This window comes from Schistocerca nitens, chromosome 6 (assembly GCF_023898315.1).
Source record: "Schistocerca nitens isolate TAMUIC-IGC-003100 chromosome 6, iqSchNite1.1, whole genome shotgun sequence".
In the NCBI taxonomy this organism is placed as follows: Eukaryota; Metazoa; Arthropoda; class Insecta; order Orthoptera; family Acrididae; genus Schistocerca; species Schistocerca nitens.
Genome location: NC_064619.1, coordinates 424,314,334 through 424,458,512, shown reverse-complemented (window position 1 = coordinate 424,458,512; position 144,179 = coordinate 424,314,334).

Below are 144,179 nucleotides of genomic sequence, written 5' to 3'. Positions count from 1 at the left end.
ACGAACTATACAGGCGCTGACTTCAATTTTTTGTATTGAGGGTCTTCCAGAAGTTTTAGTGTCTGACAATGGTCCACAATTTACCTCTGCTGAATTTGAAAGTTTTTGTTCTGCCAATGGCATTCGCCATGTTCTTACTCCGCCGTTCCACCCTCAATCGAATGGTGCAGCGGAACGTTTTGTACGCACATTCAAGGGTCATATGGACCGCCTTCGTGCTACGCACTCTCGTCAGCAGGCCCTCATCACGTTCCTGTCGTCGTACCGGACCACACCACGCGACGGCCCTTCGCCTGCGGAGCTTCTCCACGGCCGTCGTCATCGCACCCTACTACGGTTGTTGCACCCCCCGGATCGACCCGCCGCTTCTGAGCATCGCACGCGTTTTCAGCGCAACGACGCCGTTTTTTTCAGAGTTTATCACGGTCGCCGTCGTTGGGAACGTGGTACCGTGATAAGTGTCCAGGGTCGCGGTTTTTATACTGTTCAAGGTGCTACTGGGGTGCACAGGAGGCATCAGAACCAGTTGTGCCACGCTGGCCGCCCGGATTCTGCCGCTCGTTCTTTGTCCACAGATTTGGTCCGCGGCGGGTTCCAGCCGCGCCTTCCGACTTCGCTGCCGCCCCCAGAGCAGCAGCAGCAGCAGCCGTCGCCGCTACCACGCCGACAGCCCGTCCCGTTGATGCCTCCCGCGCAGCTTCATCCGGGAGCGCCCCATGTGGTCGCTGCGGCGCCTGCGGTCCCTCTTCAGTCGCCACCGCCTTCGGAGCTGATGGACGTCGACCCCTCAGCCGGGCCGCCTTCCCAAGCGGTGGCTGTGCAGCCTGTCCTGCAGCCGCTTTCCTTGGGCACCCCCAAGTAGTCTGACACCGCAGCGCCTTGTCCGGCGCCCACTCAGCAGCCGTCGCCGCAGCGTCAGGAGACGCTGCCTCGCTTCGTGGGTCCCGACGCCCCGTTGCGTCCAGTACCAGAAGCTGCGCCCGTGGTCACAGGCGTGCACCCTGACCTCGGTTTTCAGTCGGTGTTTCCCGAGGCCCCACGCAGCCAATGCTGGGGTGCGGACCGGGGACTGCCACCGACAACAGTCTCCGCCCCGGTCTCTTCTGCTACGTCTGCGGCCAGACCCCTTCCCCGCCGTCGACGCTCGCCACGTCATTATTCAACGACGGTGCGGCGATTTGGGGGGGAGGAGTGTTATATCCTAGCCAGTAATGCCAACCGAGCCCGCTGCCAAAAAGGTTGGCAGCATCAAAGTCCGGACGCCGTCCGCATAAGCAGCGCCAGCGATTCAGGAAATCGCCGCAAGTCTGCGCGCGCCACCGCTGGCTTCTGGATTCTTAAGCGCTGGAGTCGCGAGCGCTAGGACAGTTCTGGATTCGCCGCTCAGTTGTATACTCGCCACCGAATTGTGTACCTGCTAGTCAGTTGTGTGTTCATCGCAGCAGAGTTGTTGTTTGTCGTCAGCCGGCGCTGACCTAGTCGCTCCGACTCGAACTAGACAGATTTCTGTAGACCATGTTCACCACTGTGTTCTGTATCGTCGTTAATAAAGATAAGTACCGACTTTCATTGAATCCGAGTGTTTGGGTTTTCATCTTTCTGTTCACTGTTCCAGCGGACCGATCGGCCCGCTATTAAAAGTGTGGCGGTGACTTCGTAGGCCGTTTCTACAGCGAAGTGTTGTTGCTACGAAGGCCGTCACAAAATAGGCTTTTTAAAGGGCAAACATTGATTGAAATAAGAAAAAAATGTCTCATCAGATACAAAAAACCACATTCTAGTGTTATGCAACGTAGTACTAAGAAAGCTTAGCATGAGAGAAAAGCTTCTTCTATCAGACATGTACCTTTAAGGTTAACATGAGAGGTGGCATGAGCCCCCTCTCATATTTCTATCTTACGATTCTCCTCTCTAGTTGCATGCGGTGGAGGGTTGCTTTTCCTTAACACGCGTACTTCCCACGCAGCGTCTCTCGTCACCCGGGTGGGCCGGTGACAGGCGGGCTCTGTGGAACGGGAGAGAGTTAAGCCGACGTGTGTGAGGCAGTCGAGTGAATGCTTTTCAGACGCCGACATTGTCAAGAGACACGCCCGCTGGGGTGTGAAGTAGCGGCTGGGCTAGAGGTTCCGTTACTTCAGAGAAACTTTGCGAAAACACTTTCTGGCGGGCTACCAGCGAGGCGTGGGAATGACTTGTGTACCCACGCAGTTGTGGCGGGAAAATTCCCGCACTTTCTGCAAAATCAGCACAGAAATTGGCGCCAAGAATCTCCATTGGTGGAATGGTAGTGCTCCGGCAATGGAGTGGAATTTCCGCCGGTTTTCGAGTTGCTGATTGGAACGTAACCACGGCCACTGTCGTGGGGGCGGGAATGTTCGGTGTTCGGCCTGTACGGGTGCTCGGGTAGTCAGCAGTCGCCTTTCGGTCGAGGACGTCGAAGCAGCCAGCCCTCGCCTGCGGTACGCCAGATCGTGTTCTGGGAGATAAGAAGACTGTTGGTAATGTACGTCCGCAGCACCGGCAGATAGGGATTTTTCCTAGGTGATAATCAGAGCTCAGCAGAGCGCGCCTGTTCATCCTTTTCTAACTGTGTTCAGTTTCGAGTAACAGCAATTACTATTGGGTTAGCTGTGTGTCTCTCTTGAGATTTGAGTGGAAAGGAATTGGCTCCACATACCACTTCGTCTTAAACCTCAGGATCTAAGTTAGGGACAACTTCACCTTTATAGTGTTTGTATGAATCTCCAATTTTAGCCAATTTGATGATTTATAAATTTCCTGTGTTTCTTTTACTATTCTGGGTTTAAGCTTAATAAATCATATTGTTATTTTGAACAGAACTTTCATTCTGTTAATCGAGAGAGCAACCCTATCATTCCTCACTATGCTAATGAAACCTTTGTTTATTTAACTTATGTATCAAATTAAATTATTGCAGGTGCCAAACTCTCTTCTACTCCACTAGCAGAGTTGATTAGAGTCAGTTCGCGTATTTTTTTTATCCTTGTGCAACAGCAAAAGTCGGAGTTAGAATAGGGGGGGCTTAGAGCATGATTTACACATGTGGATTCTAGTAGAATTTAGTGATAAATACACTACTAGCCCCGGCACCTCGCAAACATAATATGAAAACGACCTTCTTGTTTCTCCCAAAATAAATTTGGGGAATTTCGAATGAACTGTTCTGGAAAACTCGCAATACACATCCTGGAAAAAGTACTTAAAATTCTTATAACCGGGGCCATATTTGGCTGGAACACAATAATGTTACAGAACTAGACTTCCAAAACCTTACTTTAGTCGGCGTTGCTGTAGAATAGACATCTTCAGCTACTTAAGTGTGAAGGATCTAAATTTTCAGAGATGGTTTTATTACAATAAATGTACACTATATGATCAAAAGTATCCAGAAACCTGGCTGAAAATCTCTTTCAAGCTTGTGGCGCCCTCTATCGATAATGCTGGAATTCAATATAGTGTTGGCCCACCCTTAGCCTTGATGACAGCTTCCACTCTCGCAGGCATACGTTCAATCAGGTGCTGGAAGGTTTCTTGCGGAATGGCAGTCCATTCTTCACGGAGTGCTGCTCGGAGGAGAGGTATCGACGGCGGTCGGTGAAGCCTGGTAGGAAGTTGGTGTTCCAAAACATCCCACAGGTGCTTTGTAGGATTCACGTCAGGACTCTGTGCCGGCCAGTCCATTACATGGATATTATCGTCGTGTAACCACTCCGACACAGGCCATGCATTATGAACAGGTGCTCGATCATGTTGAAAGATGCAATTGCGATACTCGAATTGCTCTTGAACAGTGGGAAGCAAGAAGGTGCTTAAAACATCAATGTAGGCCTGTGCTGTGATAGCGCCACGCTAAACAACAAGGGGTGCAAGCCCCCTCCATGAAAAACACGACCACACCACAACACCACCACCTCCGAATTTTACTGTTGTCACAACACACATTGGCAGATGACGTTCATCGGGCATTCACCATACCCACAACCTGCCTTCAGATCGCCAAATTGCGTGCTGTGATTCGTCATTGTACACAACGTTTTTCCACTGTTCAGTCGTACAATGTTTATGCTCCTTACACCATGCGAGGCGTCGCTTGGCATTTACCGGTATAATGTGTGGCTTATGAGCAGCCGCTTGACCATGAAATCCAAGTACTTGCAGTGGATCCTGATGTAGTTTGGAATTCCTTTGTGATGGTCTGAATAGATGTCTGCCTATTACACATTACGATCCTCTTCAACTGTCGGCGGTCTCAGTCGGTCCACAGACGAGGTCGGCCTGTACGCTTTTCTGCTGTACGTGTCCTTTCACGTTTCCACTTCACTATCACATCGGAAACAGTGGACCTAGGGATGTTTAGGAGTGTGGAAATTTCGTGTACAGAAGTATGACACAAGTGACACCCAGTCACCTGACCACGTTCAGTGCACAATGTAGCTAATGTGAAAAACGTATGTTTTTGGGGGTGTCCGGATACTTTTGATCACATAGTGTGTATTAGAGGTGACGTGATGGTTAGAACTGAGAACAGCCAGTACTAGTCGAAGAACGGTGAAGTTGCAGAAAAAATCGTTCATACTGAAATCAATAAATAATTCCAAAAAAAGATGAATTAAATCCACCATTTTCTGGCCTGCAATGAGCTAAAATGAATGTATATTTCATTGAGCCTCGTCTAGTGATACTCTGATAAAAAAAATTTTATCCGCTTCAGAACCCCAGTGATAACACTACAATGAAAGCGCACAGAATAAACTGCGCAGCACTGAGGGAAGGCGGACAGAAGATTCATTTAGCTTGCTCGGGCTAGACACAGCTTACCATTAGCTTGGATGGGAGTACGGAAGCCCGACCGTTCTGCTGGCAACGTGCGGCACTTTGCCTGCCTGGCTAACAGGCAAGCATTGGTAGGTTAAGAGCGGAATGTGTACACCTCTGGGTAGAACTGCCAAACCTGCTCCCCTTAAAGTAGCCACTTACCATTTTTTCTACACAGATGCAGCACATTAATAAAAATTAAAATTAAATGTCCAGCGAAATTTAATGCGAGAGCTACATGGCTTAAATATATAGGACAGTGGTTAGCATATGAAATACTGTAGCTTCTTTCAGAGCTTCATTTACGCTAGAATTCTTAAGTAAGGACTACTTCCATTGGTGTTATACCAGATGCTGAGAAATGCAGCCGATGCCTAATTGTATAGAATATGTTTGTTTATACGAGGGTTGAACTTTGATGAACAGAATGTGCTTAGACACAACGACTAACAGCTCCTTCAATATTATTAGACAGATGCATATGGCATACTCTTGAATTTATCGTACCAATCGAAATAACGGAGTAGGATTAGTAGGATTAGTGATTTGAGTAGAAAATGAAATATTTCGTGTACAACTGCTGCTACCTACGAGTATGTAGACGATGTGTCAGAAGTTCATCGTTTCAAGGCCCAGCACTAAATGTTACTTCGGTGTTATATTCAGTCGGCAATAGACAAAACTTAAAATAAAATAGTGTTTAGAAAAAAAAGCGGTCACATCTTTTGTCAAATGATTTGTATAAAAGTAATAAATAAAACAGAGAAAGTAAAAATTGGGTTTCCTACATCTAATAAACTACAACAAAAACTAATACACAATATAAAGTGTAAGCATGATCCATACACAGATGCAGCACATTTAAATTATATACAAGGTCACATGCCAGGAATGCTCCATGTTCTACCTTGAACAAACTCGCCGAAATTTCAACACCAGGTACACAGAGCACATAAAAGCCTACACACACAACAGACACACTACATCAGCCATAGCAAGACATGTACATAATACAGGACACCCATTTGGAAAAATAGAGCAAAATGTCAAAGTACTCCACCGACTAAATAAAGGACATAAAATGGAAATGCTAGAAGAACTGGAGATATATTCACATTACAGAAAATATGAAAATAAAATATTAAACGAAAAACTTGAAAGTGAATCAGTGAATTTCTTCAGATATTTCGATAATACTGGGTGATCAAAAAGTCAGTATAAATTTGAAAACTTAATAAACCACGGAATAATGTAGATTGAGAGGTAAAAATTGAACACATGCATGGAATGACATGGGGTTTTATTACAACAAAAAAAACAAAGTTCACAAAGTGTCCGACAGATGGCGCTGGACAGCAAAACTGCTACCGTGACGGGTGAGAGGTACGCCGATATGTTACAGAATCGCATCATCCCCAACCTGGCTGATAAACACCTGCTGGAACGTACGATGTTTATGCAGGATGGCGCTCCACCCCATATTGCCAGACGCGTGGAAGATCTCTTGCGCGCGTCGTTTGGTGATGATCATGTTCTCAGCCTCCACTTTCGTCATGCTTGCCCTCCCAGGTCCCCAGACCTCAGTCCGTGCGATTATGGCTTTGGGGTTATCTGAAGTCGCAAGTGTATCGAGATCGACCGACATCGCTAGGGATGCTGAAAAACAACATCCTACGCCAATGCCTCACCATAGCTCCGGACGTGCTTTACAGTGCTGTTCACAACATTATTCCTCGAGTACAGCTATTGTTGAGGAATGATGGTGGGCATATTGAGCATTTCCTGTAAAGAACATCATCTTTGGTTTGTCTTACTTTGTTATGCTAATTATTGCTATTCTGATCAATGAAGCGCCACCTGTCGGACATTGTTTGAACGTTTGTATTTTTTTGGTTCTAATAAAACCCCATCATTCCAAGCATGTGTGTCAATTTGTACCTCTCTATCTACATTATTCCGTGATTTATTTAGTTTTCAAATTTATACTGACTTTTTGATCACCCGGTATACTGAAATAAAAACAGTAACACATAGAAATAATCACAAATGTAAAATAGACATAAGTAAATTATGATACAGATTGTTAAGGTAAATAACCTCTGCACAAAAGCATATCATACTCTGTGGAAGACATATAATCTCGTCCCTGTTGACTACTTGTAGGAACATCTGTGTATCTGTTTTGTTTATGTAAAATGTTTTTGATGTTTAAAAGTTTACAAGTAATGTTTGACGTTTAGCGTGTGTGAGACTCTGCACAAATGGACCATAAGGAAACCATAAGAACAAATTCTTCTAAATTTCGCCACTAACTTCACAAAAAGATCGACAACCAACTAAAAATCGCGTGTTTTCTTATATATTGCAGTAAAATCAGCGAAATTAAGCAGAATCTCACACATCGACACATATGTCACATAGGAGTGACATAACGAACACAAAAAACACACTTGAAAATGGGAATCATTTCCCGAAACGCGTCGTGCGAAAAATAAAATAAAGAAAATCGTGACAGGTAGCAGATGAGTTATTTATAAAGAAACCTATTCTTTTCACAGTCGCAGGCTTTCAGAACCATTTATAATGGATCAAAACAGTGACAAGATAGTTGTTACACAGTATATGAGCATTAGTGGGGGACAAACATATTTTGCTCGTTGTCAGTCTCACGGCAGGTATCTCTTTATCGAAGAGCAACGAGTACTAGGAAATGTTTTACCAGAAAAGGTAAATACTGATTTTAATTTCGTGCTCAGCAAATCCCCAATTATTCTCTAATCGTGTGCTCTATACGACTTAATCGAGTTTCATCAGCTAGGTGTTTTGAGGTTAATCTTACTGTGTACATAGCTATTATCCAAACGTTATTTTGTGTCTCAGCAGCGAATGAGATTTTTCTAGCCTTGAGGAAATCTTCTGTAATTTAGAAATGGAATTAAATGTCGCGTGGCGAGGGCTTTCCAGCGGGCAGACCTGATCGCCTGTTCAAGTCTGTTGAGGTGACGTTACTTCGGTGACTTGCGTGTCGGAATTTAGAAATAGTCTTCTACGATAGCAATATCAATTTTTCTGAAATAGAAACTGCCGTGTGCTAAAACTGAAATCAGATTTGTCTTCGCTATTACGATGTGTCATCCGGGCGATTATGAACCCATCACATATAAGGTGACACTGTAAACATTCGCATGTCAAACGTACTCGACACTCGGTAAAATGGACAATTCATCCCTTAGTAATGTGACTACAAATCAACAACTTTGAGCAATAAATTTCCTCTGCACGTTTCACATGGCACTTTGCACGATCCTAAGGATTTCAAACAAAATCTTTCTTCTTCAAGTAGCCTCCTCCAGGCTATATATATTTCGCTAACTGCCTCCTGTTCTGGTGCAAAGAGCTATCGCCGAAGATTTATGACACTCGTTCGCCAAACGCAGTTATTGGATTTCGCTTTCCGCGTGAGGAGTTGGTTGTTCTTGTATCTAGCGTGAAGTAACAAATGCCCTGCAAGATGTCTTCTCTTTATGGTCTTTGACTATACATTTAACAACAGCGCTGAATCGAGAATGGCACAATAATGATTTCTTTTTACAGCCCTGTCAACCTATCGCTGGTACTAACGAACGAATTCGCTAAATATTGTACATCACTTTCTCTTACTAATATGTATGAAATCACGCATCATTTAAGTTTTCTACTGTACGATCACAGGTGAAGTGTTTACACTTTCTTCTTTTCTCCTTTTCATGTGTGTTTCTCGGTAGCACTGGAAATCTTCTTTAGTTACGTGAAACTAAATTCCCTTCCATTCCATTCATTCATTCTTTGGTAACAGAATTTTTTTTTTTTTTTTTTTTTTTTTTTTTTTTTTTTTTTTGCCATAGTCACGTTGTCTGGGCTACGCTAAGGAGGAATTAAAAGCCAATTTACTTGTACTTTCAATCTGGCAGTTCGTTACGTAACTGTTGTAACTCCTCCATTTCTTCAGTAGACATTATCTACGAGCCTCAGACTTACATTCCTGATCTGTTGCTCTAAGTATTCGCATAATTTACCTCCTTTCTCTCATTGTCTCTTCGACAAGAAAGTTAAAAATTTTCATATCCCTTTTAATATTACCTTCTCATACCCGATTTTCCATTAGCGGGATCCCCATATAAATATTGCACATCTGTCAAACTTGTCAATATTTCGAACATTCCGTTTCATGAAGTCGATGACTTTGTTAGAAATCCGCAGTCACAGCTATCCTGGAGTAGAAAATTATTATCTTGACATTAGACACGATACACTCGACTCTTGTATTCGAATTTGACTTTAGTCATAAATCATTTGACAAGGCCTTACACAGAGTATATATTTTGAGTCTCAAATATCCCAGTTTTGATTATAAAGGTACCCAACACTAGCCACAGCAGTGTCTTATCTCTTGGAAAGCTGTGCAACCACTATGAACCGATGAGTTTATTTTATTAAATTTGCTATCCCAAGTTTTAGACATGTTTTGGCATCTTCCCATTCCTTCTTTTTTTTTTCTCCTCATGTATTTAGATTTTGTGTTTCTACCGTGGTTAATAAAACTTCGAGTAGTTATACACTGTAATTATAAAATTCATTATACATCGCAACAGCGTGCCGCAACAGCACTCGAATCCATACCCTTGCCTTTTACGACCAAATCTCTCATGGTGGAGCTACCCAGATATAACTCACGATCTAAGAAATTCTGCTTTTCGTACTTCTCTCCTACTTTTGTTTTACCTGTCAACTACAGTGCTGAATAAACGGTGCATAGATCTAAGCAAGGAGGATCTGTAAAACATAATCTATACTTAACAGGTAATTGAGTATTGAGTAGATTAACAGTTTTTTCTAATTATGTATAAGTATGATTGTGAAAGTAAGACAACCTCCCTCTACTTCTTGTAAACCAAAAACCATTAAGGGAACTGAAATCATAACTGGACAGTTTCCATCGGAAGGTGTTCTAGGAATTGCTGCTAGGGTCATCATTCTTCATGTTATAGACTACAGGGTGCTCATAAACAGTCTGAAAAGCTTGTAACAATGTTTCAGATTGGTTCAAATGGCTCTGAGCACTGTGGGACTTAACATCTATGCTCATCAGTCGCCTAGAACTTAGAACTACTTAAACCTAACTAACCTAAGGACATCACACACATCCATGCCAGAAGCAGGATTCGAACCTGCGACCTTAGCGGTCACGCGGTTCCAGACTGAAGCGCCTAGAACCGCACGGCCACACCGGCCGGCTGATGTTTCAGAGTAGGCTGTACTGAGAAATAAGTGTTAAGAAGAAAACACGGTATGTTGCGCCGTTTCCTATGTAATTAGCATTGAAGTTAGCAAGTCAGATCGTTACGATCGCAAATTCAAGTACTTGCACGCGCTAAAATGCGAAAATGCACAAACATCCGTGAGTTCCTGAGTTACGACTTGTTCAAATGCTGATTATCAGTTAAAACGTGTCTTTTTCGGAGTGATAAAAATTTAAGCTACATGGCCACGCCGAGTGACCGCGCGGTTAGGGGCGCCATGTCACGGACTGCGCGACGCCTGCCGCCGGAGGTTCGAATCCTCTCTCGGGCATGGGTGTGTGTTTTGTTCTTAGCATAAGTTAGTTTAAGTTAGTTTATATAGTGTGTAAGTCTAGGGACCGATGATCTAAGCAGTTTGGTTCCTTAGGAATTCACACACATTTGAACATTTTTAAGCTAGAGGAGAAAAATCTACTCTTGTTCGGTTTGAGGAAACCAAACGAAGAGCAGGTTTGGTGACACTATCTCTGGCAGGCTGTTTGAATCTGCGTGCGAAACGACCTGATAGGTTAACTTCTATACTTATTAAGCAGGAAAGGGGGCAACGTATTAAGTATTTTTCTGAACAGTTATTTATCAGCCAATCTTCCCTGTAACACTCTCACAAGCTTTTCAGACTGTTTCTGACCACCCTGTATAGTGCAGTGTTGAATGCAGAACAGAGGGTAAAAATAGAATTATACTTTCCCAGTCAGCATTTAGATGACTATACTTCATAACAATTGTAAAGGAAATTGGCAAGTCGTGTCACCTGAAACTGAATCATCCTGCTTTGTGATAAAATTTGTTGTACTAATCCACTGATTACAGCTGTTTTCGACGAGTAAAGTTTTGAACACAAACAACACGCAAACTTGACATACAGCGGGCAGGTCCTTTGTACACATACATGACAACTCAAGATGGCTGTGAAATGATTTCGGCGACTACCTAATACGCCACTCTCTCATATTGGCGTCAAGTGCCCACTGAGTAACCGTATCCAACCTCGTTAAATCAGTGCAATAACATTTAAAATTAGCTGAAATTAACACTATGTTTTTGCAAAGTAATCTAATTATGAGCATTAGCTGAATGATAATCTAGGTTACTATTAGAGATTTCAAAATTATTATGGTGGTTGTTGACCAAAATCTGATTGAACTGACATCCAAGAAACTAAAATGGACAATGACAGACAATATAATATTTAATTCAGTTTAAAGTCATAAATATTAAAGATATAAAGGGAAATGGGATTAACAATTTGGAAAACGTTTTGTGCTCTTTTCAAGCTAATAAAATAATAATAATAATATAAAAACAGTAAAAGAAAAAATATGGAATTATGTAAATGGGTATATAGTGCCCTATTCAGCAAATATTATTATTTTGGCACATTAAAATGAGTAACCTTTTATCAACTGAACGTAAGATTGCTGTAGTTCTTTATTTTTACTACAGTAAATCAGTTTAAATGTAAATACCTGTGCAAGTATCACAAAGATAAGATTGCGTAATATTATCCTCTCCATGGGGTGGTTATCCGCAGTGGCAGGAGAACGTGCAATTCAGCAGGGAAGCTCTTATTAAATATACACATAGGTGAAAATGATTGTCTCTTAAATTATCTGCCAACTTCTGTTAGGAAATTTGAATACTGAAGGCTATTTAAACAACAACATAAAATGTGTAATTACTTTTGTTTTCAAATTACAACTTTTAGAATGTTCATTTCTTGGGCAAGCAGCCATAACCAACACAGGTTAGGGGAGTGTCTACAGTATATCATGGTTCCAAGCAAAATATACGGCACACCTGTGCTACAGTTCTTTGTCTTTTAATACGTGTAGTTAGTAACTTCATGGCGCCAGTAACTGGTTATCGTAATCACTGTCATCACCATCACCACAAATAGTAGAAACTTCCGATACCTTTGATGACTCAGGTGTTCCTTCCTAACTTCTGCTTTTATATTTCTTCTCTTCTGGCTGTTTGGTAAAGATTCCACGTTCAGGTTTCTCATTCTTGTTCATCAACGCGTTTTCTTCTTTCTTTTCTTCCCTTACTTTCTTCTTCATTGCAGCTTCTCCCTGCTTCTTTTTCACGGAGGTATGCTCCTGTTTCGCTCCCGATCACGATTACCGCGATTTGCCAAAATATACTAACGCGATCAGATTCTGTAAGTTAAACTGTTAATTTTAAAAGGCAAATACATGCAAGGACGCAATGAATTACAGGTTTCAATAAAACATTCAGATAATAATGAATGAGTAAGCTACACTGCCTATTTTATGTCGGCTGGAACCAGCGAAAACTGATTTGCTGATTTGTTTCGGCTAGGGTTAGGGGTTGGTTTGTTTGGGGGGGGGGGGGGAGAAGACCAAACTGCGAGGTCATCGGTCTTATTGGATTAGGGGAGAATGGGGAAGGAAGTCAGCCGTGCCCTTTGAAAGGAACCATCCCGGCATTAACCTGAAGCGATTTGGGGAAATCACGGAAAACCTAAATCAGGATGGCTGGACGTGGGATTGAAACGTCGTCCTCCCGAATGCGAGTCCAGTGTGTGATCTGTTTTATTTGATTCTCTCTCACGCCATACGCAAGCACGCACACACGCGCACACACACAGCCGCGCGGGGTAACTATGCGCTCTAGGGCGCCTTGCCACGGTTCACGCGGCTAACCCCGTCGGAGGTTCGAGTCTTCCCTCGGGCATGGGTGTGTGTGTTGTCGTCAGTGTAAGTTTAAGTTAGGGTAATTAGTGTGTAAGCCTAGGGACCGATGACCTTAGCAGTTTGGTCCCATAGGAACTTACCACAAATTTCCAAATTTTCCACACACACACACACACACACACACACACACACACACACACACACGCACACACACGTCACACCTTAAATGGTACGTGTCTTCTTATTCCTATTAGTCACTTGCAGGGCTCTGAAGAAAGGCAGCAATAGTCGGAAGTTGTCACGTTTACTGCGAGCTTCAAACATTGAATGTGTACGATTACGAAATGGATGCAGTTACTCAATTTCCCATTACGTATTTCTGAAACAGGTAGCAGCTGCGTTTCATCTGAATGTGGCTGCCATAACTGAGCGTATTCCACTTGTTTACAGTATTTGCGTTTTACTAAGTCATCTGCCCTCTAAATGGTTTGCCGCATTTTTCCTTTTTTCTGTTATCTTGTTGTAGTCTGCCCATTTCTACATAAGCAGCACACCCAAAAGAATCTGTAATCAGTTTCACAAATTGTGTAGCCTATTTATGCCCTGGTACACGACATACAGGCACGGTCAAATACGCGCAGATATGATATACGCGATATGGCCAAGGCTCAGCGAAGGCAACGTAACTCGCGACGAGGCAGCGGCTGGAGCTGTCCACTAGTGTGACAGACTTCAGCCTCTGGAATTGTCGGAGTAAAGGATGCCAAGATGTACGTCAGCTATCAACGAGGAGGGCGGGGGAGGGGGCAGAAAGTAGCCTGCAGGGGTACTACGGGTGGGTTTTCCCCGCGCATGGCCATTGCTGGCAGCTGCTGGTGTAAAGTACGGACTGTAAAATAATTTCACAGCTTCAAAATACACTCAAATACAAAAATACTGACGCAATTTTGGACGGCAATCGGTACATGTGATGTACATGTACAGAAAAACAATTTATTATGTGTAAATTGAAGGTGGAGGGACCAGAAAGGAAAGAAAATAGATTACTGATGTCAGTTACATTGGAATATTACGCGTAATCAACGGCGAAAAGAGAAATTGCTTGACATAGCAGGGTTCGAAACCAGTATCTCCTGCTTACATTTTTTTTTGACCTATCATCTCATTTAGACAAGTTTAATCTCCAAAACGAAAACATAAATCATATCAAAACCTACTTGGCACCGCCACTTCAACTTTGCCATAGAAAGTAAATGAACTAACCCTTTTCAGGTGTTGCTCCTAACTATTCCCTCACTTTTTTCTTAGTTTTTATTTATTTATTTATTTTAAATGATTACATTTAGGAAACGTGTACAGATGATAATTCTAGAAACTGAGTGTTACAACAACAGGGGTGGCATTCAAAGATTAAACAAACAAAAAATAAAAATGTAAATCACTAATGCAATTCCAGCTAAAAAAGTTCTTCCATAAACGTTACTGGTTCCATCTGGTACTTCGCCATAGTCATCTGATACCTCCAACAGCGCCTATGAAGGGTGTCTGCAACGGAGGCATTCTACTTCGCTAGTGCCTCAAGGAAAACAGCAATCCCTGAAGTAGCCTATCTCTTCCTTCTCTCATGGCTGACAAGGCAGGACGTTGAGCCGTAATTGTGATGCGGCACAGAACATTAACCGCAGCTTGGCACTCCCCCTCTGAGTGGGAGGTTAACGAAAACACTGCGTAAATAATTTGCGAAGAGCGTACGGTATCTCGGTGTGCGTTCGAGGGCATTGATCACACTGTGTCCCAGATGCCGCAGTGGTTTACTGTACCTGCCTAGTAAGGAGGAGATCCCGCGTTCGAATCCCGGTCGGGCACTCATTTTCGCTAGTCGCCGCTGATTCCGCATAATATCCCAATGCATCTGACATCAGTAAACCCTTTCCTTTCCTCCCCCCCCCCCCACCACCTTCAATTTACATGTAATGTCCCAGCCGCTTGCATAAGAGCTGGAGGTGAACCAACGCGTTATTGACTTTTATGAATTTGTGAAGCTCTTTCTCTTGAATAAATCATCCAATTTTGTTGATACTCTAATCGTTTGTTTGTCTCTACACGTAAAACATATTTATCGATTGCCGTCCCATTCGGAAGTGACACCAAATCAAAAATAAAAACGAGACGAGTAAGAGGCTCTTAAAGCCCACTATGGAGGCAGACCAGTTCTTAAGATATAGAAGATGCAATATTTGAATATGCCTGTTAAATCAAAAAATTATTAACTTCAAAACGACTTAAATGATTTTAAAGAAGCTAGTGTTCACCGAGACCGCTTGAGCAGCAACATCTAAATATAGTCGCAGAATTGGCATTAATGTAATACAGATTGTGATCCGGAATGTTAATTCGGAGGATGAAAAACGTATTTTAATATGGCGACAGTATGAAGCAGTAAACAACCATAGCCATCTCTAAACCTTTAATTTTCATTACGTTTAGTAGTAGGTAATAGTGAACAAGGGTATGTTAACTATCTCACTAATTAAAATGTAAATAACTAGAAAACCAAAGTCCCCTGCAAAAATCTAATGTCACCGTGGAAAAACTAGTGAATATCTTGTCTTGGTTCGGGTGGAATGTGATTAGTAGGAATAAGCTGAATTCAAATTTGTAATTTTCACAACTACTAAACGTGTCTATTTGAGGGCGACGGCCGTAGTGGCTAGAAACAGTTTGAATTGAGATATCTCCGAGGATGGATGCATGGGCTGATGGGCAGCGCGTCGGCCGCGATTAAAGTAAGTGAATTTTTTTGGGCGAGAAGTTAGGCAACTTGGAAAAGGCTTTGACAGTCAGTTTCCTGGACTCTAACTTTGGGCCACATCATGTTGGAATCTGCGAGTTCTTCACATAGCTTTGTGAACTTTAATACTGAACACCATTGTATTGTGCTACACTTAGTACTTTCATAACACACTAAGTGGTCGGGTGGATCAGGTGCACCTCGCGACGGTGATGAGCTCGCTTGTGTACGCACCAGACAAAAAATTTTTCACCCCATGGCACATGGATCTAATACTGTGTAACACCGCTTCTATCTTAAAAACGGCCTCAGGTAAACGAATAAGAGAGTACACAAGTTTATGCCATATTCAGCTGAAGCCAGTTGATGATTAGATTTCGTAGAGTTATCAAAAGCTATTGAGATGTGTCTATAGGAGAAAATGGAGCATTAGGTGGACTGATAAGAAACAACGAGACACTAGGCAGAATCGACGAGGAAAAGAACATTTGGCCAATACTGAGAATGAGAAGGGACAAGAAGAGACGACATTTATTAATACGTCAAGGAATAACTTCCATTGCCCTAAAGGCAGTTGTAGAAGGTACACTATGTGATCAAAAGTATCTGGACACCTGGCTGAAAATGACTTACAAGTTCGTGGCTCCCTTCATCGGTAATGCTGGAATTCAGTATGATGTTGGCCTCCCCTTAGCTTCCACACTCGCAGGCATAAATTCAGTCAGGTGCTGGAAGGTTTCTTGGAGAATGGCAGCCTATTCTTCACAGAGTGCTTCACTGAGGAGAGGAATCGATGTCGCTCGGTGAGGTCTGGCACAAAGCCCGCGTTCCAAAACATCCCAAAGGTGTTCTACAGGATTCAGGTCAGGACTCTGTGCAGGCCAGTCCATTACAGCGATGTTATTGTCGTGTAACCACTCTGCCAAAGGCCGTGCATTATGAACAAGTGCTCGACTCCGTCATAGGCAGTGCATTATGAATAGGTGCTCGATCGTGTTGAACGATGCAATCAGCATCCCCGAATTGCTCTTCAACAGTGGGAAGCGAGAAGGTGCTTAAAACATCAAAGTAGGCCTATGCTGTGATAGTACCATGCAAAACAACAAGGAGTTTTTCATGGCCCCGTCATGAAAAAACGACTACACCACAACAGAAACGCCTCCGAATTTTACCTTTGGCACTACACACGCTGGCAGATTAGGTTCACCGGGCATTCGCCATACCCACACCTTGCCATCGGAACGCCAGATTTTGTACCGTGATTCGTCACTCCACATCACGTTTTTCCACTGTTCGGTCATACATTGTTTACGCTCCTTACACCAAGCGAGGAGTCGTTTGGCATTTACCGGAGTGATGATGTGTGGCTCATGAGAAGCCGCTCGACCATGAAATCCAAGTTTTCTCACCTCCCACCTAACTTTCATAGTATTTGCACTGGATGCTGATGCAGTATGGAATTCCTGTGTGATGGTCTGGATAGATGTTTGCCTATTATGACCCTTTTCAAATGTCGGCGGTCTCTGTCAGACAACAGACGAGGTCGACCTGTACGCTTTTGTGCTGTACATGTCCCTTCACGTTTCCATTTCACTATCACATCGGAAACAGTGGACCTAGGGATCTTTATGAAAATCACGCGTACGGACGTATGACACAAGTTACACCCAATCATGTGACCACGTTCGAAGTCCCTGAATTCCGCGGAGCACCCCATTCTGCTGTCTCACGATGTCTAAAGACTACTGAGGTAGAAGGTGGCACCACAATGCACCTAATAGAAAAACATATGTTTTGCGGGGGGCGTTCGGATACTTTTGGTCACATAGTGTATGTATCTTGTGACTATCATTGCTTCTCACTCGACATTAAACAAAGATTTTAGTAAACATTTTTAATTCTAAATGTTAACCATCTGATTTTTAGAACATTAATTACAGCACTGACCATAATACTGCCTGAAGTTGATGATTATTAGTAGTTAATAGAACTATTTACTGGGAAATCCACCATGTGTGTGGAAGTCGCCGTGACGCTAACGTAACCAACGAACATTAAATCGGTGATGCACGTGAAAACCCCTTCGACTTGCCTGAGCTCTTACGAGTGCGTGCAGGTAAATACTTCGCAGCCTTTATGACTTTTGCCCCTACTGCTCCTCCCAGGGCCAAGTTAAATATATCTGGGTTTCGTAGCAGTTGTCCTATTAACATTCTCCTGCTGAGGATCTGCTATAAACTTCTTTCTTCATCACTTCGTTTTAGCACTCCTTCACTTACTAATTTATCTGTGCACTTTATTTGTAACATTCTTCCATAACATCACGTTACAGATGATACCATTTTTTTTCAGATTTTCAATGGTTCACGCTTGATTTCCATTCAATACTGTGCTCCAGACCTACTCTTTATGGGATATCTTCCTCAGTTTCATTTCAATATCTCATACCAGTAGAACTCATTTAGTCATCAATGCTCTCTTCCCCGGTGCCAGTCTCTTTCTGAAATGCTTGTTTCAACTTCAGTGCAGTCTTAAAGCCTCCTGACCAATACACATCACATGTGTCTTACTTTGTTTATAACTAATACATATTCTGGGCTAAAGCCAAGTATTGTGTCTATGCCTTTCATATATGTTATCTTTACACCCGGACAGAAGAAATCCTAGCACCTGGATCCCTTGGCATTGCTGTTTCATTTCTCTCCAGAGATTTTTTTAACTTCATCCACTGGTTCTTTGACGTCCAATTTGAACAATAGTGGCGCAGAAATGTAACTCTACCTTACGTGATTATCAACACCAATTTGTAACCTTCCACACTGATTACGCTCACTATAGCCGAATCTACTAAAGATTAAGAACGTCTTTCTCCAGCTTGCACTGTCGAACGTATTGTCTCGGTCCACAAACACTGGTCACATCTACACATTTTGCTTCAGACTACCTCACACTGCAAAGTGCATTATCATAAAAGCGTCTGGAAATGGAAGTGATCATTGGCTGGTCTTTCATTACATATAGTACTTCTCAACAAAATTAAGAAAAGAACTACCCGATACAATTTATTAATTTATTAGATGATATAAACAAACAAAAAATTATTATTTCAGTTTCGTATAGTTTTAACAGCAGTAGTGATATGAGTTCTTATTTTTTTAAATAGCGTATTTATTATCATGTAACGGATTTATTATGCGGTTTTTATTTGAAGCCATCAACGCTAAAAATTGTAAATTACAAACTATCTAAATAAGTTCGAAAATTATTATAAATAGGTAAGTCATTTGTTATATAAAATACTTTGTTTGATGTACATAAAATCAATGCCCTTGGGCAGCAATTGAAGTAGCTGTACTGTATGTATGTGTGTCGTATTCTGAGTTTCAGAAATTTTTGTATGTTAAAATTGTACTGTGTCAGGATGAAGAGAATTAAATGCTCTACGTGCCTGCTACAAATTATTTCACGTACACAATTTAAACAAAAAACCTGAATATCCTCCTGCAAGCAGAAGAATCTCTCTAGATACAGAGTAACAACAAAGATGACGAAATGTATCGAATAAAGACAACACGTTAACTAATGAAAATTACTTATTTAATTTTTATGACATTATTAGTTTTATGACTACCTCAACCTATGCTCATGTTTGCTCTCAGTGGCAGAACAAATTCTGCAAACAAAGGCAGATAATTTATTTGCAAAATCTGTAATTAAATAAAATTGATTATTGCAGATATGAGTAAGTTTTCCTGAAACCTAACTGGCCTTCATCCAATACTTCAGTTTCTCCTTCTCTTTTCTACCCGGTAAGTATTTCACTAACATCAGCTGTCGGACTAATCATTCGACAGTGTTCACATTCATTCTCACGTCTCTTCTTTCGTAATGTGATGACAATGCTAAAATAACCTTTTAGTTTCTGCACATCCCGCTGATTTCAGTGTGTCCGAAGGTATATAGTAAATTCTCCTGACTTGATGGAGTTCAGATCATTTAACACAGACTATATTACCATATCACCTATTTGTTCCGCGTCAACCTTCTCCTCCTATCACATTTTGGGGACAGTTCTTCTATAGCGTGCAGCAGGTCTTCTATGCACTCCACTGCTTCTCTCTTCTTTCTTGTTCATTTGGTGTAGCTAGGCTTTGCACACCTACTAATGTTGACTTTTAATATGGTCCTCTATGTATTTTGATGAGTTTTTCATCTGGTCTTTCTCCCAAAATATGGCAACCAGATTTGAATTACGATATTTGGATGGGATCCACCTTGAGCAAATACATTTTTTCTTCTTTTACTCAGATGTGTTGGTGAATTTAAAATAGAGTGAAACTTTAAAAAATAAAATAAAAGCAACGATGCTCTAATTTCCGCGAAATATCACTGATTAAAAGCAGAAAAAGTTGTGGTTTGTCTAGGCGAAACCCATGCAAAAACAAATTTATTTGTAAGCAAATGTGAACACAAGAGCTTCAACCTCAAGATGAACATTTTTTTTTCATTAATTTCTCGCGTATACTTTCAGCTCTTTTGCTCCTTTCCTTTCTTCTTTTATTCTATTTTTTTAATGTAGAAGACGGGGTGGATTAAAAAGAGGTAAATGCAGGATACACAAATCACACATATATAGCAAACAAACATGAAAGTCTTTTACACATTACAGTGTAGTAGTAGTAGTAGTTGTTGTTGTTGTTGTTGTGGTCTTCAGTCCTGAGACTGGTTTGATGCAGCTCTCCATGCTGCTCTATCCTGTGCAAGCTTCTTCATCTCCCAGTAACTACTGCAGCCTACATACTTCTGAATCTGCTTAGTGTATTCATCTCTTGGTCTCCCTCTACGATTTTTACACTCCACGCTGCCCTCCAATACTAAATTGGTGATCCCTCGATGTCTCAGAACATGTCCTACCAACCGATCCCTTCTTCTAGTCGAGTTGTGCCACAAGCTTCTCTTCTCCCCAATTCTACTCAATACCTCCTCATTAGTTATGTGATCTACCCATCTAATCTTCAGCATTCTTCTGTAACACCACATTTCGAAAGCTTCTATTCTCTTCTTGTCTAAACTATTTATCGTCCACGTTTCACTTCCATACATGGCTACACTCCACACAAATACTTTCAGAAACGACTTCCTGACATTTAAATCTATACTCGATGTTAACAAATTTTTCTTCTTCAGAAACGCTTTACTTGCCACTGCCAGTCTACATTTTATATCATCTCTACTTCGACCATCGTCAGTTATTTTGCTCCCCAAATAGCAAAACTCCTTTACTACTTTAAGTGTCTCATTTCCTAATCTAATTCCCTCAGCATCACCCTACTTAATTCGACTACATTCCATTATCGTCGTTTTGCTTTTGTTGATGTTCATCTTATACCCTCCCTTCAAGACACTGTCCATTCCGTTCAACTGCTCTTCCAAGTCCTTTGCTGTGTCTGACAGAATTGCAATGACATCGGCGAACCTCAAAGTTTTTATTTCTTCTCCATGGATTTTAATACCTACTCCAATTTTTCTTTTGTTTCCTTTACTGCTTGCTCAATATACAGATTGAATAACATCGGGGAGAGGCTACAACCCTGTCTCACTCCCTTCCCAACCGCTGCTTCCCTTTCATGCCCCTCAACTCTTATAACTGCAATCTGCTTTCAGTACAAATTGTAAATAGCCTTTCGCTCCCTGTATTTTACCCCTGCCACATTCAGAATTTGAAAGAGAGTATTCCAATCAACATTGTCAAAAGCTTTCTCTATATCTACAAATGCCAGAAACGTTGGTTTGCCTTTCCTTAATCTTTCTTCTAAGATAAGTCGTAGGGTCAGAATTGCCTCACGAGTTCCAACATTTCTACGGAATCCAAACTGATCTTCCCCGAGGTCGGCTTCTACCAGTTTTTCCATTCGTCTGTAAAGAATTCGCGTTAGTATTTTGCAGCTGTGACTTATTAAACTGAGAGTTCGGTAACACCTGCTTTCTTTGGGATTGGAATTATTATTTTCTTCTTGAAGTCTGAGGGTATTTCGCCTGTCTCATACATCTTGCTCACCAGATGGTAGAGTTTTGTCAGGACTGGCTTTCCCAAGGCTGTCAGTAGTTCTAATGGAATGTTGTCTACTCCAGGGTCTTGTTTCGACTTAGGTCTTTCAGTGTTCTGTGAAACTCTTTACACAGTATCATATCTCCCATTTCATCTTCATCTAAATCCTCTTCCATTTCCATAATATTGTCCTCCAGTACGTCGCCCTTGTATAGACCCTCTATATACTCCTTCCACCTTTCTGCTTTCCCTTCTTTGGTTAGAACTGGGTTTCCATCTGAGCTCTTGATATTCATGCAAGTGGTTCTCTTTTCTCCAAAGGTCTCTTTAATTTTCCTGTAAGCAGTATCTATTTTACCCCTAGTGAGATAAGCTTCTACATCCTTACATTTGTCCTCTAGCCATCCCTGCTTAGCCATTTTGCACTACCTGTCGATCTCATTTTTGAGACGTTTGTATTCCTTTTTGCCTGCTTCATTTACTGCATTTTTATATTTTCTCCTTTCATCAATTAAATTCAATATTTCTTCTGTTACCCAAGGGTTTCTACTAGCCCTCGTCTTCTTACCTATTTGATCCTCTACTGCCTTCCCTATTTCATCCCTCAAAGGTACCCATTCTTCTTCTACTGTATTTCTTTCCCCCATTCCTGTCAATTGTTCCCTTATGCTCTCCCTGAAACTCTGTACAACCTCTGGTTCTTTCAGTTTATCCAGGTCCCATCTCCTTAAATTCCCAACTTTTTGCAGTTTCTTCAGTTTTAATCTACAGTTCATAACCAATAGATTGTGGTCAGAGTCCACATCTGCCCCTGGAAATGTCTTACAATTTAAAACTTGGTTCTTAAATCTCTGTCTTACCATTATATAATGTATCTGATACCTTTTAGTATCTCCAGGGTTCTTCCATGTATACAACCTTCTTTCATTATTCTTGAACCAAGTGTTAGCTATGATTAAGTTATGCTCTGCGCAAAATTCTACCAGACGGCTTCCTCTTTCATTTCTTAACCCTAATCCATATTCACCTAATATGTTTCCTTCTCTCCCTTTTCCTACTAACGAATTCCAGTCACCCATGTCTATTAAATTTTCGTCTCCCTTCACTACCTGAATAATTTCTTTTATCTCATCATACATTTCATCAATTTCTTCGTCATCTGCAGAGCTAGTTGGCATATGAACTTGTACTACTGTAGTAGCCGTGGGCTTTGTGTCTATCTTGGCCACAATAATGCGTTCACTATGCTGTTTGTAGTAGCTTACCCGCACTCCTATTTTTTTATTCATTATTAAACCTACTCCTGCATTACCCCTATTTGATTTTGTATTTATAACCCTGTATTCACCTGACCAGAAGTCTTGTTCCTTCTCCCACCGAACTTCACTAATTCCCACTATATCTAACTTTAACCTATCCATTTCCCTTTTTAAATTTTCTAACCTACCTGCCCGATTAAGAGATCTGACATTCCACGCTCCGATCCGTAGAACGCCAGTTTTCATTCTCCTGATAACGACGTCCTCTTGAGTAGTCCCCGCCCGGAGATCCGAATGGGGGACTATTTTACCTCCGGAATATTTTACCCAAGAGGACGCCATCATCATTTAATCATACAGTAAAGCTGCATGCCCTCGGGAAAAATTACGGCCGTAGTTTCCCCTTGCTTTCAGCCGTTCACAGTACCAGCACAGCAAGGCCATTTTGGTTAGTGTTGCAAGGCCACATCAGTCAATCATCCAGACTGTTGCCCCTGCAACTACTGAAAAGGCTGCTGCCCCTCTTCAGGAACCACACGTTTGTCTGGCCTCTCAACAGATACCCCTTAATTGTGGTTGCACCTACGGTACGGCTATCTGTATCGTTGAGGCACGGAAGCCTCCCCACCAACGGCAAGGTCCATGGTTCATGTAGTACATTTCCGTATTTAGTGGTATCTTTAAACTCGCTTTACAATATGAGCAGTCTTCTTGTCACTGTATCTTCGTACTAGTGCAATATATTTTAAATTTTAAATAATGTTTTCTAACTTAAAATATTTTCGATTTACATATCAGGTACCAGGGGTAAAAGAAATAATAGTTACGCTTCGACTGTCACGTATTACATTTTTAACGCACTGTTAATGTTAAAGTTAATGTTAAAGTTTCACACGAAAAGTAGCTCCTTCGGTCTTCTAAACAGAATATACATGTTTCTTAGTAATTTTCTCCTACGATTTAACCTATTACCTTACAGAAAAAAGGTTTTGCTATTGTAAAAATACAAAACTAAATCCAGTCTCGTTCGTGTAAATCGAAGTACCCACTCGCCTCCTGGCAAACAGACCTATCGGCTGTATGCAAGTGTTAAGCAGCAGCGATATACCCTCTTGATACTTATGTAAAGAGGAACAGTTTGAACTATTGTTTGTACAAGGACCACCGAGGACAATTAGGTTCTAGAACGACGTACGAAGAGACACTTTACTTCTGTTTTTACCTTTCAGTCCGGAATGCAACACAATGCCATTTCACTCACAGCCCGAGGCTTGTATGCAGCCGATATGAGATTCTAGGTTCTTGGCCCGAGATCTTCTGTGGGGCCGTTCCCTGATGGGCACTACGCCTACTTTACGGCCCCATATAGTGTTCCCTCCTCTCGCTGCAGCCAAGCTATTGTACTGTAGAAGGAAGGCAAGACCGCAGCCTGCGTCTTTTACCTAGTCGAACATAAGACCCACGCTGTTTATATTGTTCTAGGAGGAAATTATACAACACTTACATGTACGAGTGTGTATATCATGTACGTGTGTCTAAAGTTTTATCAGCTAAGTAATCCCTTACGTGAACATATAGGGTGAATCACAAAAGATGAAACGGCGAAATATATGGAGATCTGGTTTTCGCTAAGTTGTAGCTGGCAATGTAGCGATTTTCCTGATATAAGCAACAGATTTTTAACGCTAAGTGCCATGCCCGTAATATCGTGTAGTCCTCAAAGTTGAAAATAATGGTAGACGAGTTGGTATGGTTTCCCCTAGACTTGTTTTTTAGCCCACATACTAGATGAAACAGAAGTTTTTTGATTTGTAGTAACGCGTCCGCGTGTGCCACGTCAGCTGTTTGCTTTGATTTCTGTTCTATACATTAATACATGAGAAGTGTTTCCTTCCACCTCTTTCACCAAGACGCTGGGTAACGTGTACCTTTATTTATCGCGACTTCAGTGTTACATGGCGTATGTTCGCATCAGCCGGCAGTTTGCGTACAGTTCAGAGATGCTGAATGTGTTCCTCCTTTAACTCTCATGTGGCGTTTGTCGCTGAGTGGCCTTCATGGTCAATTTCTGCTTATATAAGATACGTGTGGTCAGACTGGATCCGTCTGTATGATACGCCTTACGACGAGACCTATCGCCAATATAATACACATGGCAGTTGGTAATACGTTCTCTCGATCTTGTACACATGAGGGATGCCTATGTTGTTCCGTTAATTCCACGTAGATATCGAGCTACATATTCGTATAATGAGAAATTTATTGTAATACGATAAACACACGTGGTCTAAATACATCAGTAGCATCTTTCTTTGTGCGTGTTGCTTTATTTGCACGTAAGATGTAAATGAAAATACCAATTGTATGAGTCTGACAACAAGGAATCCTCACGACTCAATAAATGTTTTAAAAAGTATAACGTGGTAATTATGGGTCATTAATTTAGATGTACAAATCGTATTAAACAGTTTTTGTAGCCCCGTAAGAAAGGACGTTGTTGATAAAAATTGCTCTATATTTCGATGTGTTTCTTAGATTAGAATTATTTCCTGTATAAATTCTAAGTACAAGTCAACATCACTGTAATTCCATTTGATTAGATAGACCATGATGAACCTTGTTTCCACTCATATCCCTGCTGAGTGTCTAGACATCGAGCATCGTATGTGACCGAGCGAGGTGGCGCAGTTGTTAGACACTGGACTCGTATTCGGGAGGACGACGGTTCAATCCCGCGTCCGGCCATCCTGATTTAGGTTTTCCGTGATTTCCCTAAATCACTCCAGGCAAATTTCGGGATGGTTCCTTTGAAAGGACACAGCCGACTTCCTTCCCCATCCTTCCCTAATCCGATGAGACCAATGACCTCACTGTTTGGTCTCCTTCCCCAAACAAACCAACCCAACTCGTATGCGATGTAAATGAACATCGCAGTTCCACAGTAAATGTTGTATAACACTCTCATTATATTTTTAACAGTGATGTGTTTGTAATATTACATGTGTGTCACTGTTTTTGAAAATAAAGAATGTTTATTGCCTAGCCATTGTGATAAGAAATTCGAAACATAATTATAGACACTCAGATGCAGATTATAAACAGCAGAATAGAGACTGCCTGAAGTATCTCTTTCTAAAATTTATATTTATATTTAGCATATTACGAGCATAATTCTTATGCCATAACGCGTGTCATACATATTTTATCCCACAAAATTATAAAAGGCACATACATCAATTATACGTAAAATTTCTCATGTTTCTCTGATTTGGATTGTATAATAACGTAAATGAAAATGGTCTTTAATACTCTGTTACCAGTCATATTGAATTATGTATCTGTTTTATGCTGTATACGAGACCACAATCCCGTCAACCACTGCAGTGCCACTTGGTGGATGTACGTGGTAGTTGTTGCATTTACAGCACATCTGTCGTTTGCTGTCTGGTAGCGAACATAACACTTGCAATCGGCGCGGTATGGTTATGTTCGTACGTAATATTTATTGATTTGACATGGCAATGTGTAGTGATCATGACTTGCGGCACTGATGGTCAATATGTCTTAAAAATTTTAAAGCACAAGATATGTTCAAATTCCATAAATCATTTAACAATACAGTTTATCAGGTTGCGGTATAATGATTGTAAAACGTTTTTCCATCAACTTCCGTTCATCCGCTTGCAGATCCAATGATGACAACATAGCTCTGTCGAAATTAGTCATCCAATAAAATGCTTTTTTAGCCGTGTTGGTTCTTAAGTTTTCTTCAGTTACCATACATTGCAGATCGCCCCAAAACTGACCATATAAAAAAATTTATTTGAGTAAGAGAGACATTTTTGTTCGTCATGCCAGGTTTTTTTTTCACTTCCTTTCGGTAATCTGACCACAATTTATTGGTTATGAGCTGTAGATTAAAACTGAAGAAATTGCAAAAGGGTAGGAAGTTGTGGTGATGGGACCTGTAAAATTTGAAAGAAACAGAGGTTATTGAGAGTTTCATAGGCGGCATTAGGCAACAGCTGACAAGAACAGGGGAAATGAATACAGTAGAAGATGAATGGGTAGCTTTGAGAGATAAAATAGTGAAGGCGGCAGGATCAAATTGGTAAAAGGACAAGACCTGGTAGAAATGCATGGATTACACAGGGGATACTGAACTGAATTGATGAAAGGAGAAAATATAAAAATGCAGCAAACGAAGCAGACGAAAGGCAATACAAATGTCGAAAAGAGTGAGACTGCATGAAAGAGCAAAATGACAAAGCGGGAATGGATAGAGGACAAATATAAGGAATTTGAAGCATGTTTCACTAGGTCAAAGTTACATACGGCGTACATGAAAACTAAAAAGGTCTTTGTACAGAAGAGAAGCAGGTGTATGAATATCAAGAGCTCAGAAGGAATACCAGTTCTGAGCAAAGAAGGTAAGGCTGAAAGGCGATTGGAGTATATAGGTCTATTACAAGGGAGGTGAATTTGAAGGCAATATTAAATAAATGGAAGAGGGCGTAGATGATGATGGGATGGGAGATATGATACTGTAAGGAGATTTTGATAGAGCACTGAAAGACCTAAGCTGAAACGAGCCTCTGGCAGTAGATTACATTCTGTCAGAATCACTGATCGCCTTGGGAGGGCCAGCCATGATAAAACTTTTAGATATGGTGAGCAAGATGTATGAGAAAGACGAAATATCATCAGATGTCAAGAAGAATATAATAATTCCAATTTCACAGAAAGTAATTGTTGACAGGTGTGAAAATTACCGAACTGTCTGTTTAATAATTCATGGTAGCAAAATACTAAGACGAATTCCTTACAGATGAATGAAAAAACTAGTAGAATACGACCTCAGAGAATATCAGTTTGGATTTCGGAGAAATGTAGGAACAGGTAAGGCAATACTGACCCTACGACTTATTTCAGAAGATAGGTTAAGGAAAGGCAAACCTACATTTCTAGCATTTGTAGACTTAGAAAAAGGTTTTGACAGTTCTGACTTTAATACTCTCTATAAAATTCTGAAGGCAGTTGGGGTAAAATACAGGGAGCGGAAAGATATTTATAAATTGTGCAGCAACCAGACGGCAGTCATAAAAGTTGAGGGGTATGAAAGGGAGGCAGTGGTTGAGAAGGGCGTGGGACAGGGCTGTAACCTATCCCCGATGTTATTTAAATGTACATTGACCAGAAAAGATTTGAAGCACCAATTAAAGTCCAAGGAGTAGAAAAAAGCTTTGAGATATGCCGATGGCATTGTAATTCTGTCAGAGACACCAAAGGCCTTGGAAGAGAAGTTGAATGGAATGGACAGTGTCTTGAAACGAGGATATAAGTTGAACATTAACAAAATCAAGACAAGAATAATGGAGTGTAGTCGAATTATATCAGTTGATGGTGAGATATTTAGATTATGAAACAAGACACTTAAAGTAGTAGATGAATTTTGCTATTTCGGCAGCAAAATAACAGGAGAATGCCGAAGTAGAAAGGCTAAAAGATAGACTGGCAATAGCAAGAAAAGAGTTTCTAAAGAAGAGAAATTTGTTAACATCAAATATAGATTTAAGTGTTAGAAAGTCTTTTCTGGAGGCATTTCTCTGGAGTGTAACCATATACTAAAGTGAAACATGGACGGTAAACAGTTTAGAAAAGAAGAGAGTAGAAGCTTTTGAAACGTGATGATACAGAAAAATGCTGAATATTAGATGCTTAGATCACGTAACTAAGGAGCATGTGCTGAACAGAACTGGGGTGAAAAGAAATTTGTGGCACAACTTGACTAAAGGGAAGGATACGTTGGTACGACACACTCTGAGCTATCAAGGGACCCCAAATTTAGTATTGGTGGGAAGCGCTGGGGAGGCCAAGAGAGGAATAGAGTATGTATATTCAGAACGATATAGATTGCAGTAGCTATTTGTAGATGAAGAGTTTCAAAAGGATAGAGGTGCATGGAGAGGCGAATCAAACCAGTCTTAGGACTAAAGACTTGCGAAGGACAGAGGAGCATCAAATCCGTCTTAGGACTAGCGACAGCAGCAACAACAACGACAACAACAACAGATAATGTCCTTTCCGTCTCAGCAGACCACTTTTGCTTCAAAGTATGTTCTGTCATTGATATTTGATATTTAGCTCGATTTTGTGCTTCACTGTGTGAAAATTCCCAGACCGTACGTTCCCTGATAGGTCAACCAATATATTGCTTTCTCGTACCCATATCTCGCAAAAAGACCATGAACGTAAAATAATAGAGGCTCGAGCTCACTAAGAGCATTACCAACAACCGTTCTTCTCACGCCCCTTTCTCAGCTGGATCAGGAAAGGTGTGAAGTGGACTGGTATACGGAGTAACCTGCATCACACGCGATAAGGTAGCTTGTGGAGTATAAATGTAGATGCATAAATTTTAGTACAGGCATCAACTTTAGCGTCCAGTTTTCCTCCTATTTTTAAACAAGAAATAATTTCTTTACTTTTAAGAGTTGTGCTGTTGGAGGTTTGAAACGCAGAACAGTGTAAAAACTTTGCAACAAACTTATTTCACTAGAAATGAACCTACAGTACTGGCCATTAAAATTGCTACACCAAAAAGAAATGCAGATGATAAACGGGTATTCATAGGACATGTATATTATACTAGAACTGACATGTGATTACATTTTCACGCAATTCGGGTGCATAGTCCTGAGAAATCAGTACCCAGAACAAGCACCTCTGGCGGTAATAATGGCCATGATACGCCTGAGCATTGAGTCAAACAGAGCTTGGATGGCGAGTACAGGTACAGCTGCCCACAGTTCATCAAGAGTAGTGACTGGCGTATTGTGACGAGCCAGTTGCTCGGCCACCATTGACCACACGTTTTCAATTGGTGAGAGATCTGGAGAATGTGCTGGCCAGGGCAGCAGTCGAACATTTTCTGTATCCAGAAAGGCTGCTGAAATGTAGGGTTTCGCAGGGATCGAATGAAGGGTAGAACCACGGGTCGCAACACATCCTAAATGTAACGTCCACTGTTCAAAGTGCCGTCAGTGCGAATTAGAGGTGACCGAGACGTGTAACCAGTGTCACCCCATACCATCACGCCGGGTGATACGCCAGTATGGCGATGACGAATACACGCTTCCAATGTGCGTTCACCGCGATGTCGCCAAACACGGATGCGACTATCGTGATGCTGTAAACAGAACCTGGATTCATCCGAAAAGTAGTTCTAAGTCCTAGGGGACTGATGACCTCAGCAGTTAAGTCCCATAGTGCTCAGAGCCATTTGAACCTCCGACCGATAGAGCAACTACATCGGCAGCATATTGGCGATTCATACGTCTTCATGGACGACAATTTGCGTCCCCATCGTGCACATCTTTTGAATGACTTTCTTCAGGATAACGACATCGCTCAACTAGAGTGGCCAGCATGTTCTCCAGACATGAACCCTATCGAACATGCCTGGGATAGATTGAAAAGGGCTGTTTATGGACGACGTGACCCACCAACCACTCTGAGGGATCTACGCAGAATCGCCGTTGAGGAGTGGGACAATCTGGACCAACAGTGCCGTGATGAACTTGTGGATAGTATGCCACGACGAATACAGGAATGCATTAATGCAAGAGGACGTGCTACTGGGTATTAGAGGGACTGGTGTGTACAGCAATCCGGACCACCACCTCTGAAGGTCTCACTGTATGGTGGCACCCCACACCATCACGCCGGGTGATACGCCAGTATGGCGATGACGAATACACGCTTCCAATGTGCGTTCACCGCGATGTCGTCATCATGATGCTGTAAACAGAACCTGGATACATCAGAAAAAATGACGTTTTGCTATTCGTGCACCCAGGTTCACAGGCGCTCCTGTCTGTGATTCAGCGTCAAAGGTAACCGCAGCCATGGTCTCCAAGCTGATAGTCCACGCTGCTGCAAACGTCGTCGAACTGTTCGTGCAGATGGTTGTTGTCTTGCAAATGTCCCTATCTGTTGACTCAGGGATCGAGACATGGCTGCGCGATCCGTTACAGCCATGCGGATAAGATGCCTGTCATCTCGACTGCTAGTGATACGAGGCCGTTGGAATCCAGCACGGCGTTCCGTATTACCCTCCTGAACCATCCGATTCCATATTCTGCTAACTGTCATTGGATCTCGACCCAAGCGAGCAGCAATGTCGCGATAAGATAAACCGCAATCGTGATAGGCTACAATCCGACCTTTATCAAAGTCGGAAACGTGATGGTACGTATTTCTCCTCCTTACACGAGGCATCACAACAACGTTTCACCAGACAACGCCGGTCAACTGCTGTTTGTTTATGAGAAATCGGTTGGAACCTTTCCTCATGTCAGGACGTTGTAGGTGTCGCCACCGGCGCCAACCTTGTGTGAATGGTCTGGAACGCTAATCATTTGCATATCACAGCATCTTCTTCCTGTCGGTTAAATTTCGCGTGGTGTAGCAATTTTAATGGCCAGTAGTGTGTATTACCCGTTCCTGTAGGGCCGAACTGATGGTGCCAGAGATACGGTGCGATATGTGAGAGAGATGGATAGATCACGTCCCAGTGCAGATGTGAGTGCTTGCGCAGTGTCGTGTAGGCTGGTAGCTAACGCTCTCGTGACACAGCGACGTCGCCCAGAGCGACACGGCGCAGTCACCTGGCCTCCTTCTCCACCCCCGCCCCCTCCGCCTTTTCTACCCCTTCCTCATTTCACCCTGCCACCCTCACTTCGAGACCTACCGCCACCGGAGCAACGCCTGCCTCCTACGTCGCCGACGCGAATCCTCCACTGTGACACCATTTTCTCGCTGTCAGCACCTGTTACACGCAAAAATTCTTCACTTTCACTGTGTGTTATGGAGGTCCCGTTTGTGGCCCCGCGTGGCAGAAAAATATCAAAATATTACGTCGTAAAATGTAGCAAATGTGCCACGACTCAGCTGTCGTAAAACAGTAACATATTCAACGCTACTACGCTCATGTCGACTGCGTTTTGAATGCTGTAGCCCATTTGTGTAAAATAACATGTCATATACGTTTAAATGAGAGTATTTAAGGTTATACTTCAAAGTGAACATTGTCGTTATCAAATGAACTTCTAAATTACTGTAATCAATCACATTTGCTGTACTGATCTTAAACTACGTGTTTAAGAAATTTAAAACTCCATCGTCAACAGTAAAGCATTCACAAGCTTTGACCAGCAGAAGATAAAAAGAAATTATTTTAATACAAAGTTCAAATTTATATCGACATTTTGCTTACATAGGTGAACAGTAATTACAAGCACCTATTCAATTGGCACAGGTTCATATTTTCATCATGTACACATTGTGTAATAACACAAACACCAGCATTCCTCCTATCTAGCTAAAAGCAAAAATCCTCCTCGAAACGCTCCAAATGCAGAAACACCGTAGAAAATAGTCGGAGTCCATTTTAAACGTTAAAATTTATAGTCATATCATATTCGTTTCTAACACCAGCATAAATTATTAAGTATGTATACACACAAGCGCGCGCGCGCCCGCGCTAGCGAATTGACGTAGGTACAGGTAGTAGTTAGTTTTGTTAGTTACACGAGAGTAACTCAATAAGTTATGGCATCTACGATAAACATTGGGATAATGCTATAACATGAGAATTCCATGACAGAATCTGTCTGCATGGCAACATAAAACAGAGTTCTAGTACAGGTGGTCACGGTAAAGGTAGAAATGAAGCACACGCATTGAAACTCTGTGTAAAATTATTGTGCACGAGTGAAAAAGGATCAAAAATAAATTAAAATCAACTACTGCGCTTCAAAGTAGACCCCAGTATAAACAAACACACACACACACAGCCTTTCCAAAACGAGGAACAGCACTGAATGGCATTGGCATTGCAATCAACCTGTGCCATCCGTGGCCGAAATGCCTTGGGAATGTACGGCCCCTTTGCAAAGCGTCTCCCACGCACTGGTTTCCTCAGTTGTGGAATGAAATCGAAGTCACAGGAACTGAGCTCTAGTGAGTAGGGTGGGTGGGGATGGATCCAACTTTTAGCACGGCCAAGCTCACTCTAAATGTTTCACGCGCTGGTGCTGTATCTCGTATGGAGTAGCAATCCGTCTGTTGATTTCGGTAATGCTAGGCGTAAGCTTTTGAATGTATTCACTGCAATTACGGTGATGCTGCAGGTTCGTACGATATGCCATAGTTGCTATGGCTTATATAATGACTCTCGTATCTATATTCCATGTTGGTGTCTACGTTAGCAACTGTATAGTCCGATTCGCATAACGCAACAGATCCACTCACGCACCACAGTTTGTATCCCGTCTCACTGTAAGTCCATGTCTGCCTGCTTATATTACTTACGGGCATAGCCCGTGTGTTACCTAAGACAGTTTTTAGTTACATCACATAGAGAAGGTAAGTTCGAACACTACTAAGTTAAATAATCCACCTGCGTTAGTAACACTGCTATGTACAGTCCGAAATCAGCACTCCCAGAACCAGGATCCATGTACCAGGGGCGTTCAGTAAGTAGTGAGGCACATTCTTTTTCTGGAAGCATTTTGGTTTCATTCAGGATTCCAACAAACTGTGTTGTACACCACGTTTTGGCTACAAAACTCTATTTTTCAACAAAGTCTCCGTTCAATGCGATGACCTTACGCCACGTTACTGGGTGGTCCTATATTCCCATATGGTACCATTCTACCGAGTTCGACAACGTCTTGCTGAATCAATAAACTCCCCATCATCCACGTACTGCTGTCCACGGAGTGCATCCCTCTTTGGGACAAACAGATGGAAGGAGCGAGATCCGGGCTGTAGCGTGGATGCGGAAGAACAGTCCAAGGAATTTTTTTTTAATCTCATCTCGGGTGTGGAGACTTATGCGACGCCTCGCGTTGTTATGGAAAAGGAGAAGTTCGTTTACATTTTTGGGCGACGAACACGATGAAGTCGTTTCTTCAGTTTCCTGAGGCTAGCACAATACACTTCAGAACTGATCGTTGCATGAACCCTTGAATCATCGCTTGCGACGATGTTCGACAAGAGGTTGTCACGATCACCTTTGTAACGCGCAATGAATTCCTCACAGATGGTCCTTCGTTGATGTTTATGGTGTTTTGTGAGGCGGCGAGGAATCCAGCCAGCACACGCCTTTGACTAACCCAACTGGCAGCCGAGTATGTCAGCACTACCAACAAAGACGTCCAGTTGGGCAGCAAGGTGTTTGATTGTAATCTGTCGATCACCTCGAATGAAGACGTCACCACGTTCGTACATTTCAGGAGTCACAGCTGTGTGCGGTCGGCCTGGAAGCGTAAGATCGGAAGGGTTTGCGCGACCTTGTTGCGATGATGACAGACGCCTCGTCCAACGACTCACCCTGCTATTGGCCACTGCCAGATCTCCGTAGACTTTGTGCAAACGCCTATGAATGTTTGCGATGCTCTGGTTCTCCGCCAAAAGAAACTCAGTGACAGCTCTCTGCTTGGAACGCAACTGCGTTGCAGACCAGATTTCGAAGGCTCGCATAGCGCCGCCACCTATTGGAACATCATGAAGCTATAGGATCTGAAGCGAGAATATTCCACGATGTCCCACAACAAATTTCTCATTTTTTCAAAAGAAATTGGCCGATAGAAACAATGTGTTGCATTTCTTATTGAACATCCCTCGTATATCAACTGCAGAAGGTAGCAACACCCAGGGTACTTCAGATGAGATGGTTTACTCAGTAATTTAGAAAATATCTGCAAAGAATAATTATTTACAAAGGTAATCGTAAGAAACATTACTCTTTCTTTAGAGTTATGAACACGTTTTTCTTACTTATTTTCCAGTTACAGAAACAAGTTATCGTTCTGAAACAGATCATTATTTTTTTTTCATGTGACTAACGTTTTTAAACCAACTATGTACAAATCAATTTAAATCAAGTTCAGACTGACTGCAATTTGCGAGACAGAAACGTTCAAAGTTGTAAGGTTGAATACAACATACTGTACATAATATGCTCAGTTTACAACGATTTGTGGTGGCAGAAAGTTCCGTAAGTCAGATATTCAAACGAATGTCCCTTTTTCTGACTTTCAGTTCGGTATGCTTCTACATGACCTGTCGTTGTTAACCACGGCTGCTGGAGTCAAGGACTGACACGCTTCCTCGAAGTTCTACTTCAAGTTGTATTCAGCCAGTTTATACAGTGTATACCTATACTGCGATATACCAGACAGGTACGTCTGCCACGGATTCTGTCATCAAATAATCATGGCAGAGACATCCAAAGAATACGTTACTACGTTGGTGGTACTCGAGGAATGCTGACACGACGGCAGTGAAGCAGCCATGTCATATGCTGTGTGATACCTTCGTCGAAGACCTTTATCACCCGTTACTTTCTTACGTGTAGAACAACGACTTCGAGAAACAAGTAGCTTGAGAATGGGCGGTGGTAATTCGGAGAAGGCATGCAAGTACTTAGAATATGAAAGTCTTTGTTCTAGCTACAGTACAAGAGGATCCTTATTTCAGCTTACAAGAAGTTACTGCAGTCATTGGTATCAGCTTTATATCTGCATAGCAAATAGGATGTGGACAATAGTTTCATCAGTACCATGTGTCACTCACATATGAGCTGCATACGAATGATTTAAATCGAAGTGCTCATTTCTGTTAGTGTGCTCTGATGAATCCAGATTCATATAAAATAATAATTTCTTGTGGCTCACTAGCCAACGGCCTTGCCCAGAGCTACCACCAGTCCCCGTGTGCCGGCCGCGGTGGTCTCGCGGTTAAGGCGCTCAGTCCGGAACCGCGCGACTGCTACGGTCGCAGGTTCGAATCCTGCCTCGGGCATGGATGTATGTGATGTCCTTAGGTAGTTAGGTTTAAGTAGTTCTAAGTTCTAGGGGACTGATGACCACAGATGTTAAGTCCCATAGTGCTCAGAGCCATTTGAACCATTTAGCCCTTTAGTCCCCGTCAGATGACCAAAGTTAAGCGCTGACTTGGATGTCATCGTACGGGTGTGACAAGTGCTGTTGGCAAGCAGGCCGCACTCAGCCCTTGTGAGGCCAATTGAGGAGCCAGCGGCACCGGCCACGAACACTGACAACGGCCGGGAGAGCGGTGTGCTGATCCACGCCCCTCCTTATCTGCATCCGGATGACCGGCCGGTTCGTACCGTTAGGCAGTCAAGGCCTATTCAGACTGTGCTTTTTTTTCTTCTTTCTTTGCTCACTGGCCTGGGAAACTCTTTTAATTGGACGCCACTACGGCGACTTGCGTGTCCCTGACGCCCTGACGTACCCCAGTTATCCAAACGGGGAAGTGGGGATATACGTTTGATATGAAGAGGCCTAACCAGTTGTCGTTTCTGGGGCCTCTACACAGACTTAGAGGTAAGGGTAGGTTAAAACGCAGACTGAAAAGTACAAAGGACTGACGAGAATTCGATCCTGCGATCTCTTGGTTTCAGGTAAAGCGCTTTATCTTTTTTTTTTTGGGGGGGGGGGGGGGGGGGGGGCAGGTTTAATCTCCAGAAATAAAAGAAATGAAAAGGAAATCCACCCCTACCTAGCAACGCCCCTGTAACCCCACCATAAGAAAGGAAGTGAACTATCCCTCTTCAGGTATTGCCAGTACTATTCCCAAAAATTCTCCCAAGGCAATAGGCGCCACGTGTTTATAATTGTTCTATTATTTATTTATTTTTTAATTTCCTGGTTATAATTAGTGAATGTTCACAAATGAAAATGCTGTAAAACAGAACGTTACAATAAAAATGTGATTCGAAAGATAAACTGAAATAGCTTTCTATAATGTTTCCACTATTTCAGCTAAAAGGATATATATTCAAGAAATGATCCACTGGAATTTTGTTGTCCACTGCCACTAGCGTATTCTATTTCCAACAGTGCCGTCTGAAATATCTACAAAAGACTCATGTTGCATTGCTAATGCCTTAGTGAATGCAGCGTTCCTGGAATCAGCCAATCGCTTCCGTACAGTACATACAGTTCCGTACAGTGAATGGTATGACGCCATTAATAAATATAGACCTTAATCAGAAGCATATAGCTAAGGTAGAATATTCCAAATTTTTAGGTGTGTCCATTGATGAGAGATTAAATTGGAAGAAACACATTGATGATCTGCTGAAACGTTTGGGTTCAGCTACTTATGCAATAAGGTTCAAATGGCTCTGAGCACTATGGGACTCAACTGCTGAGGTCATTAGTCCCCTAGAACTTAGAACTAGTTAAACCTAACTAACCTAAGGACAGCACAAACATCCATGCCCGAGGCAGGATTCGAACCTGCGACCGTAGCGGTCTTGCGGTTCCAGACTGCAGCGCCTTTAACCGCACGGCCACTTCGGCCGGCTTATGCAATAAGGGTCATTGCAAATTTTGGTGATAAACATCTTAGTAAATTAGCTTACTACGCCTATTTTCACTCATTGCTTTCATATGGCATCATATTTTGGGGTAATTCATCACTGAGGAATAAAGTATTTATTTCACAAAAGCGTGTAATCAGAATAATAGCTGGAGTCCACCCAAGATCATCCTGCAGACATTTATTCAAGGATCTAGGGATATTCACAGTAGCTTCTCAGTATATATACTCTCTTATAAAATTTGTTATTAACAACCGAACCCAATTCAAAAGTAATAGCAGTGTGCATAACTTCAATACTAGGAGAAAGGATGATCTTCACTATTCAAGATTAAATCTAACTTTGGCACAGAAAGGGGTGAATTATACTGGCACTAAAGTCTTTGGTCACTTACCAAATAGTATCAAAAGTCTGACAGATAACCAACAAGTATTTAAGAAGAAATTAAAAGAATTTCTGAATGACAACTCCTTCTACTCCATAGAGGAATTTTTAGATATAAATTAAAAAAGAAAAAAAAAAGAAAAATATTAAAAAAATAAAAAATAAAGAAAAACAAAAAACACACAAAAAATAAAGTTGTTATATTAACTTAAGTATGTTGTTAAATTAACCTAATTATGTCATGTATTGGAAAATTCGACTCGTTCCACATCATTACGAAATATCGTATTCATGATCCATGGAACTAGTATTAATCTAATCTAATCTAATCTTTCTCACTGCTTGCAGTTCAGGTGATTCTGTCTTCGACGTGCAGAACATTAAACCTGTAGGGCGGGTATGTCGTTTCAACCAGCAAGTGAAGTGGTCCACTAATGTGGGTGAGGAATCCTTGGATTTGTGCTCTCCAAAATGTCTGTCTGGACATTAAAGGTCGTATGTGGATACACAACGATGGTCACTCAGCCCACCCTGGACGGCGATAATGTACAAGGACTGAACAACAGATTTCCTGGTAGATTATTAGGAAGCCGTGGGCCTCAGGAATGATGCACACGATCTCCCGATTTAAGACCAGTACCTCTATTTGCATGAGAATATACACTCCTGGAAATGGAAAAAAGAACACATTGACACCGGTGTGTCAGACCCACCATACTTGCTCCCGACACTGCGAGAGGGCTGTACAAGCAATGATCACACGCACGGCACAGCGGACACACCAGGAACCGCGGTGTTGGCCGTCGAATGGCGCTAGCTGCGCAGCATTTGTGCACCGCCGCCGTCAGTGTCAGCCAGTTTGCCGTGGCATACGGAGCTCCATCGCAGTCTTTAACACTGGTAGCATGCCGCGACAGCGTGGACGTGAACCGTATGTGCAGTTGACGGACTTTGAGCGAGGGCGTATAGTGGGCATGCGGGAGGCCGGGTGGACGTACCGCCGAATTGCTCAACACGTGGGGCGTGAGGTCTCCACAGTACATCGATGTTGTCGCCAGTGGTCGGCGGAAGGTGCACGTGCCCGTCGACCTGGGACCGGACCGCAGCGACGCACGGATGCACGCCAAGACCGTAGGATCCTACGCAGTGCCGTAGGGGACCGCACCGCCACTTCCCAGCAAATTAGGGACACTGTTGCTCCTGGGGTATCGGCGAGGACCATTCGCAACCGTCTCCATGAAGCTGGGCTACGGTCCCGCACACCGTTAGGCCGTCTTCCGCTCACGCCCCGACATCGTGCAGCCCGCCTCCAGTGGTGTCGCGACAGGCGTGAATGGAGGGACGAATGGAGACGTGTCGTCTTCAGCGATGAGAGTCGCTTCTGCCTTGGTGCCAATGATGGTCGTATGCGTGTTTGGCGCCGTGCAGGTGAGCGCCACAATCAGGACTGCATACGACCGAGGCACACAGGGCCAACACCCGGCATCATGATGTGGGGAGCGATCTCCTACACTGGCCGTACACCACTGGTGATCGTCGAGGGGACACTGAATAGTGCACGGTACATCCAAACCGTCATCGAACCCATCGTTCTACCATTCCTAGACCGGCAAGGGAACTTGCTGTTCCAACAGGACAATGCACGTCGGCATGTATCCCGTGCCACCCAACGTGCTCTAGAAGGTGTAAGTCAACTACCCTGACCAGCAAGATCTCCGGATCTGTCCCCCATTGAGCATGTTTGGGACTGGATGAAGCGTCGTCTCACGCGGTCTGCACGTCCAGCACGAACGCTGGTCCAACTGAGGCGCCAGGTGGAAATGGCATGGCAAGCCGTTCCACAGGACTACATCCAGCATCTCTACGATCGTCTCCATGGGAGAATAGCAGCCTGCATTGCTGCGAAAGGTGGATATACACTGTACTAGTGCCGACATTGTGCATGCTCTGTTGCCTGTGTCTATGTGCCTGTGGTTCTGTCAGTGTGATCACGTGATGTATCTGACCCCAGGAATGTGTCAATAAAGTTTCCCCTTCCTGGGACAATTAATTCACGGTGTTCTTATTTCAATTTCCAGGAGTGTATAAAGGACCATGTTTATCTCACTGAACCCATCCCAAAATGCCTTCAAATAGCGCATGGAGGAAGGTGTCGCTCCAAGACACATGCCATTTTATATTACGTCCATACATCTGTTAGAAGGCACGTTAAGTTGTGCATTCAGTAAAGTTACCATTCGTTAGAAAACCTCACTTATATCTATATTCCGCCACGGAACATCCCTCTGAAGAAAGTCAGTTACAAACAGTATGTTTCCTCCACTCCTAAAACTTTGAGTGTATCTATTTTCCTACCCATCAGGATTGAAATCTGACATAAATTCCTTGTACACCGTTCAAATATATTAGCTATATGATAGAAAAAAAGTTCTATTTTAAAAAGTTATAGCTCGTTGCTGTAACTCTCGGGATAAAATTAAACAAACTATGTCCCTAATTTCGCAGAAAGAGCACTGATGTTTACGTATCTAATTAAACAGTTCTTTTACTTGTTATTTTGTAAGGTACAGAGAAAAACACCTGATCTGAAACACCCCAAATTGTGCAATAAATCTAATCATTAACCAATTTGCAATCACGTGCTTAATAACACACACACACACACACAATATCAACTCAATATCAATGTAATTAAATATAATATATAGTATATACCGCTGCTAGCGAGTTTTACGGGTTTTATTTTTAGTCCCTAATGGGCCACCTATGTTTAGTTCAGTTTATAGCAAATGTGTGTTACTAAAATTCGACCTGGAAAGCGTGCTGCGTTCGTTGGAAAGTATTTACAGTTGTAGTACTGTTCACTTATGGAACTAAAATATCCACATAGCTTTGAAGTTTGTCTGAAATGGTTTGTTGTATTCTGCTGCCAGACAAATGGAAGAGGATACTGCGTGTGTGAATTCCCGAGGGACCAAACTGCTGAGGTCATCGGTCCCTAGTCTTACACACTACTTAAACTAACTTAGACTAACTTATGTTATGAACAACACACACACCCATGCCTGAGGGAGGACTCAAAAGTAATAAATACCATACACCAATGCTTCTCTGAGTGACATGAATACACCTGACAGCAAAAGTATAAACGCAGTGTCGAAAGTTTCAAAAAGTAACTGCTTACATTAATTGCATTGTAAGTTTACATCACATTGACTGTTCCATCAGTTCTTGAAATAATCGCCATCATCAGGTACAAAAACAAGTATGTGGCGCAGTGAAATTTTGTTGGATTAATGATTTTGAATTAGGGCATATGTAAACTCCATTTCCAAACACAAATAATGTTAACGCCAGAGTTAAGAATGGAACAAGAGCAATTATTTCAGAGTAAATATAATCTAAGATTATTTAACTAAGATAAAATATGTGCTTCGAAGCACACCGTTCAGCATACGCTATGTGTTGCCATGTTGACGCAACGAAGTCGTCAATTACCATTGCAATGGGCATAGAATAATCTAGATTAGACCGTTTCGCAATGGAACCGTGTTGCCCGGCGTGAATATTCACGTTTCTTGTTACACTAAGTTGACGGTCGTATCGGGTTGCGCCGCCATTCAGGCGAAGAGCTTCTCTAAATATGGTTCAAATGGTTCAAATGGCTCTGAGCACTATGGGACTCAACTGCTGTGGTCATAAGTCCCCTAGAACTTAGAGCTACTTAAACCTAACTAACCTAAGGACATCACACACATCCATGCCCGAGGCAGAATTCGAACCTGCGACCGTAGCAGTCGCGCGGTTCCTGACTGAGCGCCTAGAACCGCTAGACCACCGCGGCCGGCCTCTAAATATGCACCGTGGCACAGATGCAGGCTGGTTGGGCAGTATTATGCTGTGCGGCACATTCATCTGGGCTTCCAGGGAACCTGTGGTTGTTGTAAGCACCGTGAAAGCTGTGGACTTCGTGAACATTACAGTGCAATACCTGCATCCCTTCAAGCTTGGTTTCTAGCTCGACGGCGATTGAATAGGGTGAACCTATTTGAAACAGTCTGTGTAGTGATGATATTCACGTTGGAGGAACGTACACGCACAGGCATTCCCGGCAACTAGTATGGACACTTACACACATACATACATTGAGGTGACATAAATCATGGGATACCTCCCAATATCGTATCAAACCTCTTTTCTTCCTACGTATTGCGGCAGCTCGACATGGCATGGACTCTACAAGTCGTTGGAAGTCCTTTGCAGATATATTGAGTCATGCTGTATCCCTAGCCGCCCATAACTGCGAAAATGTTACCGATGCAGGAGTTTGTGCATCAACTGACCTCTCGATTATGTCTCATAACTATTCGATGGGATCCATATAGGGCGATCTGGTTGGCCACATCATTCGCTCGAATTATCCAGAATGTTCTTCGGACCAATTGCAAATATCTGTGGCCCAGTTACATGACACAATGTCATCCATAAAAATTTCATTGTTGTTTGGGAACATGAAATCCATAAATGTCTGCAAGTGGTCTTCATGTAGCCGAACCCAACAATTTACAGTCAATGATGGGATCAGTAGGACACGAGGACCCAGTCCAATCCAAGTAAACACAGGCCGCACCATTATGGAGCTACCGCCAGCTTTCACACTGCCTTGTTGACAACTCTGGTCCGTGGCTTCGTGGAGCGTGAGGCACACTCGAACCCCAACCTCAGCTCTTATCAACTGAAATCGGGAGTAATCTGACCACGCCACGATTTGCCAGTCATTTAGGGTCCAACCGATATGGTCACGAGGCCAGGAGAGGTTCCTGCAGACGATATCGTGCTGTTATCAAAGACATTCGCCTCGGTCGTCTGCTTTCGTAACACAGAGTACGCCGCACTGGCTGAACGGATACGTTCGTTTGTCCATCGTCCCACATTGATCCCGTGGTTATTTCACGCAGCGCTGCTTGTCTGTTAACAATGACAACCGTACGGAAACGCTGCTGCTCTCTGTCGTTAAATGAAAGGGTTCAAATGGCTCTGAGCACTATGGGACTTAACATCTGAGGTCATCAGTCCCCTAGAACTTAGAACTACTTAAACCTAACTAACCTAAGGACATCACACACATCCATGCCCGAGGCAGGATTCGAACCTGCGACCGTAGCAGTCGCGCGGTTCCGGACTGCGCGCCTAGAACCGCTAGACCACCGCGGCCGGCGTTTAGGCAGTGGCGGGGATCGAACCCGGGACCGAAGACGTTTTGATTATGAATCAAATACGCTACCCCTAGACCACGGGTACTACCCCCGTTAAATGAAGGTGGTCGGTCACTGCGCTGACCGTGAAGAGAGGTAAAGCCTGAAAGTTGGTATTCTCGGCACATCGTTGACACAAATAAGTAGATTATAAGGAAATTCGCTTATCACTTACTTCTCTTCTAGTAGAATGACGAAGATAGTTGCATAAAGAAAACTAATAATAATTCTACACTCTCCTGAAAACTGCTACATACCACAGTCCCAACTTCCATGTGCATCAGTGTGTGTTCGAATCTGCTTGACAATACGTAAGGTATAAACAACATATTGCGCGCGCGAAATAAAAGTTTGCATTTAGTGATACCAATGTAAGAAGAGCACTACACTCTTTCTGTCTGAATTTACGCCCGTATTCGATATTTCCTCATCTTACGGTACTCCAGTGCCCATCAAGACCCCCAGATCTGTCATCCATAGGACATATGTGGGACAAACTCGGATGTCTGTTCCGTCCCACTTCCAGTATCAAGGATATAAGGACCAGTTACAACAGTTGTAGACCAGTAGAGGATATAACGGCCTCGTGACATTCGGCAAAATTGTCCCAGACAGAGAGGAGTGCCGTATCATACTAAGTGGACTTATAACGCCAAGTTGTTTGTAAATTTAAGTCTGTTTTGTATTCACTGAAATTACACCACATATTCTCTTAACTCGTGAAGTTTCACTTCATTTCTTCCGTCCCTTCTTGGTACTTTACTTTTCTTGTTAGGCAGTATAATACACTCCTGGAAATTGAAATAAGAACACCGTGAATTCATTGTCCCAGGAAGGGGAAACTTTATTGACACATTCCTGGGGTCAGATACATCACATGATCACACTGACAGAACCACAGGCACATAGTCACAGGCAACAGAGCATGCACAATGTCGGCACTAGTACAGTGTATATCCACCTTTCGCAGCAATGCAGGCTGCTATTCTCCCATGGAGACGATCGTAGAGATGCTGGATGTAGTCCTGTGGAACGGCTTGCCATGCCATTTCCACCTGGCGCCTCAGTTGGACCAGCGTTCGTGCTGGACGTGCAGACCGCGTGAGACGACGCTTTATCCAGTCCCAAACATGCTCAATGGGGGACAGATCCGGAGATCTTGCTGGCCAGGGTAGTTGACTTACACCTTCTAGAGCACGTTGGGTGGCACGGGATACATGCGGACGTGCATTGTCCTGTTGGAACAGCAAGTTCCCTTGCCGGTCTAGGAATGGTAGAACGATGGGTTCGATGACGGTTTGGATGTACCGTGCACTATTCAGTGTCCCCTCGACGATCACCAGTGGTGTACGGCCAGTGTAGGAGATCGCTCCCCACACCATGATGCCGGGTGTTGGCCCTGTGTGCCTCGGTCGTATGCAGTCCTGATTGTGGCGCTCACCTGCACGGCGCCAAACACGCATACGACCATCATTGGCACCAAGGCAGAAGCGACTCTCATCGCTGAAGACGACACGTCTCCATTCGTCCCTCCATTCACGCCTGTCGCGACACCACTGGAGGCGGGCTGCACGATGTTGGGGTGTGAGCGGAAGACGGCCTAACGGTGTGCGGGACCGTAGCCCAGCTTCATGGAGACGGTTGCGAATGGTCCTCGCCGATACCCCAGGAGCAACAGTGTCCCTAATTTGCTGGGAAGTGGCGGTGCGGTCCCCTACGGCACTGCGTAGGATCCTACGGTCTTGGCGTGCATCCGTGCGTCGCTGCGGTCCGGTCCCAGGTCGACGGGCAAGGGCACCTTCCGCCGACCACTGGCGACAACATCGATGTACTGTGGAGACCTCCCGCCCCACGTGTTGAGCAATTCGGCGGTACGTCCACCCGGCCTCCCGCATGCCCACTATACGCCCTCGCTCAAAGTCCGTCAACTGCACATACGGGTCACGTCCACGCTGTCGCGGCATGCTACCAGTGTTAAAGACTGCGATGGAGCTCCGTATGCCACGGCAAACTGGCTGACACTGACGGCGGCGGTGCACAAATGCTGCGCAGCTAGCGCCATTCGACGGCCAACACCGCGGTTCCTGGTGTGTCCGCTGTGCCGTGCGTGTGATCATTGCTTGTACAGCCCTCTCGCAGTGCCCGGAGCAAGTATGGTGGGTCTGACACACCGGTGTCAATGTGTTCTTTTTTCCATTTCCAGGAGTGTATATAAGGTGAACCAAAACTCCACCGCTAAAATTTCGGGGATTGTTCAGGGACATTTTCTGGGGAATTTGGTATGAGGGCTATGTTGTCTCTCGTGGGTGGCCAAGGAGTAATTGGATTTCGTTTGATTTCTCATCCTCATATACCTTCGTATCTGTGCCACAGATGATATGCGCTGTGCGTCGTGTTTGGAAACAAACTTCCATTCTCTCGCAGTACTTACCGTTGACAACAACAACGCGCACTTCACTCTTTGCCGTCAACCTTTCACTCAGTAATTTTCAGCTCTGTCTTAAAATCGCTTCCCACTAAGTGTTTGTTATACATTAACAGTGATACACAGCAGAATGGATAGGTTTACTAAAGACGAGTAGACCGATATCCACCTGGCATAAGAGTTTACTGAATACACTGGAAGAACGGCACAGCAATGCTACGCTGTGTTGTTTCCGTAGTGGGTGTCCGCCCCATTATCTGAATGGTCAGCGCGTTGGAGTGCCATGAACGGGGGCCCGGGTTCGATTCCCGGTTGGGTTGGCAGATTTTATCCCCTCAGGGACTGGATGTTGTGCTGTCCTCATCATCATTTCATCCCCATTGTCGACACGCGGGTCGCCCGATGGAGCGTCGCACTCAATAAGACCTCCACTTGGCGGCCGAACTTTCCCGTCTGGGATCTCCCGGCCATTGACGCCATACGCTCATTTCCATTTCCGTAGTGGCGGCCGCCACGTCACAGTACTTCCGCATCTGAACGATGTTGTGATACTCTGTACTGTGCTGCACGCTCTGGTACTAGTTAGTTAGTTAGTTTCATGTTCCATAGATAATCAGAACGATTCTTTTATCAAAGTGATGTAGAACGTGTCAGGATATGTGTAAATGATAAGTGTTAACATCAATGAACACGTTTTCTTCAGTCCTATTCATACGACTTTACGACTTCCCTTTAAAATAAAATAAACAAAAAAAAAGAGAAGAAGAAGAAGCGGGCTACCAGCTCTTAAATAGAAATTCGTCCATGGAATAGGAAGAGCTGTCACAGCTACAGGCGGCCATGACTTCGATCATGCAGCTTGAGGCTGTTGCCAATGGGGAGCACTGTAAGGCGGGGGGGGGGGGGGGGGGGGGGAGACAGATGAATCGGAGGGAGGGCTAGCATGACCATGTATCCTCCAATGTGTGGCCGACAGTGGAACATTTTCCGAGGGGCGATGGGAGTGCCTCCCAGTTCGACCGAGGAACAAATTTCAGTTATATGTGTAGCTGACGGATCCCACGAGCCAGATGAAGTCACCGGCACTCTTTCAGAAGACTCTTCTCAACCTGTAAGGCGCAAATGGCTCTGAGCACTATGGGACTTAACTTCTGAGGTCATCAGTCCCCTAGAACCTAGAACTACTTAAACCTAACTGACCTAAGGACGTCACACACATCCATGCCCGAGACAGGATTCGAACCTGCGAACGTAGCGGTCGCGTGGTTCCAGACTGTGGCGCCTAGAACCTCTCGGTCACACCGGCCGGCCCAACCTTTAAGGTCTGGGCATTCGCAGACGGTGGGATTCCTCGTAGTTGTGAACTCCAACGTTTCGCATGTAATGGAACCCACTAGGAATATGGCTGCGAAAGATGGGAAGGAATCCATTGTGCACTCTGTATGCAAACTGGGAGGAGTCATTACAGATGTGGAACGATTGCTTCCGGATGCCATGAAGAGCACAGAGTGCAGATAGCTGCACGTGATATCTCATGATGATACTAACGATGTTTGTCGCTTTGGATCATAAGAGATTCTCACTGGTTTCAGGCGGCTAGCTGAAGTAGTAAAGACGGCCAGTCTTATTTGCGAGATGAAGGCGGAGCTCAACATCTGTAGTATCGTCAATAGAACCGACTAAGCAGCTATGTTTAAAACTTTACGACTATTGTCCTTTGGTAAAGAATCTCAGACAGTTATGCGACCGTGAAGGTTGCAAATTCCTCGACTTGTGCTACATGGTGGTGGGTTTCAGGGTTCCGCTAAATAGGTCAGGAGTCCATTAGACGCGAGAAGCGGCTCCACCGGTAGCGGGGTATGTGGAGGGGACCGGGGAGGGTTTTAGGTTAGAGAGTCTAGGGAAGGTGTAGAAAGGGCTCAGTTTCAAAGGGTGTGCGACGAACACAGAGAGAGGGTAGACATAGAAACAGACAGTACTATCGTAGCTGTGTTGGAAAAGAATCAGAGATCCACATCACTGAATTTGAAAACGTTATAGGAGCAGAAAGCTGGCTAAAGCCGGAAATAAGTTCAGTCAAAAGTTTTACAAAGAAGCTAAACGGGTCCAGAAAGGACAGATTAAATACATTTGATGGAGAAGTGTGTATTGCTGAGAAATGGTTTACCTTGTAGTGAAACTGAAGTAGATAGTTCCTGTGAGTTAGTATGGGTAAATGCTAGATTTGGGAAATGCAGTAAATTAATATTTGGTTTCTTGTATTCCTTTCTCCCTCCCCTCCCCGACTCAGATGATATAGTTGCTGAACAGTCCAAAGAAAACTTGAATCTCATTTCAAATAATTACCCCACTCATACAATAATAGTTGTTGGTGACTTCAATCTACCTCGGTAAGTTGGCAAAAATACAAGTCTAAAGTCGTCCGAAATTGTACAGAATGCCTTCTCAGAAAATTATTTTGAACAACTAGTTCAGGAGCCCATTTGATGTATAAATAGTTGCGAAAACATACTTGACCTCTTAGCAACAAATAATCCTGATCAAATACCGAGAATTGTGACAGATACAGGGGCTAGTGAGCACAAGGTTGTTGTAGTTAGACTGAATACCATAACATCCAACCCATCAAAAATAAATGTAAAATACATCAATTTTTAAAAAAAGCAGGTTAACATGTACCACTATAGAAGAGTTAAACTAAACAGGATATCCCGAAATTCCTTCACAAAAGAAGACGAAGTAAATCTTCCAGAATTTGAAGCAAGGACAGCTGCTAACATTAACTTAGAAGCAGATATCCTTGATGAAGAGAAGCAGCTTAAAGCACTTAAGAAATGCAAGGCTTCCGGTCCAGATTATATACAACTCAGCTTCTTTTCAGAGTATGCTAATTCAATAGCTCCATACTTAGCAATCATATACGGGGTGGAGCAAATAAAGCTGGACCAGAGAACCCATTTCCAGTTTACAAAGAAACACAGTAGAGAAAAGGAAATGCATTAGTAACCAAATTATAGCAGGTGTTGAAAGCGACCGCCATCACCTCTTGGCACTTTTGGGCCCTGGTCAGCTAGTTGCTGATGGCGGATCGAAGCTGGACTGCTTAAACTGCTGCAATCTCATCGGAGATTTGGCACAAATTTTAATTAATTTCTTCAGATTCTATCATTATAAGGGTTGTTACTATATACCTTAAGCCTAAGGGCTCCCCACAGAAGGTAACTGCACAGTGACAGATCAGATGACCTGAGTGGTCAGCTAGTGCCGCGACCAGACTGACATCTGCCACCAATCCTGTCAGGCGCGAAGATTATGTAAATCTGCTCCAAGCTTCGGCCGGCTGTATGGGTAGTTGCTCCATCCTGTTGGAAATAATCGCAGGTCTTTCCCTCCTCCGTTAATGCTGCCACAAAAGATTACAAAATATTGGCAAAATTAACGCGCCGAAGTTAGCGTCCGATGCACCAATAATGCGGCGTGCAGACACTGAACACCAAACCCCCAACCTTCTGACCAAGCACGTAGCATCGCGGTCTAAGGGCCCCTTGTCACGGTTCGCGCAGCTACCCTCGTCGGAGGTTCGAGTCCTCCCTCGGGCATGGGTGTGTGTTGTCCTTAGCGTAAGTTAGTTTAAGGTAGATTAAGTAGTGTGTAAGCTTAGCAACCGATGACCTTAGCAGTTTGGTCCCATAGGATCTTACCACAAATTTCCCAATTTTTCTGATCACGCAATTGCGTTTTGTGGAAGTTATGCGAATTCGCCGCTGCCCAGAACGTGTGATTCTGTGAGTTGGCATAAACACTCAGGTGAAACCATTCTACATTAGACATAAAGAACAGATCCATGTCCAAGTATACAGCCACTAGTAAAACTGGAGGCACTGAGAAGCATCTGCTGGTTTTAATGCGTGACCAGCAGACACATGGCAGGGATGCATGTGCGGGTCCAGGTGGAGTACTTGTCAGCATGACCGACGTGACATGACTGGAGATGATTTGGTAGGATTCTGAAGATTTTCTGGTGAACTGCAACCACATCTTCTGGTGTGCGGGCATGTTTCGGGATGTTTTTTGACTTGTTCGAGACAGATGCTGTCTGACGCCATTTTCGGACTAAGCGTGGCTGGCACATTCAATTACATACAATCGTATCCACAGGTCCGGATCACTTTTATTTGCCCTCACCCTGCACAACCGTTTGGTCGGTGAAAGATCCGTACTCGGAGATTGGAAAGTTGCACAAGTCACACCAATATCCAAGAAAGAAAGTAAGAGTAATTCGCTAAAATACCGTAGGATTTTGGAATGTACACTGTACTCGAACATTGTGATTAACCTCTATGAAAACGATTTATTGAAAAAGCACCCAACATGTGAGTAGATGACCCACCGTCTAGAGAAGCGTCTTTCATTAGTAATGAAAACGTCCTCGGTCCCGAGTCCGAACCCTACAACCGCTTAAATTTGGAATAAAAAGCATCCGCAGTGCCGGCCGAAGGCGTCCGGCATACGAAGTCACCCGTCGTTCAGCCAACGGCCTTGTCAAAGAGGGTGGACGAGCGAACAGAGCTTCAGCAGAAGTTCCCTAAGGTGGGAAACTGTCCTTAAGGTGCTCCGGAACGCCCTATACTTGCAATGTTAAAATAACGCTTATAAATTACATCTTTCCTCACAAAGTATTTGAGGTAGGAAGTTGAACTTTTTACAGATTATTTATTGGAATATGGGCTACAACTTAACACAGGGATTTTACAAATTTTAGTTCAGTTATTAAAGATGATTTTTTTTTCAATTGTGATGAAAATTCACAACATTTTTTTGCAATTTTTTATTTATATATTCAAAAATATACAGTTTTTTGGAAAAAGGCTGTGTTAAATTATGCAGAAGGTACTGTGTAACATTTACTGAAAGTTTGAAACAAATATGTTTGGAAGATCCTTAGAAAACATGTAATTAGTATGAGAAAATAAAAGTTTTGGGAATCGAGCGACAAAGATTGGATTAACTTTTTAGTGCATTCCAGGTCCATAGGATGGATTATCTTCATCCTCTGCAAACTCCTCCTCCAGCTTCCTCTTGTTCCTCCTCCTGTTTACTCTTGCTTGTATTTCTAGACTCTTTACAGCCCTGTCTGCAGCCCGAAGGCGTTCCTTGTCTAAAGCAAGCATCGCTCGTACCATGTTAGAACCTATCTTCATTCCCATATTTCTAAATACCTTGCACCTTACAATGTTGCCATCATTGAAAGTCGCAACAGCATCATACACACCAAAGTGAAGTGTTTCTATTCCAACAAATACAGTCTTGGGGATTCTCGACCATATAACACTATTTACACTTTCATTGGGGATGTGAGTTTTTCCGTGAACACACTTTTTCAACAGTTCAGGTGCTGCTAAGTCTCTGAAAATAGGTTTTATCACCTCCATTATTGCATTAGGCAGACTATGCTTATGAGTGTACACTTCACCAGTTAGCAATCCTTTGTTATATTTACACCAACTGTCTTCTTCTTTGGGACACAAGCTATGTTGGGGATTTTCATCGTCTTTATTGTTTACAGTAATAACACATACCTTTGGCTTTCCAACATTTCTCCTTTTCTTAAAAGCCTTCAGAGGATTTCTAATAACTTTACTTTTACTCATTATTATACTTCAACAAAACAGAGACTCAAGAAACAGAATTAATTACGAATATTTTCGAGATAACGACAGAGTAAATAAACATGAAACAATCGACAATCACACCAGCGATATATATTGAACCATCACAGGTTAGCCACAACACATACTTTATCTCACATCACTAAAATGTACCTGATGAACACGGACGTTAATAATAACACCATTTGACAGCAGTTTAACAGCGCCACAGTGGGTCACGCCCATGTAGAACACATTTCAAAAAAAATTTAAAAATGTAGTCTTCGGAATTGAATAAATTATATATCTATTAAAAGGTAATAGTCTGCAGATTCAGAAAACGCAAAAAAGTAAAAATTGAACTTTTCATGCTTTTGAGTCTTTCCGGAGCCCCTTAAAGACGGAAATATCAGCAGTGATCAACAGGCATGAGGATGCAGAAGACAATGAAAATCACTGCATTAAAGATACGTAATCTTTATCCATAATACATGTTGCCTGTAACTGAAAATGTGTCATGATGATCTCTCCATTGACAAAAGATTTCAGAATAGTCCTCCATTCGGATCTCCGGGAGGGGACTGCCAGGGGGAGGTGACCATGAGAAAAAATATGGCCGTGAGAAAAAGACTGAATTTTCAACGAAAGGATAACGCTCTACGAGTCATGAGAGGGAATGTCAGAAGTTTGAACGTCGTAGGGAAGCTTGAAAATCTATAAAGGGAAATGCTAAAGTTTAGTCAGTGGGGGGTCAGTGAACTGAAGTGGAAAGAAGACAAGGATTTCTGGTCAAATGAGTACAGTGTAATATCAAAAGCAGCGTAAAATAGAATAACGGGGTACTACCGTTACACCATTTTACGCTGATTTGATTGGTTATGAATAGGACGGCAGGCCAGTGAGTAAGTTACTGTCAACAGTTCAGTGATAGGGTGGTTATTACCAGAATCGACAGCAAACCAACACAGACAGCGATGTTTCAGGTACACATGCCGGCGTTGCAAGTCGAAGATGAAGATATAGACAAAGTATATAAGGACACTGAACGGGTATTTCAGTACACAAAGAGATATGACAATCTATTAATCATAAGGGACTGGAACGCGGTTATAGAGGAAGGAGAAGAAGAAAGGGTTCCAGGAGAATGTGGGCTTGGTGCTGGGAATGAGAGAGAAGAAATACTAATTGAGTTCTGCAATAAATTTCAGCTAGTAACACAGCTAGAATCACAAGAAGAGGAGGTACACTTGGAAAAGGTCGGGAGATACAGGATTATCTAAGTCAGATTACATCGTGGTCAGGCAGAGATTCCGAAATCAGATATTGGATTGCAAGGCGTACCCAGGAGCTGAAACAGATTCAGATCACAATTTAGTAGTGATGAAGAATAGGCTGAAGCTTAAGAGACTAGTTAGGAAGAATCAATATGCAAAGAAGTGGGATGCGAATGCACTAAGGAATGAAGTTATCTGGGGCTGCAGATATGCGGTAAGGAATAGCTCAGCAGGCAGCTCAGTTGAACAGCAATGGATATCTGTAAAAGGAGCAGTGGCAGAAGTTGGAAAGGAAATCGTACGTACAAAGAACGGAACTGCGAAGAAACCAAGTGTAACACAAGAAATCAGTTGATCCATGAAAGAAGGAAGCACAAGAGTGTTCAGGGAAATATAGGAATACAGCAAAACAAGTCACATAGTTGTGAAATAAATAGGAAGCGCAGAGAACAAAGGCGAAATGGCTGCTTCAAAAATGTGAAGAAATCGAAAAAGAAGTGAGGGATGGAAGGAGTGACTCAGCATATAGGAATATGAAAACGGCGTTCGGTGTAACTACAAGGAACGGCGGTAACATTCAGAGTGCAACCGGAATTGCGCTGTTAAATGCAGAGGAGAAAGCAGGTGGGTGAACTTGTCAGATGACGTGACAGGAGAAGAAAAAGCAGTTTTAGGGGAAGAGATAGTGGATCTAGTTGCAGAATCAGAATTTAAAAGAGCTTTGGACGACGTAAAATCGAATAACGCAGAAGGAATAGATAACATCCCCTCAGAATTTCTAAAACCATTGGGGGAAATGGGAACAGAACGACTATTCACGTTGATGTATAGAATGTATGAGTCCGGCGACACACCATCTGACTTTCGAAAAAGTATCATCCACACAATTACAAAGATTGCAAGAGGCGACTGGTGTAAGAATTATCGCCCAATCAAATTAACAGCTCAGGCATCCAAGTTGCTGACAAGAATAATATACAGAAGAATGGAAAAGAAAGTTGAACAGCAATGGAGGTATTACATGACGATCAGTTTAGCTTCATGAAAGGTAATGGCACCAGAGAGGCAGTACTTACTTCGCGGTTGATAATGGAAGCAAGACTAAAGGAAAATCAAGGCAGATTCATAGGATTTGTCGACCTGGAAAAGGCATTCTACCGTGTTAAATGTTGAAAAATTCTGAGAAAAGTAGGGATAAGCTGTAAGGAAAGACGGGTAATGCACAATATGTACAGGAACCAAGAGGGAACTATAAGAGCGGAAGACCAAGAATGAAGTGGTCGGATTAAAATGGGTGTACGACACGGATGTAGTCTTGCACCCCTAATGTTCAATCTGTACATCGAAGAAGAATGACGGAAATAAAAAGAAAGATTAAAGAGTGGAAGGATATCAATGTTAAAATTCGCTGATGACATTGTTATCCTCAGTGAAACTTAAGAAGAATTACAGGATTTGCCGAATGGAATGAACAGTCTGATAAGTGCAGAAATTGATTTTAGGGAAAATCGAAGAAGGACGAAAGTTATGAGAAGTAGCAGTAGTAAAATAACTTAACATCAGAATCGGGCATCAGAAAGCAAATGAAGTTAAGGAATTCTGCTACCTAGGCAGCAAAATTACCAGTGAAGAACGGGTCAAAGAGGACATAAAAAGCAGACTAGTTCTGGCAAAATGGCCATTCATGGACAAGAAATGTCTGCTAGTATCAAACATAGGTCTTAACTTGAGGCATAAATTTCAGAGAACGCTCGTCTGGAGCACATCTTTTATGGTAGTGACACGTGGACTGCGGAAAAACCGGGCAAAAAGATACTCGAAGCATTTGAGAGCTCATCAATCCCCTAGAACTTAGAACTACTTAAACCTAACTAACCTAAGGACTCACACACATCCATGTCCGAGGCAGGATTCGAACCATCGACCGTAGCGGTCACGCCGTTCCAGACTGAAGCGCCTAGAACCGCACGGCCACAGCGGCCGGTTCTACAGATGGACTGAAAGGGTAGGGAATGAGGAGGTTCTCTGGAGAATCGACAAGGAAAGGAATATATGGAATACACTGACAAGAAGAAGGGACAGGATGATAGGAAAAATTGCAATAAATCCAGAAAATAACTGAGGACGTAGAATGCATGCAAGTACTACTCCGAGATGAAAAGGTTGACGCAGGAGGGGAATTCGCAGCATCAGACCAGTCAGAAGACTGATGAAAATGAAAGATCAACACTGATTCAGAAAATATCGTGCTTGTGAAACACAAGAAGCTGTGTATTCTCATGAAGTAATGACTGCTACGGGCAGGGGACGTCAAATTCCGTCCATATCTTTAAATTTCCAGAAGGCTTTTGCGACCGACCCTCGTGAGCGACTTTTAATTAAATAGAGTGCCTATGGAGTATAGTGGCAGCCATGTGACTGGATATGTGGTTTTCTGTCAGAAAGGTCACAGTTCATAATGACTGACCGAAAGTCCTCGAGTTCCTCTGTTGGTTCTGATCTACATAAACGATTTAGGAATCGATCTGAGCATTCCTCTTAGAGTGTCTGCAGATGATGCTGCCATTTGCCATCGTGTAATGTCATCAGATTATCAAACTGAATTGCTAAATAATGTAGGCAAGATATCTGTATGGTGCAAAAAGTGGCAATTAACTGTAAATCTAGAAAAGTGTGAAGTCATCGATATGAGCAATACAAAGAATCCGCTGAATTTCAGCTACACGATAAAGTCCGCAAATTAAAGACTGCAAACTCAGCTAAATACTTAAGGATTACGATTACGAATAACTTAACTGGAAATCAAACCTAAGACAGCGATTTATTCGCGGAACACTTAGAAGATGCAACAAGTGTAGCAAAGAGACTACCCACACCAGGATTTTCGTCCCTCTTCTGAAGTATTGGATCCACATCAGATGACATTTACGGAGTTCAAATAAGGGTTGCTCGTTTAGTATTATCACGAAATAGGGGACAGAGTGCCACGAATATGTTACACGAATTTGGGCAGCAGTCATTAAAACAAAGGCGTTTTTCGCTGCAGCATGGCCTTCTTATAAAATTTCATTCACCAAGTTTCTGCTCATAATGCGAAAATATTTTGTGCTCGCCCACCTACAGAGGGAGAAATAACCATCACAATAAAATGCGAGAAATCAGAACTCACACGGAGAGTTTAAGTGTTCTTTTCTCCCGCACGGTGTTGGAGACTGGAATGGTAGAAAAATACACACATCAAAAAAAGTATTGCATCACCCCGGTTCCCAGAACTCCTGAAGATAGACTTTTAATGCGGATACTGTATCACAGACACAGTGCTTTTCACTGTTCAGAGATGTCACAAAACCCGCCGGAAGATATAAACAACCATGCAAGAGCAGCTACTATTAGACGGAGTGGGTTCGACAGTCGATCAGTTCCAGTTATTCCACCAGAATGGAGGTACACGGGTCGTATTGTCGGCCTAGACGGTCGAACGGCGTCCACATTGTTCCTTTATGTCAGGAAGGGCTCTCAACAAGGGAAGTGTACAGGCGTCTCGGAGTGAACCAAAGCGATTTGTTCGGACATGGAAGAAACACAGACAGACAGGAACTGTCGATGGCATGCCTCACCCAGACGCCCAAGGGGTACTATCGCAGTGGATGACCGCTACCTACGGATTATGGCTCGTAGGAACCCTGACAGCAACGAAACCACGCTGGATAGTGTTTTTCGTGCAGCGACAGGACGTCGTGTCACAACTCAAAATGTGTGCAATAGGCTGCATGATACGTAACTTCACTACCGACGTCCAGAGCGAGGTCCATCTTTACAACCACGACACCATGCAAGGCGGTGCAGATGGGCCCAACAACATACCGAATGGACCGCTCGGGATTGGCATCACGTTCTCTTCACCGATGAGTGTCGCATAAGCCTTCAACCAGACAATCGTCGGAGACGTGTTTGGAGGCAACCCGGTCAGGCTGAACGTCTTAGACACACTGTCCAGCGAGTGCAGCAAGGTGGAGGTTACCTCCTGTTTTGATGTGGCATTTTTTAGGGCCGACGTACGCCGCTGGTGGTCAAGGAAGGCGCCGTAAAGGCTGTACGACACGTGAATGCCATCCTCCGACCGATAGTGCAACCATATCGGCAGCATCCTGGCGATGTATTCGTTTTCATGGACGACAAAACGCGCGCCCATCGTGCACATGTTGTGAATACTTCCTTCAGGATAATGACATCGCTCGACTAGAGCGGCCAGCGTGTCCGTGAGACATGAACCCTGTGGAACATGCCTGAGATGGATTGAAAAGGGTTGTTTATGAACGACGTGACCCACCAACCACTCTCAGGTATCTACGCCTAATCGCCATTGAGGAGTGGGACAATCTGGACGAACAGTGCCGTGATGAACTAGTGGATAGTAAGCTACGACGAATAGAGGAATGCATCAATGCAAGAGGACGCGCTACGGGGTAGTAGAGGTACCGGTGTGTACAGTAATCTGGACCACCACTTCTGAAGGTCTAGCTATACGGTGGTACAGCATGCAATGTGCGGTTTTCATGAGAAATAAAAAGCGCGGAAATGATGTTTATGTTGATCTCTATTCCAATTTTCTGTACAGGTTCCAGCACTCTCAAACCCGAGGTGATGCAAAACTGTTTTTTATGTGTGTAGTTCCCAACCACTTGCACGAATATGAAGAGCTCAGATGGAAACCCAGTTCTAAGCAAAGATGGGAAAGCAGAAAGGTGGAAGAAGTATATAGAGGGTCTATAAAAGAGCACTGTACTTGAGGACAATTTTATGGGAATGGAAGAGCATATAGATGAAGATGAAATGGGAGATATGATAATGCGTGAAGAGTTTGACAGAGCACTAGAAGATCTAAGTCGAAACAAGGATCCGGGAGTAGACAACATTCCATTATAACTACTGACAGCCTTGGGAAAGCCAGCCATGACAAAAATCTACCATCTGTTGAGCAAGATGTATGAGACAGGTGTAATACCCCCAGACATTAAGAAGAATATAATAATTCCATTCCCAAAGAAAGCAGGTGTAGACAGATGTGAAAATTACCGAACTATCAGTTTAGTAAGTCACGGCTGCAAAATACTAACACTTTGAGTGATGCAGTTGATACAATACCATAAGATGACAAAAAGTAGAAGACCGCTTTCATTCCCTGATGAAGCAGCCAGCCACTGCTGAGAGATTTCGCTGCCAGTAACTTCAGGAGATAAGGAATTTAAGGAGATGGCACCTGGATAAACTGACTAAACCAGAGATTGTACAGAGTTTCAGGGAGAGCATAAGGGAACAATTGTCACGAATGGGGGAAAGAAATACAGTAGAAGAAGAATGGGTAGCTCTGAGGGATGAAGTAGTGAAGACAACAGAGGATCAAGTAGGTAAAAAGACGAGGGCTAGTAGAAATCCTTGGGTAACAGAAGAAATATTGAATTTAATTAATGAAAGGAGAAAATATAAAAATGCAGTAAATGAAGCAGGCAAAAAGGAATACAAACGTCTCAAAAACGAGATCAACAGGAAGTGCAAATGGCTAAGCAGGGATGGCTAGAGGACAAATGTAAGGTTGTAGAGGCTTATCTCACTAGGGGTAAGGTAGCTAATGCCTACAGGAAAATTAGAGAGATCTTTGGAGAAAAGAGAACCACTTGTATGAATATCAAGAGCTCAAATGGCAACCCAGTTCTAAGCAAAGAAGGGAAAGCTGAGAGGTGGAAGGAGTATATAGACGGTCTATACAAGGGCGATGTACTTGAGGACAATATTATCGAAACGGAAGAGAATGTAGATGAAGATGAAATGAGAGATACGATACTGCGTGAAGAGTTTGACAGAGCACTGAAAGACCTGAGTCGAAACAAGGCCCCGGGAGTAGACAACATTCCATTAGAACTGACGGCCTTGGGAGAGCCTTTCTGACAAAACTCTACCATCTGGTGAGCAGGATGTATGAGACAGGCGAAATACCCTCAGACTTCAAGAATAATATAATAATTCCAATCCCAAAGAAAGCAGGTATTGACAGATGTGTAAATTACCGAACTATCAGTTTAATAAGTCACAGTTCCAAAATACTAACGCGAATTCTTTACAGACGAATGGAAAAACTGGTAGAAGCCGACCTCGGGGAAGATCAGTTTGGATTCCGTAGAAGTGTCAGAACACGTGAGGCATTACTGACCCTACAACTTATTTTAGAAGATAGATTTAGGAAAGGCAAACCTAAGTTTCCAGCATTTGTAGACTTAGACAAAGCTTTTGACCATGTTGACTGGAATACCCTCTTTCAAATGGTGATGGTGACGGGGGTGAAATACAGGGAGCGAAAGGCTATTTACAATTTGTACAGAAACCAGATGAGAGTTATAAGAGTCGAGGACATGAAAGGGAAGCAGTGGTTGGGAAGGGAGTGTGAAAAGGTTGTAGCCTATCCCCGATGTTATTCAATCTGTGTATTGAGCAAGCAGTAAAGGAAACAAAAGAAAAATTCGGAGTAGGTATTAAAATCCGTGGAGAAGAAATAAAAACTTTGAGGTTCGCCGATGACATTGTAGTTCTGTCAGAGACAGCAAAGGACTTGGAAGAGCAGTTGAACGGAATGGACAGTGTCTTGAAAGGAGGATATAAGATGAACATTGACAAAAGCAAAACGAGGATAATGGAATGTAGTCGAATTAAATCAGGTGATGCTGATGGAATTAGAATAGGAAATGAGACATTTATAGTAGTACTTTATATTTGCTGTTTGGTGGGAAAAATAAATGATGATGTTCGAAGTAGAAGGGTACAAAATGTAGACTGGCAATGGCAAGGAAAGTGTTTCTGAAGAACAGAAATTTGTTAACAATGAATATAGATTTAAACGTCAGGAAGTCGGTTCTGAAAGCATTTTTGTGGAGTGTAGCCATGTATGGAAATGAAACATGGACGATAAATAGTCTAGACAAGAAGTGAACAGAAGCTTTCGAAATGTGGTGCTACAGAAGAATATTGAAAATTAGATGGGTAGACTACATAGTTAATGAGGAGGTATTAAATAGAAATGGGGAGAAGTGAAATTTGTGGCACAACTTGACTAGAAGAAGGGATCGGTTGGTAGGACATGTCCTGAAGCATCATGGGATCACCAATTTAGTATTGGAGGGCAGTGTGGAGGGTAAAAGTCGTAGAGGGAGACCAAGAGATGAATACACTAAACAGATTCAGAAGGATGTAGGTTGCAGTAGGTACTGGGAGATGAATAAGTTTGCACAGGATAGAGTAGCATGGAGAGCTGAATCAAACCAGTCTCTGGACTGAAGACCACAACAACAATAGTTTAAAGGTGGTTCGATGAACCCTCTGCCAGACACGTAATTGTAAGTGCTGAGTCATCACGTAGATCTAGATGTAGATGTGCAGCCGGCCGGGACGCGAGAGGTCGGACAGATTTGGGTTGGTCGACCCTGTTGCGATGATGACAGACGCCTCGCCCAACGAGTCTCCATGCTTTTTTCACTGCCAGTTTTACGTAGACATTCTGCAAGCGCCTATGAATATCTGCGATGCTCTGGTTGTTCCACCAGAAGCAGCTCAATAACTGCACTCTGACTGGAACACACCTCCGTTACAGGCTATATTTCGACGGCTACGTTTAGCGCTGCCACCTATCGGAACATCATGAAAGTGTAACACCATTCCACGATGTCCCACACAAAATACGCAGTTTTTTCAACCGAAACTGGCCGAGAAAAAAAGTGTTACATTACTTATTGAACGCCTCTCGTATGTTTTGGGCAAAAGCCTCAAGATTTTTGTTGGTGATATACGATCCTTTCTAAGCCATTGACAGCATTAGTAATCGATTGAAAAGGTCATTTTTCTCTCTAGTATTGAAGGTATGGAGCTGTTCTTCGCAAATTGTGGTGGATTATTTATGACGCGTTGCATTAGCTAATGTATACATTTTGATGGTGCAGTTAAAATGCCTATCTTCTTGAAGAAATACTTACATGACGCCCCTGGGTGAACTCATTTTAGGGTTACTGCTGTTTTTTTGTGTCAGTACTTTATTCTGAAGTGGTACGTCACACCATAAAATTATTCCGTAAGAAAGTAATGACTGTAAATTTGTCACGAGGTTAATTCGTTTGTTTCCAAGATTACCAATTATCCGAAGAGGAAAAGTAACTGAAATTAATTGTTTGAGAAGCTCGGTAAAATGCTGCTTGCAGTTCCAGATTTCGTCACTATGCATATACAAAAATTTGAAGCATTCTACCTTATTTACTGACCCCTGTTTATATGCTACATCAATTGTTGTTATGACCCTGTTTGTCGCACAGAACTAATATTGCAGCTTTTTCATTGTTGTGAAGGTATTTTCGCAGAAACAGTGACATTAGGGGTAACCAACCAAATAAACAATAATTACATCATTCCTCCGCAAGTGGCCACCGTAGACCACGGGTCCCTTATACCAGTATACTCAGAAAATGTGCCCGAACAACCTTAGAAATTTTGTCGGTGGGGCCTAGTTCACACCCTACGTACATTGCCTGGAAACACAACCCCTGACGTGATTATTCCCAGACGCCAGTACTGCGAGTGCTTCCCTTACAGATGGCGGTAACTTTTTTAACTCGGCTATCCGGAAACTTCGCTGGCAGTAGGCAACCCGCGCCACCTCTCCCTGACCACTCTTTGTCTGCCGAACTTGGCTCTGCGCTCGTCCACCTACGAGGAAACCTCATTATCAAACCGGGGGCGGGCGAGCTGCAACTTGTGCACCTCGGAACACCACACGGGATGCCGGAAGTGGTACCTGATGGAACTGGCGGTCCATTAGAGGCTTGCCACGGAGGAGCGACTGGGACAGGGCAAACTTTGTTTCTCCTCTCCTCCATTTCGCACTCACGCCCGACACGCCCCTCAAGCGAAACTACTGGCACACCGCTCTTGAAGAAGGAACTGACAGAAAAAAATATCTTTCATAGTTCTGACTTGTCGCAATCGCCTCATATTTTGATATCTCCGTTAACTCCCTCTGACCTGCTGTTATAGCATCATAATTCTACCGAGTGTATCATAATTTACAGCGAAAATTGACACTGCGGAAAGTATAGCTGGATAGCCGCTACAACCATCAGTAAACATCGCTGTTCTAACGGAACGTTTTCAGGATAATCACAAATGTGTAGTTAATGAGACTTTATTGGAAATGTAAGCTTCTCATTTAAATCACCGTCTAACTCAGATTTAATTTCATCGAAGATTGGGGACGTGGTGTGTCAATGATAGTGCACCGGTACTTCTCGCTGCTGATATAGAGTGGAATCCCACTCGCCATTATGATTTAATTTGCATTTGTCGACGAAGACCTGTTTTTGGCCTCCGGGGTCACCTAAAAACTGCAGTATCCGTTGATAAGAACTGGAGCAGCGGATTGTACAGTGTCACTTCTACGAACTGATCAGGGGTGTTAAAAAAATCGTAACACAATGCAGAGACAAGTGCAGTATTGCATCCAAACGCGACGACGATTCGTGTAACATCTTCTTTAACAGACATGAGAGTACAGTACACTGTAACATTAAACATGAGGACACGGTATTACGACAGAGACTTTAAAACTGTTTTCTATCAGCATCGCTTAGGAATTTTGAAACTCTCTGTATATAAGGATGGTATGTCCACCCGAATTTACTACAAATAATTACAGAGCCACTTTCACAGCATTATGAAGATGTTTAACAAAACAAATGAGTTTATGTGATCGCTCTAAGCTTGTAGTTGTAGCTTGATACCAGTGCCTACCAATTTTAATTGTATATTGCAGCACTGAGGATGGACACTGAGTGACCGAAAATCGATTTTGCTGACAATAAAATAACAAAATACGGCCAATGCTGATTTTCCTTCCAATTCTATCTACTATTTGGTCGTGGTGCACACAACACGCCATGGAGTCGCCAATCAATAGTTTAACAAAACTCTACATGTTTTCTCCCATCATTTCATACACAAGATGCGACCTCGTTTCACGAACGTCACACGCGGCTAATCGCATTTTTATCTGTTATCAGAATCTAATTAATTAAAAAAGCTACCAGAACGTAAACACGGCAGACAGGCTATATTTACGTTCCATGAAAACACAATATTTCGGTTCTCAGACATAATGCACACACAATCGTCCGTGAATACGAATGTATTGATTTTTGATGCGATTACTGAATACGGTCATGAATCTTTATAATATCTCAAGGCAGTGGAACGCTTTTGGGAATTTCATGAATTATAAAAACTAAGGTAATGTTTAGTTCCTATATCCAGCAAGTAAAGGTATCAGATGGTTGTTTTTCTTATAATTAACTATCCGCAACATTTCACTTCTCAGACACAATATATACACAACCGTTCGTTATTTTTGTCGCGATTGTTGAATTCGGTCATGAATCGTTAAAATATCTCAAGGCAATGGAAGCTTTTCGGAATTTCATGAATTATAAAAAAAAAGAGGCAATTCTTAATTCCTAAAGCCAGTAAGTAAAGTTATGACATTGTTGTTTTTCATATTAATAACTACCCACATGACTAGGTCACTCCTGTGGACTAGAGGTAGCGTCTTTGACTAGTAATCAAAGCGTCCCGGGCTCAAACCCAGCCACTGTTTAAATTATCAATAAGAATCATCAACAATGGTGGCCGAAGACTTCCGTCACCAGCGTTCTCAAAGAGGGTGGAGGAGCGGAAAGAGATTCAGGCTATGTCCCCCTCTTGGGGTGGGAAACTATCTCTTAAAGGTGGATCAACGGTATAAGAATGCAGAAGACAATGGGAACCAATGAATTATAGACACATAATGTGTACATGAAATGTATTCGCAGTCGGGGCGTGGAATCTCCGAAATTTGAACTTGGTAGGCAATCCAGAAAATCTAAAAAGGGGAATGCTAAGGCTCAATCTAGATATAGTCGGGGGCCAGGGAAATGAAATGGAAGGAAGACAAGGTCTTCTGGTCAAACGAGTATACGGTAATATCAACAACATCAGAAAAAGGTATAACGGGGGGAAGATTCGTCATGAATAGGAGGGCAGGACAGTGAGTGAGGTACTGTGAACAGTTCAGTTATAAGTTTGGTCTTGTAAGACTCGACAGCAAACCAACCTTCAGCGATAGTTGAGGCATACATGCCAACGTCGCAAGCAGAAGATGTAGAGGGGGACAAAGTATATGACGATTTTGAACGAGTAATTCATTATGTAAAGGACTATGAAACTGTAACAACCATGGGGAACTGGAACACGGATGGAGAGCGAAGAATAGAAGAAAAAGTTAAGACAGAAAATGAGCTTGGCAGTGGGAACGATAGAGGAGACAGACTGAATCGGAGAATCGTACGGAAGAGTCAGCGTGGAAGGAAGTGGGATACTGAAGGATGACGAGGTGCGTCTGAAGTACCGTAAGGACACGGATACTGCGGTAAGTAATATCATATTAGACATTTCGACTGAAGGTAAGTAGACATCTAGAAAAAGGTCAGTAACAAAAAAATGGCTCTGAGCACTATGGGACTCAACATCTTAGGTCATAAGTCCCCTAGAACTTAGAACTACTTAAACCTAACTAACCTAGGGACATCACACACACCCATGCCCGAGGCAGGATTCGAACCTGCGACCGTAGCAGTCCCGCGGTTCCGGACTGCAGCGCCAGAACCGCTAGACCACCGCGGCCGGCGGTCAGTAACAGATTTTGGACAATCAAACATACGTAGAAGGAAGGTAAATGCGAAAACCCTTGGGTAAGAGAAGAAATACTTCAACAAGTGATCGACGAAAGAAGGAAGCAAAAAAAATTTCACCAAAAGACAGGAATACAGCAACATAAAACCCTTAGGAATTAAATAAATAGGAACGGCAGGGCAGCCAAGGCGAAATGGTGGCATGAAAAATGTGATGAAAGCGAAGAATATATGATTGTCTGGAGGACTGACTCGGCAGTAAACGTCAGAATAACCTTCGGTGAAATTAACAGCAAGGGTGATAATATTAAAGAGTGTATTGGGAATTCCATTGCTAAACGCAGACGAGAGAGCAAGGAGGAGGACTTGTCTCATGACGTAGCACAAGAAGAAATTAGAGTCAATATGGATGACATACGAGATCAAGCTGGTTTGATGCGGCCCACCACGAATTTCTGTACTGTGTTAACCTCTTCATCTCAAAGCACCACTTATAACTGAGCCGTGGCGGCTAATATCGATAGGACCACTCTGGTGGTTTATCTTTTCTGCCACGGTCAGGGCGGTAAGCAGCGCCCTCTGGGGCCTACGCGAGGAGTAACGAGGTCCTGAGGGGGGGGGGGGGGGGGGAGGTGCTCCGGGACGTGGTGGAAGACGGGTTGACGCAGCGAGTGTGGGACCGGAACTATCACATGGAGATATACGTGTGAAGTAAGAACGATTTTGCATTGGATGTCCCAGCGGTCCCCGAGAGTTGCGGTGGCTGCTTTCGGAGAAGAGAATTGGTAAGAGCTTGTGTCTACGCTCTTTTCCGTACGATGTTGCTGCCTGCCGTTATAAACGGGTGAAAACCAAGCGCTTGTATTGACTATACGGGAACAGGTGATGTAAAATTACATTTGTGATTGAGTCTCACTTGTACTGTGAGAATTTAGAGGCGAAAACTATGGTGGTTTCATTAGGTCTGGTTCTTTGCTGTGCAACTAAGGGAATCAGTTATTTGGGGTAACTGAGGGAGCACTATTATGTTGGTCTAAGTGACACGTTCTCCACGTTTTGTCTATGGCTTTGCGAATCGAAATCGTGGGGGAGTACACGTGTGAGTAATTTGCTATTGTATTGATGGTTATGTTGTAAAGACTGTTCTCTGGTGTGTTAAATCACGCGCTGATTTGTAGTCAATCTAAGCAGAAGTTACCATTGCTACTTGCTTATGTGCTACTGTCCTTATGATTGGCGTTGTTTGTCTTTTGACTGTGGGTGTGCTCACGTTTAAAAAAAAATTACGGCTACTAATCATAAGGGTTGTCTAGTAAGCAAATTGCTTAAGCTTTTATCATATACTGGTCTGTTTGCCTATCACATTGGCTTTCTATGCAGTAACTGAAGGAATGTGTATGGTGGTTCAAGATTGTAGGCTGACTAGTATTTGAACTGGTGTTGAGGTTAAGGGCGAGATCAGCATCCCGCAAACCCGCACGCTGCGCGTGGTTGAATGTTCCGCTATTGGGGAGCCGGCTCTCTGTTCTTGGATTTTGTAAGGATACGTGATGAGTGCATCGCTGCAGTTTTTCGCGTGCTAAATTGCGGGGTGTCGGTGCCGTCCTAGGGCTAGACTTGTAATGTATGTTATGTTGAAAGGGAATTAACTGTATCAAACTTAAGAGAGCTTTTAGTTTGTTTTAGGTCTCTACATGGAATGATGTTGATATTTTGTCGATTCCGGCAATACCTTCCTGTGTCGGGAGATCCTCTGAGGGACTTGTGTTGTACTGTTGCAGTGCAGTCCATCTGAAACGTGCTGCTTAAAACTTAGGACTGCAGCTCTCTGATGTTATATATTACTGTTAAATCTTAATTGTCTTGGATGTAATATGGTTGTTGAGGATTATGTAATTAATTTTGGTCGCTGGTTCCTTAAAGAAAGTATTTCGTTTTAAAATATGTGCTCGGTCAGAGCCTATTTAAATATGATTTCAACTCATAATTCAAATTTTCTAGTCTTGCTTTCTTAAAAGGCTTTCAGTTAAACTATTGCTGTTTGCCTGTTTAAATGTTTGAGTGACTAAAAGGAAAAGAATATTATTTTGTAATTTGTACTGATTGTTCCCTTTGGGTAATACCTGACTTATGTGTTCAATAAATGAGTGTCTAGACAATGGTGATGCACTGTTCTATTGCTAACCTAACCCTTCCACTCCACAGCCTATTGAGCTGCTTTGTGTCCAAATTGTGTTCAGAACACCCCTCTGACCTGACACCTCAATAACCTACGTCCTCAATTATTTGGTGGATGTATTCCGATCTCTTTCCTCCTCTACAGTTTTTATCCTCTACAGCCCCATCTAGTACCACGGAAGTCATTCCCTCATGTCTTCACAAATGTCCTATCATCCTATGCCTTCTTGTTGTCATTGTTTTCGACATATTCGTTTCCTATCCGACGCTGCGCAGAACCCCGTCATTCCTTACCTTATCAGTCCACCTAATTTTCAACATTCTCCTTTAGAACCAAATCTCAAATGCTTCGATTCTATTCTGTTCCGGTTTCCCCAGTCCATATTTCACTACCATTCAATGCTGTTCTCCAGACGTACATTCTCAGAAATTTCTTCCTCAAATTAAGGCCGGTATTTGATATTAGTTGACTTCTCTTGGCCAGGAATGCCCTTATTGCCATTGCTAGTCTGCCTTTGATGTCCCCCTTGCTCCGTCCGTCATTCGTTATTTTACTGCCAAGGTATCAGAATTCCTTGACTTCTACTTCAAGATCCATCAATCCTTATGTTAAGTTTCTCGCTGGCATTTCTACTACTTCTCATTACCTTCGTCTTTCTTCGAATTACTCTCAATCCATATTCTGTAGTCATTAGACTGTTCATTCCGTTCAGCAGATCATGTAATTCTTCACTTTCACTCAGGAGGACAACGTCATCAGCAAATCATATCATTGCTATCCTTTCACCTTCAAATTTAGTTCCACTCCTGAACCATTCTTTTAATTCTTCGACGTACAGATTGAACAGTAGGGGCGAAAGGCTACATCCTCGTATTAAACACTTTTTAATACGAGCACTTCGTTCTTGGTCGACCACTCTTATTATTCCCTCTTGGCTGTTCTGCATATTGTGTATGATCCGTCTCTCCCTATAGCTTACCGCTACTTTTCTCAGAATTTCGAACATCTTGCACCACTTTACATTCTCGAACGCTATTTCCAGGTCGACAAATCCTATGAACGTGTCTTGATTTTTCTTTAGTCTTGCTTCCATTATTAACCGCTACATCAGAATTGCCTTTCTCGTGCCTTTACCTTTCCTAAAGCCAAACTGATCGTCATCCCCTATCTCTTCTACACATACACCTGTTTCTTCGTCTATCACATTTGACAAATCTTCGTTCAATGTACTCAGTCCTCCTATCTGCTCTCTCCTCTGCTTTTAACAGTGGTATTCAAGTTGCACTCTTAATGTTACCATCCTTGCGTTTAATGTCACCGAAGGTTGTTTTGAGTTTCCTGTTTGCTTAGTCAGTCTTTCCGACAGTCATTTCTTTTTCGATTTGTTCACATGTTTCATGCAGCGATTTCGTCTTAACTTCCCTGCGCTTGCTATTTATTTCCTTCCTCAGCGATCTGTATTTCTGTATACCTTAATTTCCCTGAACAGAGATCCTTAAGTGTTCTTTGCTTCTATAGGCTCAGTGATTTCCACTCCTGGGTTACAATGTCCCACTATCACATTTCATGGATGCTGAAAATTAGGTTGACTGACAGGAATGAGGAGGTTCTCCGCACAATCGGTGAAGGAAAAGAGATCCACGGATGAATAAAGCTGTTACTATTACTACTACTACTACTACTACTACTACAACGAAAACTCAGATAAAGAAGGGACAGGATGATAGGACGTGTGTTAAGACATCAAGGAATAACCTCAGTAAATACTGTACAGGAAGACAGAAATTGGAATAAATCAAACAAATAATTGAGGATGCAGGGTGCAAGTGCTACTCTCAGATGAAGAGCTTAGCACAGGAGGATAATACGTGGCGGGCCGTATGAAACCAGACTGATTACTCAAAAAGGAAAAAACACTGTTCTGTGAACATTCATTACGTAGTAATCAGCTTCGCCGGCCGGAGTGGCTGAGCGGTTCTAGGCGCTACAGTCCGGAACCGAGCGACCGCTACGGTCGCAGGTTCGAATCCTGCCTCGGGCATGGATGTGTGTGATGTCCTTAGGTTAGGTTTAAGTAGTTCTAAGTTCTAGGTGACTGATGACCACGGCAGTTAAGTCCCATAGTGCTCAGAGCCATTTGAACCATTTGAATCAGCTTCATTTCATTTTTTGCCGTAACTACTAGAGTAGCATTGGCTGAATTTTTTAAAAAGTTATTTCTGCAAATTATGATTTTAATTTCTAGAATTCATTTTTTTACCGTGGCAAACTGAATATCGAGTTTTCGTTTGTTCTAATAAATTAATAAGACTAGAGCTTTGCTTCTACATTTCTCATCTTTGTAGTTACGATCTTAGTTTTCATGTTGTGTAATGTAAGAATTTAGCTAGGAGAAAAGATAACCATTCCGTCATTACATCTGTGATAAGATCTTATGGTCGTAATATATCGCCACGTCATTACCTTTCGGTTGGTTTTGGCTTCTTTTATTGGAATATAAACATTTGCCCCTCAGGTATGAAATTAATGTGTCTGATGAATAAAAACTCAGTTAATATCCAAACGAATGCAACGATATCATTACATTTATCGACTGGACTGATCGTAATATTTAACACTCAGTGCTGGTTGTATTGGTTTAGGCACATTCTATTACGGTTATTACATCTACCACAAAATCCATATCTCCGTTCTTCTTTTGGTGCTTCCAACATGCTCGAACGCCAGGATTAGAAAAGCTGGCCGCCAAGGCCCGTTACGTAAGTAGGACGAAGAACGCTTGCATGCGAGAGCAGGGTGGGAAGGGGAACTGGAGGCAGCGGAAGACTGGGAGCTACTCTGTTGTGCTGCCCTGTTTTATTATTCACGCAAAATCGCGCGGAACCTCTGAGGTGGGCTGAGTGCTGCATCTCACAACACGGCAGGGAGCAGCATTACTCCCTCCTTCTCTCTCTCTCTCTCTCTCTATCTCACTCTCCACTCCTCATTGCCTCCCAGAGAGATGAGGTCCACACGAAAGAGGAACTCAGTGGTTCTTTCGGGTCTCACAATTCTGTAGCGGTACCACAAGATTTCTGGGATTAAGATTAAGGGGAAGCTTCTGCAGCCCTAACGGACGTATTGCACTGGTGAGTTTGAAAGAAAACGACTATATCAGCAAACAAAACTCTGTGTCACCATTATTTCGGTGCAACTTGTTTCTAATCTCTATTTATCTAATGAACACCTGCGAGACTCGCTTATATGGATTTTCTTCTCTGTGAGTTCTGTAATTCCTGGAGGTTTAAACACTGTATTTTTTTTAGTAGGAACAAAATAAAAGACTTTTCGGACGCAAAATGGACGCACCTGGTCACCTCCGCACTGCGAGAACCTACGAACTGGAGTGTGGCTGTGGCAAAGTGTACACCTATAATACAAAACATTACGACCACATCCCACCGACACGTTGGGTGCCGCCTTCTGGTGTTGCAGACAGGTGATGCGGTAACAAAAGTATGTAAGCGCAGTAGTCACGGAAGGGGGATTGCCCTAGCGAATATAGGTGCTGAAAATAGGGAAAACCATTGCGATAAGTGAATTTGACAAAGGGCAGATTTTTATTACGAGGAGCCTTTGAGCGAGTATCTAGAAAACAGTGGAGGTCGTCGAATGTTCACCTGCTGCTGTTGTGAGCATCTACGGAAAGATTAGGACAGCGAAATAACCACTAGGTGCTAAATGGTTGGGCGTCCACGAATATTCAAAGAAGTGGGGTTCAAAGACTTGTCTGCTCCGTAAAGTAGGACAGACGGTGATCTGAGGCATCTCTGCCGAAAGAGCACAATGCTGCAGCACGCACAGTGTTTCGGAGCGCACCGTTCGCCGTACAGTGTTGAACATGGAGTTCAGAACCAGACCACTCCTACCGATTCACATGCTGACCCAACAAATTCGTCAATTACTATTGCAGTGGGCACAGGACCATCGGAATTCGACCTTCGATCAGTGGAAACCTGTCAGCTCTTCGCGTTAATCACATTTTTGCTATCGGCTCTTCTGGTTAATCACATTTTTGGTACACTAGGTCGATCGTCGTCTCCACAAACGCTGTTATTGAAGTGAACGACGGCTCGAAACGTGCCGCGCACTACGGACTCAGGCCGGTGGGAGCAATATTACACTATGGGAGACATTCTACTGTGCTTACATGGGACCTATGGTAGTGATCGAAGACACACTGACAACTGCGAACCCCCAGCATCCCTTCATGCTAGATGTCTTCGCCGACGGCGATGTAATCTTTCAGAAGTAGAATTTTCCCTACCAGCTCGCTTGAGTGCTTTGAGGAACATTATAGTGAACTTACGTTCATGTCTCTGTGATAAAGTTTACCTGGTGTAAATCCTATGGAACACATCTAGGTCACCATCGGGCGCCAGCACCACATACCCAAATAGGTGGCCCGTTATTTAAATGAATTACATGTGCTCTGCGTAGACATCTAATGCCACATACCTCCACAAACCTACCAAAAAAATGCCGGATCTCTGATACGCAGAATCAGTTATGTATTTCGCTCCAAAGACGGACACACAAGCTATTAAGCAGGTGGCTTAATGTTTGGGCCCGTCAGTGTATACAGGCGAACCTGGAACGACAATAGAAGAATGTATTGAGGAATATCAACTCAACCGGCGTTTAAAGCAAAGCATGAAATCTGCGGTTGAGGAACAGCATGGCAACTGTGGCCAAGATCAAGATGTGAAGATAACACCAATTGCTTAAAAACGTAACAACCACATGCCTATTAGTGTGTTGGCTCACCTTTTGAACAAAATGCAGTACATCAGCGACTCTGTGTAGCATGAATTCGGTGAGATCTTAGTAGCAAGTTGCTACTTGAGACGGCCCCCTCAAAATTCGAGTTATCGGGGAACAATGAGATTTTGTGGAAACAATTGTTATGACTCACGGGAGAAAAGTAACGAAAAAAACTGTTTTAATTTCCACATAAGAGGGTAAAGTTCGTTAATTGTATACCATGTTTACGTTCCTGGTGATGACCACCTCCTTCCACGACAGTCTGGAATCGCATTAGACACAGATTTACCACTGCCTGAAACAACGGTAGGCCATGGGATATTCACTTTTCGTAACAGAACTGCTTCAGGGTCGCACATTGTGTCCAATATTCCCAGTCATGGCAACAGTAACTTCTTCAAAAGTTTTTAACGTATTGGCCATCAGTATCTCCCAAGAGCAACTTTCGTATCAAAGTTTATTCGAACTACTGAGTCATGTTCCTCAACACCTGTGCGGAAAGACGACCTCTCCGTATTCATTTAGTCGTCGATACTAGCAAAAAGCAACAGCACTTGCCTTTGTTCTGATACAACAGTTTTTCAAGGAAAACACACCTCAAAAAAAGGTTGAAATGGCTCTGAGCACTATGGGACTTAACATCTGAGGTCATCAGTCCCCTAGAACTTAGAACTACTTAAACCTAACTAACCTAAGGACATCACACACATTCATGCCCGAGGCAGGATTCGAACCTGCGATCGTAGCGGTCGCGCGGGTCCAGACTGAAGGGTGTAGAACCGCTCGGCTACAGCCGCCAGCAAACAGCGCTCACCTTACCCAGACTCATGTTGACTGTCTGCAGCTGTAATGCCCATTGACGCTTGTGTTTCAATCCTACGAAGCTGTACCAGCACTGGAACCTAACGGTAGCACTACTAACAACACAATTTTTGCAGGGCTCTGTCTGAATATTCCTATAAAGGTTAAATAGTTTGCCGTCTACTCTGGCTCAACTAGCGAAAGTTTAATTATAACCACCCTGTATAGGTCAACATATGTCTACGTAGAGCTTATATCATTTCTGTAAATTATGGACTGGAGTTTAGGAGCACATCTGGCGCCTAATAGTAACCCAGATGTGTTCCATCGAGCTCAGATGGGAACATATGATGAGTAAGACACCAGGGTGAACTCCTCATACCGCTGTAGTACGTGTCTAGCCTTGTGGTAGGAAGAGTTAACCTGCTGGAAAGTGCCATTCCATAGGGGAAAGACATCAAGCATGATCGGATTTATGTGCCTGCAATAAATTTCACGTATCTCACTTCTCTCTTGGTGCCTTGAATTATTAGCAGAGGTCGAATTTACCGCACAGCGTAATATTGTATCCCCTGGCCCACGCGCGTGGTGCAGTGCATGTTTTGAGCATCCGTTCGCCTCGGTGCTGGAGTAACCGGGTATGGCGATCAACATGGTCTAACAAGATCTGTTACGGATCACTACCTGACCTGGTTTACCAAGTGTGCAAAAAACTGGTGATTTCTCAAACTGGGGAACAATAAAAAATGGGGTGCGCAAGATTCGGTCTTTGGTCCTCTGCTGTTCTTAATACATATTAAAGCCATTCTATATTCACCAAGATGCAAAGCTGGTACTTTTTGCCGATGATACAAGTATAGCTATCACACCCAACAGACAAGAATTAACTGATGAAATTGTAAACGATGTTTTTCAGAAATTCATTAAGTGGTTCTCTGCAAATGGGCTCTCATTAAACTTTGACAAAACACAGTATATACAGTTCCACACAGTAAATGGAATGACACCATTAATAAATAAAGACTTCGATCAGAAATTGATAGCTAAGGTAGAATATTCTAAATTTCTAGGTGTATGCATTTATGAGGAGTTGAACTGGAAAACACACACTGAAGATCTGCTGAAACATTTGAGTTCAGCTACTTATGCTAATAGAGTCAATGCAAATTTTGTTGATATACATTTCAGTAAATTAGCTTTCCACGCCTATTTTCATTCTCTGCTTTCGTATGGCATCATATTCTGAGGTAACTCATCATTGGGTAAAAGAGTGTTCATTGCAAAAAAGCGTGTTATCAGAATAATTGCTGGAGCTCATCCAAGAGCATCCTGTGGACACTTATTTAAAGAGCTAGGGATCTTCACTGTAGCCTCACAATATATATATTTACTTATGAAATTTGTTATTAACAATCCGAACGAATTCAAAAGTAATAGCAGCGTACATGGCTACAACACGATGAGAAAAGATGATCTTCACTACTCAAGGTTAAATCTAACTTTGGCTCAGAAAGGGGTAAATTATGCTGCCACGAAAGTCTTTGGTCACTTACCTAATAGCATCAAAAGTCTGACAGATAGCCATATAGCATTTAAAAGGAAATTAAAAGAATTTCTGAATGCCAACTCCTTCTACTCATTAGAAGAATTTTTGGATACAGTAAGTGGATAATTTCCCCACCCCCTACCCAAAAAAAATTAAAAATATTACGTGTCATGTCATATTTTGTGTAATGTAATATCTTGTATGGACACCTTTTATTAACGTGACACGTTCCACATCATTACGAAGTGTTGTGTTCATGATCTATGGAACAAGTACTAATCTAATCTAATCAAACCTCGACGTCCATCCCCTTTGAAGAGGTGAGATCATCCAACACCTAGTCGCCTACTCGCTATTTCTCCGTCCTTCAACCATTTTCTATAGGTTCTCACTACAGTAGCGAGTGAACACTTCACCAGCTCTGCCTTTCCAAAATGCTCGTTCCCAGACGTCCGACCGTAACAGTCTACCCTTTCTCAAAAATGTTTATGTCATTGCATTTCCCATATGCAGACTGTATTGTAGCTCGAATGTTTCTTCATTTTTCTCTGCTTCGCTTTTGTTTCCGTACCACATAACGTGCCAACAACTTCCTCAAGCGTCCTTTAATTTTGCGATAGGCAATAGTGACATAATGATTTGGTTCATCAGTGTATACAAGTTTTGACTGTAGTATACTAGTTCAGACAACCCTTTCCCGTAATATCTGTTTTATCTAGGTGATTTGAGGTACGCTTTCGACAGTTTTCGGAAGCTGATGAATGTTGTGTGTAATGCTTTCACACGAAATGGGGTGTGGCTTAGAATGAGAGGGGGTGGGGAGCGGGTGGAAGAGGGGTGCGTGACTTAGGAGAGGAGAGAGGCCAGATGTTATAAGTTTGCCCTTGTATGTAGGCAATCTGACAGAATGCCTGTCGTCTTCCTACTTCACAGACCTGTTACCCCACTCCTGTCCTTACGTTTCCCTCACTGCAACTCCGATGTATTAATTCAATAAGAGCGCAGAAAGTCTGCGTCCCTGCCGTACACCCTTCCTAATGCGTGCATTTATCTCTTGATCTTCTATTCATATTGTTCCCTCTTTGTTCTTATACATACAGTGTATCACCCGTCTATCTCTATAGCTTGTACAAACTTTTCAGATAATTTCTAACATCTCACACAATTTTACACAACCGAAAGCGTCAAATCCTATTTGTCTTTATTTTTCTTATGTCTTCACTCCATTTTTAAGTGCAACGGTAGGACTGTATCTCTGGTCCCTTTGCCAGAGAAGGTGTTGCGCATACATATTCCTTCCGAATGGTGCTCTGTTACTACTCTAGATGTGCTTCGTTTGCACAGGAATAAACTTATCCAGGACCATTTTTCCGACCACCATCCAGATATATCCCAACTATTATCTCCCAGATGTAACGAAAGAAACTGCACCTGGAGATCAGTATGAGATTGGGTTAAATCCCGGTATATTCGAAGGTTACAACTCCAGCTCCTCTGCTTCTAAAACACACGTGCTGTCATAAAATCAAATGATGTACGCAATTGTTAATGAAAAACCTCTGTTCTTTGATGTAGCGTAAAAAATAGCTAGTAGTAACTCAATCTGGCCAAGTAATGACCACCAGAGATTGCGCGGAACCATGGGAAACCACTGAAATATTCCGTTCAACGAAAGCTATCGTGACTCGCAAAGTGCTGGTTTCATGTAGCTCTCCAAGCTACTCTATCCTGTACATGCTCCTTCATCTGCGAATAACTACCGCAGTCTGCATCCTTTTGAACCTGCTAATTGTATTAATCATTTCTTGGTTTTACCCCCTCTTCTAATTCCCTCCAATACTAATTTGGTGGCTCTCGATGTCTCAGAACTTATCATATCAACCAGTCTCTACTTTTAGTCATGTTGTGTCACAAATTTCCTTTCCCCCCAATTGTACGCAGTATCCGCTCATGCATGATATACTAATCTAACTCAGCTTTCTTCTGTAACACCAAGTTCAAATGCTTTTATTCTCTTCTTGTCTAAACTGTTTACCGTCCACGTTCCACTTCCCTACAAGGCTACACGCCATTCAAATACCTTCAGAAAAGACTTCCTAGTACTTACATCTATATTTGAACTTAACAAATTTATCCTCTTGAGGAGCGTTTCCAAGTACTTTTTTGTCTCTGGCAAAATTACAATGCCACCACCAAACATCAAAGTTTTTATTTCCTCTCCCTGAATTTTAATTCGTTCTGCAAATTTTTCATTAGTTTCTTTTCTACTCTCCTAATGTACGGACTGAGTAACTTTGGGGATAGGCTACAACCCTGTCGCATTCCCTCCCCAACAACAGCTTCCATTTCATGCCCCTCGACTCTTCAACTGCCGTCTGCTTTCCGCTCCCTGTATTTTACTCCTGCTACCTTCAGAATGTCAAAGAATTTATTTCAGTCACCATTGTCGTAAGCCTTTCTTTATGTCTCCAAATCTTGTAAACGTATTTTTGCGTTTTCTTATGCTTCTAAGGATCAGTACTGCATCGCGAGTTCCTAACGGCAATTAAAGTGTAGCTACTCACACAGGTACGGTGTGGGCTGAAATAACTATGTGGCAGAAAAAACTTGGTTGATGTGGAACCGATTTACGATAGAAAAACGTGAGTTCTAATTATGGCAACTAGGTGCGAATCTGGCGCTGTACAGCATCTCGTTGATGTCCCCGTTACCCACATTGAACAAATTGTGTAAGTAGCCGTTAGTAATAAATCAACACTATGCCTTTCTCACTTGTTTTACCTTTTCTGCCCATGTTCTGTTTGTAATTCACTACATATGGAAACAATTCTATAGTCTTTCTTGCATTTACAGCGCCAGATTTGAACCTGGTGGCCAAAATTTGAACCAGTTGTTTCCAGCGTAAGTCAGTTTCGCATTAACACATTAGAATATCTGACGACTTTCGCTGCCATAATAATTATAGCTCACACTGGACCTCTGTGAGTATCTGCATTTTAATTATAAGCACCTGGTACATTTCTCGGGATTCTAAACTGATCTTTCCTGACGTCGACTTCTACCACTTTTTCCATTCTTCTCCAAGTAATTGGTGTTAGAATTACACTCTTCAAGATTCTCTTTCTTGGCTAAATAAAATTTTATTATTTCAATGTGAAGATGATACTGACGAGGCTACGAAATTTTTAACAAATCTTGTATCTTGGATTAATAAGAAAGGATTGTATCAATTTGAAGGTAAAAATATATATGTATCAAATAAAAAGTTAAACACACTATGTATTATTGGTCCACCAAATAGTGGCAAAAATTGGTTTTTTGATTGTATAATTTCACTTGGTTTAAATGTTGGGCACATTGGGCGTTGTAATAATAGAACGAATCAGTTTGCATTGCAAGATGCTGTTAACAGATGTGTGATTGTTGGAAATGAAATTTCTTTAGAGGAGGGTGCAACTGAGGATTTTAAAAAAGTGTGTGAAGGAATTGCATGTAACATCAGAGTGAAGTACAAAGGAGATGCTATATTAAGACGTACTCCATTATCGTTAATTTCAAATTCACAACCAGTTATTTGTTCTCACCCAGATATTCGAGTACGTACAATTAGGTGGAGAAAGTTTGATGAATTAAAAAATGCTTGTAAAAAGCCGTATCCTTTGGCTTTCTTTCAATTACGTCAAATGTATGATATTGATTATTGAAATGAAACACTGTTCCAATGTAATAATTCAATTATTTACAATTTCGTACAATACAAATGTTTTTTACAATAAATACAAGATATTATATTCAAGCTTGTTTAATTTCATATTGTCCTTTGTACACTGATGATTCCTGATTCCTTTTCACATTTGACATATAAATCATATCAGATACCTGAACATTTGGTACATTTGCTCTGGGATAATGAGTTTCCAAACCATCTGAATAAACAGAACATTCAGCAATAACTTCAAACAACATTTGAGTATCAGTATATTTAACAATATCATTATTTAGACTGCCAGTGCTTAAAGCATATTTAGGGTTTATGCCTACATGAAGACTAGGATGGACATTTGTATCATGGAGTCTAATATTGTACCCAACAGAAGCAATATCTGCCTTTTCTATTAAATCATCATATCCAGAGAAATCATCATTTGTTACTGGAGTAATAGCTTGTACTAATTGTTCCTGAATTTGAGCAGGTTCCAAATGTGTTTTTGAAAAATTGTCACATGCCATAAACGGATTACAGTGCTTATCACCAGTAATTGTATACCGTTGATAGAAGAAGAAACAGGAGTCGATTTAGAAGAGATAGGGGATCCAATATTAGAATACGAATTTAAAAGAGCTTTGGAAGACTTACGGTCAAATAAGGCAGAAGGGATAGATAACATTCCATCAGAATTTCTAAAATCATTGGGGAAAGTGGCCACAAAACGACAATTCACGTTGGTGTGTAGAATATATGAGTCTGGCGACATACCATCTGACTTTCGGAAAAGCATCATCCACACAATTCCGAAGACGGCAAGAGCTGACAAGTGCGAGAATTATCGCACAATCAGCTTAACAGCTCATGCATCGAAGCTGCTTACAAGAATAATATACAGAGGAATGGAAAAGAAAATTGAGAATGCGCTAGGTGACGATCAGTTTGGCTTTAGGAAAAGTAAAGGGACGAGAGAGGCAAATCTGACGTTACGGCTAATAATGGAAGCAAGGCTAAAGAAAAATAAAGACACTTTCATAGGATTTGTCGACCTGGAAAAAGCATTCGACAATATAAAATGGTGCAAGCTGTTCGAGATTCTGAAAAAAGTAGGGGTAAGCTATAGGGAGAGACGGGTCATACACAATATGTACAACAACCAAGAGGGAATAATAAGAGTGGACGATCAAGAACGAAGTGCTCGTATGAAGAAGGGTGTAAGAGAAGGCTGTAGCCTTTCGCCCCTACTCTTCAATCTGTACATCGGGGAAGCAATGATGGAAATAAAAGAAAGGTTCAGGAGTGGAATTAAAATACAAAGTGAAAGGATATCAATGATACGATTCGCTGATGACATTGCTATCCTGAGTGAAAGTGAAGAAGAATTAAATGATCTGCTGAACGGAATGAACAGTCTAATGAGTACACAGTATGGTTTGAGAGTAAATCGGAGAAAGACGAAGGTAATGAGAAGTAGCAGAAATGAGAACAGCGAGAAACTTAACATCAGGATTGATGGTCACGAAGTCAATGACGTTAAGGAATTCTGCTACCTAGGCAGTAAAATAACCAATTACGGACGGAGCAAGGAGGACATCAAAAGCAGACTCGCTATGGCAAAAAAGGCATTTCTGGTCAAGAGAAGTCTACTAATATCAAATACCGGCCTTAATTTGAGGAAGAAATTTCTGAGGATGTACGTCTGGAGTACAGCATTGTATGGTAGTGAAACATGGACTGTGGGAAAACCGGAACAGAAGAGAATCGAAGCATTTGAGATGTGGTGCTATAGACGAATGTTGAAAATTAGGTGGACTGATAAGGTAAGGAATGAGGAGGTTCTACGCAGAATCGGAGAGGAAAGGAATATGTGGAAAACACTGATAAGGAGAAGGGACAGGATGATAGGACATCTGCTAAGACATGAGGGAATGACTTCCATGGTACTAGAGGGAGCTGTAGAGGGCAAAAACTGTAGAGGAAGACAGAGATTGGAATACGTCAAGCAAATAATTGAGGACGTAGGTTGCAAGTGCTACTCTGAGGTGAAGAGGTTGGCACAGGAAAGGAATTCGTGGCGGGCCGCATCAAACCAGTCAGTAGACTCATGACCAAAAAAAAAAGAGGTACTCCTTGTGCAGTAGCTGTAATGGGGAATATATCAACATTTGCAACTTTTGGTATTTTGGCAAAACCTAACGTTGGTTTATAATCATAGTTAACAATAACACTGCCAGTACGAGAATCTGCATGTACCTCAGAAACACACGATTGAACACATTTCCATCCCCAATTGGTAGATATTCTAATTTGTTAATGTGGAACCGATTTACGATGGAAAAACGTGAGTTCTAATTATGGCTACTAGGTGCTAATCTGGCGCTGTACAGCATCTCGTTGATGTCCCCGTTACTCACATTGAACAAATTGTGCAAGTAGCGGTTAGTAATAAATCAACACTATGCCTTTCTCACTTGTTTTACCTTTTCTGCCCATGTTCTGTTTGTAATTCACTACATATGGAAACAATTCTATAGTCTTTCTTGCATTTACAGCGCCATATTTGAACCTGGTAGCCAAAATTTGAACCAGTTGTTTCCAGCGTAAGTCAGTTTCGTATTAACACATTAGAATATCTACCGACTTTCGCTGCCATAATAATTATAGCTCACACTGGACCTCTGTGAGCATCTGCATTTTAATTATAAGCACCTGGTACATTTCTTGGGATTCTAAACTGATCTTTCCTGACGTCGACTTCTACCACTTTTTCCATTCTTCTCCAAGTAATTGGTGTTAGAATTTCTCAACGCTATATTTCGAACCCCCACCCCCCACCCCCCGCCCCGCCCATCCATTCCAGTCCTCTGCAGGCAACCAGTTTGAAACGTCTTCCTAAACTCCCACGGTATTTGTCACCCTCGTATCAACGACCCTTCGGAAACATGTATCACAGAAGACACTGTAGAATTAGCTAGAAACTTAAAAAAATAGATGGGTGCATAACAACGACAACCGAAAAGTCATCAAGAATATTTGTGCAAATTTTTTGTCAGAGTCCGTTATAACAGTATTTTCAGCTATAATTTAACAACTGGGACCTGCAGACCTTTCCATATGACTGAACCCGATAGCTAGTAAACAAACCAAATGTAGATATCTATCATACTGTCTGCTGGAACAGCGGTCAAAACAATCAGAAAACATTTTATTTGCCTCATTCTACAGTCGTATTTTTATTTTTTTCATATGGATGGAGTTTCATTACCAGGTATCGTCATAAAGCCATCGCCTGATGTGCATTGTATCATATACTAGACAGGTAGTCATTTGACAAAATAAAAGTGAGACTACAGACTACAAGTAAATAAAAAAAATTAATCAAAACTGGGGAGATACGTTTTACTTATCAACGCTATCCTGATCCAGTATCGTCCTTATTTGCTGTGAATTTTTTCTGATTTGTTCCTGACGGTTGCGACGATGTTTTCTGCTACGTAGTACAGGGTGTCCATAAAGTCCCTTTACAAATTCAAAATTTTATTACAACGGCAGTTGTTGAAATATTTTAACAAAATTTCTTTTATTGTAATCACTGTTTACAATTTTTTTATATATAATAATTTTTTTTTTCTTTCAGATACTCTGTTGATGGAAGGAACTGACCCTCTGTAAAATGGCAACTCGTCAAGAGAAGGCAAAATGTTTGTCCTGGTTTTTTGAGACAAAATCAGATGTTCAGACTCAACGAAACTTCAGAAAGAAGTATGGAAGAAATCCACCATCGCGTCCTTCAATCCGTGTGTGGCACAAAAAATTTATGGAGACAGACACAGTGTTGGATAAAGGGAGGAGCAGGCGACCAAGAACATCTGAGGAAAACATCGATGGCGTTTTACTCGTCTTCACTCGTTCACCTACGAAATCCATCTGCACTTCTGCCAGGCAGTTGCAACTACTACGTTCAACTGTGCATAAGGTCCTCCACAAGAACTTACGGTTGTACGCTTACAAAGTGCAACTGTTACAGACACTTCAGCCAAATGACAGGCCCAAAAGGACAGAGTTTGCACTCAACGTGCTGGAACGCCTTTTGGAGGATGAAGCATTCCTCAAGCGACTTTGTTTCAGTGACGAGGCAACTTTTCATGTTTCTGGGACATTAAACAGATACAATGTGAGGATCTGGGGATCTGAACACCCACATCTGACTAGGGAGCTTCTCCGAGGTAGTCCAAAAGTGAATGTGTGGTGTGGAATCATGTGCAACCAAATAATTGGTCCATTTTTCTTCAACGAGTCAACAATTACTGTAGATGTTTACCTCGACCTTCTGATAGAATATGTAGCACCACAATTGATTGAATCACAACCAACTATCATTTTCCAGCAAGATGGTGCACCACCACATTGGGGACTGCATGTTCGTCGGGTCCTCAATGAAACATTTCCAGGCAGATGGATTGAGAGGGATGGGCCAATTCCTTGGCCACCGCGTTCGCCAGATATCACCCTCATGGACTTTTTTTTATGGGGGTCTGTAAAGGATATCGTGTATCAAACACAGATACGGGACATTGCTGACTCAAAGCAAAGGATTCGTAATGCCATTGCCACCATTGATGACGCTATGCTACAGCGAACATGGCAACAAATCGAGTACCTTCTTGATGTGCTTCGTGCAACTAAAGGCACCCATATAGAGGTCTATTAAACACTATCAAAAAGCTTTTATAAACACTGACTACAATTACAGAAATATTGTTAAAAAATTTGAACAACTGCCGTTGTAAAAAAAATTTGAAGTTGTAAAGGGATTTTATGGACACCCTGTACATCACAGTTACCTTGCAGGCTACTAACAAAAATATGTATAAAACGAGATAAGGTTATCAGACTGTACAATTGTCACCCTTATTGATTTCAATATTTTTATTGTGAATATTTCTTGGCCAAAAGTCTATAATATAGACGTTTTTAAATGTTTGAATGTATTATAACATTTTCGATGATCCTGAGTCATTCACACATATTGAATAATATTAAAACAATCTGAAGCCAACCGAATAAGTGACTAATTCCGTTGTTACGTATTTTCACTGTAAATTTGGTATAATTACAATATCATCCCTTGGAATAATTTTGCTGTCTAAAATGAACACGTTTAGATAACTGGTCAACCTGAATAAATGTTGGCCGATTCCTGATTTTAAGGTGTAATTAAATAATTTACTTTTGAGTACTTGTTTGGTTCTCGCACGACCGGGCTCAGATTTAGGGCATACGAATGTATTTAGGCACGAGGGTGAAAGAAAAACTGTATCTGACAAGCACTCAGATATAACGTCAGTCAAGGAAAAAAGAGCGCGAGAAATAACTGAAGTTCACACGGTGTCCTCCAGCAGTAATTCCAACATTTCACACCGCAAGAATTACATTTTCATTGCACCACGCAGTACAGCATGTCACACGGTTTTAATTACGGCACGTAATCAGAGACTTCTCAGTTCCGATTAAAATTTTAATTACATCCGTCACGCGAGAAGGTACTAACTGAATCAACAGACGCCCGAGTAAAAATTTCACGCGGACGTGAGATCTTTTGTGATGCCAGGAGCGAAAACAAAGATGAATAAATTCAAATTTTTAACGAGCAGAGATGTTTGGTAGATGTGTGAGCAGCAGCCAAGCCATACGTCCGACGACTCCTAACCATATTAAAGAGCGAGATGCGAAGTAAGCCTCAAGCCATATTAACTGAAGCCTTATGAGCAAATGTCAAATGAGAGAGTTAAGCTATGAAATTTTGATACTCCGTCATCACTTTCAGTGAAGGCATTATTTAAATTCGTATTTAAATCAGCATACAATTCTTTTACGGCACATTCCCTAAGCACAAAATCTTTTTTTTTAAATGTGAATACGAAGCGGTGCTAAAAGTAATGCCTCCAATTTTTTTCTGTGTAAGCTCTTAAACCTTTTTGAATCAAAGAAACGTTATTAACGTTCTACATCTTCATTCTTCATGTATAGATAATTATTTCTCAACATAGTCACCATGGCGACGAACACATTTCCCAAAGAGAGACCAGTTTGTTGGTACCGTCACTGTACAATGTTTAATTTTGTTGACGTACCCACACCCTCAACTCTTCTTTCACCACTTATTCACTATCAAAGCGAAGTCCTCAAAGGTTTCTTTAAGTTTTGGAATGAGATGAAAACTGGATGTGGCCAAGTCGGAACTGTATGCTGGAAGATTGACGACAGTGAACCCAAGGCGTCGGATTGTTGCAGGTGGCGAAGCGCTCGTGTGTGGCCTGGCATTGTCATGCTGAAGTGGACGAACTCTTCGTATTCGTGCTTTCAGTTTTCTGATGGTTTCACACGACCTTGGAGTGAATGTGGTGGTGCCTTTAGGCATGAATTCCAAATGAACCGCACTCAGAGCATCCCAAAATACTGCCAGAATTAGCCGTAAAAGAATTGCATCCCAGAACACTGCCAGTCGCGTGGTCTTGACCTTTCATGGCTTCGATGATCCTTAGTGCCGGAGCTCCACTGACGCTCTCTTGTTTTCTGCATAAAAATAGTGAACCAAACTCTCATGGCATGCCACAATGTTATTAAGGAACGCATCATTCTCACTCACTAAACACAAAGGAAATCAAGACACAAAGGAATTACAGAACTTGGCCGAGAGTGGCCATTGATTCAGATCAATAGGTAAAATTGCGGATTCGCAGCCAATGTTGGTAATTCCTTTGTGTATTAATTCATAGTGGGTGCTGGATCAAGATGGTGTCTGTTCCTTCGGACATGTCCGAGGGAGTACATACCTCATATATACATACACTACTGGCCATTAAAATTGCTACACCAAGAAGAAATGCAGATGATAAACGGGTATTCATTGGACAAATATATTATACTGGAACTGACATGTGATTACATTTTCACGCAATTTGGGTGCATACATCCTGAGAAGGCAGTACCCAGAACAACCACCTCTGGCCGTAATAACGGCCTTGATACACCTGGGCATTGAGTCAAACAGAGCTTGGATGGCGTGTACAGGTACAGCTGCCCATGCAGCTTCAATACGATACCACACCTCATCAAGAGTAGTGACTGGTGTATTGTGACGAGCCAGTTGCTCGGCCATCACTGACCAGACGTTTTCAATTGGTGAGAGATCTGTAGGATGTGCTGGCCAGGGCACCAGTGGAACATTTTCTGTATCCAGAAAGGCCCTTACAGGACCTGCAACATGCGGTCGTGCATTATCCTACTGAAATCTAGGGCTTCGCAGGGCTCGAATGAAGGGTAGAGCCACGGGTCGTAACACATCTGAAATGTAACGTCCACTGTTCAAAGTGCCGTCAATGCGAACAAGAGGTGACCGAGACGTGTAACCAATGGCATCCCATACCATCACGCCGGGTGATACGCCAGTATGACGATGACGAATACACGCTTCCAATGTGCGTTCATCACGATGCTGTAAACAGAACCTGCATTCATCCGAAAAAAATGACGTTTTGCCATTCTCGCACCCAGGTTCGCCGTTGAGTACACCGTCGCAGGCGCTCCTGTCTGTGATGCAGCGTCAAGGGTAACCGCAGCCATGGTCTCCGAGCTGATAGTCCATGCTGCTGCAAACGACGTCGAACTGTTAGTGCAGATGGCTGTTGTCTTGCAAGCGTCCCCATCTGTTGACTCAGGGATCGAGACGTGGCTGCACGATCCGTTACAGCCATGCGGACAAGACGCCTGTCATCTCGACTGCTAGTGATACGAGGCCGTTGGGATCTAGCACGGCGTTCCGTATTACCCTCCTGAACTCACCGATTCCATATTGTGCTAACAGTCATTGGATCTCGACCAATGAGAGCAGCAATGTCGCGATACGATAAACCGCAATCGCGATAGGCTACAATCCGACCTTTATCGAAGTCGGAAACGTGATGGTACGCATTTCTCCTCCTTACACGGGGCATCACAACAACGTTTCACCAGGCAACGCCGGTCAACTGCTGTTTGTGTTTGAGAAATCGGTTGGAAACTTTTCTCGTGTCAGCACGTTGTAGGTGTCGCAACCTTGTGTGAATGCTCTGAAAAGCTAATCATTTGCATATCACAGCATCTTCTTCCTGTCGGTTAAATTTCGCGTCTGTAGTACGTCATCTCCGTGGTGTAGCAATTTTAATGGCCAGCAGTGTAATTAGGGCGAGGACGGCCAATGACATCTTCAGCGCAGATGCACACCAGGCTCGAACTCTTACGGGGCTCGGGGAAGTGCTGCGAGTAATGAGGATAATGGGCAAGGGGCTCTACATCAGTAGTGTGTGGAGAAGTTGAGAATTTGGGTCTGACGGGAGTAGTGCAGTTGCGATGACCACTGTTTCTAGATGTCTTAGTGGTCAGAGCATCTCGCCTAGTAAGCAGAAGACACGGATTCTAATCCCAGCCCAGCACTAATTTTCAATTTTCCCCATTGGTATAAATCAGTGCCCACTCACAGATGTCTTTAATTCTTTAATTCCTTTGTGCCTTGATTCGTAGTGGCCGCAGAACCAAAATGTTGTCTGTTCTTTCGGACGTGTCAAAAAGAACACACTAACTGTATTATTAAGACGATGAGCGCCAGTGATCCCATTGGAGGAGATGCACAAACTCTTACTGGAATCGGCGAGATCCGTGAGTAATGAGACTAATGAGAAAGGATACTGTACTTGGAGTGTGTGGCGTAAGTTGACGATTTAGGTCTGACAGGAGACATGTTGGGGTAGTCCATATGGTTGTGGTGACCACAAATTTTCTATTTTCCCCATTGACGTAAGTCAACGCCCATCGGCAGCTTATGTCTTTAATTCCTTTGTGTCTTGATTCATAGTGTCTGCGGGATCAAAATGGTGTCTGTTCTTTTGAACACGTCCGAAAGAACAGACACCACATATATGTTAATGGTTGTTTTGGATGTATCCAAGTGAAAATACTTGAAGAGAGCTGGAACCATTTCCTTTGGGGCGGCAAAATTTTTATTTACCACCAAAGTGCTAGAGTAAACTAAAGGCATTTAGCCGCGCTGGGTAGCCGTGCGGTCTGAGGCGTTTTGTCAAGGTTCGCGTGGCTCTCCCTGTCGGAGGTTCGAGTCCTCCCTCGGGCAGGGGTGTGTGAGTTGTCCTTAGCGTAAGTTAGTTTAAGTTAGATTAAGTAGTGCGTAAGCCTAGGGACCGATGACCTCAGTAGTTTGGTCACATAGTCCTTACCACAAATTTCCAAATTTTTTAAAGACATCGCAGAATCTGTTGTTCGATGGTACATAACTGAGCATTTTGATTCTGTATTTCTCTCGAGTCACAATATAACTATGGTATTTCATTCAGAACCACAAAAACACGCGCAGGTCTCTGGCTGGTTTGCGGTTATTTGTTTATTTCCAGCTCATGCTGAAATACATGACAGAGCATCACCAGTTTGTTTATTGATACCCCTAATATGCTTAAGTTGAAATCGGAAATCAGAAATCGTATCTGCCCAGACGGCAAGCCTACTCATTTTACGGAGCCTGGTCATACCCAGCTCAACGCCTAGTTATCCATCTCTGGTTGGAATTGGTCATGTTCAGGACAGAATTTAAAATTCTCAGTACTGAACAAGACAGCCAAGGTTTTCAGCTCCCACAAAAAAATTTCACTTCTATGGATGATAAGGCCGTTGATTTACAGACAACCGGCTTTCATTCACCGTGGTTATCCCTGTATTACATAAGTCAATCTCAAAACCTAACTTATACTCAAAATCAGGAACAGCCAAGGCAGGAGCACTACTGAAAACCTTCTTCAAAGCATCAAAGGGCGACTGCTGGGTGTCAGTCAAGAGGAACCTTTAACATTTCCGATGTAGTTCAACTGAAGGTGCGACCAAATCGACAAATTAGAGTTAAGTTTCTAAAAAGATTCACCATGCCTATAAACCTAGCCACAAAACTGCCAGACAGCCTTGGCTCGATCCAGATTAGTCCTGATGCCATTAGCCAAGACAGTGTGACAAAAGCGAGATTTCTCGACGGATTAAATTAACCTTAGGAGGGTTTACAGTTAATATCCACGTAAACAACGCAAAACCTAGCTTCGATGAATGGTTTCATTAAAGCTGTCAACATCGTCTCGATATTTGTAAACACATTTTAAATTAAGTTCAACCTAAACAGAATCACATCTAAATTTCAGTTCGACTCAAACAGAATCATATCTAAATTTAAGTTCAACTCAAACAGAATCATATCTAAATTTAAGTTCAACTAAAATAGAATCCCGTAAACGTGACAACACAGATGCCCCGGTGGACAAATGGATGGGGACACGGTTGTATTCAAGAAAATTATTGTCTGTACAAAATGCGGTAAGATGGACTCTTCGGCCCATGTCACCTGACGACAGGCCTATTAAAATCGAGTGGAAAAATGTAAGTCTCTAGCAAACCATGGGAAACAACTATAGGGGAAACGGGGCTGATTTCAACAACACCTTTTGGTTCAAGGCCCATCGAACCACCACCAGCCAATAACAAGCACCATTGGGCTTTTGCACTATAAAAATTGGGGACGTGTTCGTTAACTGATGACCAAATGGCCCCACTGGCCAAACGTTGATCATTGATGTTATGTACATACTACATTTTTGGAGGAGGCAAATAACAAGGAGCTTGATCGACAGGAATTTGTTCCGAAGGCAGAATTTGATACCCAATTTTGTTCGAGGACCTCAATTTGTTGGTAAGGTCATCCGGAAACTGATCCGGTAAGTTAAGCATCTCTAGGACTTGTAATTCGTTCAGAGAAGCCACATTAACAGTAACGACTTCACCTTCACTGTACAAAGACCTTGAACACAATTACAGCTAATATTCCTATATTGGGCTAGATCTTTCAAAAAATATTTATATTTAGTCGGCAACGCACCCTATCACCTTTGTCAAGTCGCAGCCAAGCCGACATCATGACAATAGTAAAATTCGTTGGCCATGACAGCCCATGAACACCTAAATTGCCACGAACGTTCCCTAACACAGGTAGCATTTCTCCAACGACGATATGGCACTGCTTGAAAAAAATGTACAAATACGAGAATACTTGCAGTACCACCGATAATTAAGCACAGAAATATTGTTCCCTGCGTCCGAAAGGAAACACGCTGATTCGTGGTTTAGGGCAAGCAAACAAAGTGTAGATATGATCTCGAAACAACCACTACGTTGTTACAGCCTTTCGGTGGCTCATTGAGATTCCTACCACGAAGTACTGAACAATCGTGTCAGCTCTTTTTAAATTTGTCTTGCAAGTTTTTAGCAGAAAAGGGCTCAATACTTGAGTTCATAACCGCTGCCCTATTTGTCAATAAATCGGATGTTCCCTATGCCACAGTCACATTATCTAACTCAGCAGAACTGTCTAGTTTAATAGTGAATAGTATAAGAGAACAGTCATCTAGCAGCGTACCTTCTAGCATATTACACACCCCTATTTGTCAATAAATCGGATTTTCTCTACGCCGCAGTCACATTATCTAACTCAGCAGAACTGTCTAGTTTAATAGTGAATAGTATAAGAGAACAGTCATCTAGCAGCATACCTTCTAGCATAGCCGGCCGCGGTGGCCGTGCGGTTCTAGGCGCTGCAGTCCGGAACCGCGGGACTGCTACGGTCGCAGGTTCGAATCCTGCCTCGGGCATGGTTGTGTGTGATGTCCTTAGGTTAGTTAGGTTTAAGTAGTTCTAAGTTCTAGGGAACTGATGACCTAAGATGTTTAGTCCCATAGTGCTCAGAGCCATTTCAACCTTCTAGCAAATTACACACATCAAAAAATTTTTTGCCTCACCTCGGTTCCGAGAGTTCCGGGACTTGTATAGAAAATTGCTCTTCAAAACCACACATTCTGTGTTGTACCACCATACAGTGAGACCTTCAGAGGTGGTGGTCCGGACTGCTGTACACACCGGTACCTCTAATACCCAGTAGCACGTCCTCCTCCATTGATGCATTCATGTATTCGTCGTGGCATACTATCGACAAATTCATCAAGGCACTGTTGCTCCAAATTGTCCCACTCCTCAACGGCAAATCGGCGTAGATCCCTCAGATTGGTTGGTAGGTCACGTCGTCCATAAACAGCCCTTTTCGATAGAGTTCATGTCTGGAGAACAAGCTGGCCACTCTAGTCGAGCGATGTTGTTCTGAAGGAAGTCATTCACAAGATGTGCACGATGGGGGCGGGAATTATCGTCCATGAAGACGAATGCCTCGCCAATATGCTGCCGATATGGTTGCATTATCGGTCTGAGGATGGCATCCACGTATTGTACAGCCGTTACGGCGCCTTCCGTGGCCACCAGCGGCATACGTCTGCCCCACATAATGTCACCTGAAAAGAGCTGGGAACCTCAACTTTGCTGCACTCGCTGGACAGTGTGTCTAAGGCATTCAGCCTGACCGGGTTGCCTCCAAACACGTCTCCAACGATTATCTGCTTGAAGACATATGCGACACTTATCGGTGAAGAGAAAGTGATGCCAATCCTGAGCGGTCCATTCTTCATGTTGTTGGACTCATCTGTACCGCAGTGCATGGTGTCGTAGTTTCAAAGATGGACCTCGCCATGGACGTTGGGAGTGAAGTTTCGCTTCATGCAGCCTATTGCGCACAGTGAGTCATAACACGACGCCCTGTGGCTGCACGAAAAGCATTATTCAACATGGTGGCGTTGCTGTCAGGGTTCCTCCCATCCATAATCCGTAGGCAGCGGTCATCCACTGCAGTAGTAGCCCTGGGGCATGTCCGAACATCGCTTTGGTTCACTACGAGGCGCCTGGACAATTCCCTTGTTGAGAGCCCAACCTGGCACGAAGTAACAATGCAGACGCGATCGAACCGCGGTAATGACCGGCTAGGCCTAGTTGAACTACAGACAACACGAGCCGTGTTGGCCTGGTGGAATGACTGGAACTGATCGTCTGTTGGAACCTCCGTTTAACAGAAGCCGTTCATACATGGTTGTTTACATCTTTGGGTGGGTTTAGTGACATCTCTGAACAGTCGAAGGGACTGTGTCTGTGATGCAATATCCACAGTCAACTTCTATCTACAGAAGTTCTGGGAACCGGGGTGAAGCAAAACTTTTTTTTTATGTATGTATTAACCGATTCTTGTTTCGTAGCTCTATTGCCATGACCTAACAAGGCTGTCTGAATATTCTAAACATATGGGATGAATAACTCATGATGATTTGGAAGTGGAGAAAATGTTATATGTACAAGCCATTTTTACCGCTTTTAGATAAATTTTCATAAGGATATCTTCAAATCATGGGCTTCTGCTATAATTGTGGTTGATCTGCTGCAGGTGGATAAATAAGATGATAAATATTATTGAGTAATTCGCCTTCGAGAAAGAGTCATGAGCTCTGGGAAACCTTGTACTGAAGTCATCAGATACGAATTTTTTTTTTTTTTTTTTTTTTTTTTTTTTTTTTTTTTTTTTGCAAAGAAGCACCACGAAGCCGATGGGGCAAGACAGTTGTTTAACATGAGACATAAACTATTTACAGACCTGTGCCCCTCACGTATTTCTCATTCAAGATCTCATATCGACTGCAATATTCGTTTCTCACGAGTGCTTTACTACCCCAAAAAGACCGAGTTATAAGTCCTCTACCGTCTATACAGTTATGTTTGAGAGACCCTATATAGGATGTTTCCGTACGAGTGTGAAGAAGTTTAACGGGACAACAGGATGCTCCACTGAACAATTTGAAGTAGGTAACCTGTGGTCGGAGAAGCCAGCTTAAGGAGATAATAGGAATAAAATCACAGTATTTTGTACTCTTTTATTTACATTAGTTACAGTTAACTGCAAGTACCGTCATCGACACAATGAACGTAGCATTTGTACTGTATCTTACAAAATGGGTTGAAACTGAGGACCATCACCCTCGATGCAAGCATGACATTGGGGAACAAGTTTCTAAGGCACCTTGACAATTATCCCTGGTGTGTTTCGAATCCCATCGCAGCCAGCTACAATTCTGGCAACTAATTCCACCTCCGTATCCACTGGGGTCTCATAAAAAGTGATTTTAGATATCCTCATTCTAAATAATCAAGGGGATTCAGGTTGGATGACATCGCAGGCCATGGAATAGGACCTCCCCTTCCAATCCAGTGACCAGGAGATACTTCCTAGTAATCAGGGTCGTCCCCCTCGTTTTCTTGCAGGAAATAAAGAATGTACAAGTAAATAAACAGCACAGTATGTCTAAACTTGTACGCACGTTTGTAGTAAATAAGCTGGTAAACACTAATCGTAGACAAAGCGGTAGACAGGTTCACTGTCGTATCTCCTTAAGCTGGCTTCTCCTACCCCAGGTTCTCTACCTCAAATTGTTCAATGGAGCATTCTCTATGACCTGTTACATTTTTGCGGCCTTTTACGGAAACACCCTGCAGAATGGCGCGTGAAACCCGTCATTGGCGTTGTTGGTACGACACAATTCACACGGTGCAGAGATACGGCTTTGAAACGAGACCTTAAATGGCAGCGAATTCTCATAAGTCCTAGTTTGAAACACGGCTCGTATGCGATAAATATTTATAGAGAAGAAGCAAAATAAAAAGGAGGGAAAATTGAGAGAGAGAGAGAGAGAGAGAGAGGGTGGGGGGGAGGGATGGGGGGGAGGGAGAAGCCTGAAACACTAAAGTAGTACATTATTTATAGCTCTCCCTCTCACACTGCCGTACACTCCAAAATTTATTACACCAAGACTCGAGCAACGCTTGCACCTGCTCGCGAAAGCGCTCGCGTGTGTACGTGCGTGGGTGTGGCTGTATGTGAACGTTCCAGAGCGAGCCGGTGTGTGGTTTCGCGCTCGTCCATCGTAAATTCTTTAGACGCTTACACGACCGCTAGCGAAAGGCCGGCGCTGTACTAAATCAATCGCGCACGGGGGAGGCCGTCCTGCGGACGTTTAAAGCTGACGCAGGAGGAGTGGTCGCCACGAATGACCCACTGCTCCAGTGGCAAGTCTGCAAGACCATCGTTCGTACCACGAAACTAGCAAGATTATAGTTGCGAAATTACAAAGTGCTTTGCAGAAGAATTTTGAGTAGTTATTTGCAGAAAACCGAAAATTCTTTGTACTGTTGTTGGATACCTTCTCAAACCACACAGAAAAACACGGCACCCGATTGACAATAAGCCCTGTGAAACGCAGCTGCCTTTTTTTTTCTTTTTTCAGTTGCAGGCCAATGGGAAGATTCACTGTGATCTTAATGGGTGACTATGGGAATAATATATCCACAGAAACTTACTTCAGCCTCGATCGCATAGAAAACGAAACACTGCCTAACTGCGCTTGACGTGATCATTATCATGTTGCAGTCCTGAGACTGGTTTGATGCAGCTCTCCATGCTACTCTATCCAGTACAAGCTTCTTCATCTCCCAGTACTTACTGCAACCTACATCCTTCTGAATCTGCTTAGTGTATTCATCTCTTGGTCTCCCTCTACGATTTTTACCCTCCACGCTGCCCTCCAGTGCTAAATTTGTGATCCTCTGATGCCTCAGAATATGTCCTACCAACCGGTCCCTTCTTCTTGTCAAGTTGTGCCACAGACTCCTCCTCTCCCCAATTTTATTCAATACCTCCTCGTTAGCTATGTGATCTACCCATCTAATCTTCAGCATTCTTCTGTAGCACCACATTTCGAAAGCTTCTATTCTCTTCTTGTCCAAACTATTTATCGTCCACATTTCACTTCCATACATGGCTACACACCATACAAATACTTTCAGAAACAACTCCCTGACACTTAAATCAATACTCGATGTTAACAAATTTCTCTTCTTCAGAAACGCTTTCCTTGCCATTGCCAGTCTACATTTTATATCCTCTCTACTTCGACCATCATCAGTTATTTGGCTCCCCAAATAGCAAAACTCCTTTACTACTTTAAGTGTCTCATTTCCTAATCTAATTCCCTCAGCATCACCCGACTTAATTCGACTACATTCCATTATCCACGTTTTGCTTTTGTTGATGTTCATCTTATATCCTCCTTTCAAGACACTGTCCATTCCGTTCAACTGCTCTTCCAAGTCCTTTGCTGTCTCTGATAGAATAACAATGTCATCGGCGAACCTCAAAGTCTGTATTTCTTCTCCATGGATTTTAATACCTACTCCGAATTTTTCTTTTGTTTCCTTTACTGCTTGCTCAATATACAGATTGAATAACATCGGGGAGAGGCTACAACCCTGTCTCACTCCCTTCCCAACCACTGCTTCCCTTTCGTGCCCTTCGACTCTTATAATAATATCTTATCATACACAGTGAAATTGAACATAAAAGATGTAAGATGTTGCAGAAAAAACGATGACGTCATGTAACTTAATTTTTTCGTCTTTACACACCCAGATGTTTTTCACCCATTCACTTTAATTAACCACCTGGCAAACTCTAAAAATTATTCTCCTAGAAAAAGCAACGGACTACACGACGTTCCTATTTCAACGAAGTACTGCTCTCAGTCCCTTACCAACCCGTGCGGTTCTACGCGCTCCAGTCTGGAGCCGAGCGACCGCTACGGTCGCAGGTTCGAATCCTGCCTCGGGCGTGGATGTGTGTGATGTCCTTAGGTTAGGTTTAAGTAGTTCTAAGTTCTAGGGGCTGATGATCCCAGAAGTTAAGTCCCGTAGTGCTCAGAGCCATTCTTACAACCACACTCCGAAAAGCTCGAGGTTCCTGTCCGTCTGTGCATGAGGTATGTATTGTTTTGGTTTAGCTGTGTTTGTTCCTTCGCAGTTCCACTTCATAATCGCACCACCAACAGTAGCCTTGGGCAGCTTTAAAAGGGTTGAAGTGTGCCTGCAGAATTTCTTACTCTGGTGACATCCAACGACCAGTCCACGTTCGAAGTCACTGAAATCACCTGGTCGACTCACTCTGTGGTTACTGCTTCCCTACTAACAACACAATACAACAGGCGGGTCTGTCTCTCGTGACCGCATTACAGAGGTTTTTGATCAGATGGTGTTTGTCTCCATCTTTAAACCAGCTGTGTTGAATGAGAAGATCTGAGCATGCTTTTCGTGTAGCGAACATAGGAAGATCTGATTGTCATACAATCACTTAAGTGATCTGTGCTTCATCCTGGTCCCGGCGGAGGCTCGAGTCCTCCCTCGGGCAGGGGTGTGTGTATTTGTCCTTAGGATGATTTAGGTTAAGTAGTGTGTAAGCTTATGGACTGATGACCTTCGCAGTTCCATAAGATATCACACACATCTTTTTGTGCTTCATCAGAGATTCAAAATTTTTTAATGAATTTGGCATCCTTACGGTCGTTAGCTAGGAGTTGTTCACAAATATGCTGCCGCAGGAGATCCGACATTAGAATTCAGTTGCTGCCGAAAATGAAATTTGTACGGGTGGATCTGAGGCTTGTCGAGTACTCTTTGAAGTCTTGACGAGGAGAGCTTTCGCACCTACGTGGACTCCATCCAATGGCAACTTTCACTGTGGTGAAGTTTTCAAAGATACACCAAACAATTGCACGGGTCTCTTCGAAATTCCAAGCCCAAATTGCGATTCCCTGTAACGGCGGAACCTGACCGAGGGACGGAATCTGATGGTCGCGTCACAACCCTCGTCGTGGATCTGTCAGTAAAACTGTCAGCATGTCGGCGATTGCACACTCTGCACCTCTCCAGTGCCCCATGGTAACTACATGTCCGTTTTTGCTACACGACTTGATGCGTTTTCCCTACTTCTGCTGCCACTGAAGGGCTAGAAACATAAATTTCTAATTTTCCCCTTTGTCTGCGCCAGTCTGTCTCTGACTGACTCGAAGACTTATTGATTAAATGAACTTACTCAGTTGTTCTAGATTGATAGTGTACATCAGACACAATAGTGACGTCAGGAGAGAGACAGAGACGTGGGATAGGACGACTCCTATACTACGTGTTCGTAAACGATCTCTCGGAGAGGGGGTCAGTAATGTGAGGAGACTGAGTAGAGAGGATAGTACGAGAGAAATACTGGCATCATCGAAGCTTGGGATATCGCAGTACAGCAGACCAATGCCTGCGAAAGACAAGGCTATGGATTTGATACTCGACATAGTTTAAAATTTTCATCTTCTTTGAAGTTTGAAAATAGCATTGTGGAAGCTGGGCAGTACTGGGGTGTGGTGAGATAAGTTCACTCCGAGGACGCTCATGCAGAGAAAATGCACATACTGAGCGAAGAAAGAAATAAAGGCGGTTTAAGAATTAAACGTGTGTGGTGCGTGGGTTCCTCTATCCCTTCTGCTTCCATCTTTTACGTACGAGAAGAAACTTTTCCATCGACCCGCGACGGTAAACAAATGCTGTTGTCACACCATCATTTATCCTGCTAGCCTATAATATAGAAAAGACTACTTCTCAAAAGACGTTTATCGCTAATATAGTTTATATGACAACAGTGCTCTTGCCTGAAACTGACGGCTCCTTCACGACTCGATCACACCCAGTAACGGAAGTCTAGTTGCTACTTTCTTACAGGAAGGCGTACGGAAGCAGACATGCTATCTGACCGATTTCTGCCGACTGTGGACTACAGCGCGTGCAACGGTGCAAGAAGAAAGCGAAAAAGGTCGAGGGGAAACGTAACTTATCTGCCCCTACAGCCAATACTTTTCAACTCTCACGGTACTGCAAAGTAAAATAATAACAGAAGCGCAACTCCTGAAATGAGACTGCTTCCTAACTCGCATTGGTAACTTTTTTCTGCTTCTAATGAATAAAGTATGCACTATTAATAATTTGTAAGTAGCATACACACTCAGGTGGCAAAAGTCATGGCGCCAGCCGCTGTGGTCGAGCGGTTCTAGGCGCTCCAGTCCGGCGCCGCGTGGTTGCTACAGTCAGTCCTTAACCGCGCGACCGCCATGTTCGCAGGTTCGAATCCAGCCTTGGGCATGGATGTGTGTGATGTCCTTAGGTTAGTTAGGTTTAAGTAGTTCTAAGTCTAGGGAACTGATGACCTCACATGTTAAGTCCCACAGTGCTTAGAGCCATTTGAACCAAAAGTCAAAAATGGTTCAAATGGCTCTGAGCACTATGGGACTTAACATCTGAGGTCATCAGTCCCCTAGAACTTAGAACTACTTAAACCTAACTAACCTAAGAACGTCACACACGTCCATGCCCGAGGCAGGATTGGAACTTGCGACCGTAGCAGTCACGTGGTTCCGGACTGAAGCACCTACAACCGCTCGGCCACAGCGGCCAGCTACCAACAGTCATAGCCTAGTGATATGCACATATATAGATGGCGGTAATATCGCGTACACAAGATATAAAAGGGCAGTGCATTGGCACAGCTGCCGTTTGTACTCAGGTGATTCCTGTGAAAAAGTTTCCGACATGATTATAGCCGCACGACGGGAACTAACAAGCTTTGAGCAGGGAATGGTTGTTGGGATTAGACGCGGGTGACATTCCATTTCGTTAGAGAATTCAATATTCCGTGATCCACAGCGTCAAGAGTGTTCCGGGGATATTAAAATTCAGACATGCAAAGCAGGACCGACGGCCTTCACTTAACGACGGAGAGCAGCACCGTTTACGTAGGGTTATCAATGCTAACATACATGCGTGAAAAAACCGCAGAAATCAATGTGGGACGTAAGACGAACGTATCTGTTAGGACAGTACGGAGAAATTAACGTTAATGAGCTATTTCAGCACGCGAATGATGCAAGTGCCTTTGCTAACAGCACATCGCCTGCAGCGCCTCTCTTGGGCTCGTGACCGTATCGGTTGGATACTAGAAGATTGGAAAACCGTGACCTGGTCAAATGACTCCCGATTTCAGTTAGTAAGAGCTGATGTTACGGTTCGAATGTGGCACAGAACCCACGAAGCCATGGACACAAGAAGTCAACAAGGCACTGTGCAAGCTGGTGGTGGCACCATAATGATGTGGGCTGTGTTTACTGGAATGGACTGGATCCTCTGGTTACGCTACTTGGAGACCATTTGCAACCTTTAATGGACTTCATATTCCCAAATAACGATGGAACTTTTATGGATGACACTGCACCATGTCACCGAGCAACAATTGTTCGTGATTGGTTTCAAGAACATTCTGGACAATTCGAGTGAATGATTTAGCCACTCTTCGAATATTAATGCGACATAATCTAGAGGTCAGTTCGTGCACAAAATCCTGCACCGGCAACACTTTCACAATTATTGAAGGCTATAGAGGCAGGATGGCTTAATATTCCTGCACAGCACTTATAACGACTTGTTGAGTCCATGCCACGTCGAGTTACTGCACTACGCCGGCATAAAGAGGCCCGACACGATATTACGAGGTATCCCATAACTTTTGTCACATCTGCGTAAGATCTGACCTTTATTATATATAACAAAAACCAATTTACATTAGCAGCAATCGATTTTTCCCGTAGTTATACATGCTTATTCAGCTTTGCTTTTGTCATATACCCATTTCTCCTCAGTCACTTCGCACTTTCTACTGACCTCAATTTTTTAAACTCTGTTTCTTTCGTCTACTTCAATTATTTCATTTTTATATTTACTCTTTTCGTCACTTAAAGCAAGTATCTCGTGTTTCATCTAGGGGTTTATACCTGGCCTTGGATTTTTATCTGTTTGGTGACCTGCTGTCATCTATATTTTATCTCCCAAAGCTACCCATTCTTCTCGTATTATATTTCTTTCCTTTTTTTAAAATTCAATAATCACCTTATGCTTTCTCTGATACTTTCAATAGCCTCTGGTCCCTTCCATTTATCCACTTACAATCTTTTCAACTTCCTGCGATTTTGCAATTTCTTCAGTTTTAATCTGCAGTTCATAAACAATAAATGATCGTCAGAATCAATATCTGGCCGCCGTAAAGTTTTAGAGTTTAAAATCTTAAATTTGGAATACATCTAATCAATAAATCAGTACGCTGGATGCAAGTCTTACTGCAGCGCTAACAGGTTGGCACAGGAGAGAAATCTGTGGCGGGCTGCATCAAACCAGTTTCCTGAACCATGAACGTTGATACTGGGTACGTAGAAGCAACATTTGGATGATATAGTACAGTATTTGGGGTATGGTGCTTAACACAATCATTTCGATTAAATGCCTATCGTTGGGACGAGACATGGAACGAGTTCGAAGAAGATCATCTGTGTCCAAGCACGCAAGACGACTATGGGGTATCGGGAAAGTTGAATGAACGTTTACAGCTACTATAAAGGAGACCCCGTACAAAATGCTAGTGCGACAGGTTCTTGAGTGCTGCTCTAGTGTCTCGAAATCCCTCCAAATCGGTTTAAAGGAATACATCGAAGCAATTCGGAGGGGTCCTGCTAGATTTCGTACAATCGTTTCGGTCAGTGTTAGAATGTTACGGAAATGCTCAGTGAACTCAGATAGAAATCGTTGTGGGAAAGTTAGATTTTTTTTTCGAACAACGCTTTTGTAGAAATATAGAAATCCAAATTTGCGACAGATTGCATAAAGATTGTACTTGCTTGCGACGTTCGTCTAACCTTATAACAAAAAGTACAAAATAAGGGAAATCAAGGTTCATATAACGGTATGTGGTAATCGCTTTTCCCTTGCGCTATTTACAAGTGGAACAGAAAACGAATGTGAAGCAGTGGTACCACTTACTCCCTTGGATGCAATGTTTAGTGGCTGATGATATCTACATCTAGATGTAGGTTACACGCTAACTGAAATACTCATATGTAACAGGAATAGCTCCTCATTAAAACAACACCTACGTACGATTAAGAGGGATCTTTTCAGTGCAGGTACTTGTTGTTTTGTGTTTGTATTTACTACTACATCTTAGTCTGCTCCGCTCAGAAAAAAGCTTTCCAAACGTTACTATTTTGTTGTAGGAAGCATAATAAAACACATATTTTCTAAACAGAACAACACGTATACTAACATTATCATGATATTTTCTACTGTTCCTAAACATCCCATTTTCTGATTTTTTTATGTGTGTGTGTGTGTGTGTGTGTGTGTGTGTGTGTGTGTGTGTGTGTGTGTGTGTCTGTTTGTGTGTGTGTGTGTGTGTGTGTGTGTGTGTGTGTGTGTGTGTGTGTGTGTTACTCATCCGCCTATTTCTTAGTGTCTCTCCTAAAATATATAAATTTATAATAAATACGAGAAAATGTGGTTTAAAACACCAAAGCAGATACCATACACAACCAATAATCTTTGTTTTCCTGATCAAGGCATGGTAGAGGTACCCGTAACTATTTCTTTCATTTAGTAGCTATGCAGACACATTTTGCCGCGCTTCCATGTGGACGCCAGTGAGTGGCATCTAGATCAATCGTCCTTTGCGCGTGGCTTAAATTCTGGTGGAGCGCTCATGATATTTCCACCTGGAGCAGGTGCTAGTCTTTAACTGAATCTCTCCTGTTGTGACTGACTAATTCGGTAACCAGCTGCATGCTTGCGTCTTCTGATCATAAGCACTTTAAAGCGGGGCAATTTGAGGAGGGGGCGCAGTATTTTGAATTATGTTGACGTAAGATACCGCTAGAGGTGGGGCGTGTACTTTCACGTTTATGACACTACCAACCTAAGATATCAGTTGCGCGGGCGCCATAACTGTGACTGAGGAAGCCGGGATGAGGGGTACACTTAGCATGGAAGGTCAAGTCCCCTACAATGTCACTTCTTAAACACAACAACTGTCAAGTTAATAAATTAACCATTTATTCAAAGACAATACTTGTAAAACGATTAAGAGACAATCAACACGTGGGCATGTTTGAGACAATACCAAACAGATAGCTTGCTTCTGAAGCAAGGCAGCAAACTACAATTACAAAAACTGACTTAAAGAGATGAGCCAAAGAGGTTTCAATGCTTAAAGGAACAATAAATTACAATCAGAAAGCGATTTAAGGAAATGTGACACAGATAATTTATTTAAAGGAGCAATAATTTGCAATATGAAAGTGATTTATGAAACACACACGAGGTTACAATTTACAACGCCTAAACCCCGGGGCCCAACTGGGAGTCACTTCCCATTAGACGACACGTCACAGCTTCTGTGCACTGAAGCGGAACGTGGCGCCACTCCCACACACCCCAACTCGCAGAAAACTGGAACACAAACAGACCGCAGAAGAGATGGCAAACACCAACCAAACATCAATTAATATAAGTTAGGAGATCAATAAAGAAAAAATTAATGAAGATCCAATTGCTCTTACTAATGCATATCATGACTAGCTTTACAGAATACAAGCCCTTACTAACAACTGAGTAAGTATTCTCAATAGAAGTGACCCAAATTTTACAGCAATATACAAGGGTCGTCGATTTGATGGCAATCAAAATACACTGAAATACTCACCAGACAATACATAAACTTCTAGATACTATCAAAAAAAAAAAAAAATAGAACACACACACCTTCGAGCTAATCAGCTTCCTTAGTAGTCCAACCAGTGGATTTTTTAAAAGAAATAGTAACTGCTGGTCTCCATGCGGTTTCACACTCTACTGGCTGCTCCTCCTTCAACAAAACGTACATTATGGTAACCAAGCAACAAGTACACTCACTGCAATTGAAATCGTTCAACGAAACGAAGACACCAAAATCACTTACACCTTCGATGGTCTCCAGGAATGGGTATCTCCGAGAAAACAGGCACCAAAGCAATGCGACGAACAGCGTCCGGAGTTGACTTTTGTGTTAGCAGAAGAGCCAACACCGTGTTACGAGTGGAGGCCGAAATGCACGCGAACTATACTGACGTGACGTCTGGAACATGACAAGGAATGAGAATACAGAAAGCGGACGTAATTAGTTTGATACTTAACTTTAATCCATTAATGATGAACGTCACTCTTGGCGGTACATGATTCACAATACTATCTGTTCAGAATACATTCTTGAAGTTATTATAGTAACTGAATATGGCGCCTTGGTAGGTCGTAGCAAACGACGTAGCTGAAGGCTATGCTAAACTGTCGTCTCTGCAAATGAGAGCGTATGTAGACAGTGAACCATCGTTAGCAAAGTCGGCCGTACAACTGGGGCGAGTGCTAGGGAGTCTCTCTAGACTAGACCTGCCGTGTGGCTCGGTCTGCGATCACTGATAGTGGCGACACGCGGGTCCGACGTATACTAACGGACCGCAGCCGATTTAAAGGCTACCACCTAGCAATTGTGGTGTCTGGCGGTGACACACACCGCATTGACATCAGGCAGGTCCACCACAAACTCGCGACCGTCTTACGAAGTAGACCCACAGTGCCACTGCTGGCCGAGTACGTATGTTTTCCTCTTTCGTCCACGCAAGCACGTCCTTGCGCCTCGTAGCGAGTCCAACACCAACTGCTCCGAGCGGCAAACACCCGCGGGATCACAACAGGGGCAAAGATCCTACTTTAGTCGGGTAATCGATAGTGTCGCGCCAAAGAGCTGGAGCGCCAGAAAAGCCTCACCACGGCTCAATAACCAAATACTTTACGTAGTTTTGCGTTGGGTTGAGCTTTGCTCCTTGTTTTCTTGTTTTGAAATTAGTGGAGAAGCTGATCACGGTCCATAATGGGATTTGAGTACGAGTCGCACGACACCAGAAAGAACCGATGGTCCCTATGAAAATGTGACAGTTTTGCTTTCGCACAAGCACAAATCATGCATGTAAACTTGCAGCCACGAGTGTGGGAGATGGGGATTGTTGATCCACATCTGTCCTTTCACCGTGAGTGGTCAAGGTACCCGTTACCTTAACTGACAGCCGCTTGCCACGTTATAGTGTCCGCATTACAGTTACATCGGATCTCAGAAAATAAGAATAGGGGAGCAGATACAGGAGTCCTACAAGGCCGTTCGAGGAAAGATGCTGCTGAAGTTTGTTTGCCGTTGCCTTCCTCCGATCTGTTAGGAAGTGTCAAGGGTCTGACTGTGTCGTGTGAATGACTGTGCTGAGTGTCTGTACAGTACTATGTTGGGTTTGCCTTGTTATGGATGATGGGAAGGGAGAGGGTGAAACCCGGACCCAACATACAGCCTAAACCCCTGTTGAACTTTATGTCTTGATCCGACAGATGGATCGTCAACACTGTCACATGTCCTCACTGCAGACAGGTTTGCAATTAATCCAGGACATTGGTGCAAAGTCCGCAGCTCGTGGTCTTGCGATAGCGTTTTCGCTTCCCCTGCGTGGGGTCCCGGGTTCAGTTCCCAGCGGTGTTGTTGTGTCGTCTTCAGCATCATCATTCATGCCCATTATGCTCGGAGGGAGGCAATGGCAAACCACCTCCACTAGGATCTTGCCTAGTACAGCGGTGCGGGCCTTCCGCATCGTCCCCTATGCTCCTCGCAGTATGGGACCTCGTCATCATCATCATCATCATCATCATCATCATTAGTGCAAAGACTGTTGATCAAGAATTTTACTTCGGCACCTGTCCTTCCCTTTTTCACCACCAGGATTCGAACAGGCGTACGTCCAAATCGAGCACTACCGCACTGGCGTGCGTTACCGACGACGGTTACGGAGGCAAGTCATAGTGACATCGCTGCTGTTGCAATCTTGCTCCATAACTAGCTTGATTTGGACATCTACTGTTTCCAGTGACGAGTGCTTGATTTGTGAGGGTATGCACCAGTACCCTGTACCGGTATCTCTGACGAAAAAAAAAATCTGAACCGCTGGTTTTGAGATGTGGTATGCCAGGACATCATTTTTGCGGTTACAAACGTTGTATTTACACTTTTAAAATGTGCAGAAAAGCATTAATACATCTTTAAAGAATCTGACTTTCAAAAACATCCCCTGGAAAGTCACAGTACCAGTAGTTTTTTTTAATTTTATATATATATATATATATATATATATATATATATATATATATATATATATTGTTTTTTTACAAAGCAATCATTGCGAGGACCCGTACTAGAGTTATATTGTACAATTCGACAAGTACGAGCATACTTATTCCTGTCTCTTTTGCCACCGTAGTAATGCAAACGCCCTCCTACGTTTTGTAAAAAATTATTGTGCAGTTTTATATAAGTCTTTGAACATATCTGAGGCACATGAAACTAAATTTGGCGGAAGGAGATGTACCGTAGGTCGTGGAGTTGAGTAGGGTTAGGTTGTTTGGGGAGGAAACCAGACAGCGAGGTCATCGGTCTCATCGGATTAGTGAAGGACGGGGAAGGAAGTCGGCCCAGCCCTTTCAAAGGAACCATCCCGGAATTTGCCTGGAGTGATTTAGGGAAATCACAGGGAACCTAAATCAGGATGGCCAGACGCGGGATTGAACCGTCGTCCTCCAGAATGCGAGTCCAGTCTGCTAGCTGTAGATTGTGTTCAGCACTAATAAGCACGACGTGGACTGATCTTATCGTGCTTCTTAGCTAAGTAAACAAACAGGATTAAGTGAGTAAAATACATTTGATCACTAAAGGCTACTTTAATGTTTAGTTTTTACTTTTTGTTCAGAACATAATGTTAACCATACATACGGGGCAGTTAACTATTGATTACCTTCACTCTCATTAGATCATAACCAGAATATAAATCGTCACACACGAAAACATTAACGATAGTTATGTGTTTAAAGTGTACTCTAAAGTTAATCTGAATGATCATTATATTACTGAAGCAACTATGTCTTCGTAGCAAACCCAATCATAGTTAAACTGTCACCGATTGAAGCTATTTAAATTTTAGCTCATTTGTCTCCCTTTATTTAACGCTAATTTGACTGGAAAGTAATTACCCTCATTATAGATTGTATAATTAATAAACATTTCAAATTTAGCACCTTCAAAAACTCTGCTGATCTCTAAAATTACCAGCGTGTAGCTGACCTCCTTGTCAGCGCGCAACCCAAGCTAAGGACGTACGTTCATTCCGCAAAGAGTTCATCACCTTGCCACGCGCTCTTACGCAAACGTTTTAATATTTCCTCAAGGCGCTTAAATTTCTCTTAAATTCTTTAAACGGTCAGTGTTGAAGACAGAGCACTCTTACAGCAGACATACTCAGGGACTTCAGAGGGAAAAACTGAAGAATAATAGAGATGGGTAATCTCAAACTTCAGCTGTCTATGCAGTGACACCCCCTAGATTGGAATCTGATAGTATTGTCCGACCAAAGAAAACCTCAGAAAGAAGGAAAAACATTTTTGCAGCGAATAAAATTTTTTCAGAGAGGTTCTGACCGTGTGCAGGAACGTGGTTTTTCTACCAAAATCCGTATGAAAGTCTGTTCCGCTGTGCATTATGTCGAGATTCACTTGAAATAAAATCGTAGTTACCTTTTCAAACTAAACAGCGATGGATTTTGGTGTTCTCTTCTTATACAACAAGCTCTCTTACTTACGTTACTTCGACTTTTCAACTCATCAACCTTTAGAATTTAAAAAATTCATAAAATGGGTGACCCCTCAAAAATTATTCAATTAACTCCATTCAAAATTTATAAAAGTCTACCTAGTCGGATAATTAACACCAGAATGAATTATTTCATTTTCTTCACAACTCCTGAGAGAAGTGCTGCCTACCGCAGCACACAGCTTGTAGCATCGAAGCTATTATGCGACTGCAGATTTTTTCATTAAGTTTTGTTACGTTATGGCAAGCTGTTTTGGAAGCCTGCAGTATAATAGCATTCGGCGGCGGCCGACTTGTGGCCTGTCGTATGCCTCACCTGTCGCTAAAGCGAACCGTGAGAATGCTCACTGTGGCTTGTACTAAAATCACTTATTCACTTAATCTGAGAAACTAAATAACTATGTCAAATATTATCTCTTTTATTCCAAATCTGGTACACGACCTTTTGTTATTCAGACGAACTTTGTGTCAAAATTTGATACCGCTACCTATAGTAGTTTTGGAGATAAAGAAAATTACTTAAAAAGTCAAAAACCGACACTTAGGGAATTACATTCAGTTAGGAATTGTAATAGTTTATCTTTGGCATTATTTGAAAACACAAACAGAACTCTCAGAACGCAGAATCCATTAACTGAGATTTTCATATTAAAACTTTAATTTTCATTTTCGTAATATAAAATTCATACAAAATTATTATTTGTGTCTTATGTCGTTGTGGGAGTAAATGAGAGTGAGTAAGAGCATGTATGTGGGACTTACGTTAAATTTCAAGATTAATTTCGTGTAATGCATTACGCAGTCATAGCGTGGGAAACATGTTTGTACCCACATTGCTGATGACGTATGTCCAAGCGTACTTGTTTTTGGTAGAAGGCAGCCAGAATAGTTATTTGTAGAGTAATCTATTTCTAAAGTTATTTCGAGATTATTTTTCGTTTCATTTGGTTTGGTGGAACATTTTATTAATATCTGCAGCATAAAATGGCGTAAATGCATCTGTGAATGTTGATTGGAGTAAAACAGTTTAGGCACGAATATGATCTTAAATGATTGATCTGATTGGCTGTTCATTTGATCAACCAATCAGAGTGAAGTCTTTCCCACGCTCTATCAAGTAGTATATGCGCTGTGTGCAGCGGCACTGAGGTAGTGGTGGACTAGCTGCCAGACGAGAAGTTCATGTTAGACGTGTCCGAAAAAGTTGCTTGTAAAAGGAAGAAGTGACTGTTTATATCGCCATGCAAGCTGATGCATTTACGGACATTTCTGTGAAGTTTGGGAGATTTGGAAGCGTTCGTTGTAGAGAAAATCGCGTGTGAAATTATCAGCCTTTATGAAGAATTCTGCGTGGCGTGTTCAGTATGCATTTACAGAACATTCTTTTGGCGAGCATCTTCCTTTGACGAAACCACTGAAAAGGACCGAGTGTGAAACTAATTTCGTAGCAGTGTATTGGCTGTACTAATCTCGTAATATTTCGGGTTGGACTTAGTACATTTCTGGCTTTCTTGCGGGTGATATAAGCCGCATAAACTAGTAGTGGATGTGCTATCGACATAAATGTTCTCCTGTTGACACCATAACTAAACGACAATAAAAAACATTAGTATCGGGAAGTGGACATTTTCAATGAAGGAAGGAAGTATCTACTTTTGCCCGTTATTACTAGAGATTTACAGGTTTATTTGGTTACCTGAGTTACGCGGACTATGCAATCGTAAGTATTGACGATGGTTTTCTTCAACGCTGCTTTTAACATCGTCTACACAGTACCTACGAATGCAGAGCAACGAATGGTGAACGAACGCTGTTCTGAGGTAGGTGTACATTAATTTGCAGCTTGCTTCACTCAGTGCTGGCGAACTCTTTAACACCGCTATGCAGCTAGCTTCTCTCTCGCAATCACAAGTCACGGTTTTCCAGTATGTAAAACTTTTTTGTCAGCATTGTCATTAATTCTTATGTAGTCCTTCCCGCCACGCAGTTATATGTAATATGAAGATGCGTTGGTACAATCTGTGAATTGATTGCGACTTCCTCACGTCTCAGCAATTTCATCGATTGTAATGTAGAATTGTTTAGATGCGATTAAACATTATACGTATGTTGTCATTTCCAAATGGCTTCACAGCCGAATCTGTTCTGCAACTCAGACGGAAGTGAAATAAAGTACATTTTATAAAAGTTAACTCCATTTGATAGAAGCTACCGTGGAAAAATGTTGACGTATAGACCTCAAATACTGCCAGGTCCACAAGACTGGTCCGCGGATTGCTCTGTCAGCGACGCAGTTCTGGAATGTGCGGTGACGCCCCAACATCGCCCGGACTGAAATACACCGCTCAGACACTGGGACTCATGCATGGTCACGTCAATCGCAGTCACTATGCCATTCAGCGAATTGTAAATATGAACTATATTAACGACGTAATTTCAGTAAACAGTATTTGTAATCATCAACGATGCTTACGCAAATGCTACGTTCGCCGCTTGTCCTTTCAAATTACACCAATTTGATAACGCAATTAGCGGCTAATGAGTCTTTCTGCTACATGTGACATCGTTATGCCAGGTAATCAAGCGCACCTAGCTCACTGAAATATAATTAACAAAGTCACTGTACGTCTGCGGTGACTGACGCAGAATTCCTGCTAACTTACTGCCAAATAAATGCTGTAAATGAAGTGCTGTGCTACTCATATTTTACAAACGTATAAGCAGTGGAATGAGCTTATTTATACAATTATATGACTTTCAAACCACCAGTGGGAAATGACTAAAGTTACTTCTATTGAAGAAACGCAGAATAACTGATTTAAATGGAGCATTGAGGACAGCACTACATACAATAGATCAGAGTCCTACGCCACCTAACAAAAACAACAGATCGAGCGAGAAAATACTGTCCCTTAACACTTGTTTTTTTGTTGAATGTTCCTGCCACTGTACCGGTTTAGTAAACAACATAAAGCTGCCAGGACAACGTTAAAGACTACGATTTAAATAATTAACTGAATATCGACGAAGTCGACGCATAATGGCTGACAGCCCAATTCCGACAATGCCGACCAACGTTTCTGGGAGGTTTTCATTCGTTTCACGAGGGAAAAACATATATTTTCTTTATTTTTTATATTGTCCCTCATTTCCGTTCAGTTATATTAGTATCATATTTACATCGTTTGATTTCAGCACAAAATAACTCGAGGTAGTTTACAATGCTACAGGATCTCTCGTGACAAAACGATGTTTCACTTATCAACATTAACCTGAAGACATCTTACGCTTTTGTTGACACGTCAATAACAGTATTGTCCAACTCTGTCTGGAGACGATGTAGTTCACGATTTTGACATCCTTACAAGTTGCATGAAGAGGAAGCCATTTGGTTCTAAACTCGGTATCCCTTAAATCTGATATTAAAAAATGAAGCTGAATGGAGAAAGAAAAAGGAGTGATAACAAAAAAAAATCCTGCATGAATCCTTTCAGGAGTGAATTATGTATTGAGTACCGTAATCTCTGAATTATCGGAGTAATAGTTATGGAGGGTCAAAAATGGGTCAAATGGCTCTGAGCACTATGCGACTTAACTTCTGAGGTCATCAGTCGCCTAGAACTTAGAACTAATTAAACCTAACTAACCTAAGGACATCACACACATCCATGCCCGAGGCAGGATTCGAACCTGCGACTGTAGCGGTCACGCGGTTCCAGACTGAAGCGCCTTTAACCGCACGGCCACACCGGCCGGCAGTTATGGAGGAGGAAGTACAAATATGGAACAGGGGTAGTAATATAAGGTACTCTGGTTTCTCGTCCTGTAACTGCTGTACTCTGACGAGCTACTTGAAAACTTCGTTGATCAGCTGTAGCTGTTGGTATACAATCGTATTGCAGTTGGCAGCCATTGCGAGTAAGTCCCTAGGACGAGTAATTGTTGCAGATTGGTGGTTTTCTTTTTCAGTCTTGTTTGTTGTTGTTGTGATCTTCAGTCCAGAGACTGGTTTGATGCAGCTCTCCATGCTACTCTATCCTGTGCAAGCTTCTTCATCTCCAAGTAACTACTGCAACCTACATCCTTTTGAAACTGCTTAGTGTATTCATCTCTTGATCTCCCTCTACGATTTTTACCCATCACGCTGCCCTACAGTACTAAATTGGTGATCCCTTGATGCCTCAGAACATGTTCTACCAACCGATCCCTTCTTCTAGTCAAGTTGTGCCACAAATTCCCCTTCTCCCCAATTCTGTTCAGTACCTCCTCTTTAGTAACGTGATCTATCCATCTAATGTTCAGCTTTCTTCTGTAGCACCACATTTCGAAAGCTTCTATTCCCATCTTGTCTAAACTATTTATCCTCCATGTTTCACCTACATACATGGCTGCACTCCATACAAATATTTTCAGAAACGACTTCCTGACACTTAATTCTATACTCGATTTTAACAAATTTCTCTTCTTCAGAAACGCTTTCCTCGCCGTTTCCAGTCTACATTTTATATCTTCTCTACTTCGACAATCATCAGTTATTTTGTTTCACAAACAGCAAAACTCATTTACTACTTTAACTGTCTGATGTCCTAATCTAATTCCCTCAACATCAGGTGATTTAATTTGACTACATCACACTACACTCGTTCTGGTTTTGTTGATGTTCATGTTATATCTTCCTTTCAGGACACTGTCCTTTCCGTTTAACTGCTCTTCCAGGTCCTCTGCTCTCTCCGACAGAATTACAATGCCATCGGCCAATCTCTAACTTTTATTTCTTCTCCATGGATTTTAATTCCTACTCCAAATTTTTCTTTTGTTTCCTCTACTGCTTGCTCAATGTACAGATAGAACAACGTCGGGATACGCTACAATGCTGTCTCACTCCCTTCCCAACCACTGCTTCCCTTTCATGCCCCTCGACTCTTATAACTGCCATCTGGTTTCTGTACAAATTGTAAATAGCCTTTCGCTATCTGTATCTTACCCCTACCACCTTCAGTATTTGAAAGAGAGTATTCCAGTCAATATTGTCAAAAGCTTTCTCTAAGTCTACAAATGCTAGAAACGTAGGTTTGCTTTTCCTTAATATTTCTAACATAATTCGTAGGGTCAGTATTGCCTCACGTGTTCCAACATTTCTACGGAATCCAAACTCATCTTCCCGAAGGTCGGCTTCTACCAGTTTTTCCATTCGTCTGTTAATATTTAGCAGCTGTGACTTATTAAAATGATAGTTCAGTAATTTTCACATCTGTCTACGCCTGCTTTCTTTGGGGTTGGAATTATTACATTCTTCCCGAAGTCTGGCGGTATTACACCTGTCTCATATATCTTGCTCACCAGATGGTAGAGTTTCTTCAGGGCTGGCTCTACCAAGGCTATAAATAGTTCTCATGAAATGTTGTCTACTCACGGGGCTTTGCTTCGACTTAGGTCTTTCAGTGCTCTTTCAAATTCTTCACTCAGTATCGTATCTCCCATTTCGTATTAATCTACGTCCTCTTCTATTTCCAAAGTATTGCCCTCAAGTACTTCGCCCTTGTATAGGCCCTCCATATACTCCTTCCACCTTTCTGCTTTCCATTCATTGCTGAGAAATGGTTTTCCATCCGATCTCTTGATATTCATACAAGTGGTTCTCTTTTCTCAAATGGTCTCTTTAATTGTCCTGTATGTATCTTACTCATAGTGATATATGCTTCTTCATCCTTACATTTGACCTTTAGCCATCCCTGCTTAGCCACTTTGCACTTCCTGTCGATCTCATTTTCGAAACGTTTATATTCCTTTTCACTTGCTTCATTTACTGTATTTTTATATTTTCTCCTTTCATCAATTAAATTCAATATCTTCTGTTACCCAAGGATTTCTACTATCCCTTGTCTTTTTACCAACTTGACCGTTGCTACCTTCACTATTTCATCTCACAAAGCTACCCATTCTTCTTCTGCTGTATTTCTTTCCCCCGGCCTTGTCAGTCTTTCCCTAATGCTCTCTCTGAAACTCTCTACAACCTCTGGTTCTTTCAGTTTATCCAGGTCCCATCTACTTAAATTCCCACCTTTTTCCAGTTTCTCCAGTTTTAATCTATAGTTCATAACCAATCAGTTGTGGTCAGAGTCAACATCTGCCTCTGGGAATGTCTTACAATTTAAAACCTGGTTCCTAAATCTCTGTCTTACCATTATACAATCTATATGAAACCTTCCAGTGTCTCCAGGCCTCTTCCACGTATACAGCCTTCTTTCATGACTCTTAAACCAAGTGTTAGCTATGATTAAGTTATTCTATGTGCAAAATTGTACCAGGCGGCTACGTCTTTCATTCATTACACCCATTCCATATTCAACTACTACTTTACCTTCTCTTCCTTTTTCTTCTAATGAATTCCAGTCCCCTTTGACTATTACATTTTCGTTTCCCTTCACTATCTGAATAATTTCTGTTACCTCATCATACATTTCTTCAATCTCTTTATCATCTGCGGAGCTAGTTGGCATATAAACTTGTATTACTGTGTCTATCTTGACTACAATAATACGTTTACAATACGTTTTTTTATTCATTATTAAACCTACTCCTGCATTATCCCTATTTGAGTTTGTATTTATAACCCTGTATTCACCTGACGAAAAGTCTTGTTCCTCATGCAACCGAATTTCACTAATTACCACTATATCTAACTTTAACCTATCCATTTCCGTTTTGAAATTTTCTAACCTATCTACCTGATTAGGGAATCCGACACTCCACGCTCCGATCCGCAGAACGCCGTTTTTGTCTCTCCTTTTTTTAGAAAAAAGAAATTAACAAGACTGAAATTAACAAGACTGCGATCAAGACTTTTAAATTTTGATTTTAACTACTTTTAAGATCGCTGACTATAAGTCTGGCCTCTCAACAGATACCTCTCTGTTGTCGTTGCACCTATGGTAAGGCTATCGGTATCGCTGACGCAAGCAAGCCTCCCCACCAACGGCAAGGTCCATGGTTCATGGACTCTCTTGTTATAACACTGGGCAACAAAAAAAAGATTTTTTTAAAAAAGTCTAGGGTTTTCCCGCTGAATTAGACTAATTTTGATGCCCTGAGTCCGAAAATGACCTTGGTTTTGTTCTATCAGGTCAGGATTTTTTGCTACAGAAATTTTTAAAAATCGATTTTTCGTAAAAAATCCTCAAGAAATAAAAGTCAACGTATGCAAATTCATTAAGTTTTTATTTACTCCATCAAAGTAAATAAGCATATTTATCATAGTATTAGTATAACAATGAGCGTTACGTGACACAAAAGTTCAGAGTTCACGGCATGAATCGGCGTTTCTTCGTTTCCCGTTTGTGAGCAGCTGCTGGGTTGTCTCTCTTCAGCATCCAGCAGTAGTCCGCCATCATGACTGCGTCCCACCTCCCCTGGTACCTATCCTCCATTTGGCGCATGTCCTAATGGAACCTTTCTCCCGGCTCGTCGCTCATCGCCCCAAGGTTTTCAGGAAACTTCTCCATGTGTGAGTACAGGAAGTGCATCTTTATACTCATCAAACACCCGAGCTTTTGAAAGGCCTCTATCATGCTGCTGATGAGTCTGGCGTGGTTTTCTGCCTTCGTGTTCCCCAGGAAGTTGTTCACCACCTGCACAAACGATTTCCACGCGGCGCACTCTAACGTGTTCATGGAGTTTTCGAACTCTGTGTCCTTTATGAGCTGCCGTATCTGTGGCCCATCGAAAATGCCGGCCTTTAGCTTCTCAATGGTCAGTCGCGGAAAGGCTCGGCACAGGTAGTGGAAGCACCTCCCATCCTTGTCCAGAGCACGCGTGAACTGTTTCATTAACCCAAGCTTCATGTGTAGCGGTGGGATCAATATCTTCTCCCGGTCAACAAGAGGTTCGTTTATGATGTTTCTCGCACCAGGTACTAACTGCCCTCGTGGCGGCCACACTTTCTTTACATAGTGCTGGGCTCTGTCTCGACTGTCCCACATACATATAAAGCATGGGTATTTCGTGAACCCGGACTGCTGACCAAGTAGAAAGTTCACCATCTTGAAGTCGACGCAGATGATCCATTGGTGCTGCTCATATTGGATTTTGTCGAGCACGTACTTCACTGCTTCATATTTCTCTACGAGAGTTGTGGAGTGAGAAAGAGGGATTGAGGCGAACTCGTTCCCGTTGTGGAGGAGCACACACTTCAAAGAGCGCTTGCAGCTGTCAATAAAGAGTCGCCAATCTCTCGGATCGTATGTAGGAGCCCCGAGTTTAACAAGAAGACCGGCGACATCTCGGCAGTACACTAGGTCTTCCTCCCGGCAGAAGTAGCCCATGTAGTCCTCATGCCTTCTACGAAAGAAAGTGATACGCGCGTCCTCGCCAAGTAGATTTTTCTCTTTGAGTCTGGAGGCCAACAGCTCGGATGAAGTCTTCGACAAGCTGAGATCCCGAACAAGATCATTAAGCTCACATTGTGAAAAGAGCTGCCGACCATCTTGTGCTTCATACTCCTCGTCTGCTATATATCCTCCCTCGTCTGCAGTGGTGGCCTCGTCGTCGATGTTAGGAAGCTCTGTGAACGCTGGTACAGGAATTTCTTCGCAGTGAGCAACTGGACGGCGGGCAGATGGAAGGTCGGGGTACTGGAGGCTGTGCCGATTCTTCCGGTTGATGCCAGTAGTATTGATGGCGCAGAAGTAACAATCCGATGCATGGTCAAAGGGCTCCCTCCAAACCATCGGAATCCCAAACCTCAGTGAAGTTTTCGTGCCCTTCGTCCACCGCCGGAGGTATTCCACGCACTTCTTGCAGACCGTGTGCGGTGCCCAGGGCTTATCTTGGTCACCCAGCTTGACTTGAAAGTAAGCCTGGTAGGCCTTCTTCACAAATCCAGTGATGTTCTTCCTGTCCACTAAAAGCGTGTATTCTCCGCAGATGTAGCAGAAAACGTCTGGATTATTCATGCATGAACGTCGCGCAGAAGCCATATCAATCTGAAATAGTAAAAGAAATATGCAGTTGACTGTCAGACAATAAAAATTAGAATAAATTTTATACTATAGTAAGAAAAAAAGGCATCTATTGGAATGATTAACTGTTACAATCTTAAAGGCTTCTTTTGTTTTCATATGTCCTGAATAATCCCCTTAAAACCCCTAATATTAGCATATTGAAGCCTATAAAAAGGCTTACATTTCAGGGAAAAATGGTCATGTAGGCCTATGGCTGTATCTCAAAAAGTTGACCTGATAGAGCAAAATCAATGTGATATTCGGACTCAGAACACCAAAATTAGTCTAAATCAGCTGAGAAACCCATGACGGTTTTTTGCTTGTTGCCCAGTGTAATAATTAAATTATTAATATGTTTTGTAAACAGATGTTTAGCTAATACGTTAAGCTCTTAAATAGCGTGTTTTCGACTTTTTTTTCGTTTCTGAATTTGGAGATGGCTGTTCACTAATACGGAATACTAGTATTTCATATTTGTACCCTAGTATTTCATATTTTTACCGTATTTTCACAACCTGTTTTACTCATAGGTATTGCTTCAGAACTAACTTCACTAGCACTAAAGCAATGGGATGAGTCTACTATGTAAACAGCAATTAAAAATGTTAGAGAAAAGGAGATGGGCTACTCGAAAGCGACAAAAACTTCTGAGTTCCCAAGGTCACTCTACTTAGGCTAGCAAAATCATATTTTCCAGGTGATTTAGCCACGAAGACGAGACTTGGGCGAAAAACTGTGTTACTTCCCAAACAAGAAAAATGGCTGGTTTAGTATAACGTGACAATGGAAACTAAATTTTTTGGACTTACCCGAAAGGATCTCCCACAGAGGACATTTCAGCTTGCAAAGCCAGTAATATCGCGAATACATTTTTGGATGAACGGGCTAGGCGAGGGTACTTACGCCTCTTCTTGAACCAGCCCAAAAAGGATATTTCGATTCGATAAACCCACAGCAAACACATTTAATAGATCCCTAGGTTTCACAAGAGAAAATGTGACTGAAAAAGCTATGTTTTGTTAGTTTTTCTATTGTATTATCATGTTTTGTAGTATTTTATTTGACAAAGAATGATTAGATTTTCCGTTGTTTGTTTTATCACTATGAAACATGAAACAAATGGACTATCCGTATTTTTACCCCAAAATCCGAAGAGCAAAAAGTCTCAAACTCTACTTTAAGCTTAATTTAGAAATGGTCCTAATGTAGAATGTATTCGATAGTATAGGAAGCATTAAAATACATTTCAAAGTATTGTTTACTCAGAGTGAGAAACGGAGAAATATGGTGGACGAAAAACAAAATGATGTTCCATATTTGTACCAATTGCTCTGTGTTCTGTCTTTGTTTCTATCTCAAATTCTACGACGTTGAAGTGTAGAATGAAAAGTACACATATCAAAAAAAGTTTTGTATCACCTCGGTTCCGAGAGTTCAGGAACCTGTACAGAAAATTGGAATAGAGATCAACATAAACATCACTTCCGCCCTTGTTATTGCTCATAAAAACTACACATTGCATGTTGTACCACCATACAGCGAGATCTTCAGAGGTGGCGGTCCAGATTTCTGTTCACACAGGTACCTCTAATACCCAGTAGCACGTCATCTTGCATTGATGCATGCCTATATTGGTCATGGTATACTATCCACAAGTTCATCAAGGCTCTGCTGGTCCAGATTCTCCCACTCCTCAACGGCGATTCGGGGTAGATACCTCAGAGTATTTGGTGGGTCACGTCGTCCATAAACAGCCCTTCCCAATCTACCCCAGGCATGTTCGATGGAGTTCATGTCTGGAGAACACGCTGGCCACTAGTCGAGCCATGTCGTTATCCTGAAGAACGTCATTCACAATATGTGCACTACGGGGGCTCGAATTGTTCGATGAGTTAGTGTTTATGTAGCACCTTGAGATTTTCACCTCCGAAGCACCAAAGTCTATTAGTTTTCTGTTTTGCCAGGGTCCGTCTGTACTTTTGCCACTACTCCTCACTGCTTTGTTTGTATTCTTGAGATTTTATTCAGTTTTTTACTCAATGTGATACGGATTGGAGATGTGCTTGTTACGAGCGGACGCAGTGAGACTTGGCTGCTGTCAGTAAACAGCTGGAGGCTGCGTTGGATGTGATCGAAAGCCTTCTTGCTGCTGCTCAAAGCTGCAGCGATATCAGGGCTCCATGGACGAGACTTGCTTCTTGCTGCGTCTTCTGATACAGAACATTTGACCGGTTCGTCTTCACTCGGAAGTAGGTGATGGACAGTGGTGTCAGTGAATAAAGGTAAGAACGGACTGCACGGCTGGTTCCTTACCCCTTAGCAGTTGGTACGGGGTGCTACCAAGTGTTGATAATATATCTGAGCCGGCATGGAATCGCTCTCCTGTTGGGTCACCTGCCGATTTTTCTGTCCCGTCTGAACAAGTGCTGAGAGCGGATATGCTAGTCATTGGGAGATCCAACTTTAGGTGGGTAATGGAGCCCTTCAGGAAAGTAGTATGCAGGGCTCGAAGGAACTGCTAACGTACACCACGGACGTCTGCCAGGGGAAGGGATATCGTCCCTGACGTAGAGGAGGCTCTGCCAGTGGCTATCGAGCACACTGGGTGCAACCGGCTGCTATCCTTTGTTTCTCATGGCACGTGGCTGATGTTGTGATGGCAACTAGCATCGCATGTGGTGTGCACCTTAAGTTGACTATCTGCAGTATCGAACCCAGGGTTGATCATGGAGTAGAGTTGAAGGTCTAAACCAAAGGCTTAGACAAATCTGCGACGCTGTCGTATGTGGATTCCTTGACATCCGCTATCGGGTGGAGTTGCAAATGGTTAAAATGGCTCCAAGCACCATGGGACTTAATATCTATACTTAGAACTACTTAAACCTAACTAATCTAAGCACGTCACACACATCCATAACCGAGGTAGGATTCGAACCTGCGGCCGTAGCAGCAGCGCGATTCCAGACTAAAGCGCCTAGAACCGCTCGGCCACAGCGGCCGGCACGGTGGAGTTGCAGGATCCCCCTTATTAGGTTTTCCGTGCACTACATACAGGTAGCTATGATTGGGGTAGCAGAGTACGTGTGGCGTGCACACAGGGTTTTTTTAGGTTACAGAAACTCCCCGTGCCATCAGAGACAAGTTTCCTGCAAAAATTGAAGTTGCAACAACCACAATGATTTCAGAGAATGCTTGTCCTCACAGATAGGAAATATAAAGGGTTACTATGATATCAATAAACTACAGGAGCACCCAAGGAAAGGTCCCAGAATTAGTATAATTTTTTGAAGATTTTAATGTTCGCATAGTATTAGGAACAGAAAGTTGGCTGAAAGCAGAAGTGAACAGCAATGAAATCCTAAGTTCAGTTTGGAATAGGTTAGTCGCCAATGGCGGCGGCATATTTCTTGCGGTAAAGAATCTAGCGAGGTAATGACGGATTCAGAATGTGAACTAGTCGGGGTGAACTGAAGCATTAAGTGTCTGTCAAAAATGGTAATCGAATGCTTTTATAGATCAGCTGGGTCAGGAGTTGCAGCGGTAGAGTGCGCCAGAGAGAACTTGTAGAAGATCGTTAGTAATTTTCCTGATCATGACGATATAATAGGGATGACTTCAACTTGCCAGTTACAGGCTGGGAGAGTCATGCTATCTAAAGTAGTGACAGAAACAGCGACTTGTGTGCCATTAATCTGAATATCTTATCTGAAAATTACTTCGATCAGATAATTCGTGAATGTAACGTCTTAGACCTCCTAGCGATAAACAGACCTGAATTTACCAAATCAGTTGACGTAGAAAGGTATCGATCATCATGAGGCAGTGATGGATACTATGACCATGGGATTTACGATGAATGTTAAGAAAAATAGGAAAATAGTTTTGCCGAGCAAGGGTGACAATATTGCAGAGTATCTGAGTTGTCAGCATAAAATAATCGCTGCTGAGTACGAGGATGTGGAGCAGGAACAAGAAAAATTCAAAAGCATAAAAAAAAATGTTCAAATGTGTTTGAAATATTATGGGACATAATTGCTAAGGTCATCAGTCCCTAAGCTTACACACCACTTAACCTAAATTATCCTAAGGACACACACACCCATGCCCGAGGGAGGACTCGAACCTCCGCCGGAGCCGCACAGTCCATGTCTGCAGCGCCCCAGACCGCGCGGCTAATTCCGCGCGGCCTGAAAAGCATCGTTCAATATGCGTTACACAAGTATGTTCTGAGCGAGGTCATATGGGATGGGACAGACCCACCCTGGTCAAACAGCCGGTTCCGAAACTGCTACGTGAATAAAGGGAGCTACATCATAGATTGAAGATAAGTCAAATCTTACCTGCAAAAGAAAAGCTAAACGCAGCGAAAATAAGCGTAAGAAGGAAAATGAGAAAAGCGTCGAATGACTTTTAAAGTAGAATTATGTCAACTGATATGATTAAAAACCCTAAAAGATTTTGATTTTACATAAAATCAATAAGCCGTTCGAAGCCCGCTATTCGTTCACTCGGTTACCATGCTGTCAGCAAAACTGAAGGTAATAGACAGAATACTCAAATACTGAATTGAGTCTTCTGAAAATGTTTCACTCCGGAAGATCGTAACACTGTTCCTTCTTTCAATCATAGTACGAACATCGAAGTGGCGGATATTGAGATAACCGAACGGGGAATAGAAAGGCAACTGCAATCGCTTAGCAGTGGAAAGGCATCAGGTTCAAATGGTTCAAATGGCTCTGAGCACTATGGGACTCAACTGCTGTGGTCGCGCGGTTCCAGACTGTAGCGCCTAGAACCGCTCGGCCACTTCGGCCGGCGGAAAGGCATCAGGACCAGATGAGATATCTACGTGTATTGTACAAAAATTATGCAAAAGAACTCGTTCCCCTTCTATCAGCGATTGCTGGAGCGATGAAGGGTATTTACTGATTGGAAAAAAGTGCAGATCATCCCCGTTTTCATGAAGGGTCATAGAACAGATACTCATAATTATAGGTCTATACCGTTGGCGTCAATCCGTCACAGAATTACAGGAGATGTCTTGTACTCACGTATTACGCGTTTTTTGAGAAAGAGAATCTCCTCTGCAAAAATCAACATCGATTCCGAAAACAGAGATCTTGCGGTACTAAGCTCGCTTTGTTCCTCCATGAGATCTGTAGCGCTATAGACAACGGCGCTCAGTTTGATACCGAGTTCCTTGACTTGAGGGAGGCATTTGAGACTGTCCCGTACTGACGTCTAGTGGGGAAAAAAAAACACGTGTTTACCGAGTATCGGAGGAGATCTGCGACTGGATTTCAAGACTTCCTTACAGATAGAACTCAACACTTCGCTCTTAACGGAACAAAATCGACAGATGTAAATGTGATTGCCGGAGTATCCCAAGGAAGTGTGATAAGACCGATGTAGTAGAAAGCGTCGGATGCTCCTTAAGACAGTTCTCAGATGATATGCTTGTCTATAAGAAGGTAGCAACGCCAGACGACAGTACCGATTTCCTTAACGACCAGCAGAGAATTGATGAATGGTACCGGGTCTGGCAGTTTACCCTGATCCTAACTAAATGTAACGTATTGCGAATACATAGGAAAAGAATGCCGCTACTGTATAATTACACTATTGATGACAAATCACTGGAAACAGTCTCTATAGTAAAATACATATCAATAAGTATCCAGAGCTAATTAAGCTGCATGACCACACAAAACAAATAGTTGAAAAATCAGATGCCAGACTGATATTCATAGGAATAATATTATGGAAAACTAACTCATCCACGAGATAAATGGCTTGCAAGGCCCTTGTTATATTCATGACTATTGTCCCTTAATCTGCGATCGTTACCAGGTGGGCCTGATAGAAGAGACAGAGAAGATCCTACTAAGAACCTCACGTCTCGTCACATGGTGGTTTAGTCGGTGCCAGAGCGTTACAGAGATTCTCAACAAACTTGTGTGGCAGATGCTACAAGAGAGACCTTGTGCTTCACGGAGAGGTTTACTATTGAAATTTCGAGAGAACGTTTTCCGAAAAGAATCGCACAACATATTGCTTCCGCCTACATACGCGAAATTAGCACCACAAGAAAATTCGAGAAATTAGAGCTAATAGAGAGGCCTAACGACAATCATTCTTCCCACGCATCATTCGCCAGGGGAAAAAGGAAGGGGGGACCAGCTAATGCCATCTATAGCATGATGTGAATGAACATGTAGAACAGGTGCGCTATTCTGTTTCGTCTCATCTAGCGGCGTGCTGCGGTACTGTGGCACGGAGACTGCAATGTGTACAAGGACTGCAGACATTCACCTGCAAAACAAACACAGAGTTAATTGTATAGCTTTGTTATTTTGAAGTGATAATTAAAGCTTTTATTACCCGTCGTATAGCCTTTCTGATTATCCAGAAAAAGTTTATTGGCGAACCCCTGTCAATTATTGGAACTCTCCACTTATAAAACTGTCCAACTGATTAGTAATCGTCACCAGCTTGATGTCATTCTCAAGACAGGTTTTAAATTGTCACTATTCCAACGCCAATATTATATGCCCAGTAGCAAACTAACTGTATTCGGAAAGATTTTAATATACGACGACCAAATACGCTTCCACAGATACTTCTGCGAGGGTTACACAGGTTAACAATACCTGACCTGCCATGCTTTTATTTTGTTATTCGATGTGGCTCTTGTGCCTAGTATCTCATTTACCTTATCATATTAGGGATTTTTGAGCCAATATCGTGCATCTCTTTTCCTTACGGCTAGGTCTGTTCTGTACCCACTTGTCAGTCGCTGGACTACACTTCTTTGTGCCGGCCTTAGAGCCTGTACTGTCCTTATCTTTCTGGCTCCATGAGCGCAAACCGTCGACCCGTAGCACACAATAGTGATCAGGACTGAATTGTGAATTATTTGCCCAATTGTTGCTATTTGGTAAAGGGTTTTAATTCCTCTATCGCAGACTATTTGTACATATGCACGAAAGTCCTGCTTGTCGTAAATTTTTGTGTCAACCTATTTATTTACCTGTTTTCTTTAAACACATTGGTCATTCATTCTGATTGTGAGGTTTCTCGGTCTTGATACTGTTCCTCTAAGTAACATACAAAAAGCGATAATTCAAGCAGTTCTTCATATCGTTGTTTGACTGGTATAAACTCAGCTTTCTTTGTCGTTCTGTTTCCCCAAAGGATCTCTGGTAATACCTTCTCGTCTGCCTTGCTCAGCGTCCTAAAGGCTGTGGGATAGCTCTCTAGGCAATTTTCGGCTACTTCGACTTCCCAGCAAATGTTGGGATCGCCTTTCTTGCGCCGTCTACAGTGCTCGCACCAATTCGTCGGCTTTGGAGCCAACATCAAATCTGCTTCCTTGCAGTGGATCTATCTTGAATTCTGCTTTTAAAAGTTCCCAGTTCGCTATGCGTAGATTGGATTATCGTTCAAGCTGGATGTTAGCGTCTATCATCGTAAAGTAAATGTGATTATGGTATCTAGTTCTAATTCCATTACAGACCTTTCCGTTTGCAATCTGGGAAGCAGCTTTCGAGTTTACGAAGTTGATATCCATATTTATTGCCGCACCTGTGAGATTTTGGAAAGTAGGCGGGTTGCGAGGCCTATTCCTGACATGAGGGCCACGTCAGTCACTGTGAACAGTTCAGTGGAATGATCGTTCTCTCCAGATTCGTAGGCAAACCAAGCCGACGACAGTAGTTCACGTATACACACCGACGTCTCCAGCAGAAAATGAAGAAAGAATGTGTATGAGGATAATGAACGGGAAATTCAGTACGTGAAGTGAGATGGAAGTTTAATAGCCATGGGAGATTGGAATTAGATTGTGGGGGGACGGAGCAGAAGAAAGGGCTGCCAGAGAATGTGGGCTTGGTAGTAGGAATTAAAGAGAAGAAAGACTAATGAAATGAGCAAAAAATTTCAGCCAATAATGAAGCGTACGTAGAAAAGGGCTGAAGACACAGTAACATTCCGCCGGCCGCGGTGGCCATGCGGTTCTAGGCGCGTCATTCCGGAGCCGCGCGACTGCTAAGGTCGCAGGTTCGAATCCTGCTTCGGGCATGGCTGTGTGTGATGTCCTTAGGTTAGTTAGGTTTAAGTAGTTCTAAGTTCTAGGGGACTGATGACCGAAGATGTTAAGTCCCATAGTGCTCAGAGCCACAGTAACATTCCAGCTGAATTGCATTCTTGTTAGTCAGAGACTGAGAATCAGCTATTCGATTGTGTGTGTAGTACCCAGCAACAGATACAGACTCAGGTCATAATTCAGTAATAATGAAGAGTAGACTGCAGTTTAAGAAGACAGTCAGGAAGAATCAGTATACAGGCTGAGTCACCTAACATTACCGCTGGATATATTTCGTAAACCACATCAAATACTGACGAATCGATTCCACAGACCGAACGTGAGGTGAGGGGCTAGTGTAATTGTTTAATATAAACCATACAAAAATGCACGGAAGTATGTTTTTTAACACAAATCAATTTTTTTTAAATGGAACCACGTTAGTTTTGTTAGCACATCTGAACATATAAACAAATACGTAATCAGTGCCGTTTGTTGCATTGTAAAATGTTAATTACATCCGGAGATATTGTAACCTAAAGTTGACGCTTGAAACCTCCGACGTTCAGTTGCGTGTTGCAACAAACACGGGCCACGGTCGGCGAGCAGCATCTGCACGGACATGTTTACGATGACGACCGTGTTTACGAGTGTGGCTGTAGTGCACTGTTGTGGTTTGGTCTAGCTGTCGCAGTGTCCGCATGTAGCGCTTGCTGCTATTGTTATTCTGCATTCGGCTCCGCACGCAGACCAACTGTGGTACAGCGTGTTACCAGACGTCTGTGATAGTGTAGTGTTGTAGGAACTGTGACCATGGCGTATTCGAACTCTGAAAAGGCAGAGATGATACTCAACTATGGCGAGTTTCGACGAAATGCAGCTGAAGCCTGCAGGGTGTATGCAGAACGGTAGCCGGACAGAGAGCATCCAACGTGCCGCACATTGCAAAACATCTACCGCCAACTGTATGCAACAGGTATGGTCGTAGCACGCAAACGGGTCCGTAACAGGCCCGTCACAGGAGAAGCGGGTGCAGTTGGTGTGTTAGCTGTTGTTGCCATGAACCCACACATGAGTACACGGGACATGGCGAGAGCCGATGGACTGAGTCAAAGTAGTGTCATGCGCATACTGCATCGTCACCGCTTTCACCCGTTTCGTGTGTCGCTACATCAGCAATTACATGGTGACGACTTTAATCATCGAGTGCAATTCTGTCAATGGGCATTAACAGAGAATGCGTTGCAGTTCTACCTGTTTACCGATGAAGCGGGTTTCACAAACCACGGGGCAGTGAATCTACGGAACATGCATTACTGGTCCGTGGACAACCCTCGCCGGCTCAGACACGTAGAGCGACAGCGACCGTGGACTGTAAATGTATGGTGCGGAATCATTGGCGACCACCTCATTGGTCCTCACTTCATTTCAGGGGCCCAAACAGCTGCAACATACATCGCGTTTCTACAGAATGATCTGCCGACGTTGCTGGAAAATGTCCCACTGGGAACGCGTCGACGTATGTGGTATCAGCGTGATGGTGCACCTGCACATTCCGCGATTAGCACTAGGCTGACCCTTGACAGGACGTTCGACGGGCGTTTCATAGGACGTGGAGGACGCATAAATTGGCCAGCCCGTTCTCCTGGTCTTACACCTCTGGACTTCTTTCTGTGGGGTACGTTAAAGGAGAATGTGTACCGTGATGTGCCTACAACCCCAGAGGATATGAAACAGCGTATTGTGGCAGCCTGCGGCGACATTACACCAGATGTACTGCGGCGTGTACGACATTCATTACGCCAGAGATTGCAATTGTGTGCAGCAAATGATGGCCACCACATTGAACATCTATTGGTCTGACATGTCGGGACACACTCTATTCCACTCCGTAATTGAAAACGGAAACCACGTGTGTACGTGTACCTTACCCCTCATGGTAATGTACATGCGCGTCAGTGAAAAAGACCAATAAAAAGGTGTTAGCATGTGGACGTAATGTGCTGTTCCAGTCTCTTCTGTACCTAAGGTCCATCACCGTTCCCTTTGGATCCCTACGTAATTCGGTGCTCTCCGATACACACGATCGAACAGCGGAGGAGTGGCACTCAAGCGTCAACTTTAGGTTACAATATCTCCGGATGTAATTAACATTTTAAAATGCAACAAACGGCACTGATTACGTATTTGTTTATATGTTCACATGTGCTAACAAAACTAAATGGGTTCCATTAAAAAAACGTAGGTTTGTGTTAAAAAACATACTTCCGTGCAATTTTTTATGGTTTGTATTAAGCAATTGCCGGCCGCGGTGGTCTCGTGGTTCTAGGCGCGCAGTCCGGAACCGTGCGACTGCTATGGTCGCAGGTTCGAATCCTGCCTCGGGCATGGATGTGTGTGATGTCCTTAGGTTAGTTAGGTTTAAGTAGTTCTAAGTTCTAGGGGACTGATGACGACAGCAGTTGAGTCCCATAGTGCTCAGAGCCATTTGAACCATTTTTTATTAACCAATTACACTAGCCCCTCACCTCACGTTCGGTCTGTGGAATCGATTCGTCAGTATTTGATGTGGTTTACGAAATGCATTCAGCGGTAATGTTAGGTGACTCACCCTGTATATTTCTGTGGAATGATAAGACGTGTTGCAAGTTCGATAAATATGTGGGTACTGAGATAATCAATACTACACTGAGCAGTTGGCAGTTCAGTTGAAAAGGAGTAGACATCTCTAAAAAGCGCAATCTCAGATGATGGACAGACAGCCATAGATGCAAGGAGGGTGCCTGCGAATAAACCTTGGGTGATGGGAGAAATACTTCAGTTGACAGACGAAAGAAGGAATTACAAACACGTTCAGGGAAAGACAGGATCTTTTTTTTTCTTTTAATGATCAGTCTTCTGCCTGGTTTGATGCTGCCTGACACGAATTCCGCTACCACGCCATCCTCTTCATCTCAGAGTAGCAATTTCAACCTACGTTTCCAACTATTTGCCAAATGTCTTCGAATCTCTACGGCGTTTACCCTCTATCACTCCCTCTAGTTCCATGGAAGTTATTTCGCGATGTCTTAGCAGATGTCCTTCCGTTCTCTTCCTTCTTCTTGTTAGTATTTTACATATATTCCTTTCCTCGGCCATTCTGCGGCGAACCTCATCGTTCCTTACCTTATCAATGCATCTAATTTTCTAAATCTTCCTTAGCACCACATCTCAAACGCTTCGATTTTCTTCTTATCTCGAGTTACCACAGCCCAGTACCACACAATGCAGTGGTCCAAATGTATACTCTCAGAAATTTCTTTCTCAAATTAAGGCCTAAGTTTGATACTAGCGGACTTCTCTTGGCCAGGAATGCCTTGTTCGCCAGTACTAGTCTGCTTTTTATGTCCTCCTAGCTCCGTCCGTCGTGGGTTGTTTTGCCGCCTAGGTAGCAGCATTCCTTAACTTCGTCTACTTCGTGATCACCATTTGTAATGTTAAGGTCCTCGCTGTTCTCATTTCTGCTATTTCTCATCGGTTTCGTGTTCTTCGATTTACTCTCAATCCTTATTCTACAATCATTAGACCGTTTCATTCGGCATATCCGTAATTCTTCTTCGCTTTCACTGAGGACAGCAATGTGATTAGCGAATTTTATCATCGATACCCTTTCACCCTGAATATTAACTTCACTCTCGAAATTTTCTTTTACTTCGGTCATTGCTTCTTCTATGAAGAGACTGAACAATGGGGACGAAAAGCTACACCCCTGTCTTACACCCTTTTTGATCCGAGCTCTTCGTTCTTGGTCTTCCTCTCTTATTTTTCCATCTTTGCTCTTGTACATCTTGCATATTAACCCTTCTTTTCTTACAGCTTACCACTACTTTTCGAACAACTCGCACTATTTGACATTGTCGAACGCTTTTTCCATGTCGACAGATCCTGTGAGCGTGTCTTGATTTTTAGTCTTGCTTTCACTATCAACCGCAACGTCAGAACTGCCACTCTGGTGCCTTTACCTTTCCTGAAGCGAAACTGATCGATTTATAACACATCCTCAGTTTTCTTCTTCATTCTTCCGTATATTATTCTTCTCAACAACTTGGATGCATGAGCTAATAAGGCGGATTAGACGATAGTTCTACATCTACATCTACTTCCATACTCCGCAAGCCACCTGACGTTCTGTGGCGGAGGGTACCCTGAGTACCTCTATCGATTCTCCCTTTATTCCAGTCTCGTATTGTTCGTGGAAAGAAGGATTGTCGGTATGCTTCTGTGTGGGCTCTAATCTCTCTGATTTTATCCTCATGGTCTCTTCGCGAGATATACGTAGGAGGGAGCAATATACTGCTTGACACTTCGGTGAAGGTATGCTCTCGAAACTTTAACAAAAGCCCGTACCGAGCTACTGAGCGTCACTCCTGCAGAGTCTTCCACTGGAGTTTATCTATCATCTCCGTAACGCCTTCGCGATTACTATATGATCCTGTAACGAAGCGCGCTGCTTTCCGTTGGATCTTCTGTATCTCTTTTATCAACCCTATCTGGTACGGATCCCACACTGCTGAGCAGTATTCAAGCAGTGGGCGAACAAGCGTACTGTAACCTACTTCCTTTGTTTTCGGATTGCATTTCCTTAGGATTCTTCCAATGAATCTCAGTCTGGCATCTGCTTTACCGACGATCAACTTTATATGATCATTCCATTTTAAATCACTCCTAACGCGTACTCCCAGATAATTTATGGAATTAACTGCTTCCAGTTGCTGACCTGCTATTTTGTACCTAAATGATAAGGGATCTTTCTTTCTATGTATTCGCAGCACATTACACTTGTCTACATTGAGACTCAATTGCCATTCCCTGCACCATGCGTCAATTCGCTGCAGATCCTCCTGCATTTCAGTACAATTTTCCATTGTTACAACCTCTCGATACACCACAGCATCATCTGCAAAAAGCCTCAGTGAACTTCCGATGTCATCCACCTTGTCATTTATGTATATTGTGAATAGCAACGGTCCTATGACACTCCCCTGCGGCACACCTGAAATCACTCTTACTTCGGAAGACTTCTCTCCATTGAGAATGACATGCTGCGTTCTGTTATCTAGGAACTCCTCAATCCAATCACACAATTGGTCTGATAGTCCATATGCTCTTACTTTGTTCATTAAACGACTGTGGGGAACTGTATCGAACGCCTTGCGGCAGTCAAGAAACACGGCATCTACCTGTGAACCCGTGTCTATGGCCCTCTGAGTCTCGTGGACGAATAGCGCGAGCTGGGTTTCACACGACCGTCTTTTTCGAAACCCATGCTGATTCCTACAGAGTAGACTTCTAGTCTCCAGAAAAGTCATTATACTCGGACATAATACGTGTTCCAAAATTCTACAACTGATCGACGTTAGAGATATAGGTCTATAGTTCTGCACATCTGTTCGACGTCCCTTCTTGAAAACGGGGATGACCTGTGCCCTTTTCCAATCCTTTGGAACGCTACGCTCTTGTAGAGACCTACGGTACACCGCTGCAAGAAGGGGGGCAAGTTCCTTCGCGTACTCTGTGTAAAATCGAACTGGTATCCCATCAGGTCCAGCGGCCTTTCCTCTTTTGAGCGATTTTAATTGTTTCTCGATCCTTCTGTCGTCTATTTCGATATCTACCATTTTGTCATCTCTGTGACAATCTAGAGAAGGAACTACAGTGCAGTCTTCTTCTGTGAAACCGCTTTGGAAAAAAAACATTTAGTATTTCGGCCTTTAGTCTGTCACCCTCTGTTTCAGTACCATTTTGGTCACAGAGTGTCTGGACATTTTGTTTTGATCCACCTACCGCTTTGACATGAGACCAAAATTTCTTAGGATTTTCTGCCAAGTCAGTACATAGAACTTTACTTTCGAATTCATTCAACGCCTCTCGCATAGCCCTCCTCACACTACATTTTTCTTCGCATAATTTTTGTTTGTCTGCAAGGCTTTGGCTATGTTTCTGTTTGATGTGAAGTTTCCTTTGCTTCCGCAGCAGTTTTCGAACTCGGTTGTTGTACCACGGTGGCTCTTTTCCATCTCTTACTATCTTGCTTGGCAAATACTCATCTAACGCATGTTGTACGATGGTTTTGAACTTTGTCCACTGATCCTCAACACTATCTGTATTTGAGACAAAACTTTTGTGTTGAGCCGTCAGGTACACTGTAATCTGCTTTGTGTCACTTTTGCTAAACAGAAAAATCTTCCTACCTTTTTAAATATTTCTATTTACGGCTGAAATCATCGATGCCGTAACCGCTTTATGATCGCTGATTCCCTGTTCTGCGTTAACTGTTTCAAATAGTTCGGGTCTGTTTGTCACCAGAAGGTCTAATATGTTATCGCCACGAGTCGGTTCTCTGTTTAACTGCTCAAGGTAGTTTTCAGATAAAGCACTTAAAAAAATTTCACTGGATTCTTTGTCCCTGCCACCCGTTATGAACGTTAGAGTCTCCCAGTCTATATCCGGCAAATTAAAATCTCCACACAGAACTATAACATGGTGGGGAAATCTACTTGAAATATTTTCCTAATTATCCTTCAGGTACTCAGCCACAACAGCTGCTGAGCCAGGGGGCCTATAGAGACATCCAATTACCATGTCTGAGCCTGCCTTAACCGTGACCTTCCCCAAATCATTTCACATTTCGGATCTCCGTCAATTTCCTTCGATACTATTGTACTTCTTATCGCTATAAACACGCCTCCCCCTTCACTGTCCAGTCTGTCTCTGCGGTATACATTCCAATCTGAGTTTAGGATTTCATTACTGTTTACGTCTGGTTTCAGCCAACTTTCTGTCCCTAGTACTATATGGGCGTTGTGACCGTTTATTAATGAGAGCAGTTCTGGGACCTTTCTATAGACACTCCTGCAGTTTACTATTAGCGCATTAATATTGTTATTCCCTGTTGCATTTGGCCTACTCCTACCTTACCGCGTCTCAGGAGGCGTCTTGTCGGACCTATGGAGGGAATTCTCTAACCTAAAAAACCTCCATGTGCACTCCACACGTACTCCGCTACCCTTGTAGCCGCTTCCGGCGTGTAGTGCACGCCTGACCTATTCAGGGGGACCCTACATTTCCCCACCCGATAGCGGAGGTCGAGAAATGTGCACCTCAGATCTCCGCAGAATCGTCTGAGCCTCTGGTTTAAGCCTTCCACTCGGCTCCAAACCAGAGGACCGCGATCGGTTCTGGGAACGATACTACAAACAGCACTGATTCCACCCCGCGAGCGAGGCTTTCCGCCTTCACCAATTCCGCCAACCGCCTGTACGAACTGAGGATGACCTCTGAACCCAGACGGCAGGAGTCGTTGGTGCCGACATGAGCAACAATTTGCAGTCGGGTGCACCCAGTGCTCTCTATCGCCGCCGGCAGGGCCCCCTCCACATCTCGGATGAGACCCCCCGGCAAGCAGACAGAGTGAACACTGGCCTTCTTCCCCGACCTTTCCGCTATTTCCCTAAGGGGCTCCATCACCCGCCTAACGTTGGAGCTCCCAATAACTAATAAACCCCTACCCCCGTGTGCCTGCTCGGACCTTGCTGAAGGAGCAGCCACATGTCCACTCACAGGCAGAGCGGGCGATGCCACACGGCCAGCCTCCACATTTACCCTCCGCCTCGTGCGCCGCGAACGCCGCTGAACCCGCCTCTCCCCTTGGGGAGAGGGTGGCCCAACCGCGCCCGGTACCCGCGAAGATGTCTCGACAGCAGGGACAGTGTGTGAAGCATGTAACACCTGGGGTGTACCATGCGACGCACCAGACTCCCCACTACCGCTACACTCCGGGGCAGCAGCCTGAAGACGGCTGACCGCGGCCATCAACACGCTCAGCTGTTCGCAAACAGTGGCCAGCTCCTCCTGCGTCCGTACACAGCAGTCACACATCCTATCCATCCTAAGGAATCAATTTACTGAAGAGAGTTAAACAACTTTTAACTAGACTGCTAATTCACTAAAGACGGCTGATGGTTGACTAAACTGTGGTTACTAGACACTTCTTGTAGAAAACAATGAAAATAGCACTACCTGTCTCTGGACTGTATTGAAAACAAACACTAGCACTACCGGCACTATAGTTGACTAAAAGGATTCTTTCTGACTGTATACAAAACAAACACGAAATCTATGGAACACTATTAATAGCACTCGACAATTAAAGCTTCCTAAAAGCAAAAACTCACGGAAGAAGAAGTGACAAGTAAGAAAAATACAGTTAATACTTAAATTAAGGTAGCTCGCTGCACAGCAGACGTGAAGTAGACGGCGGTTTGGACGACACTGACACTTGGCTTTTGAAATCTTGTGTGCATGATGTTTTCTTCCGAAAGTCAGATGGTATATGGCCGGACTTGTGCTTTCTACACACCAACGTGAATAGTAATTTTTTTCCCCTTCGCCAATGATTTTAGAAATTCTGCTTGAATGTTACCTATCCCTTATGCCTTATTCGATCTCAGGTTTTCGAAAGCTCTTTTAAATTCTTGTTCTAATACTACTATTTCTTCTATATTGACTCCTGTTTCTTCTTCTATCACGTTGAAAGGTGGCTACACTGAGTCACAGCGCCAGAGATTGCTCCAAAGATTATTATTCCGCCACCTCCACTGGTGCAGTTGTAGTTCAGAGGTTGCCGTGGACAGTGCTTGTTGAGAGAATGTCGAGAGCAGTACTAGTGAGAGCATGTCGTGTGCAGTTGTTGTTCTGTTGGGCGAGACAGTAGATGCTGTTCGGTTGGTGTAATATATAGATGGAAGATTTTGCAATGATCACAGTGTATTTTTCGTCAATATATAGGGAGGTAACAAAAAAAATTATTTAACATTTCCTTAATGACAATGCCTCTTGGTCACAGGTTCAGTCAACAAAGCATCTGGCTCGTGTTCATGTATTAGACTCGTAATTCTGGTTTCTATGTGCAATTATAGTATTTCTGGTTTTTCAATTAGCTCATTGTAAATGGTGTTTAAAATTTCTTGTCGTATTGAGGAAGAACCGTGCCAGATACATGTACGTTGAATCACACTTCCACACACAGAACAGTTACACTTGTGCTTTGTTGTTTCGTAGCTTTTATAGTTGCAGGGGACTTAATTCATCTATTGTATTAACGGAAATTTCCTTTCATTCTTTATTGTTATTTTATGCAGTCAGATTGCGTACTAATACTAGTCAGGGCCAACCGGTACGAGACTTAGTAACCGGACACACAGCAACTAAAATTATTGTATAATAATTAAGCCCCCATGCAACGTCATCCAATAATTCCTCCTCCCTCATAGAGGCCTTCAGTTCCCTTTGCGAGATCGGAATGGATGTTCAATAACGCTACGTGATTTAAGCGGTCTTGGTTCATAGTAGCTCTGGTGTAAGTTTTCAGTCTTCGAAGTGCATAAAACGAATGTTCTGCTGTACACGTGTATACAGGCATCGTTAAAAGAAGTCACAATAATTTTACACATTCTGGTATCATGTTCTTCAGAGCTACACACTTGACACCCTCTGTCATACTCAAGAACTGCGCTACAGTCAGCCTACTTAGCTGAGCGTCGGCACGGTATCTCATAGTGTTCGGTCAGAGGGTTAGGTGTCTCCGCTAATAAAAATAAAAATAAAAATAAAGCCTGAGTGGATGGATCAGCGACGAAATTGAACAAGCTTCTTTGGAAGTCCGCCACGAACATATACAACGACCAATAACGAACAAAATGAAATCATTATCATCATAATCATTTAAGACTGATTATGCCTTTCAGCGTTCAGTCTGGAGCATAGTCCCCCTTATAAAATTCCTCCATGATCCCCTGTTCAGTGCTAACATTGGTGCCTCTTCTGATGTTAAGCCTATTACTTCAAAATCATTCTTAACCGAATCCAGGTACCTTCTCCTTGGTCTGTCGCGACTCCTCCTACCCTCTACTGCTGAACCCATGAGTCTCTTGCGTAACCTTGCTTCTCCCGTGCGTGTAACATGACCCCCACCATCTAAGCCTGTTCGCCCTGACTGCTTCATCTATAGAGTTCATTCCCAGTTTTTCTTTGATTTCCTCATTGTGGACACCCTCCTGCCATTGTTCCCATCTACTAGTACCTGCAATCATCCTAGCTACTTTCATATCCGTAACCTCAACCTTGTTGATAAGGTAACCTGAATCCACTCAGCTTTCGCTCCCATACAACAAAATGAAATTTTTAAACAAAATCTGAGTATGACGTGTTTGCCTACCATGCAGCGGGCCCGATTTCGATTCCCTGCCAGTTTGGATATTTATTCCGCTGGTGGACTGCGTGTTGTGTTGTCCTCATTATTATTTCGTCATTATCGCCACGCAAGTCGCCCAATGTGGCTCAACCTGCAATAAGACTCGTAACTCGGCGGTCGAAGTCCCCTAGATGGGGCCACCCGGGCGTCAACGCCACACGATCATTTCAGTTTCACTGTACTATAATTTCAAAGCTATCTAGTGTAACATTATGCTGTTTTACCACATCCAACAAAACACCTCTATGAAGAGTCAGCCTTACGCAGTCGAAATTGTCACCATAAAGAGAAGCCACGTAACTACTGTCTTCTTTGGCCAATAAAAACTGTTCTGTTTTGACAAGGTGTAACATTGTTTCGGGCGGATATCTGCTTTTAAAGCTGCCTACTGTTTGATCCACGACCTCAAAAAAATAAAATTCGCAACTTTTCTTGAATATCTAATGAATTATGCTTGTCACCACCTCCTAATTTCAATGTCAGTTTTCTAGTGTGCTAAAGAGTGGGGAAACTTAATTGCAATGCATCTCACTTTTCTTTAACATGTCCCCAGAATGATAAAAATTTATCTGGATTTCTGGCTCCTTCTATTGAAGACAAAACAGCATCTACAGAATTACGAGCAAGGCGGAAATTCCATGAAACTTTTTAAAGTACTGTGTTAAGTTTTTTATTCTTTGGGATATATAAATTAGCATCTTGGTATAAAACAGAGTTTCAAATTTTTGCAGACATTTTAAAAACCTTTTATCTTTTGCACCAGCATCATTTCTTTCTTTATGCGTATCATTAATAAATTGCAAAAGAACTTCAGAATTGTTATCTATGCGCAACAGTGACCAACATGCATCCACCATGTCGTTGGACAGAACGGTCTTAAACTTGAGCTGCTTCAATGTCATGAGGATCTGAAAGAAGCTTTTTAAGATTTCGGAATTTTCCTAGCCTCTGCGGTGAACCACCAATAAACGAAATCAAATCATTGAGAATTGACAGAATATCTAGTAACATTGGAATACTATTAAATGTGTCTTGAACATCTAAATTTAAGGAATGAGGCAAGCAGTGACTGTAAATAGCCCTGAGTTCAATTTCTTTCATCCGTGACTGTAATCCTTGCAGACAACCGCTAACGTATGTTACGCCGTCATAGCATTGCCCATCACAATCGTTCACAGAAAAAGAATATCTTAATAACATACTCTTCACAGATTTAAACATGGTATCAGAATCAATTAATAGGAGCTCATAAAAACTCGAAACAATTCATGAACAGCAAAATTTTAGTCAACAGTACGAAAAAAATGGGCATCTGCTCTAATTGACATATCGGATGTCTCGCTCAACATTAATGCATATAAATCATATTCTTTTATTTTTTTGAATGAAAATTCTCTGAAGAAACGTGATTATCAGTGTTATAATTTCATTAATTATGTCATGAGACATTCACCTGTAACTAGTCTGATTAAGCCATAGTTTCAGTTCGGGTACATCCTCGAAATGTAAGTTCACAAGACTGACAAGGTTAGAAGACTCATCAACAGGACCACGTAAGGCTAATACTTGGAAAACCAAGAACAAAATTCAAGTAAAAATTTTCCTTAAGCAAACAGTAACGTCCTGCATTTCTTTTACTTTAGAATAACTAATTGACGACAGAATATCTACTCCTTTTTTACACAATTATTTGTACTGACTGAATACACATGCAAATTACTATTTCGTGAGATTTGAATCGTTATAGAGCAACGGACCTATTCTTAAACCCGTATTTAACGGACGCGTTATAGGAATCCTTGTACGCAGTAACAGTTTTTAGAGGCAATCTCTTGATTTCACACTTAGAGGCACACAAGAAAACAATAAACTCTGTCACTTTTTTGTCATACTGAATGCCTGTATATTTTTTACCCGATGCTTTCGAAAAGTTCTGTCCCTGCGGGTGCTATTTTCAACTACCAGTATCATTTTTCGCGTAGTTACCACAAATAGTAGCAGGGGTTTCAGTGTCACAAGCTGCAGGAGATGGATCGCTTTTACTGTTACACGCTGTCGATTCGATGTCACCATCACCATGACGACTATCAGTCGAAGTCCATTTGCATTTCACTACATACTCATCCATTTTAACGATTTTGACACGAAGACATGAAGACATAACATAACTCCAAGCATAATATAATTCCAAGCACGCGTGACACTGGTGAAATAGAACACAAACTAAGTCTAGCGGTCTACATGTTCTCACTTCTCACTGCTTCGTTGTCCGTTTATTTGCTGAAGTATGGAAATTCAAATTCAGTATAAGTTACATTATATCCAGCAAGATTTCACAAGAAAAAATCTCTCGCTAGCTATTGCGTTTTCACAAGAAAAAATCTTTCGCTAGCTATTGCGTTTAGAACTACCAATTACAGCACAAAGAACTTCGCTAAGTTATTATAAGTAATGTCAATTTACTGAATGTCTGAGATAAGAAGGGGGGGAACTCTTCGCAGCAGTTATATCAGTTCTCTGGTAATGTATGTGGCTGCGTCAAAAGGTTATCTTAAAATATACTGCTAATTAAATTCGTACTTCGTAGTATAAAAGTTTTTATCGTATCGTACCCAACCGGCTTCTTTTCTAGTTATTTAATATAATTGAGCTGTGGTGTTTTGCTGGCGCGACAGCGTATTTTCAAGCATCTCGCCTTCGTGCTCTTATGTTTGCATGTGGCGCGAACTGAGTCTTGGCTACCTTATTCTTGCCGGAAGAGTTACTTGGAGGCTCTCACCAAGGCCGTGGCAGTTGGCGTTCGATGTTACCTGAGGCCGGAGTGCGCTTGTAGTGGAGCGGGCCGGACCACGTGTATGGGGCAGCTTGGTGGGGATGCTTACCTGTCGCCTGTGCGGAGGCTTGTTGCTGCCTTGGGCTGTGTACTGCTAGAGTTCCGGACACGGCTGTCTACGGTCGTCCGCTGCCTTATTGCCGCCTGCTGTACCCGACGCAAGCCATATCGGACGTCCAGCGAAAAGTGTGTGTGAAGGTGTTGAGGGCTACTACCTCACTTCTGGTACCTGTAAGCGCATGGGTGTTACCATGGAAGTAAAGGTGTGCCTTTGAAGAGTCCATGGTATTCAAGATAAGTGTTAAATATTAATATAGTGCACGAGCGTACCTCTTCCACTTCGTGGGAAATTGTTGTTTGATGTAATACGTAATCAGCTGCAAGGTCGTAATCTGTTTATCAATTATACTGCATTCGAGTGTTTGGTAGCCTTAATGTAGTGAGCCGCAGTAAGGCTTATAATGAAATTTTCAGAATAGTGCTCGTTACGGTTTTCACTGAACAGTGGAGCATAAGAGTTCACGTAATTTAATTGTGAATAAGACTGGAGTGCCCGCCGTCCTTGCTAGTAATTGTAAGTTTTTTTTATATCTTAAATAGCAGACAGTTCTTCTTAAGGTTATTGAAAGATTTGCACTGTAGGCTGTACCTTGCCTGTGTAGTTCATTCGTAGTGGGACAAAGGCAGTGTGCCGTTTTATAAGTGAATAATTTAACCTGTTATTTAATATATTTTGGTGGTTGCTTACATTGTCTCTACGGACCTGTTCTGTGCGCTTGTTAAATGTTACAGCTGGCTGGCTGGTGTTTTGGAGTAAGCGCTACCTATGGCTACTCGGGGCTGTGAAATCCTGGTCAGCGGATGGTGACTCCGGGTCGAAGCTCGAGAAGTGGGCCTTGTACGAACTGCCGCCTTCCGCCTTTCGCCTTGGATTCTCCAAGTTAAGCTTTCGTTCTGCCTTAGAGCGACCTGGCGTCAGTCCTCGCTAATTAATTCTGGCGCTGATTATATTCACTTGGGTATTTATTATTTTTATTATAATTATTAAACCTTGTCTCAAGAGCAACATACAATTGTGAAAGGTGATATTGATTGACTCTTGAGAGTGAAAGAAGTGTCTTTGTATTAAATTCATCCTGCTACTTATTGGGTGCATCTCAGGCAGGTTGTCATTTAGGTAAATGTTTCTGAGAACAGCAGTTCTCAGTGGCCGAAGACTAGTCAGAAATATTGTGTGTCTTAATTTAATAATTGTCAGTGGTTTTAAAATTTTCTTGTATATGAGATAGACTTTGTTTCATAAAAGGACATTGGTAGCAGATTCACCAAATACTTGTGACTTACTATTCTTATGTCTAAAGTAATCAGGATTAAGATATTCTTGTTTTAAAAGAATTTGTTAATATGATTGTTAAATAAAACGAGTGATAACAAAAGGGATCCAGTCGTTCCCATTGTTTCCCTATTCCCTAGTAAAAGAACGTATCAACAATAATAATAATTAAAAGTTATCGCCTTCAGTTTACATTATTTACTTATCAAGCGGCATTCCCTTAATATTCGGAACTTTTTGAAAACTGTCACTTCACCCGTATGAAAACTTGGATTTTAATTCCTTCAAATTCAATTAGTCGTTAGTTTTAAGATAACCTTACAGTGGTGTATTACAAAAGGCAGCCGCTCATCAGTGTGATGAGTGAGTCGATTTTAATTACGGTCAAGAAGCAAACCTTTATAGTGCCTGTTGGGTACTAGGAAAACGTATATACACTCCTGGAAATGGAAAAAAGAACACATTGACACCGGTGTGTCAGACCCACCATACTTGCTCCGGACACTGCGAGAGGGCTGTACAAGCAATGATCACACGCACGGCACAGCGGACACACCAGGAACCGCGGTGTTGGCCGTCGAATGGCGCTAGCTGCGCAGCATTTGTGCACCGCCGCCGTCAGTGTCAGCCAGTTTGCCGTGGCATACGGAGCTCCATCGCAGTCTTTAACACTGGTAGCATGCCGCGACAGCGTGGACGTGAACCGTATGTGCAGTTGACGGACTTTGAGCGAGGGCGTATAGTGGGCATGCGGGAGGCCGGGTGGACGTACCGCCGAATTGCTCAACACGTGGGGCGTGAGGTCTCCACAGTACATCGATGTTGTCGCCAGTGGTCGGCGGAAGGTGCACGTGCCCGTCGACCTGGGACCGGACCGCAGCGACGCACGGATGCACGCCAAGACCGTAGGATCCTACGCAGTGCCGTAGGGGACCGCACCGCCACTTCCCAGCAAATTAGGGACACTGTTGCTCCTGGGGTATCGGCGAGGACCATTCGCAACCGTCTCCATGAAGCTGGGCTACGGTCCCGCACACCGTTAGGCCGTCTTCCGCTCACGCCCCAACATCGTGCAGCCCGCCTCCAGTGGTGTCGCGACAGGCGTGAATGGAGGGACGAATGGAGACGTGTCGTCTTCAGCGATGAGAGTCGCTTCTGCCTTGGTGCCAATGATGGTCGTATGCGTGTTTGGCGCCGTGCAGGTGAGCGCCACAATCAGGACTGCATACGACCGAGGCACACAGGGCCAACACCCGGCATCATGGTGTGGGGAGCGATCTCCTACACTGGCCGTTCACCACTGGTGATCGTCGAGGGGACACTGAACAGTGCACGGTACATCCAAACCGTCATCGAACCCAACGTTCTACCATTCCTAGACCGGCAAGGGAACTTGCTGTTCCAACAGGACAATGCACGTCCGCATGTATCCCGTGCCACCCAACGTGCTCTAGAAGGTGTAAGTCAACTACCCTGGCCAGCAAGATCTCCGGATCTGTCCCCCATTGAGCATGTTTGGGACTGGATGAAGCGTCGTCTCACGCGGTCTGCACGTCCAGCACGAACGCTGGTCCAACTGAGGCGCCAAGTGGAAATGGCATGGCAAGCCGTTCCACAGGACTACATCCAGCATCTCTACGATCGTCTCCATGGGAGAATAGCAGCCTGCATTGCTGCGAAAGGTGGATATACACTGTACTAGTGCCGACATTGTGCATGCTCTGTTGCCTGTGTCTATGTGCCTGTGGTTCTGTCAGTGTGATCATGTGATGTATCTGACCCCAGGAATGTGTCAATAAAGTTTCCCCTTCCTGGGACAATGAATTCACGGTGTTCTTATTTCAATTTCCAGGAGTGTAGTTACGTAAGGAAAAAAATAATACTATAATTTTCAGTAAAGTATGCTGTGCATAGTCACTGAGACTTTGGAGCCGGCCACTGGTGGCCGAGCGGTTCTAGGCGCTTCAGTCTGGAACCGCGCAACCGCTACGGTCGCAGGTTCGAATCCTGCCTCGGGCATTGCTGTGTGTGATGTCCTTAGGTTAGTTAGGTTTAAGTAGTTCTAAGTTCTAGGGGACTGATGACCTGAGATGTTAAGTCCCATAGTGCTCAGAGCCATTTGAACCAGACTTTTGGGTTCGCTTGAGCGACCAAAGCATACCCGTATTCGGCTCCTATGTTGTCATTGCGAGGTCGTCAGTCGGGTCAAACTCAAGAGCAAGAAAATGTTTGGCCCTACTAAAATTAGAACGAAATTATTGCTCCTCTCACACTAGTTTCAATAGGCGGTATTAAGAATGTCGTAAAGTGCTGCAGAGCAGTTTCCACGTAGGAATAAATTGCCAGCGGCTTGTATCTTCGTTCGCCGAACACCTTAAGCTGCAATTGGAGTGCCATTTCTCGCTTTTCAGCAGCCGCTACATTCTCTGGAACCATCAAAGCACCCAGCAGAGGAATTATTTTAACAAGTTAGCAGAAAGTGGCTGCGAATTTGGTCAGAACTGTTAGCAGCCGTTTTCCTGCAGTTCACTGAATATCCCCCTGTACCCGTCTCCCCTTACGTCCACAGTCTAGTTAGCCTCTTGCTACGTGGGCTGATGAGAGATGCCGCCCTATGAGTGCCCGCCTGCGTGAACTCAGCAGAAACGCTGTTTTCGCAAACATCAGGTAAAGATTCCACGTGGCTATATTCTAGCAAACTAATTGCCAGTGCTTTTAGTGCTACAGAAGAATGCTGAAGATTAGATGAGTAGATCACATAACTAATGAGGAGGTATTGAATAGAATTGTGGAGAAGAGGAGTTTGTGGCACAACTTGACAGGAAGAAGGGACCGGTTGGTAGGACATGTTCTGAGGCATCAAGGGATCACAAATTTAGCATTGGAGGGCAGCGTGGAGGGTAAAAATCGTAGAGGGAGACCAAGAGATGAATACACTAAGCAGATTCAGAAGGATGTAGGTTGCAGTGAGTACTGGGAGATGTAGAAGCTTGCACAGGATAGAGTAGCATGCAGAGCTGCATCAAACCAGTCTCAGGACTGAAGACAACAGCAACCACAATTGCCACTTGCAGATGTTGACAGCAGAAAGTGGAGGGCACTGTTAAATAGCATCTAAACAGAAAGAGGAAAAAGTTAGTAAGCTTTAATTTGATTCTCGCGAACATTAACTCTCTGTCCCAGTGACGATGAACTCGGAAAAAACTGGTCTTTCCCATTCCATCCCAAGATCGTGGCATCTGTGTTTTCTGCTGGCTCTGATTCTGAAGATGTCAACTTGAAGCGAAGCAAGCGCTGTATCGTGTGTGAGATACAGGGGCGGACGAGTGTGCCGGCACTTGCCCCAGTTCACTGCTAGTAGCGCCACGTCATCTTAACGCATCTGCGCGCAGAGCAGCACAATTAAGTATGAAACTAATAATCCAAATTTACGTTTAAAACTTTGTTAAATATAGTTTAGTATAATATGGTTCCAAATATCAAGTTTTACGTTCCTAGACTTAATAGTTTACGTAAAAATGCCGTTTTAAGACAAAAATAAGTGGCGCTAAATAATAAAGCTAGTAAGCCAGAATTTGGTCAGAATTTGTCTTTAGAACTCATAAACACGTGGTGCTAATTTCAAAACCAAAAAGCAATAATTACGACCGGAATCAATGTTTCTAGGAAAAATCAAAAGCGCTAAATATTGAAGTTAGAAACGTAAAAATTTGGTTTATGCTTCAGTTCATCTTAAAAATCATAATCGAGACCAACTTAAGCTACCTCTTATAGTTTTTGAGTAATTAAGTAAAAACCAATTTTGTAAGTAAAAAAAATGGTTCAAATGGCTCTGAGCACTATGGGACTCAACTGCTGTGGTCATCAGTCCCCTAGAACTTAGAACTACTTAAACCTAACTAACCTAAGGACATCACACACATCCATGCCCGAAGCAGGATTCGAACCTGCGACCGTAGCAGTCGCACGGTTCCGGACTGCGCGCCTAGAACCGCGAGACCACCGCGGCCGGCTGTAAGTAAAATATACCCAATTGTAGTAGATGCAGTACCTGTAATATTAATGATGGAAAATTCTGGATAAAGCAGATGATAAAACCTACCAATTAATGGAGCTATACTAAATTTTAGATTTGTAGTATTAATAACAGCCAACACAAGTTCTAGTAATGGTACAGTTCAGAGGTAACGATCTACCGTCAGTTCCACTATAAAAAATCTAGAAGGGAAAGTTTTCATTCAAGCGAGCTGAAACTTTTTCTGCGTTTTAAAAAAAAGTATTCGAATACATGTAAAAATTAAGTAGTTTCTAAATTAATTTATAACTATGTTATTAAAGATTATGTGTCCGAGAAAGCGGTCGTTCGAATGCTGCTGCAGTATGCAGAAAGCCATAGACAACAGATGTTCCTTCGGCCGTCCGCTCCTGCACCTATATAAATACAGCCCGAGAGGCAGTAGGAAGGTTCACTTCGCACTCAGCCACTGTAAGATCCTCGTCAGTTAAACGTAGGATCGCGCTCTGCCTCGGATGACGTCAGAGCCTGACTGTGTCAAATCGCGTATTTGCGTTAAAAACGGATAGCGAACTCGCGAGGACTGTACACCGTCCTGGATCGCTTAGAATTCGACTAAGTAACTGTTAGTGTGCCGTCCGTGAGAATTATAAATCCGCGTGGCAAACGGCGACTGTTGATTCCACTTTTAAGGCGAGCATTAATTTTGAACATTTATTGCAAACTTTCATTTGAGTATTATTAGTCATGTTGAAAGACAATCTGGTAGGAACATACCGTAGAGGTCGCCTCCGAACTGCTGGTTGTGCTGTTAGAATAGAAAGATTTACTTTCAATTGAACATTGTGAATTCCAAACGTGGTACGTGAGAAACTTCACTCCATGTAAGTATTAAATAGAACTTTATACTTTCATTTATAATCATAGTCCAGGTCCCACTAAGCAGAAGGAGAATAGAAACTTTTCTTTCGGTGGGCTGGACCAGAATGTGGTCGTTTAGACTGGAAACTAAGGTCAGCATATATCTCTTCGCTTTCTGGCTGACCACAAATTTAGTTGCAGGGCTCGAGTAGAAAGACGGTGAACTTTATAACAACCAACCATAAACTTACTAAATTATTATTATACCCGCCACTCCACAAACTGCCTACAGAAAAGGTCATCTGACGACGTCAGGCAAGACGCATTGCATACCAGCAGAGCACTTGTTCAGAGAACTGCACGACTGTGTTTAATGTCTGTCCACAACAGGTTGCCAGATGCCATAGCCGTACTCTACGACTAATGCAGTAGCTGACCTAGTAAAGGGCGATACTGGCAATTACGAAAGATCAAGAACTCTGATTCCGGAAACAATGAGAATCGAATACACGGTCGAGACACAATAACCGGGAACGTTTACGAGTATATCGTTGTTGCACCGTTCGCTTCATGTCTCTGCTGTTCTCTGATTTATGTCACTCTGGATTTTTTTTTCAAGTTAGAAGAAGCTGCGAAACTGCTGTTTTGAAAGTGGTGTTTTAGAAACAATAAAAAACTTCTATTCAGATTTTGTGACATACGTTTTAACTTATCTCCTCAGCCTCTTAACGTCTTATCACGCTAGCGGCTACATGTCACCTTTCCAAAGGGATTAAATGTTATTGTGATCTTCATTCCGACAACTGGTTTGATGCAGCTCTCCACGCTGCCCTATCCTGTGCACACCCCTTCATCTCCAAACAACTACTGCAACCTACATCCACTAGAAGCTGCTTCCTGTATTCGTCTCTTGGTCTCTGTCTATGGTTTCTATCCCGCCACACTTCCCTCCAGTAGTAAGTTGGTGATCCCTTGATGTCTCAGAATGTGTCATACCAACCGGGCCCTTCTTCTAGTCAGGTTGTTCTACAGATTTCATCTCTCGCCAGTTCTATTCAGTATATCCTCTGTTAAGCGAGCTACCCATGTAAACTTCAGCATTCGTCTGTAGCACCACATTTCGAAAGCTACCACTTTTTTCTTGTGTAAACTGTTTATCGTCCATGTTTCGCTTCCATACATGGCTACGTTTCATATAATTACTTTCATAAAAGATGTCCTAACCCTTAAATCCATATTGTTGTTAACCAGTTTCTCTTCTTCAGAAACGCTTTTGTTGTTAGTGCCAGTCTACATTTTAAATCCTCTCCAGTTCAGCTATTTTGCTGCCCAGATAACAAAATCAATCTATAACTTTGAGCGTCTCGTTTCCTAATCTAATTTCCTCTGCCTAGCCTCTGTACGAAGCATTTAATAACGTCACTTTACCGGACGAGGCGCGGTACACGAACATGCACTCTAATAGTAGATTCGAAATCCATGTGAGGCGATGCATAACACTCGCTGTAAGAGCATCATTCCGAAAAATGGTGGAAGTATTCTCCTGTAGCGATGAAATGACGTTCTTCAAATGTTTCCCATCGTCCTTCAACAGCCAACTGTATGGTCATCTCGTGTCCAACCCTTTATAACAGATTGTTCACAGAAAACAGTACATCGACAGCATACCCTAACAGCAAAGCAATATACAACCCTATTGCTCCAGAGCTGCGTCAAGCTGCTCAACACAAGTTTGACTCCGTCGGCAGAAGAGAACGTGTCAATGCGTTATGAATGACTACTATAGTTGAAGAAGGCGTAAGAAGATCTCTGACAGCTCGCAACATTGCTACCAGCTTTCAACAGCGAATCGCTAACGGCTGCAGGTGAAAAAAGCATCCGTCTACCAATCTGTGAAAACAATGAGGCGTTACTATGGAGACGTTTACAAAATCGCGTTACGTTATTGGTGGAGATACTCGCGCAAAGCTGCCGCGTCCAGCCCCCTGCATCTGTCAATTTACCCCGACTCAAATGTAAATCAGAATGGTACTCCAACTCTTTCGGTATTTTGTATAGTGTAAGGCGCAACTAATCACAAAGGGGGTCCTAAATTCGAAGAAGTAAATCTGTCTAGCACAATCACTCAAGAGCGTATATCAAGAAATTTCCCAATATTTTTATTTTGCTTCGGTGACATAACATAACGTCGCTGTTTTCATTGACTACCATTTAAGTAGGTATTTACACAAAGAACTACAGTTGATCAGGTAATCGGCAGCCGCGGTGGCTTAGCGGCTCTAGGCGCTTCAGTCTGGAACCGCGCGACCGCTACAGTCGCAGGTTCGAATCCTGCCCCAGGCATGGATGTGTGTTATGTCCTTAGGTTAGTTAGGTTTAAGTAGTTCTAAGTTCTACGGGACTGATGACCTCAGATGTTAAGTCCCATAGTGCTCAGCGCCATTTGAACCATTTTGATCAGATACTCGGTATCTGAAGTGCAATGTATAAGCGAATTGAGCTCTACTTACTATTAACCTTGTATGCTGAAAAATAATCAGTTAATGCATTTATAATGAGTAAATTTACTATATCTTAGGTCCTTCCGATCTAAAGCCAGGATTTTGACAACATAACTTAACAGTGCAATATAAAGCTCCTCATTCCGACCCTGAGGTCATTCGATGATGGCTGGTCGCCGTGTCGTTCTGTGTCAATTAGGGTACTTTGTGAAGGGAAAAGAGCCACCACACCCCTTTGCCTGTAATCTTCAATTTTCCAGACCTCTAAACCGACACTTACAATTCAAAATGCTCCTCAACGCTGGGAGAACCGCTTTTCAGTCCTCCCACATAGAAGTGAACCCATCTCCCTCCCATGGCAGTCAAATACACTAACCACGCAGCTACTCAAGCGGACGTTATGCTCTGGGAACCATTCACGTGGGCATCCATGGGTCCAGTGGAGCTTATGCAAGGCACCAAGACGGCCAAGAAGTAGCGTACTTTGGTTGCAGACCACGTACACCCCTTCATGGCGAACATGCTTCCCGGCGGCAGTGGCATTTTTCAACAAGGTAATGCGCCATGTAACGAGGCCAGCAATGTGATGGGTGGTCCGAGGAACACAGTGGCGAGTTTCAGTTGATGAAACCGTTCGAACACATCTGGGATGTGACTGAACGTGGCATCAAAGCTCACTGCCCCC